Source organism: Phyllobates terribilis, unplaced genomic scaffold (assembly GCF_046119375.1).
Source record: "Phyllobates terribilis strain yellow unplaced genomic scaffold, ASM4611937v1 Scaffold_11__3_contigs__length_659146591, whole genome shotgun sequence".
Taxonomy (NCBI): domain Eukaryota; kingdom Metazoa; phylum Chordata; class Amphibia; order Anura; family Dendrobatidae; genus Phyllobates; species Phyllobates terribilis.
Window position 1 is genome coordinate 50,646,586 of NW_027362771.1, and position 144,179 is coordinate 50,790,764.

General features: G+C 44.8%; 1 protein-coding gene across 3 annotated transcripts; it reads left to right on the forward strand.

Annotated features, from left to right (window-relative positions):
• The first annotated feature begins 13,475 nt into the window (after positions 1-13,475).
• Positions 13,476-106,546, forward strand: SEPTIN8 (septin 8). 3 transcript variants are annotated; one of them, XM_073651233.1, is made up of 10 exons: positions 13,476-13,839; positions 43,469-43,583; positions 47,516-47,711; positions 53,055-53,235; positions 58,113-58,274; positions 61,402-61,498; positions 64,917-65,085; positions 65,886-66,018; positions 67,647-67,837; positions 105,043-106,546. In XM_073651233.1, the coding sequence occupies exons 1-10, from the start codon at positions 13,810-13,812 to the stop codon at positions 105,206-105,208; spliced, it is 1,440 nt and encodes a 479-aa protein (XP_073507334.1). In that variant the 5' UTR covers positions 13,476-13,809; the 3' UTR covers positions 105,209-106,546. The 3 variants fall into 3 exon arrangements, with proteins under 3 accessions (XP_073507334.1, XP_073507333.1, XP_073507335.1); XM_073651232.1 differs by having other exon boundaries at positions 13,477-13,839; positions 53,049-53,235; XM_073651234.1 differs by lacking the exon at positions 105,043-106,546 and adding an exon at positions 68,604-74,109 and having other exon boundaries at positions 13,486-13,839; positions 53,049-53,235.
• Positions 106,547-144,179: the final 37,633 nt, after the last annotated feature.

Sequence of the window (144,179 nt, forward strand, 5' to 3'; positions counted from 1 at the left end):
TTGGGAAGAGTAGCTCCAGGAACAAACTCAATGGTGCAATCATAGTCCCTATGAGGAGGTAAAACTTGCGACTCCTCCTCTGAAAAAAACTTCCAAAAATCCTGAATAGGTACAGGTAATTCCCCTTTTTCCACAGCCGCAATGCGACCATTACAACATTTATCATAGCACTTAGGACTCCAAGACTTAATCTCATTAGTAAACCAGTCCAGTAAAGGATTGTGCAGTTTTAACCAAGGCAAACCTAAAACGACTGGAGAGGGTAAATTATTTAATACCACCAAATCCAAATTTTCTTGGTGAATGCCATTGATAGTGAGTGGAAATGCAGCAACCTTTTGAGTAATACATTTCAAAGGAGTGTTATCAATTGCAAACACAGAAATAGGTGATGACAAAGGTTTGGATTCCAATTTAAGTTTTTCCAAAAACCCCTTATCAATCACATTAAGTGTTGAACCACAATCCACAAATACCTGAAATTCAATCAAATCTTCCTGCAAAGAGGTACTCCCTGAAAGAAATACTCCCTTAGATTTTAAACAAGCAATACGGGCGTAACTGACCTTTTTTTTTTCTTTACTCAAACGAAGCTCACAGTTCTTAATCAAATGGTCAGATTTACCACAATAAAAACACAATCCCTTGGAAAACCTGCGGTCTCTTTCCTGAGAGCGGAGTGACATCGCCCCAACCTCCATCGGTTCTCCGCCCTCCGAGCAGACCCTCTGGGAACTAGGAGCTGCCATTGCAGGAATCTTTTCATCATAAACCCTGGCACGCAGTCTCCTGTCCACACGTATAGCTAATTGCATGGCTTCTTGCAAGGTTTCAGGTGCATGAAATGCAATCAGCAGATCCTTAACCCTTTCACTTAGACCAGCAAGAAAAAAACATTTTAACGCCGAATCATTCCATTTCACTTCTGAGGACCACCTTCTGAAGTGTGTACAATAATTTTCAACATCACCTGACCCCTGATTCAAACGTCTCAGTTCTGTCTCAGCAGATGAGACTCGATCAGGATCATCATACAATAGCCCCATAGCAGAAAAAAAATCCTCCACTGGCCTAAAACACGGATCATTAGGTTGGAGAGAAAAGGCCCACCCCTGTGGTTCTTTGCACAAAAGTGATATGATAAACCCAATGCGCTGTGATTCATTCCCAGAGGACTTTGGTCTCAAACGAAAATATAATAAACAAGCATTTTTAAAGGTAAAAAAATCTTGTTGTTTACCATCAAAAATATCAGGGAGTCCTACCTTCGGTTCCACAAAATGCGCTCCAGGACAGCTACTCACGTGTTGCCGGAGCTCGGACACCTCCAGAGACAATCCCTGCAGGCGTTGAGCCAAATCTTGAACCGAAACCATACTGATCCCCGGATTTCTTTCCTTAAAGTTTTCTTTGTTTGGGCTGGACTTACTGTTATGATCTGCAACATAAACTAGGGAAAGAAGGGGAGAGCTGTTCCTACAGTAAGACTAAGCTGAGTCCCTACGTTGTAGCGGGAGACCTGTTCCTTGTGAACAGACCCGCCTTCGTCCTCGGCTAGTCTGAACGGAGACCTATAGAGAAAGGGAGGGGTCCCTAAAAGAACTAAGGACTGGGACAAAAAATGGGACACTTCCTAACAGAAGTTGTTGCAGAGCAAAAGAAAAACTGACAAAACAACTAGAGGTAAAGAGGACCAAGCAAACTAGAGATAGATAGGCACAAAAGCACCTGGCTAGAGAGACAGTCTAAACAACACTGAAGTCCAGCAAGGCCAGAAGGGCGGAGCTGGAATATATAGGAAGATAGTCACGTGACCGCAAAACACAAGATAGAAACAAAAACAAACAGGAGGGTTCTAACACCCCACTCTCAGTCCCGCTCGGGTGCTCTGAAGTCCCTCCTGTCTAACTGGAGTTCCCGGACCTGCTTGGCCCTCAAGGAGATTAGAATGAGGCTTAGGCAACTGGACTATAAAAGCCAGAAGTCTCCGGTTTTTCCAGCCGAGACCTGGAGTAACACGGCTGGTCCAGGGGCCGGTCCCCTTCTTGCGGCCTGATCCCTCTGTCTTCTGACAGATTCGGGGCGTACGGGTGCCGTCCTGCACTCGACGTACCCCCTGGGATCCCTTCTATAGATCGGAGCCTTCCTCCTCTGCTCCCCTCCTGGGCCTCTAGCACTAGGCCCTACTTGTGGAGCAGAGTTCCTAAGAGACTCTGCTCCCTGACTGTCTTCACTCTCTCCTCTCACTGACTGCTCTGTCACCCTAAGATGGCTTCCCTTTTTACATCTCCTACAATGGTGCTCCCCTAAACTGCTTCCTCCACCCACACCCACTACTGGTTCCCCCTTCCTTTGGTTCCCCCCACTCCAGCCAGGGACAGGGCTCAGCACTGTGCACATGCATCTTGCCCTTCCAGCCGGCCTGGAGTAGTGTAGTGTTGAATGTGGGTGTTGGGGTTCCTGGCAGCACTCCCTCCTTACCTGAGAGAAGGAGACACCACACCTCTGGGTGAGGTGCAGTACCTCTGTGGCGACTGAACCCTCAGGGGCGCCACAAGGACAGATTGCTAACTGAGCAGTTTATTGAGGGGCTCCTGTCTAACGCTCACCGGACACAGCTGCGTATTATGGCTCTGCAAAACCCAGATCTGGACTTTGCGCAATTTAAGGACCGAGCCATCCGGGTGCTGCGTGAACCAACCCCAGGTGGCACTGCACCCCTCCGGCACCCAGCTATCACATACCACCAGGAGGTGGCGTCCTTTCCCCCAGCACCTGTGGAGGCTGACGCGCAGACTCTAGACAATTACCCGTCTGTAGACCTACGCCTTCAGGTCCAGGTGCTGACCAAAAGTGTGGCTGCGTTAACCAAAACCGTGCAGGCCATGCAAGTGTCTCCAAAGGAAAGAATCCAGCTGGCTTCCAGTCCAGATGACGTCCCGTGGCGACGGCAGAGAAGAATTCCACCGACCAGAGGGAGAAACAGCGATCGCTACGACCAGGACGGACAACCCATCTGCCGCCGCTGTCAAAAGGCTGGGCACTTCGCACGATTCTGTAATTTAAACGAGCAACCCCTGGGGCAGAGGGCTAACCCCCAGTAGTAAGACGACCAGGCCCACACACAAAGCTGGCGAGACAAGTACGTGGGAGGACGGCCGGTCCTACCTGTCGTGCTTGATGGCATCCCGATGAACGCACTGCTGGACACTGGGTCCCAGGTGACAGCGATGCCATATATCCTTTATAAACAATACTGGACTGATTCAGACATTACCCGCCGTCCAGATGAACATCTTAGTATCTATGCCAGCAATGGTCAGCCCTTGCCTCAGGTGGGGTATAAAGAGGTGACCATAAAAGTTGGCCGAGTAGAACTGCCATCACAAGGAATGATTATTGTTGATATTGATCGCCGAGAAAGTCATCCTATGATAACTATAGGCACCAATGTGATAGAGAGTTGTCTTGGGGAAATTATTCTTTTGTTGCAGCAGGTCGCAGAGACTGCCAGTTCCAGTCAGCAGCGAGTTCTGCAGAAGGAGATCAGAGCCCTGATGAAAAGACAACAGGTAGAGCTGTCTGGTGGAGAAGTTGGCAGTGTCAGGATGAGTAATCCATTCCCCATTGCAATGCCCCCTAGGAGTGAAATGATAATATGGTGTCGGGCAGCAATAGGTCTCAGGGGTCAAGATTATCAGGCCCTGGTAGAACCCGTGTACTCTGACAGTAGGCCCATCATCTTGACAGCCAGGGGGGTAGTCGATGTCCGCAAGGGGAAAGTACAGATACGCATCCTGAATTGTGGGGAGAAATAGGTCCATTTACCCCGGTATGCCACCCTTGCTAAGCTGTTCACTGTCAGTAACAATGCAATAAAGGCAGTGGAACCCTTGCCTCCATCCAAACCGGCGGGGGATAACGGCTCCAAGGGGCAGATGGAGGATTGGTGTCAGAAGCTACAAGTAGGCACTGACTCCACCCCTTTGGACCAAAAGCATGGAGTATACCGAGTGGTCCAAGAATATGAGCAAGTCTTCAGCAAACACCCACTAGACTTTGGGCAGGTAAAAGGGGTCCAACATCATATCCCCACAGGAGATCAACCGCCCATTAAAGAGAGGTACCGGCCTGTACCTCCAGCTCACTATCAATGTGCCAAAGGAATATTACGGGAGATGAAGGAGGCTGGGGTGATCAGAGATAGTTGTAGCCCCTGGGCAGCTCCATTAGTTCTCGTTAGAAATAAAGATGGTACAATGAGGATGTGTGATGATTACAGGCAGATTAATCGCATTACACATAAGGACGCCTACCCATTACCCAGAATTGAGGAATCATTAGCAGCATTGAGATCAGCTAACTATTTCTCCACTTTGGGTCTCACCAGTGGGTACTGGCAGGTTCCTGTGGCAGAGGCGGACAGAGAAAAGACCATGTTTACAACACCAATGGGCCTCAGCGAGTTCAACTGCATGCCATTCTGGCTCTGCAACGCCCCAGGAACCTTCCAGGGGTTAATGGAGTGTTACCTAGGACACAAAAACTTTTAAACCGTCCTGCTGTACCTAGACAACGTAATCATCTACTCAAAGACATATGAAGACCACCTGGGGCACCTGGCCGAGGTGTTCAAAGCCCTTTCTGGTTTTGGCCTGAAGGTAAAGCCGTCCAAGTGCCAGCTGTTGAAGCCCAAGGTGCAGTACCTAGGTCATGTGGTGAGCGCCGAAGGTGTAGCACCAGACCCTGAAAAAGTCATAGTGATCAAGGACTTCACCAAGGGTTTCACCAAGATAGCGGCACCCATGCAGGACCTCTTAGTGGGCCAGTCCAAGAAGGCCAAGAACCCGAAACCTCCGTTCAAATGGGGTAAACCAGAAGACGAATCTTTCACTCGACTGAAAATGGCTCTTACTGGAGACGAAGTCCTGGCCTACCCCGACTATGGCCAACCCTTTATACTTCATATGGATGCCAGCAACGTGGGATTGGGAGGGGTGCTGTCCCAGGTACAGCAAGGCAGAGAGAGAGTGATTGCCTATGCCAGCAGGAAGCTCCATCCTACGGAAAGGAACCCCGACAACTATAGTTCCTTCAAGTTGGAGTTTTTAGCCATAGTCTGGGCTGTAACAGAGCGCTTCAAACATTACCTCGCTTCCTCCAGATTTACAGTCTTCACAGATAACAACCCACTGATGCACCTGGAGACTGCGAAGCTTGGTGCCCTAGAGCAACGATGGATGGCCCGACTGTCTAACTACGAGTTTACCATCAAGTATCAGGTGGGGCATAAAAACACTAATGCTGATGCGCTGTCCAGGATGCCCAACTTGCCAGATGGAGGAGAAGACCAGGGAAGATCTGGAGGAGATAGAGCTACCCGCTTTCCATCGTCACAAGGTGACCCAGTGCTTCCACTGTGTGAGGGACAAGCGCTCCGCCAGCAGAGAGGCCATGTTCAACCCATTGCCCCATCATGGATGGGCAGAGACGCAGGATAACGACCCAGCTGTCCGCCTGGTAAAAGAGTTGCTGACACAAGCTGACTCGCACCCTGATCCAGATGCTCCACAAGAGACCCAACAGTTGTGGAAGGAAAAGGGCAAACTGTTCATCTGTGAGGGAAAGCTGTGTCAAAGAAGTATCAACTCACGGACACACGAACTGGTCTGGCAGGGATGCGCCAATGGTCTTAGAAGCGTACCACGATGGAGCAGGACACTTCAGGTGGAAGAAGTTGGAAGCCCTGCTACGTGAGCGATTCTACTGGGCTGGCATGAGGAAAGCAATCGAGAGATGGTGTCGAGAATGTGGTCCATGCAACCTGAGACGGAAAGACTGTGACAGCCAGAGGGCTCCCCTGCAGCCCATAATCACCAAACAACCACTTGAACTGGTAGCCTTGGACCACGTGAAGCTAGCCCTAAGCCGGTCAGGCTATGTCTACGCTCTCACCATAGTAGACCACTACTCCCGATTCCTTGTAGTAGTGCCAGTGAAAGATCAGATGGCTCAGATGGCAGCCAAAGCGTTTCAACAACACTTTTGTCACCCGCACAGTTACCCTGAACGAGTTCTTGCCGACCAAGGTCCAGCCTTTGAAGCAAAAGTGTTTCAAGAATTCTGTAACTTGTACGGCTGCAAAAAAATAAGGACGACGCAGTATCATCCCCAGACCAACGGGTTGTGCGGGAAAATGAACCAGGTGGTAATAGACCTGTTGAAGACGTTGCCCCTTGAAGAACGTAGCCTGTGGCCAGAGAAATTACCAGATTTGGTGGACCTATATAACCACATCCCGGTGAACTCCACCAACTGTACACCCGCTTACCTGATGAGAGCAAGACCTGGTAAGCTACCCATTGACTTAGACATGGGAGTTTTAACACCAGAGACGACATCACCAGATGCAGATTGGGATACAGAGCGGCAGCAACAATACCGTAAGGTGCGAGAATGCGTGGAGAGAAGTGGAGACAGAAGCAGGAGAAAACTTACAATCAGCACACACCTGCAGTTCCCTTGTCACCTGGAGAACAGGTACTGAAGAAGAGACGAGTCCATAAATTAGATGACCAGTGGGAGGATGAGCCATACACCGTCCTACCCTCGAATTACGATAACACCAAAGTGTGCCGCATCACTAAAGATGGAGGGGAAACTTCAGCGGCAGTCAAGAGACCGCCTGAAGATATGCCCTGAACAGTTGAAACAAAAGAAGAAGACCAAGACAGCCCTCAGCCCACAGAAGAGGTGGAAGAAACGGTCCAGACAGTCCTTGGAGCATTTCCCCGGTCTTGGACGCAGGTGAACAGAGCAATTGTGCTACCTGTCCTGACCTTTCTCCAAGCGGCCTCACCAGAAGCTGCTGAGGCTCCAGAACATCTGGAAGACCAATCGGCCCCAGAGACAGATGCTTCATCAGCAGCAGATCAGGAGAATCTACCCTCTGCTAGCAGTGAACCTGTCGTACCCAGAGTGAACCAAAGAATTCGTAGAAGATTACCCAGCCTACCGGTGTTACCTCAGACTACCCATAGTGTGGTTCACACTGAACCCACCACACCAGGGGTAGACAGTAGGGACCAGGGTAAGTCAGTGACAACAAATGTACTACGTAGATCGACCCGGAGTACAAAAGGTCAGCTCCCTGCCCGCTGGAGGAACTAAACTGTATGTTATATAGTTGTAATCATTAAATAATGCTAGATATATATATTTGTTAAATTTATGGACAATTGGACCACAGGACTAGGTGTGTTCAGGACAATATTGAAAATAGTTAGTAAGTGGCCTTGAAAATAAACCGCAGGCGTGGCTGAAGACCAGGCCCACCGAAAGAGTGCCCTGAAGCTACGCCCAGGGACGATACACAAAGTGGGTTGATGCGGTTCCCACCAGCCAAATTTCAATTATCCGGAAGAAGACAATCCCTGGATTGTGGCGTAAAGACTAAGCGCCGCAGTGACTGCTGTACGTTTTTGCTTGGGTTTTTGTAGTTTTTGCCTTTTAATATTTTGTAAACTGTTTGTAATGTGAATTGTTATTGTTGATTGTTAATTCAAAAAGGTATCCTCAGTCCGGGAGTACTGAAGTTAACTATGGGGGAATGTGGCACCCCAGGAGTCCGGTTGCCACAGCGGCATTGCCTCCCTCACAAGGGGGTGATGCCATGCCTGGAAGCAAGGAGGGGTCTCCTAATCAGGTTTTGCTAGCATGCAACACTTTACTGGCTCGAGACCAGCAAGGGGAGCTCCTCCCCTTAGCAACTGGGATCTGGAGGCGGGGTTAGTTAGTGTGAGGAGAGCAGAGAGGAGTTGAAGTCAGGACGTGGAAAGACCTAGGGAGTGGAGCTGCATGGCAGTTCACCCCAGAGGAGAGAAGCACAGAAGAACCGGACACCGGAGTCCGAGGTTGTGGGGCACTGAAGACCCAGCAGCAGAAACCGGATCCTGGCCCCATCAGACGCCCGGAGGCTCAGCAGCACGATAGGGCCCAGTACCGCCACGTGGGAGCGACACTCCAGGAAGGCCCGAGCTGCCTGCTATACGGGTGAGCACAAAGACGTTTTACTCAGGGACGAGGGCCACAGCATAGCTACAAGCAGCGGGGCAAAAGAGATTAGCCTACAACTTCACCTGGCGAGGTGGATTCCCAACTTGCTTCCAGGCCGCCCGGACCTCTACTACCAGCTAGTACCCATGTCCCGGTTCGCCTAACCACCGCAAGTAAAGATAAGAGGAAACCGCCATTAAGTTGTGGACTGATTATTAACTGCACCATCCTTTGCACTACACCGCACAGCAACATCTATAAAATCACTACTTCCTGCCCTGGAGCTAAGCTCTGCCAGTGGAGAGCTGAACCAACTCTGCTGCGTCATCATCGGCTCCAGAGGTTCTGCACCGCAGCGGCGGCTCCATATAGCCGCATACCACAAGTGGCGTCACGAACATTATATAAAAACTATAATCCCCTTTCCCAAATTCCCCTTTTATTGACCGCCCTGGGTCACGGACCGGGTCACCGCCACTGTGACATCTCCCCTAGCAACGACCGGCCCGGCTACCGAGTACCCCACGGCCCAGGGGGCGCATCAACTGCACTGGGGAGGGCACCGGTAATGTTGTGGGACCCGTGCTTGTGGAAGGCGGAGGCGATACCGGATCGGCCATGCTTATGCATGTTATTTCTCAAAACGCATTACATATCAGGCCATTGTCCTACTCTGTATTCAAGAAATTAAATGTGCAAAGAAAGATGTGTGTGTGTCAAAGAACCACCGACAAGTGCGAGTTGATGTTGGACGGGCACATTCACCTGTCCACATGTTTGTGGTTAGGCGGTCCTTCCCAGTAAGTGCACTGGGGAGGGCACGGGTAATGTTGTGGGACCCGTGCTTGTGGGAGGCAGAGGCGATACCGGGAAATATAGTGGTGGCTGGGGACCGAGTATGGACACCCGGCCGCCGCGGCATGAGATTGTGAAAAGCTTCCGCCTCCACGAGCTTAAAAGGCCATATTTCAAGTGCAAAGAGCTGCCCTGGCTAAGACCGTCCCTGCCACATTCACCTGTCCACGTGTTTGTGGTTAGGCGGTCCTTCCTAGTAAATGCACTGGGGAGGGCACCCGTGCTTGTGGGAGGCAGAGGCGATACCGGGAAATATAGTGGTGGCTGGGGACCGAGTATGGACACCCGGCCGCTGCCGGCATGAGGTTGTGAAAAGCTTCCGCCTCCACAAGCTTAAAAGGCCATATTTCAAGTGCAAAGAGCTGCCCAGAAATCTGGCAGTTTACTGTTGTGGTCTGTGGGTGGGTGGCTGGCTGCATACTTGTACTTGCATTCCAAGTAACAGAAAACTAAGCAGATGGTGGCCTCTATCATCATCATGGCCTCACCTCGGCACTATGAACTCTCCTGAAGGAGAAGCCAGGGCCCGCCGGAGGAGTCTCCGGTTCTCTGGTGGGCCCGTCCAACCCTGATGAAAAGCAGCCCTGGCTAGGAAAAGTGTGGGGGAAGGTTCCCGGACACTCTATGGCAGCTTTTTTAATGTGGATCGGCCATGCTTATGCATGTTATTTCTCAAAACGCATTACAGATCAGGCCATTGTCCAACTCTGTATTCAAGAACTTAAATGCGCAAAGAAAGATGTGTGTGTGTGTCAAAGCACCACCGACAAGTGCGAGTTGATGTTGGACGGGCTGCCATTGCTTCTGCAACAAGCTCAATTACAGGACTTCCTGGGAGAAATGACATGCAGGGTAGATAGGGTTTCCCTCTATGCCAGTCCTTTCACTGAGCTAAATACAACTGTCAGCAAAAAAAGTTGTGGACTGGCTCCGTACCGTTCCTGGCCACATTCACCTGTCCACGTGTTTGTGGTTAGGTGGTCCTTCCCAGTAAGTGCACTGGGGAGGGCACGGGTAATGTTGTGGGACCGGTGCTTGTGGAAGGCGGAGGCGATACCGGGAAATATAGTGGCGGCTTGGGACCGAGTATGGACACCCGGCCGCCGCCGGCATGAGGTTATGAAAAGCTTCCGCCTCCACGAGCCTAAAAGGCAACATTTCAAGTGCAAGCAGCTGTCAAAAATTTGGCAGTATAGTATTGCAGCCTGAAGGTGGGTGGGTGGCTGCCTGCATACTTGCGCTTGCATTCCAAGGAATGAGGTAGGGACAACTGAACGCTGCAGTGGGACAAGGACGTGGACGGTGATTGTTGCAAGTCTGCAACGACAGGTGCATGGCGGGAGGCATCTTCACATGCACCAAGGATCGCTTATGATGGGCACACTTTTAGGCAGTGACCTAGGAGTCAGAGATGCTTCCAGAGGTCTTCCCCATGCTGTTCCCATGTCTTTTCAGCACTGTATGTATGTGTCTGATGATGTGTCACACACCACATGGCCATATAAGGTTGTAAAATGTTAAAATGACATTTCCTGGTGAATGCATTTGAAAGCAATGCAAAAGTGCAAAAATGCATCAAAAACGCTATGTGTGAACATAGCCCAAGGTGTGGAGGAGTATTTTTGTTTTTGGTTATTTTGCCTTATATACAAGTCATTACCCTGGAAAGGATATTCCTCAACATATTTCCCAGGAAAATCCATTTTGGTTTCGTTTTTGTATGTTTTATTGTGAGTCCGTGAAAGTGGCGTAATACTCTGACCACGTTGTTGACAGCAGTGATCTGGGAGTCAGAGATGCTTCCAGGGGTCTTCCCCATGCTGTTCCCCTGTCATTTGAGCACTGTTCCCATCGATATGGGCAATTTTTAGGCCCTCTGCAGACCGCCGGGGGGAGCCGCCTGAAAAATGCTTGAGTTTCCCATAGACTTACAGTACATTGGGCTCGTTGCTCGGGTCGAGCACCCGAGTATTCCAATTTGCTCGATCCGAGCAACAAGCACCTGAGCATTTTAGTGCTCGCTCATCACTAGTAAAGAACATAATTCTATTGTTTACCAAAAACAGAATGAGGTCTACAAAGAAAAGAACTCAGTACCTACAGTGTAATATGGTGGAGGTTCAAATATGTTTTGGGGTTGTTTAGCTGCCTCTGGAACTGGGTGCCTTGACTGTCTCCAAGGCATTATGAAATTTGAAGATTACCAAGGGATTTTGGGTCGCAATGTACGGCCCAGTGTCAGAAAATTGGGTTTGCGTCCTAGTGAGGCGTACACCATGCATATAGAGGGTAAGGTAAACCCAAAGTACATAGTGAGGTAAGCCCCATGTATATAGTGAGGTGTACCACATGTATATAGAGGGTGAGACGTACCCCATGTATTTAGTGAGGTGTACCACATGCATGTAAAGGGTGTGGTAAACAATGTATATAGTGAAGCGCACCCCATGTATATAGAGGGTGAGGCATACCCCATGTATATAGGGAGGTGTACTCCTTGTATATAGAGGGTGAGGTAAACCCCATGTATATAGAGGTTGAGGCGTACCCCATGTATATTGAGGGTGAGGGAAACCCCATATATATAGAGGTTGAGGCATACACCATGGATATGGATGGTGAGGCGTACCCTATGTATATAGAGAATGAGGCGTACCCTATGTATATAGAGGGTGAGGCGTACCCCATGTATATAGGGAGGCGAACTCCGTGTATATAGAGGGTGAGGTAAACCCCATGCATATAGAGGGTGAAGCATACCCCATGTATATAGAGGGTGAGGTAAACCCCATGTATATAGTGAGGTGTACCACATGTATATAGTGATGCGTACCCCATGTATATGGAAGGTGCGGCGTACCCCATGTATATAGTGAGGCGTACCCCATGCATATAGAGGATGAAGCGTACCCCATGTATATAGTGAGGTGTACAACAACTATATAGTGAGGTGTACCACATGTATATAGTGATGCGTACCCCATGTATATGGAGGGTGAGGCATACCCCATGTATATAGTGAGGTGTACCCCATGTATGTAGAGGGTGAGGTCAGGGCCGGCGTCAGCACCTGGCGCACCCGGGCAAGTGCTGGGCCCTGAGCAGGCGGGGGGCCCACTCGCCGTCAGGCACCCCGCTGCGCTATAGGACCTGTGAGCGGAGGAAAGCGTTACCAGCACCCCCCCCCCACTTGCTCAGGGCCCCGGCACCCGGCGCAATGTTTACCTTTCCCCGTGGCTACGCAGCAGCTCCGGTCTCTTCCGCGGCTGCTGCACAGTGACGTCTCAGGTCAGAGGATGCGGTGACGTCTTTACACCGTGCTCTCTCCTGAGCCGTCACAGTGCAGAGCGGGAAGACGCCCGCGCACGTGAGGAGTCCGGAGCAGCGGCAGCAGGTGAGTGAAGTGAGTATTTGATTTTTTTTTTATTGTATGGAGGCGTGGGGCATTAGATGGTGGGGGTGGTGTGACATCCTGCATGGGGCATTATAAGGGAGGGGTGGGTGGGGTGGTGTGACATCCTGCATGGGGCATTTTAAGGGAGGGGGGGGCTGACATCCTGCATGGGGCATTATAAGCGAAGGGTGGTGTGACATCCTGCATGGGGCATTATAAGGGAGGGGATGTGTGTGACATCCTGCATGGGGCATTATAAGGGAGGGGGGTGTGAAATCCTGCATGGGGCATTATAAGGGAGGGTGTGTGTGACATCCTGCATGGGGCATTGCAAGGGAGGGGGGGGTGACATCTTGCATGGGGCATTATATGGGGGGGAGAGGTGACATCCTGCATGGGGCATTAAAAGGGGGGAAGTGACATCCTGCATGGGGCATTATAAGGGAGGGGGGGTGACATCCTGCATGGGGCATTATAAGGGGGGGTGACATCCTGCATGGGGCATTATGAGGGGGCGTGACATCCTGTCTGGGGTATTATAAGGCGGGGTGACATCCTGCATGGGGAATTATGTGGGGGGAACAGCCTGCATGGAGCATTATGTGGGGGCACAGCCTGTATGGCGCATTACATCATTACATGGGGGTCAGTATTCTGTATGGAGCGTTATATGGGGGCCAGTATCCTGTTTGGAGCATTATAAGGGGGCCAGTAGCCTGTATGGAGCGTTATATGGGGGCCAGTATCCTGTATGGAGCATTATATGGGGGCCAGTATCCTGTATGGAGCATTTTATGGGGGCCAGCATTCTGTATGGAGTGATTCGTTGGTTTCTGAGCTATTGTGGAATTTACAATAGATATCACTCATGTAATGTAAGAAGTGAAATCTTTGCATTGTACTATACCTATATTTCTCTGCGGTATCTGTGCATCATGAATCGTGGTATGTGTTAAAGGGGCCCACAGAGACTCTTTCACCCGGGCCCACAAAAACCTGAAGCCGGCCCTGGGTGAGGTAAATCCCATGTATATAGTGAGGAGGTGTACCACATGTAGATTGTTTTTTTTATTTGTAGCCATCACATCATCAGTCGTCCAACAGAGGGCGCCAAAGTAGCGTTCCATGTAGCTTAGCAGTCCCACAGTCCTACTACTGCTATAGTGTACATAGTATGGATGTGTATATGCATTCCTGCCTACCATAGCCGTACTATGCACGACCCCCGGCTCCCCCCTGCTCCCAGCATCAGCTCTCTGCGGGGACTACAAGGCCCAGCATGCTTTGCGGAGAGAGGGCGGTGCTGAGCCCTGCCAGGTTGCGCTCGGCTCTGTGGGCAGCAGGCGGCCTGACTCCCGGCTGGTGTGCGGCCCGGGGGAGGTGACAGCCGTCTGTAATGCAGAGGGGAGTTTCCAGGAAGTGCAGTGGCCATATTGGATCCCATTGAGACCTGGGATTGCATCAATCAGACGACCTGAGCTCGGGAGACGCCGGGAACAGCCAGCATGGCCGCCACTGATGTAGAGCGGGCAAATGTGAGTAGTGGGCACAGGTGCCACTCGCCGCCGGCTGGCATCAGCTGGCTACCAGCAATGAGAAAGTTTCCATCACCGGCGCAAGTTCCTGCAGCTCGGTGCTGTGTCCTGGGCATATGGCAGCAGCTGGCATAGTGGGTGCAGTATGGGCACACAGGTCTGCTCTGTGTGTGACGGGTGATACATGCCATCGGTCCTCTGGCAGTGCCCACAGGCTGGTGCTGAGCAGGAGGGCACCTTTCTTGGCATGGTGAGAATTCCTGGGCACCACTTATTTCTTCCCATAGGTGTCAGTGACACTGACATCACTGAACTCTGCCCTGGTGTTGGCAGCGGGCACTCTGGCATTCTGTATTGTGTATATGGATGTTTGTCTTTAAGGGGATGGGTTTGGCAGACTTATATCTTGTAAGGTGCCCTCCTGGCACTGTTAGCTTGCTGGGTTGTCTTCATTAGCGAGCGTCATGCCAGCAGGAACTCCACAGAGGGATGTTATGCCTGGCACGCACCAATGAGATGAATGGGCAACCATTAAAGCATAGTTTCCGAGTGGCTCTATGTATAATAGTATAGAGGTTGTCCATAGGGGGAATATGAGAAAATGCTTAATATAGAACCGTTCTCGTGGCCGGGCTGCCCATGCAGGGGGCTCCTTGGCATTGAGCTGGGAGGGGTAGACACAGGAGCCGAGTACCTATAATCTGGCAGCGTGTTTTATAATCACTACAGACATGGTCGCTGGCAGGACTCTGTATTGCCTGCTGACAGTAGCCAGTGCACCTAGACTTCTCCTGACTCCTGGATTTGGCTGGCTGGCTACCTGTGGCCATCCCGGAGAGAGTATGAGGACACTTTGTACTTAGTTTATACTGACTGTTAAGGGTTAATAATACAGTCAGGGGGTGTCTCTCCGCCCACATGACATTGACCTTCCCCCTTCATGTGCCTGCCAGCTGTTTGACAGCAGCCCTGAACTCTGCTGCCTATTGTGCTGATGGCCGGCTAATCTTTGCTCAGCACTGGTAGCCTTTAGTGGATGTGGGATGCAGGAGTGGGAATTTCACTACAAAAGATAAAGAGAGAGGTCTGCGACCCTGTACAATCCCCATTGTTTGGCGGAGTGCCGATTGCTGTCATATGTGATGCTTGTGGTCACATGCTTTTGTAGTAGATGGCAGGTCAGCGGACCATCGGGGAGAAGCCACACGTGGATTTCTGGCAGATATGGAAGCAGCGGTTCTGTCTACGCGAATGTGTTTTTCCGAATTCCATGCGCTTGCTGCAGAACCTCGCTGCTCTCACGCATGGACCTGCAGAAGGTCTGAAACAAATGTATCGCTTGTAAATTCTCCCTTCCACCCAGCAAATTCGGATGTCTGTATAGCCGAGGGTCTCCTGAAGGTATTCCTATGAGGCTGTCAAGTTCGGGTCAGGAGACTCACGGCCAGTCTGTACCGAGACCTTGGTACAAGGACACCTAAACTACGCCTTAGGGAGTCTTCACCCGTTCAGGACTTGCATGCTTATTCCCATGCAGACTGCTCAGCTGATTGCACTGCTTTCTGATGGTAGTAGGGTGAAATCCACATCCACATTCACAAGTAGCACATGCGAATTTGTTACACATTTATGACCAAATCCACTGTGATCATTTTCCGCCGTGTGTGAATATGGACAGGTCTCCTGACACGGTCTCTGTCCGATCAGTCCTGCCTCGGTATGGACACACCGCTTTGAGAAGAATAGTAACACCCAGTTGGCAGTTTCTTCACACATTTTTAGGCGGAACAGCAGAACATATTATAAAGGAAATATTATCCAGGAATGCTAAAATATGTGGAATACCAGGGCCGTATTTACTAAACTAGACATGTTGGTGGGCCAAAGAAGTTTTCCTTAAAGGGAATCTGTCAGCAGGTTTCTGCTACCTCATCTGAGAGCAGCCTGATGTAGGGAAAGAGACCCTGAATCCAACGATGTCTTGCTTTACTGGGTGCAGCGGTTCTGACAGTTTTTCGATTTAGCAATGCAGCAGAGCTGAGAAAGCTGCCCCCACTCTCACCAGACACTGTATGTATGTAGTTATAGATAGTGAGCTGTTTATTGCAGGAGGGGGTGGAGTCAGACTAGCATGCACGTCCTGCTGTAGTCTGGACAGCGATAATCACCAGGTGATAAAACCTTCATTAAGTAAACAGCATACAACCTCATAAGTGACACACAGTTTAAATCTGTGTTTTAAACCCTACCCCATGCTGTCCTCAGATTACATAGCAAAACCTGCTGACGGATCCCGCTTAAGGAGGTTCTCTGGGGCTTGAGCATTGATGCCCTATCCTGAGCCACAATCAGCCCTTCATGGCAGACAGCTCCTTAGATCTTGGCTTGCCGACTATGGAAGGATATTTAGGTTTACAGTAGTTTCTCTCACGTTTTTATAGGCGTTAGGAAGCCAATGAAAGTCAGGAGGCTCACGATGAGAGGCTGCATTACGAAGAGTGTCCGCTTTGGACCCCTAACGAGCGATTCACATGTTATGAATTGTTTGGTGCTGTAGTCGCCCCGTGGCTGCTGGAAGCGAGCTCCATTCAGATGTACTTTACTTTGTAGCCTCATATAACAACAATGGCTCCTTTGTCACCTCCTTGTACTGTGGTCAGCACAAGTCCTTGTTTCATGGGATTAAGCAACAGATATAAAATAACGATGCCCTGTGGCTGAGTTACCAGAATCAGTATAATCAAGGTTAGGCTCCTGTAATCTCTTTATACTGTTTATTTAGTGCAGCAGCCTATGCCAACCACCCTGAATCTTGTACCAAGTCTTTTCAGACAGGTGTCTGTTCTGAGAGCTGGATTATTCCAAGTGGCTACAAAAGTGGGCTGTGGAGCATAAACGGGCATGCAGGTCATAATAATTTGAATAAAATGATTGCTTGTTATCTGTAATCCGATATCTTATTCCTGAGAAATCCACTCTTAATATGTAAATGAGCTGTTAAGATCTATGGGCCCGTCATAAAGCTCCCTACGAATCTGCCTCCAGGGCTCATTTTTAATAAAAAGGAGCAGTTACCAGTGTGAGGCATGTAGATCAGTGAACAGACTGTCAGTCATTACATGTCTCACACTGGTAACTCTCCCTTTCTTTCATAAGCAGCTCTGGAGGCAGATTCTCAGGGAGATCTATGTCCGGCCCATAGATCTTACAGCTCATTTACATATTGAGAAGAATGTGGAGTTTTCTGGAATAAGACATTGGATTGCAAATATCACGGTATCATTTTATTCAACGTGCTTATGACTTACATGTCCATATAGACTTCTTAGGAGCGTTACTCCTACAGACAGGTTCCCTTTAAGTATTCATGTGTTTTCCTCCTTTTCTGTAGCCTGTTTTCTCAACCTTCTCTGAGATGCTTTCTTCCCTCTCCACACTGTGGAGATCTAAGTTGTTTTCTGTTAGAATTTATTTATTTTGAGTGATTGATGTCACTTTGGTATTGGTCACTGCCTTCCGCTAAAAGTACATGATGGGAACTTTCCAGGATATAGGTTTAACATAAGTAAAAAGAAAAAAAAAAAGTCTTCCATTAAAATGGGAAAAAAATTCAAAGGTAGACATTCCCCTTAGGCCACATCCTAACGACATTTGGGTAGAGAACCTCTATACACGTAACTTAACTACTAGTGTAAGGCTATATTCACATGTAGTATTTTTTTTTTTCTGCAACTAAAATATAGGTGTAAATTCCACATGTTTTTGATGACTTTTTTTGGTGCAAAGCCATTTTTGATTTCAATAAGGAAAAACTGCAATAAAAACACACGCAAAAAAAAAAGTGGCGTGCTGTAAATAAAAATGTCCCTTGTGAAAGACTTTAGAAACCTCATTTATTTTGCTGTTACTATAAATTGCTGAGTATTTCTCCCTGTGGAAACTCACTGAAGCCCATCGAAAATCATGTGTGAACAAGCCCTTACACCTCACCGCCACAATAGAAGTGCGGTTTCCTGAGGGCTGGAGATCACTGCTTTACATATGGATACGGGTCACTTGTACGTGAAATTATAAATAATGCTCATTTCATTTTCCAATTAATAGATGATAGGTGTTGGGTTGGTTGTGTTGCACTGATTGGTTGGATTGGTCCTGGTAAACTACGTTCACATGATTGTTCTTGATGGCTTTATATCTTAAGGCCCCGGAACTTTGGGTGATTTTCGTGTATCTGTGTCATTTCCATTGTAGCTTAAACAGTAAACTGAAGTCCCCTCGTTCTGGGCAAGATTTGCCTGGAGCAGTGGTTTTATGTCTCGCTTTGCATCCATTAAAGAGGAGCTTAGACATTAGAAATGTAGGGTAAAGCGCTTTGCCTTCTGCACATTCCTATGAACACTGTAAAAACCTGCACATTCCACAGACGTAGACTCCATCCAGAGTAAATATCGCTGCGGAGAGACCAGATCTCAGGAGCTGGGTACACACTTGCTGCTGGTAGCTGAGTTTTTGGGTTGTTTTTGGCTGATACACTATATCATGGCTCCTGGACCGATCTTACTGTCTGTATCGATTTTACTCTGATCATCGGGTATAACAGAGGTGATTTCATTCGTGCGATCAATATAACAGTGCCATTCAATTTTTTCACTCCTGAAGCAGGTCCTTCTCCAGCTTCTTGTAATATTCTCCAGATACCTTGAGCAACCCCTCAAATAGTTGGGACCTGACGCACTTAGATTGCTGAATGTCTCTCCTCTCATTGGAATACAAGGAAGCATATGCTTGACATGTGCAGCATTTTATATGTATTTGAACAATTTTTTTTATTTTTTATTTACTAGGGTATTATAAATGGGGTTGTAAGTATTAATGTATGTGACAATTGGGGCTTGTAAGACTTGCAGATTAAAGTACAATTGTCTGTTGTATTGTGTTCTAGGTTGGTGACTTTCAGAACGGTCAGTAAAGGCTTACTCTCACTGCCGATTATTTATTTATTCCCCCCCCCCCCCATCCAATTTCAGTTCATATAAGTAATATCCACAAATTGGACTTCAGGCTGGCTATTGTTGCTGATCTCAAATCAGATGAGCAATTAAAAAAAAAAAAAAGTGATTTACTTTCAGAATGTGACCTAACAGGGAGTGCAATTTCAAAGTCAGATACAGAGGTTACAAAAAGGAAAAAAGCGATATTCATCCCTGACTTCCTATATTTTAAATGTCAAATCGAAGGATAGTTATGGAAACTAATATAGCGTAACTATAATGGGGGATGTTTAGTTTCAGTTAAGGTGTTCAGCATTTGACAGATATCCTAATGGAAAATAAACAGACCCCCAAAATAAATAAAGAGATACGTCTGATGTTTTTTGCGTCCGTCATTCAACAAATACTGATGGTGGTTCTGGTGATGTATTCCGGTTCTGGTGCTGTATTCATGTAGTGATGATGATTCTGGTGATATACTCATCACCAGAACCATCGCCGGTACTTGAATACGAAACCAAAATTCTTATCAGTACATAGAGCACCAGAGCCATCAATAGTACATGAATATGACCCCAGAAACATCATCAGTAAATAGATATGTCGCCAGAACATGACTGCGTCGCCAGAACCAAAAGTACTTTAATACAAGACCTTCACTTAGTACAACGATCCATTGTAATGTCAAGTCAGCTCCATAAACAATTGTATCACATGAACCTACAACTAACAGCCATCATCAGACTGTGGACCATACAAGAACCACAGTACTGATGAGACGCAGTCTGTATCACAAATAAACATTTACATCCAGGTAACCTTATAAGTGACATCTTCTCTGGAGTCGTCTTTCTTTTCATCTCCATCTTGCCTAGATGCCATGATGACTTTTCACATCCGCAGTTGTTTTCTGTAGATTTCCCTCTTCTCCAGTCTTTTGCTGCACATCCCCTATGCCATGGCTGTCTCCTCTCTTAATTTTCCATTGCACTTTCTATATCTCCACACTGTCCCACTGCCATGCTAACCCTTCTCCTTATTCACGCTGTCCCCTCTCATATGCATTGTGCCCCCTCTTCACACTATGCCCTCATATTGCTCACCATGCTATTCTGCCCTCTTCAAACTGTAACCACTCTTCACACTGTCCTCATACACAGTTTGATGGTCACCACAGCCGCCCATACGGTATGATTGGTTAAAAGGAATCACCTGACTCCTCAAAAGACCACTCTGGTTATTTCCTCCTCCCCACCTACCAATTAGTATGAGCACAGTAACGTACTCGCCAGTCACTGTTTTCTGAAACTTTCAGCGGCGCCCTAGCCTAGGCATCATGTGACCACACTCATGGTTCTCAGAAAGAGGTTCTCTCATAGACTTACAGTAAGAAAATCACTTCTGCTCCACACAACAGAAACTGTTTCAGCAGGTCACAAATATGGTGACATGATACAGAAGACAGTGACTGGTGTGTATCTTCCTGTGGTCAATAGTTTCACACACTTACTAACCAAGCTGGAAATTAAAAGAAAAAATCACCAAAGTGGTCCTTTAAAGAGGATGTGTTTGCTCTCCTCACACGACTATTTTTAGGCTACATTGAATTTTTGAGTGAATCTTCCTCAAGAGTAACTAAACCTAATTTTTTTTTTTTTTTTTCATATTTGAGTGCCTGAGACCCCTACCCCACCGCACTGATTGCTCATCCACCTCCTTCAAGTCCACCCACCGAGAGGTGCGCAGCTCAGGTGGCAGGAGCGCATAGCGGATTTCTGAGCGCACACACAGAGCCAAGTACGGATACAACAGCCTGTGCTTTCTATTGAATCCCTACATCCCCACACTGTGTGTATACTCTCAGACAGAAGTTGTGTGTTTATCGCCTGAGCCATGCACTTAGTGGGGGGGAATGGGTGTGGTTTAACCCATTGTCGTGGTCTCAGGACCTGTACCCCGATTTGCTTGCAGTTATAAGAGCACTCAGATATACAAAAAGACTGTAAAAGGTTTAGTTGCGTTTTAAAAACTGCTTCTTATTCATCTCTTGGGAAATTGTTCCAGTTCATATGAAAAAAATTTTTTAGCTTTTTTTTTTTTTTCTTGGTTTCAAAAAATACCTGATGTGTGTGTGTGTGGGGGGGAAGTACAGTACATGTTACTACTTTGAAATGCGTCCTGAAGTAACCCTCACCAAATTGGGCACTGTCCAATGACAAGGCTGTAAAGAGCACTTCCAGAAAAAGTCTTTCAAAACAGTTTCAGGAAAAGGACAACCCCTCTAAAAGCCCCCCGAAAAAGGACAATTTCCAGAAGTTGTTTCCACTTGAAAAACTCGTTTTTTCAGTGAAGCAAAAATCTGTGTGTGAACATAGCCTTAGTTAATTCTTGCATGCCCTATAGTATAACTTTCTAGACTTGAGCATGTTTTGACAGCGCGCTATGCTATTCCTCTGATATTCTAATAAATTGACAACTGGGTGGTAATATTTCCCTTGTCAAAGTGGAGTGACCCTACAAGGTTTGACAATCCACACTGGTTGGATAGTGTCCCACTATCTCAGGACATACCCCCTGACTGGAGTTATCAATTTCTTCCTAAATTTCTAGGAGGAATAATGGGAACGGCACATCATAGAGTTATAAGAAAAAATTATCCAGAATTGTTAGATCATGGAGAATACAATTATTTACTAAAACGGACGTGTCGGGAGATGAGCCAAATCCTGTGTAACTCCTTTGTAATACATAGATTCCATTTTCTTGCTTGTAGGTGTCACAGTATAGGCCCTTGAGATAATTGAGTGGTTGTGGTCGGTAGAAGTGATTTGTGGCCTAGCTGCATCTGCTTATATAATGGTTCGCGGTGTAACTAGAATGACTGCATTCTGTAAGAAACTTGCTCGGCCTGCAGGGTCACCTTTATGTGTTGGTGTCAAGGGTGGGGTGATGGCGGGGAGCACAGGCCTCACACATGTAGACACATGTATTTCTCGTGTGTAGTTTTCTTTCAACGCCCATAGAGGTAAAGAATAGTGTAATGGGCAGCCCTCCGGTGCCCACATTGAGGTTTGCCAGGATGTATAATATTGGTATGATTAGTCTCTTGTGTGTTAAGTGGAGATGTAAGGGTAACGTATGTTGGGCAGTAGATATCGGAGGGGCACCCAGTTGACATGTGAAGCACAGCTGTAGCTCCAGGCTCCTCTGTACAGTGCGCTCGCGGCCAGACTGATTAATGGGCTTACAGTGAACCTGAGAGGTCTCTTATCACAGAGCAGACATCTGTTGCTGGCGGGATAAGCATGCCAGAACACTTTATATTTCCTGCAGTCTGAGACTACCTGCTCATTCATCATGTTTCCGGCCTTGCATCTTACCACTGATACTGGCATGACATGTAATAATTAGGGGGGATCTGACAGTTGTTATTCTCTTAATCACAGAGCATAATACCTGGCCCTCCTCAGTGCCGTCTGGCATTGCATGGCATATGGAGGGGTTCATAGACTAGCAATCTCACGGCTCGCCTATTGATTTTTAATGAGGGCATCAGTCTACTGCAGGGGAAATGCCCAGTGTCACGTACACCTCTCCAGACCGCAGCGTGGGTAAGGGCTTAGTCTACTTCTGTTTACTACATTTGCACTCGCCTTCCATTTATGATACAAATTCAGTATAAATTGTTCTCCATCATAATCAACGTGTGTGCTGTAAATCTACAGAAGGCTTATAAATAAGTGACATTATGTGGCAGACGCTTTTTGTTTACAACGTTGACGTGCCAATCTACCAAAGTGCCCCTACTGTCGATTACTGGCTGCATGAGTGTGTTTTGTACGCCATCGAGGTCAGTGATTGGCTGCAGCTGTCACATTTGTGGATGAACCTGTCAACAATGACTGGAGGGGAGCACCACGTGATGGGAGATGAATGTTCTTTTGGTTTATGGTGTTTGCATCTGTTAGGTGAATACTCCTTTTACTTTGTTTTTATTATTTTTTTTCAGCTGTCTATGTTCCAGGGTATGAATGAGATGTTCCTGAAGTGTAGGTGTTAAATGTTACAATATGGGGCTGATTCATCAAGTCATTTATGCAAGTTTTCTGCTGTAAAACCCCCTGGTAAGCGCTCTAACTTTCTAAAAAGTAGGCGAGAGGGGGTGTGGCAGAGCGTGCCCAATAAATTCTTCATGATTTAATAGGGTTTTCCACAAACAAAGTAGATTTTAATCAATAGATTTTGGGATAAAATAATTTCCACAATTGGATATGTTGAAAAGAATGTTCCTGAGCTGAGATAATCTTATAATTGTGCCCCTGCTGTGTGCTGTGTAATGGTTGTGTCTGACCGTGCAGGAACATGACCTGATCATACCACAGCTCCTGGGCAGGGGGGAAGGAAAAGAGTATACAGACATTATAGTAGGGGATCACAGCTGATTCTTTCTGTGAGGCAAAACATGTTTTTAAACTTTGAGGGAATGTTTTACCTCACAGAAAGCAGCAAGTGTGATCCCCTGCTGTAATGTCTGTATCCTTTCTTTTTTTTTTCTCTTCCCCTGTCCAGGAGATGTGGTATGATCAGACCATGTTCCTGTACGGTCAGACACAGCCATTACACAGTACACAGCAGGGGCACATTTATAAGATTATCTCAGCACAGGAACATTTTATTTAAACACATCCAATTGTGAAACTTATTATTCCAAGATCTGTTGATTTGAATCTACTTTGTGTGAAAATCCCTTTAAGCCACAAAAATGATGTAAACTAAAGCCGTGGCGGTCGACATCTAAAAGATGCACCAAATTCATTGAGGGGCATGCCTCTTAATAAAATTGGTGCATTTTACTCCAGTGCACACTTCAACAAGACTGGCATACAAAACATTAGACTTGAGGATCCGGGCCTATGTCATCTCTAAGTGACAGATCCTTGGCTCTTATCGCTTGTCTCATAGCTGTGATATAGGCGCTTGGTTCGGGGTCTGAATTTAATCTAATCATAGTCCACTCCGAGACCCCTAAATTAATCCGGACAGCAGACTGGACCCCTCACCAAGTTGTAGTGAAGAGCAGTTGTGGCAGATTAGGTAATTGGCACTCTGGGCAGCCATGGGCACCCAGGAGTTCTGGAGTCAGATGGGACATTATAATCCTCCATGGTTGGGGTGAGCTGGTCTCCTGTTATGGTAAGCTACCTAGCAGGAAAATTGTACTTACTGCTACCCCTCTGTCCACATTGGTGAAACACTCTTTGGTATGGAGCCCTGGTTTATTAACCCTTTTTCACCATACGTAGTAGTAGCTAGTTGTGGTTATTGGAGCTGCTCTTCAGAGCCTTGTAGCTTTATATAATAGCCGCGCCGCCCTCCCACCCAGTGTGGTATTGAATAGGATCTAGGGGGAGATGTCTGCTTTAATTTACTTGTTCTCTCCCCGAGGCCTGCGGCTCACATTGCAGATCCTCCTGACTGACATTTCGATTATTTCTTTAATTTAATAACATTTTAAACATGGCTGGGGGAGCTTGTGGCTACTGCTGGGCAGGGTGCGGAATAACAAAGCTTCATTTCCTCCTCACATTCCTCACATCATGGAATGGCGCTCACCAGATACTTTCATCTTCTAACCGTATGGTACAGTCTGACATCTTATTGGACATACATGATGCGTCGTCTGGCTAAATCTACTCTTTTCTATTTTCTACAACATATGTTGCTGTCTGTTACCTGCTGAGAGGCCTGGCAGCTGTTGTTTTTTTTTGCTCTTGGCAGTGCTGAAAAGAAGGGGTTAATGGTTGGCACCAACCTCCCGAAGGTTTCCATTTATAATCTGGGTTTCTCTTGGCAGCTTCAAATAAACACTTTAATTTCCAGATTCTTTTCCCTGTAGGCAAACCAGTATCCCCCTGTACATTGACATGAGAGACACGTACCCCATGTCTCCAAGTTTTTCTCTTGAATACCAACTCAAAGCTCACCATATAATGGTCACTGATGCCTCACTGCCCCCCTGGCTGCACGTTAGCTATGGTATTTGGCCAATTACAAAAGATCAAATCAATGTGGGGCATCCATTCTAGTTGGTTTAAGGATTGTCATTTGTAGTGATTTAGAATTTATTTCTTGTCACATCAAGCTTCTGGTCTTGTTTAGTGTTCATAGGGCTGTCTTGTCAGATGAAATCCAAAAGAGAGTAACTTAGGGGGTTGAACTCCTTTTGAGGATATGTATGTACAGGTGCTTCTCACAAAATTAGAATATCATCAGTTCTTCAATACAAAAAGTGAAACTCCTATATTATATAGAGTCATTACAAACAGAGTGATCTATTTCAAGTGTTTATTTCTGTTAATGTTGATTATTATGGCTTACAGCCAATGAAAACACAAGTCATTATCTCAGTAAATTTGAATAATTAACAAAAAAATACCTGTAAAGGCTTCCTATGCATTTAAAAAGGACCCTTAGTCTTTTTCAGTAGGCTCCACAATCATGGGGAAGACTGCTGACTTGACAGATGTCCAGAAGGCAGTCATTGACACTCTACACAAGGAGGGTAAGCCACAAAAGGTCATTGCTAAAGAAGCTGGCTGTTCACAGAGTGCTGTATCCAAGCATATTAATGGAAAGTTGAGTGGAAGGAAAAAGTATGGTAGAAAAAGGTGCACAAGCAACCAGGATAACAGCAGCCTTGAAAGGATTGTTAAGAAAAGGCCATTCAAAAATTTGGGGGAGATTCACAAGGAGTGGACTGCTGCTGGAGTCATTGCTTCAAGAGCCACCACACACAGACGTATCCAGGACATGGGCTACAAGTGTTCCTTGTGTCAAGCCACTCATGACCATTAGACAACGCCAGAAGCGTCTTACCGGGGCCAAAGAGAAAAAGACATGGACTGTTGCTCAGTGGTCCAAGGTGTTGTTTTCAGATGAAAGTAAATTTTGCATTTCATTTGGAAATTAAAGTCCTAGAGTCTGGAGGAAGTGTGGAGAGGCACACAATCCAATCTGTGATGGTTTGAGGAGTCATGTCATCTGCTGGTGTTGGTCCACTGTGTTTTATCAAGACCAAAGTCAGCGCAGCCGTCTACCAGGAAATTTTATAGCACTTCATGCTTCCCTCTGCCGACAAGCTTTTTGGAGATGGAAATTTCATTCTACAGCAGGACTTGGCACCTGTCCACACTGCCAAAAGTAACAATACCTGGTTTAAAAACAACAGTATCACTGTGCTTGATTGGCCAGCAAACTCGCCTGACCTTAACTCCTTAGAGAATCTCCATAGATTCTCTACGGGGTATTGTCAAGAGGAAGATGAGATACACCAGACCCAACAATGCAGACAAGCTGAAGGCTGCAATCAAAGCAACCTGGGCTTCCATAACACCTCAGCAGTGCCACAGGCTGATCGCCTCAAACCCACGCCAAAACGTTGAAAGAATTGACACGCTGAAGGTTTGAAAATGCTGAGCAGGTTCAATTCTGCAAGGAAAAGAATTACCAGCATGTGCAGGAAACTTCAGAAATCTGTTAAATGCTGCTCTCTCAATACGCCTTCCACGACAGCATTGGAGGATGTTGTCCATGCCCTATTGGGGGACAGGAACATAGAGAGATTAAAAGCCCCTCCCCACCATCAATCCCCAGTGTTTTCCTGTCCCCCTTGGGGCATGAAGAGATCCTGCAGTGCTGTCGAGCTGGCAGGGCAGTGCTGTATTTCCTCTACCTGTATGCCGGGCCGAGGTCGGACGGGGTGCTCACTCCTCCCTTCTTGCTGCTCCCCTTTGGAGGACCACCCTGGCTTCCTGCGCCCCACTGAGGGTAAAGCAAACCAGGGGATCGTTCATGCCGGAGGCCGCTCCTGCCCTCCGGCATCTCCTCTTTCCTGGAGCGCGGAGGTTGCTGCGCGCACGGGCATCCCCGCGCGCGCCGGATGTGACGTCGACACTCGCGCGCACCGGAAGTGGCGTCGCCGCGGGCCCTGCCGCTCCGGCCTTAGCGTCCCAATCTGCATGTGAATTCCACACTCCTGAACGACGGGCGGTTTGGGCGTGCGCCGGTTGACGTCACAGCGGTCCCATCGCTCCGGTCGGGGCTTTCCACGTGGGACGCAGAATGCAGGACCAAAGGCCCATACCAAACCTGGATTGGCCCTTAAAATGACCGGAAAGGGGAGGGGACTGAGGTCCCTTGCTTCTAAGAAGGATAAAGATCAGCCCCGTAGATGTGGCATCTGTACAAAAAAGCTGTCCTCATCCTATAAGAAGTAGTTGTGTCAGCCCTGTACGGATAAAATAATTAGAGAAGAAAACCCCTCACTGATCGAGGAGCTTAGATCACTCGTTAAACAGGAGGTCCAGGTGGTTAGACAGGAGGTCCAGGCCTCCTTTGCTGCCCTGCCTGTCTATTCCTCCTCCAGGCCCTCTCCCCCTAAGAAGAGGAAGATCCAAGAGTTAGACTCAGATGTGGTCTCTATGGACGCTAATAGCTCAGCCTCTGATGATTTTGAGGAAGTGGCATCCGTAGGGCCTGCCAAAGCAGTCGAAACTGGTAGATATTATTTTTCCTCGGACAACTTAGAGGAACTACTGGACGCTGTTAGAGGCACTATGGGGCTGGAAGAAGTGGAGGTTCCCTGTTCTGTTCAGGACGAGATGTTTAGGGGTCTTAAAACCAAGAAACAGACTGGGTTTCCAGTCCATGAGGTAATTAGGGATCTCATCCGACAGGAATGGGAGTCCCCGGAAAATCGCCTCACCACCCCTTCGGAATTAAAACATAGGTTTCCCCTTAGAGGGTGAAGGTTTTGAATGGGAAGTCCCTAAAGTAGACATCCAGGTGGCTAGGGTAGTGAGGAAAACCTCACTTCCCTTTGAGGACTTGTCCCAATTAAAGGATCCTTTGGACCGCAAAATGGAAAGCGTCCTTAAAAAATCATGGGAAACCTCCTCTGCCTCTCTGAGTCAATATTTCCTCGACTTGTGTGGCCCGATCCCTCTTCAAATGGCTGACCCAACTAGAGGAACATCTGTCTCAGGGCACGTCCAGGGCAGATCTGCTTGACTCCATCCCTCTCCTTCAAAAAGCCACAGGTTTCTTAGCTGAGTCAGTCCGTATCGCGGCCAGAGCAGCTGTCCTGTCCAATACTGCTTACCGTGCACTATGGCTCAAAACATGGAGTGGGGACGTCACCTCTAAAATCAGGCTCTGTTCCATTCCATTCCAAGGAAAATATGTATTTGGCCCAGCCCTGGATGAAATCCTGGAAAAGGCCTCCGACAGGAAGAAAACACTTCCTGAACAGAAACAGGCTAAGAAATGTTCCTTTCGGCCTTCCCAAAGTCACCCCTCACAGTATAGAGGAAAGGGAAAATCTGGGCGCTGGAGCTATCCCAAAGGCGGCAAGGGTCGCAACATCCTTGTACCCCAGCAACAACACCAGCAGCAGGACAGACAATGACTTGGTCCGTGTAGGGGGCGGCTTTCGAATTTCTTTCCCCAGTGGCAGGCAATATCTTCCTGCCAGTGGATGCTCAATACCATCGAGGAGGGTCTTCTATTGGAATTCGAGAGTTGCCCCCTTCAGATCCTGAGGGTCACGTCCCTTCCCTCTTGGGGGGCTCAGGATCTCCTATCGGTCACCCTAAAAGACCTTCTGGATTCGGGAGTGGTGTCTCTAGTTCCCACTGGCCAGGAGGGGGGACTGGTCACTACTCAAAAATATTCCTAATACGGAAACCATCAGGGACTCCACGCATCATAATCAACCTGAAGTCCCTAAACCATCACATCAAATACTGACGTTTCAAGATGGAGTCTATAAAATCAACTATTCCCCTAATAGGGAAAGACTTCGTCATGGCAACCATAGATTTAAAGGATGAGTATTACCATGTGCTGATTCATCAGTCCCACAGAGAGTTCCTGTGGTTTGCAGTCCTCAGGGACAATATAACCGTTCACTACCAGTACAACGTACTGCCCTTCGGCATCTCTTCAGCACCCCGGATGTTTACGAAGATCATGGCAGAAGTCATCGCACTCATCCAGAAACGGGGCGTGTGCATAATTCCATACTTGGACGACATGTTGATTGTCGCTCCCTCAGTAGCAACTCTCAATCTTCACGTCTCTGTAACCTTAAGAACCCTTCGGTCTTTAGGTTGGATCCCAAACCTAAAAAAATCGGAACTCCTCCCTTCATCAAGGAGGAAATTCCTTGGTGTATTGCTGGACTCCAACAAACAGATGTCCTTTCTACCATTGGAGCATCAGACCATTCTCAATTCCAAAATCTCAAATTTCAGACGCCAAGTGAATCCAACGTTGAGAGCGACAATGTCTGTATTTGGGTCTATGACAGCCTGTATCCAATCGGTGTTGTGGGCCCAGGCCCACTCAAGGCCTCTCCAGGATCATATCCTGGGATCCTGGAACAGACAAAGGGACTCACTAAATAAACGGTTCAGGACCCCTGGTCGGATAAAAGCTTCTCTTTCTTGGTGGCTAAGCTCCCGAAATCTTCAGAGGGGGATTTCTTGGACCCAGGACCCTCTGATTACAGTGACTACCGATGCCAGTCTACGAGGCTTGGGAGCTATGGTGGCCCAGATTCCCTTTCAAGGCAGATGGCGTCCCGAGATCAGTGCCAGATCTTCCAACTTCAGGGAGCTAATGGCGGTAGAAAAAAACGCTCAGAGCGGCAGTCAACTTAATCCAGGGTTCTCACATCAAGATTCTCTCGGACAACGTGACTACAGTTGCCTTCCTTCGTCATCAAGGAGGTACAAAGGTACACAGCCTAAAACAGACTGCAGGCCGAATATTTTTTTTGGCAGAACAACATCTTCTATCACTTTCAGCAATCCACCTGAAAGGCTCAAACAACGTCCAAGCAGACTTTCCAAGCAGGGAAGATATCCAGCCAGGAGAATGGAGCCTGAATCCTCAGATTTTCCAGTCGCTGGTAGCCAAATGGGGTCTCCCCGAGGTAGATCTCTTTGCCAGTCGGTCAAACGCAAAACTTCCCCTCTTTTCTTTGGACAGACGAGACAAGGCCATGAATTTGGACGCATTAGCCCATCACTGGCATTTCAGGCTGGTCTATGCGTTCCCTCCGATACCGCTGATAGCAAGAACCATCCAGAAAGTCAGGATAGAGAGAGTAGCATTAATTCTGGTGGCCCCCCCTGTGTGGCCCAAAAGGCCTTGGTTTGGGGCCATCACAGAACTCTGCCTAGAGGGTCCGATAATACTACCACAGGTCAGCAACCTTCTCTCTCAAGGGCCCATGTTCCATCCCAATCCTCAGTGGCTAAACCTAGCAGCCTGGTTACTGAAGCCGAGATCTTAAGATCCAAAGGTCTCTCGGAAGAAGTTATAAAAACTCTTCAACTTAGTAGGAAGCCAGTAACCAACGCGATATACGGCAACATATGGAAAAAATTCCTATCATGGTACGCTCTGGATACTCCTGATACCTCACATCCCAACATTGCTCGGATCCTTGATTTTCTACAGAGTGGATTGGAGTTGGGTCTCAAACCCAGCACTCTTAAGGTGCAGATTTCAGCCCTAAGTTCCATATTCGACCAAGATTTGGCCTCTCATAGGTGGATCAAGAGATTCATAACTTCAGCACTCAGACTTCACCCAAAAATTCAGTCTCAGGTCCCATCCTGGGATCTAAATGTGGTACTCAAGGGTTTAACCCTCTCTCCCTTTGAGCCTCTATCCTTTAACTCAATCCTCTCTCTCTCTCTCTCTCTCATAAGACTACTTTCTTAGTAGTCATCACTTCAGCACGGAGAGTAGGAGAACTTCAGGCCCTTTCTATCAGAGAACCTTACATCAATGTGACCGAAGATAGAATTACGCTTCGCCTGGACCCTTCCTTTCTCCCAAAGGTAGTTAGGGACTTCCATCGTTCCCAGGAAATTATCCTTCCCTCCTTCTGCCAGAATCCTTCCAATCCAAAGAAAGCAGAGTTCCACCTCCTAGATGTCCGAAGAGCTGTTCTTTATTATCTTCAACAAACTGAGTCTTGGAGATTGGATGGAAACCTATTTATACAGCACTCAGGGCAGAACAGAGGAAGGAAGGCAGCTAAGTCCACTATAGCAAACTGGATCAAAAAGGCAATTGGGGAAGCTTATAGCAATCAACAAATGAATCCACCGATTGCCTTAAAGGCTCATTCTACCAGATCCACATCAACTTCATGGGCCGAAAGAGCGGGCGCTTCTACTGAGCAGATTTGCAGGGCAGCTACATGGTCTTCCCTTCATACTTTTTCTAAACATTTATAGATTAGACTTATCATCCACTAGGGATTTAGCCTTTGGTAGGAAAGTCCTACAAGCTATTGTCCTTCCCTAATAAAATATCGTTGTTATTCCTCCAAGGCGTATTGAGAAAATAGAATTAGTCCTTACCGGTAATTCGGTTTCTAGAAGCCTTCCACGACCGCACGAATTTCCCTCCCTTTGGATTCCATATAACTGTCAGGTAACCATTTTTCCAGGTGATCTTGGTAAACACTGGGGATTGACGGTGAGGAGGGGCTTTTAATCCCTCTTTGTTCCTGTCCCCCAATATGGCGTGGACAACATCCTCCAATGCTGTCGTGGAAGGCTTCTAGAAACCGAATTACCGGTAAGGACGAATTCTATTTTTTTTCATGGCAACGTGTGAACAAGCACTTTAACTCTTTGACGTGTACATTTTCATGGTTTAGTGTAAAATTTTTCAGTACAATGGAGGGAATGGGAACAGCTAGCAACGTGTGTCAAAAGGACACCCTGGCCACCAGAGCTGTACAAGCACGTTTGAGGAGTGTCACAATGTGAGCTTTTGTTTGAGAGTTCTGGTTCTTAGATGCAGAGTTCAAAGAAGATGATAAAGGCAGCACGGCTAACTGTCCTTTTCAGCAGGATGCTAGTCACAGCATGGCGCAACCCAATCTGATTCTTGGAACTGTATTTTGAGAATGTGTCTCATCCAACATTCCCCCTTCTTCATTTTTGTCTTCCCTAAACCTAGTGCATTGTTGTCCACAATAGTGATCTCCATTGTTGGTGCAGTGTAACATTGCAGGTCACCATGAAGCGGACACTTGCATATTTGCTGCTTCCATGTTAGGAGCAGACATGTTGTTGTAAGTCATTTTGACAGCTTGTCACTTTTTATAGCCGGTGAGCATTGATGCCTTTTGGTTGGGTAAGGGGGCGGCAGGAGACAATAACTCGTGATGGCAAGGCACTGCATTAACATGGGACAGCCTATAAGGCAATCCTTGTCTGGCTCCTCGGCCTCTGATCTGTGTATGCTGGGAATGGCTGAGTGTAGGCTAATAGACTGCTCAGTGTATCATTACTAGCACAAAGGGTTATTTCAAAGGGATTTTACCCTCTGCCTTCTGATCCTATTAATTTTAACTCTAAACCCCAGCATGGATTTTTCTCATTGAATTTTGGCTCCCTTCTCGGCATCCCAGTAATGACCTCGGCCAGTAAAAGAAACATCCCAGCTGGGATAACAGCATTATCATTCCTGCAGTTGATTCCCATAACCTTCTGTCTTTCTGCGGTCTGTGACTGTTCATTTCTATGTTGGGATGGGGTCTTATTTTTGTGTTCAACTGAGATGCAGTAAAAAATCAGAAATGTAGGACCATCAGAAGAGTAGAACCTACAGAATCATTACGTTCTAAATATGAGGGATTCGTTTCACTGAGTTTTTGTCATTCTCTAGTATGGTGTTGGGTGGCGGTCTTTTAGCTCGGCAGCATTTCCATAAAGTTTATATAGGTTTCTTCTCTTACGCCAAAAACCATGTGTTGGTTAATTTCCTTTACAATCCCAAGCGTCAGCTAAGTCAGCCGGTATCTGCTGTCATTGGGGCTCATCTGTATATGGAGACTTATTTTTAAGGCAATGCTACATGGGAGGAAAAAAAATGCCAAGGAACTCATACCAGCCTAACCAGGCACAGGCACCCATCTGTAGATGGCACTGTTATGAGGGTTGTGCCCTTCTTCAGTACATGGAACAATACTGGGTTGGCCGAAAACTGAGTTTTTGTACTCCTCCCCCCCCCCCCCCTCCCCCCATGGAGCATTACCTTTATAATCTCCATTCATAGATGGGTCTCTTCAGTGAGAGCTGGTACCCACCCTGAGCTGCTTCTAGGCATCTTGTTCAGCTAACTAGCACCTTGCACTGTACTTAAGAGGAGCAAAAACCTTAAACCGCGTTGTCAGCAGATGGTGTCTGGTTTGGCTGGTATGAGATTATTTGTATGGCTTCAGCTTTGAAAATTCAATTGTGCAGCCACCCGAATGTTAGCTTCTATATACAGGTGCATCTCAATAAATTAGAATATCATCAAAAAGTTCATTTATTTCAGTTCTAAAATACGAAAAGTGAAACTCATATATTATACTAGATGGTGGCCCGATTCTAACGCATGGGTATTCTAGAATAGGTATGCGGCCGACCGGGCGCAATCAGCAGAGCGGTGTTTAAATTTGGCGCCAAAATCGCTGATTGGTCGAGGCCGGCAACCGCGACCAATTAGCAAAGCCTTGTTAAAATTTGGCGCCTAGATCGCAGATTGGTCACGGCCGGTGGTTGCGACTAATCAGCAGAGCGAGGTTTAAATTTGGCGCCAATACTGCTGATTGGTTGCGGCTGGAGACCGCGACTAATCAGCAGAGCGGCGTTTAAATTTGCCGCCGATATCGCTGATTGGTCGCGGCCGGCTACCGCGACCAATCAGCACAGCGGCGTTTAAATTTGCCGCCCATCTCGCTGATTGGTCGCGGTGGCCGGCTACCGATCAGCAGAGCGGCGTTTAAATTTGCCGCCCATCTCGCTGATTGGTCGCGGCTGGCCACCGCGACCAATCAGCGTCGTATTAGTGTGGGCCCGGGAGCGGCGCTGCTTGTGCGGCTCCGTATTAGCGAGGACCGGGGAGCGGCGCTGCCTGTGCGGCTCCTTCTGCTGCGAGAAGCCGGGAGATGAGCGGCTGCTCGCAGCAGAAGCATCCCAACCGGCGGCGCCGCTCCCCGGTCCTCCGTTTACACTTGCTGTCGGGAGATCAGCGGGCCAAGCCGCTGATCTTCCGACGTTGGCCGCATGGAGGTCAGCGGCGCAGGTCGGGGTAGTTCTGCTGCTATTGCCGCTCATCTCCCCACTGCATCGCCGCTGACCTCCGTCCGGCAGATGAGCCGCTAACGTCCGCCATCTTTTTTCAGAAATCCCGCGGCGCTGATTGGCCGCTGCCGGACCAATGAGCGACGCGGGATTTCCAAGACAGACAGACACAGACAGACAGACAGATGGATAGACACAGACAGACGGGATAAGACAATTATATAGTAGATAGTCATTACAAACAGAGTGATCTATTTCAAGTGTTTATTTCTGTTAATGTTGATGATTATGGCTTATAGCCAATGAAAACACAAAAGTCATTATCTCAGTAAATTAGAATACTTTAAAAACATTTTCAAGCTGTTATAAAATCTGAAATGTATGTTCAGTAAATGCACTCAATACTTGGTCGGGGCTCCTTTTGCATCAATGCGGCGTGGCATGGAGGCGATCAGCCTGTGGCACTGCTGAGGTGTTATGGAAGCCCAGGTTGCTTTGATAGCAGCCTTCAGCTTGTCTGCATTGTTGGGTCTGGTGTCTCTCATCTTCCTCTAGACAATGCCCCATAGAGAATCTATGGGGTTAAGGTCAGGCGAGTTTGCTGGCCAATCAAGCAGTGATACTGTTTTTTTTAAACCAGGTATTGGTTTGGTATTGGTAGCAGTGTGGACAGGTGCTAAGTCCTGCTGGAGAATGAAATTTCCATCTCTAAAATTTCCTGGTAGACGGCTGCGCTGACTTTGGTCTTGATCAAACACAGTAGACCTACACCAGCAGATGACATGGCTCCCCAAACCATCACTGATTGTGGAAACTTCACACTAGACCTCAAGCAGCTTGGATTGTGGCCTCTCTACTCTTCTTCCAGACTCTGGGACCTTGATTTCCAAATGAAAATTGGAACTCTCGGACCTTGTGGAGTGTGTCAATGACTGTCTTCGGGGCATCTGTTAAATCAGCAGTCTTCCCCATGATTGTGGAGCCTACTGAAACAGACTAAGGCTGCGTGCCCACTATATGCGTTTTTCAAGCATTTTTGTCTCGGAATTTCCGCAGCGAAAACGCTTTAAAAACGCTTGGTAATACGTGCCCCATGGTCCCCAATGCTGTGCACATGCTTTAGAAATTTCAGCTGCGGATTATCATTGCGGAGAAATACTCACCATGTCCATTAATTTTGCGGACACGCATAAAATTTGCATGCGTTTTTCCTGCCAGGGAGAAGCGGAAAAAATATGCTGCATTTCTGCATCGTGGGCACTTAGCCTTAGAGACCTTATTAAACGCTTAGAAAGCCTTTGCAGGTGATTTTTGTTAATTATTGTAATTTACTGAGATAATGACTTTTGTGTTTTCATTGTCTGTAAGCCATAATCTTCAACATTAACAGAAATAAACACGTGAAATACAGTACAGACCAAAAGTTTGGACACACCTTCTCATTTAAAGATTTTTCTGTATTTTCATGACTATGAAAATTGTACATTCACACTGAAGGCATCAAAACTATGAATTAACACATGTGGAATTATATACTTAACAAAAAAGTGTGAAACAACTGAAAATATGTCTTATATTCTAGGTTCTTCAAAGTAGCCACCTTTTGCTTTGATGACTGCTTTGCACACTCTTGGCATTCTCTTGATGAGCTTCAAGAGGTAGTCACTGGAAATGGTCTTCACTTCACAGGTGTGCCCTGTCAGGTTTAATAAGTGGGATTTCTTGCCTTATAAATGGGGTTGGGACCATCAGTTGTGTTGTGCAGAAGTCTGGTGGATGCACAGCTGATAGTCCTACTGAATAAACTGTTAGCTGCTTTTTTTCTTGCCATAAAACAAATTCTAAGTAAAGAAAAAGGAGTGGCCATCATTACTTTAAGAAATGAAGGTCAGTCAGTCCGAAAAATTGGGCAAACTTTGAAAGTGTCCCCAAGTGCAGTTGCAAAAACCATCAAGCGCTACAAAGAAACTTGCTCACGTGAGGACCGCCCCAGGAAAGGAAGACCAAGAGTCACCTCTGCTTCTGAGGATAAGTTTATCCGAGTCACCAGCCTCAGACATCGCAGGTTAACAGCAGCTCAGATTAGAGACCAGGTCAATGCCACACAGAGTTCTAGCAGCAGACACTAGGAAACCACTGCTAAGGACAGGCAACAAGCAGAAGAGACTTGTTTGGGCTAAAGAACACAAGGAATGGACATTAGACCAGTGGATATCTGTGCTTTGGTCTGATGAGTCCAAATTTGAGATCTTTGGTTCCAACCACTGTGTCTTTGTGCGACGCAGAAAAGGTGAACGGATGGAGTCTACATGCCTGGTTCCCACCATGAAGCATGGAGGAGGAGGTGTGATGGTGTGGGGGTGCTTTGCTGGTGACACTGTTGGGGATTTATTCAAAATTGAAGGCTTACTGAACCAGCATGGCTACCACAGCATCTTGCAGCGGCATGCTATTCCATACGGTTTGCGTTTAGTTGGACCATCATTTATTTTTCAACAGGACCTCCCGGCTGTGTAAGGGCTATTTGACAAAGAGGGAGAGTGATGGGGTGCTACGCCAGGTGACCTGGCCACCACAGTCACCAGACCTGAACCCAATCGAGATAGTTTGGGGTGAGCTGGACCGCAGAGTGAAGGCAAAAGGGCCAACAAGTGCTAAGCATCTCTGGGAACTCCTTCAAGATTGTTGGAAGACCATTTCCGGTGATTACCTCTTGAAGCTCATCAAGAGAATGCCAAGAGTGTGCAAAGCAGTCATCAAAGCAAAAGGTGGCTACTTTGAAGAACCTAGAATATAAGACATATTTTCAGTTGTTTCACACTTTTTTGTTAAGTATATAATTCTACATGTGTTAATTCATAGTTTTGATGCCTTCAGTGTGAATGTACAATTCTCATAGTCATGAAAAATCTTTAAATGAGGTGTGTCCAAACTTTTGGTCTGTACTGTAGATCCCTCTGTTTGTAATCACTATATAATGAGTTTCACTTTTTGTATTGAAGAACTGAAATAAATTTAACTTTTTGATATTCTAATTTAGTGAGATGCACCTGTAGTTCTAACCTCCTCCTACCTACTGACCTCCCCGACTCCTCTTCTGATTAGTGCAGTTTCATCATTGCTGGTGCGATGTCACCATTGTAGCATGAGACCTACACCACGTCGGGCAGTCTACTAAAAAGATCCCATCAGATAGAAGGCTGTTCGCAGGGCTCCCGACTGGCGGCTACGGAATGCTGACACGACTAGGGTCCTCCGTGTTTATTTGCTCATCTATTACTCCGATAAAACATGTTTCCTCAAAACCAAGCCATGAACGCCAGCATTTTATTGCCCAAAGTGGCCACATTCTGGTCCACCCAAGAACAACTCTCAAATGGTCACTTTTGGACAGGGCTAGCAGATGTTCAGCCACCTTTGATTGTGCTGGCAAAATTGTTACTGTTGGCAGGTATGCCAGTCTAAGACATTGCTCACCTCTATGCATGTTGTTATACATATCCCTTTATTGACATATTGGTGCTGTATACGATTTCTGTTATCCGTTAACACAATCAACATTATTCGAGACCCACCATTTACTACACGCACTGAAAAATGTAAGAGGCAAAGTGGTTTATATATTTTATATTACTCACTTATATAGCACCATTAATTCCACAGCACTTTATAGATGTCATCACAGTCCCCATTGGGGCTCACAATCTATCAGTATGTCTTTGGAGTGTGGGAAGAAACCGGAGAACCTGGAGGAAACCCACGCAAACACGGGGAGAACATACAAACTCCTTGCAGATGTTGTCCTTGGTGGGATATAAACCCAGGACCCCAGTGCTCCAAAGCTGCAGTGCTAACCACTGAGCCACTGTGCTGACCTTATACATATAACCTCTTTGACTGTCACATATATACGGACCTCCTACATCCAGATTAGACCTGTCTTGTGATCCGTTGGCAGCTTCTAAATCAACATCTCAGATGGGAATTGGGAAGCTTGTGAATTTGCTTGGATTTGTATGTGTTCACATATTTTTGTATGTTCTGGAATTTAAGAAAAGGAATCTGATATTCACTATTACTATATGTAAACATTAGGGTTGCAATCCGTTGTATATCTACATGAGTTTCTTCTTCTTTCATTCTGTTATGTAGAATTATATGCAGTTGTGCTTGTAGAAAATCGTATCAGCCTGGGGCTTTCTTTAGGATATGTGTGCACACGTTAAAAAATTTCTTCGCCATTTCTGCTTCCCTTGGCAGGAAAAATGCAGCAGAAAAAAAAACGTGTTTTGGGTATAAGTGAAATCTGCGGCAAAAACGCAGAAAAAAATGACCTGCTGCAGATTTATTCATATCTGCTCCAAATCTGCAAATCACAAATAAGTAGCGTGTGTGTGAGACGTTGGGTTTCTCGTTCATTTTGCTGGAATCAGGAAACCCTTCATTTTTTGTGATAAAACTGCGCAGAAAAAACCCATTTGCCCCCATTCTGAGATGAAAAGTTTGTCTCCATGTTACATTGCTCCTAATTTTATTGTATTTATTTTTGCTGATATCAGATGAAAATGTAAAGAATAAAAAGAATGCGTATTAGTCTATTTTCCTTTTTTTTTTTTTTTGATGACGAAGAACCACTAAAATACAGTACAAATTGTGTTCAGCTTTCCATAGCAATTATTTTTGTTTTGGATTCTCTTTTTTTTTTTTTTTTTTTTTATGGAGCGGGTCTAGAAACAACTATTTGGAGTGACACCAGCTTTCTCTTTTTCACATTTCAAATTATTTTGATTTTTCTAGTTACTTCCTTATTTTATTTACTTAATTGTGCCACACTTAAGGGGTTGTCCAGTCTAAATTGATAAGTCTGCAGTCATTGTGTGTGACTTCAGACTTATGAATCCACCCCAGCGCAGGCACTGTGGGGATTCACCGGTTTCTGAGACGGGACCAGCGGGTATGTATGCGCCCTGGGCGCGGCTTCGCTCCATACACTAGTATTGAGCGAGGCTGCATCCCGTCTAGTGACACTACTGTCCAGTGGGCGTGGTCGACAAGTGTATGGAGCGAGGCCACGCCCACTAGCCGGACTCTGGCCGGCAGTAAGCACAGCGCATACCACACCGTCGTTCCTGGCTCAGAAACTGGCAAAGCCCTGCAACGCACAGTGCGTGCGCTGGGAGGATTTAGAAGTCTGCAGTCACACAGAGTGACTGTAGACTTATTGATTTAGACCAGACAACCCCTTTAAGGTCATAAGACCTTTTGGTCATTTCAACATTAATGCATTTTTATTATTGCTGATTTCCCCTGTAACTGAAGCTGGCCTGTTCCCAGTACCTAGAGACCTCATGATCGCTTGGTCTGGAGGAGAAAGCGCTGTCAGTGTTTCCTATGTTATATACACAGCGCTAGTTCATTTCTGTGTATACTAAAGAGATTAAGAAGACAGAGATGGTAATAAACCATCTCTGCCTTCTTCATGGGGAGTCCGGCTATGTCTGTCAGAGGGCTCTCTTCTGCAGCTGCTCCATCTCTGTGCAGCTATTATCTCTGCATAGTCTGAATATCTTCTCCAATGTCCCTCCCAATGGTACATGCCAGAAGTGCCCCCTGTCCCCTCTTATACGTACGTAGTAGTAGTAATGGAACATCTGGCCATAGCAATTAAAACTAATCCAAACATCCATGGCGTCTTAATTGGAAACTGACAGTGTAAAGCAGATTTATACGCAGACAATCTCCTGATATTTGTGTCACAACCTCGTATCTTATTTCCCTTCATATTTCAGGAGTTGGAGGTTTTAGGCCATTTGAGTAATTTTATTGTACCGTTATGAAGTGTATGGATTAGAGACCTTCCAATGCACTTAACGCTAGAAAACACATGAAAGTCCCAGATGAAGGCAACATGGGCACGACGCACGTCCCAGGCATCCTCCTGTTAAATCTGATGAAGGGCAGATGTCTTCTAGCGTTCCTCCACCATCTGAAATCACGATGCAGCACAACCTGGGAAATATTCTGCTATAACCACATAAATGTATTCATTTAATCGGAGGCATAAATCTATCTATACATATTTTGTGTGGTGATTTGTATGTGTGCTGTGCTCAGCGTGTCCCAGTTCTAGGCTTTATTCACATTCGTCCTGCTGCGTATCACTTTTTCACTCTGCACATTTTCTGGTCGAATCATGATGTACTGAGCTATTTTGAGATGAAAAGCATAACCATATAAAACAGCAGTTTCCTTCTCTTTTTTTATCTACATCTTGCTTTGTGATTATTTTCAGGTTTATGGAGATTTATTTGGGAAATTAAATCCCTTACAAACCATTTGTATTCTATCCCAATTAGTTATGATCATACCTCAGAATTAAACCCATAGATTTTGTATCTTCAGGGATTTTCTTATAGTGGTAAATCGCAGTTTGTGATGATTGTGTCTTTTAAGGGTCTATTGTATAGGGGAAATGAGAGATGCATACTCTGATCAGCCATAACCTTGTGCCGCCAAGACAGCTGACCCATCGAGACCCGGACTTAAACACTCTAGAGGCGGTCTGTACTATCATTAGCGGCAGATCTTTAAAAGGGATTTTCTGTAAGAATAATAAAATAAGCTCTAGTAGCATCTCCAGTATTGCCTCTCTGCAGCTGCCTCCCAGTATTTGTTGACCTGCTGCAGCACTAACCCTGTAGCACATGTGACCACTGCGGTCAATCACTGGGCTCAGAGTGATGTTGATGAAGTTGTGATGTAAGTATTGCACCACTGTGATGTTTGGAACCTGGAAAGAGTACATCATAAAGTGGAAATAAGTGTTATGCTGGCTTCACACATCCGGTTGGAGTACAGACCGGGATGCATTAACTGGCTCTATGTCTCCTGACCCGAACTTGATAACCTCATATATGCCTTTTGAAGCTGTTGAGTTTCAGAGAGCCGCAGCCGATCTGTGAATCACGGATCATAATACACAGATGTGAATGTACCACAATACTAAGAAAGTCATTAGTTAGAGATACAGCCATCATCCATAATAGGAGTTCTGTGGTATCCGGCAAGCTGTGGCTGTCAACAAATACTTGAGCAGTGGCGGAGAGGCAGCACTGAAGCTGCAGTGTAAAGTTTATTTTATTCTTCTTACAGTAGGCAAGACCGAAAAAATAAAAAACAAGCTCTTCAAGCCTTGTAAGTTTGATGGCACCTGTTTTTCCAGCTTGTCTCAGATGCTTAATCGGAGCGAGATCTGGGGAATTTTGAGGCCAGGTCACCACCTTGAGCTAGTTAAAGTTTCCTAGATGCAGTTTGGCAGGGCGCACTATCCTGCTGAAAGGCCACTGCCATTATTAAATGTCTCTTACAATAAAGGGATGTGCTACAACTTAACAATTTTAAAGTAGGGTCCAAAGTAACATCCACATAAATGACTTTATGGTTTCCCAGCAAAACATTGCCCGGGTCATCATGCTGCCTGTCCTGCCCTGTATTCTTGCGGATGTACATCCTGGTGCCATATCTTTCCCTAGTGAATGACACTCACCCCCTGCCATCCACATAAAGAAAATGGGTATTTCCAGAGCCTGCCACCTTCTTGCTTCATGGATCCGTTCTCTTGTCACATACCCATTGTAAGCTCTTTGACAGTGGAGGGGATCAGCGTGGCCTTTGTCCACTCTGTGACTACATACCTTTTTTTTTATTATTTTTATCACAGCTGTCAATAAACAGAAGATGTCAGCAGCCAAAGCCAACATTTTTGATATATCTTTGGGGGTTTATTTTTAACAATCCATGTGCAAATTTGATATTGCCATAAGCATACTGACCTGGATAATCCTATTACCAGGTGATTTTTTTACCATATAATGAACTCTGTAAAAAAATAAAACCCCAAAAATATAGAATTGCATTTTTTTCATCCTACTAGTTTGTTTGGGGTTTTTTTCTGCCTCCTTTGGTAAGATGGGTGACGTCATTCAAAAATACATGTTGTCCTGCAAAAAAAAAACAACAATCTGATACAGCTCTATTCACGGAATAAAAACCACCTTAATTAGTTGATTCTGGTAAGAAGGGAGGGATGTGGGAAGTGCAAAGACTTTGATTAAAGCACTCCTCCACAAGATGGTTTATAAAGGGCTGTGGGAAGACGGACCACATCTGTGAGATGGGATAACTGAAAAATAATGGAAATAATCCCTACCTTCTATTCAGTTTAGAATAATTCTACGGCAAGTGTCATCTATAACAGGCCATCTGCTATAGCAATGGGCACAAATTGGCTCCTCTAGGGCTGCATTCATGCCATGTTTTGGTGTTAAGCATATGTTTTGGATAATTCTCGTAATGTATATCAAATGTCCGCCATTTGTTATAAGAATGTCTTTTTGGTATACCTTTGTCCGGGTTGCAGCAATAGTGTTTTCAACTATGATTTTCACTACAACTATCTAGTGGTAATACTGTCAGATTACATTACTAATACAATCAGTTTTACTTCCAATGTTTTCCTCAGTAGGCAGCTTAATAATAATGATTTTGTCTGTGACCAGTTTAGAGGGTTGTCTGTGATGGTTACACTTGGATTGGATTTGCCATCATTTAGTGATCATTGTATGGCCAACACTTCGATTCCCCACCAACCTTGATAATGGAGGTAACTAGCTTGCATGTGGTTGAGTCTAGTATATCATGAAGGCTGTTGTGCTTGTTCTCATGATCATGTGGGTCCCAGGGGTTTGGGCTTCTTTTGGTCAAACCTTGATGGGAAAAGAATCACACAAAGCCTTTAAAAGATGATTGGAATGTCAGAGAGTAAAATGTTATCTGTTTATCACTCTGAATGTTCTGTAAGGTAGGTGTGTAATATACATTTCCATCTATAAATTCATTTAAAGATCTGTCACTTGCTAAAAAAAATATCTTGTAAAAATTCCTGGACTCTCCTACTGCTGCTCTTTTTCATCTTGCACAACATCACTCCTTTGCAAAGATATTCACATTTGTTGCTTTAGGAGCACAGTATGTGAAATTCCTTTTTGCAGACCAACTGGGCATTTCTTCAGAGTTTTCTCTGGGCCGTGCACTTTCGTCCCTTCCTCCCAGACACTGCCAGTCACAGCTCGGGAAGAGTTAAAGCGCACACTCCCAGAGAAAACAGAAGGAAAGCCCAGTTGGTCTGCAAAAAGAGATTTCACATATGCATTCCAAAATCAACAAATGTGAATCTCTCTGTAATGGAGTACCATAATGCAAAACTGAAAAATAGCAGCACAATCAGGTGGGCTCTGAGATTTTTACAAGATATTTAACTTATTATTTTGAGCAAGTGGCAGGTCTTCTTTAATATAGTAGAAGTTTTTAGATGTGTCTACCAAAATCTCTGGGATGGTCAGATATTTAACTACTGATTATTACTATGTCTGGGATGCATTAATTCTTAGCCAATAATTATTTTCTACCTTGTGACAGAATGAAGAGAAGCGCAGCCTCTCGCTTGGTGGCCATGTGGGATTTGACAGCCTTCCAGATCAGCTTGTTAGCAAATCGGTTACCCAAGGTTTTTGTTTCAACATCCTGTGTGTAGGTAAGTCACACAGTAATGCGTTTTTTTTTGTTTTTTTTTTAATCCGCGCAGTAATTATATTAGTGGTCTTCATCTGCTGTTGTACACAGGGCTGTGGAGCCAAACCTGCGACTCCGACTCCTCAATTTCCCTTACACTGACTCCGACTCCAACTCCCACATATATTGCTTATATTTAAATGGATGGATGGAGGGATGAAGGGATGGATGGATGGATAGATAGATAGAGTGTGATACAGAGGACAGCTACAGACAGCAAATAGTACATTGCACATATCGCACATATAGTTCACACATTGTACAGAGCGCACATAATAATCACCTACAATATTAGCATTAGTTACCTTCCTGTGACAGAGATGAGCAGTAGTACTTTCACTTTCTCCAGCTCGGAGCCCAGGAATCGGATCCTGTGCAGGGCAGGCACCCCTCCCTCTCCTCTCTCTGGTGAAGACAGCAGAAGACAGGACAGAGGAGAGGAGATTGCCCCCTGCAGTCTGGAGCCGGTGCAGGACGGGAGCATTGCAGCATACAAGTGAGTTTTGATAGGTCCGTGCCCCTGCTTCTAGGGAGGGGCAGCTGCCCCCCCTACCCCTCGCTGGCCAGAGCCATGATTCACACACAGCGTTTTTGCGGATCCTTTTTTTTTCAGTAAAATGCAGTGACTCTGGGCATCCCAGCAAAGTCAATGGGTTTCAAGATAAGACATCCAGACACATCTTTTTTGAGGATCCAGTTTTGGGCTCAAAAACGGATCCTCACAAAGAATGAGCATGTCAGTTTGTGCGGCGTTTTTCTAATCTGCTTTTGCTATTGAAAACATTATCTATGAGCTCAAAAACCTTTCAGGTGATGCGGTTTTTTAAAAAGCTGATCTGCTTTTGCAGCTGAAAAACGTATCCTCTAAAAACGCAGCAAAAATTCTGTGTGTGAATGTAGCCTTAGATCAGGAATAGAACAGGCATTTATAGGACATTTCATAACTTTCCCAAATTCCTATGAAAAAATATTCAGCACATTCTGCATTGAACTACTGTACCCAATTTATTATATATTTTCGGAGTCGGTCCATTTTATACCGACTCCGACTCCACCAAAATGAGCACCGACTCCGACTCCACAGCCCTTGTACACTCACAGCCCAGAATAATGGAGAGCGGGTGTTCTTTATTGACTAGCCTGCAGGTCTATAATAAAAAATAGAATTTTTTCTTTTCTGTTTTGTGTAGACTGTTGACTTAAAGGGGTTGTCCGGTCAAAAATCACACTGTGTGATTGCAGACTTATGATGCCCCCCAGCACACACACTGTGCGCTGCGGGGATTCACCGGTTTCAGACCCCGTAACAGAGGGTATGTATTAGTTGTACATACCCCGGCCAGTTGGCGCCGCCTCGCTTCATACACTTGTATAGAGCGAGACCATGCCCCGTCTAGAGACATGCAGTGGGCGCGTTCGACTAGAAGTTGCGGCCTCGCTCAATACAAGTGTTATAAAGACAGGTCTGAAATGCGTTGGATTTGCATTGATGCATGTTTTTAAAGGACCTGGAACGTTTTAAGCTGTACTAATAAATTGGTGGCGTTTTATATCCTAACGGCTGGAATCCTTCATTTGCTTTGTTTGCATCTCCAGCCAAGCAGGTGCTCTTACTTTCTGTGCCGAGGATCTTCACAGCCAATCTACGGGAGCTAGTGAACTTTGTGCAGGGCTATAGACCGTGCAAAGCAAAATCATTTGGAAACTTTACATGTATCGGAGCAATAAAATAAAGAGTACAAAAGTTGTAAGGTTTACAGCTCCTATGCCAATCTATTAGTCTCCATGATAACAGAGCAAATGGTAAACCAATCCCGTGTAGTCTGATCATGCGCCATACTTTTTTCCATACTTGTTGCTCACCTATCAATACCATTTTCAATGTTTCTTCAATTTTCATCATCCTTGCAATGGGATAATAAGATTGGATGTGAAGGGGGCATTTTCTTCACGCAGACAATAACATGCAATAAATGTCCCTTAACATGTTGCTGGTCTGACATCGCTGTCTGTAGGTGTCTGATGGGAGCTGAAGGTCAAGGATGTAATTCTGGTGAATACAGATGACTTTTCTCTGATGTCTATGAGCATCTTGAATTGCAGTGAGCCCGTGTTTAGACATTGTTGCCCCTATCACCTCGGCGGTGAGCTAGTATTCACACAAGATCTCTGCAGAAGACATGGAATGCAGACTAGCAAAACCAACCTGTATATTTGGCTCCTTCAGAGATGGGAATCTCCTTGTCAGCAGAACAAAGGCATTTCCTGAGATATGTCAGACATGTTGGTAAATGCCTGATTGCTATGTGGATGTCAGGTCATTGAGGTAACTCGCATGCAATTGCTCTGTGTCTTTCCTACTTTGTGATATATGACTGTTTGATGTGTGCTGAATATTTTTTATTTAAGACTTGCCCAAAACAAATCTCATAAAGCCTGAAATATTTCCTTGAAGCTATTTTCACAGGCTCATTTAGACTTGATTTTTATCTCCAAACCTGCAGAATATGTAGGTTGTTATCAAGATCTGATGCCTGGCTCCTGTAACAGAGGCCATGGTATGATATGGCAAGTTGTGCTATCCACCCATAGAACGGTGTTTCTCAGCAGTGCCAATAAAATTGTGCTGGTCATAGTTCTCTACCTATTCCATGTATAGTGCTTAAAGGGGTTTTTCCCCCTACTTTAAAAGTTAATGTAACTAGACCCAGGGTGAGATATGGGGAAAAAAAGAAATCCTATACTCTTCTCCCATACCAACACTGCTCCTCCGCTCTCACTACTGTGTCACCCATTTGTCTTGGGGTGTCAACATCTGGAGGGGGTTTCACCTGACCCCTGCAGGCTGCTGATCGCCTCAGCCTGCACATTCCGTCTGATTGGCTGCAGTGGCCACGTGACACCCTTCTGGATGTTGATTCCCCGAGGCTGATGGGGGGCCACATTTACAAGTGTAAGGGAGCTGCATTGATCTGTTAGGTGACCTCCTTAATGATCTACAGTTGATCTATTCCACTTTCAGAAAGTTAGGCTATGTTCACACTTCTGTTCAGATATTGTTTCTGTTCCTTTTTGAGTAATAGATAAATGGAAGGATCCCTCTGATTATTATGGGATCAATCTGGGATGTGTCCATCTTTTTAAGAGCTAAAAAAAAAAATAACCACCTTATGGAGCCCAGACAGACACTACAATAATCATTGGGGTCTCTTGACTTCTGTTTTATAACAGTTATGTAACTAATCCAATTTTGACTTTATTCCGTTTTTTTTTCTCTTCCTCAAAATGGTACAGACAAACTGGAAATGCTAAGGGAAGTGTGAATGTAGCCCAGTGAGAGCAGCCAATCCACTTCCTCCTCTTTTGTAAATGTCTTTAGTCACAGACCAGCACTGAAGATGAAGAGCCATTCTGACAGAAGCAGTATAAGTCTAATCATTGCATGTGTAATAATGTCCTGTAAGATAAGGGATGCTTTGGAAATCCTGTACTGCCCCGTCGGAGTTTAACCAACTGCCTGCCAACTTAACCATTGCCTTCTAAATATCTCAGTTCCGCCGCACCTTAGACTGGTCCATGTACTAATACAGACAAGGCTTGCTCATGGAATATGGCTGACTAGGCTTAAAATGAAAACACTACTGTTCTTAGTTACCCATACTCAGTACTAAGTTACATCTTTGATCTCTTGTGTATAGTTGTATCACTTCTAGTAAAGTCTGTTAAAATCTTTTGATTTAAATAACAAAGAGAAAAAAATGAGTTAATTGTCGGCCATTCCCTAGTGCCCTCTGCACCATAACTCCGTGCAGTGAACTTGCCCCTATTGTTCCAATGGTATCAGAGATTCGTTCTGTGCACCCCATTAATGTGATGGTCTGATTTATTGTCTAGGTGAGACTGGGATTGGAAAGTCTACGTTAATGAACACGCTCTTTAACACAACATTTGAAACCGAAGAGGCCAGCCATTATGAGAATGGCGTGCGATTAAGACCCCGAACATACGAGCTTCTAGAGAGCAGCGTGCACCTGAAACTGACAATTGTGGACACTGTCGGGTTTGGAGACCAGATCAACAAAGATGACAGGCAAGCATTACCACGTGCTATACTTATTCTTCTGGTTCTTGTGTGGGCAGCAATCTCGCGCTAATCGGGTTGTGCCACAATCATCCACTGCCGTCTCTGGCAGTTATCATGTGAGAGCTGGTGTTGTGGCACTGCCTTGTTCATGCCGAAGAGGATCTCCAGGTAAACTTGCTTTTAGAGAAAGAAGTGCTTTTAAAGCGGTTATCTGTTTGTACAAGGTCCTGCACCTATGTTAAGAACTATTACAAATCTGGGCTCTACTGGTGCAGCACCATGTCATAGAAATTGTGAAGAACCTCCCAACACCGTGACCTCGGGGGAAATCCCACACCAATCCTTCAATTGATGGAATGATGACCGTACATGACATCACTGCCTGTATGTGCTGGTAATTATGCATCAATGCACTTTCAAATGAAAAAGCTTTGGCCCCTGACATGCATAATAAACCTATAGATAACCCTGTGACAAGCCTGATGATCAGCAGCACAGAGGATTATTGTAACGCCCCAGTTACATGAGGGCAGCCAAATGTCTATGGATACTCTGCTGAGTGATCACAGATGATGAAGCAAGACCAAGGCTTTACTGCCATAATCTTATGTGGCGCAATGTCTTATAGGGACTTATTATGGGGTGTTGCTTTTCTTTTGGCTAATTTCAAACAAATTGTTTTGCTGTGAGTTTTTTCTATAAAAAGCCTGGCCTTTTGCTACTTTAAAGTCTACATGCAAATTATTTTACTTCTTTTTATTTATTTATTTATTTATTTCTTAGGTTTCTCTATGTGATTTCTGAAATTCATGTACAAAATTTAAAAACCATTTACAAGCATGTTTGAACCAGGCGCCATGTTGTACACTTTTTAAAATCAGTGCTTTGTTGTGAGGCTTTATATATGCAGATGTGACAGCCTAATTATAGAGCGCTGTCTTCTGATGCTTTCCTTCATGGTGGCTTTGGACATGTTCAGAACACTGCATTGCTCATAAGAGGGTTTAAACTGTAGATATTTTTTCTCAAGATTTAAAGAGTGCTTGTTACATGTTCCCTCCTGCCCAAACCACGGGCAGCATGAATCCGAGACCAGCTCCGGCTTTACAAACAATACATTTTACCCTCAGATGCTGCAACCTTTCATTGAAAAACAGTTTAAAATTGGGAGCTGACTAGTCCAAGAGGCAGGTCCCTGCTGCGTTCTCCTCATCCAGACCGACACATCACACAGGGAGGGACCTGAGCGGGTGAGGACACTAGTATAATAAAACATGGAGTTTTTATTGACATATACTTAAAATACAACATAAAATACATAAAAAGTGGGAACAACATTTTATGTTGTATTTTAAGTAGATGTCAATAAAAACTCCATGTTCTATTATACTGGCGCTAATCTTCCAAGTCGTTTATCGGTTTATAATGCTTTATATGGAAGTACTCTTGAAATTTTTGGGCTAAAAAATTTTTTGGGATTATTTATGTTTTTCTAAGCATAAAACGTCCATGTTTGTCTGATTCAGGCTGCTCCTGGTACAGACCACACAAGCCATGGGACCATTTCCCGTTAAAAAGCTAAATCTCTTCCATTTTCAGTTCGATATTTCTCAGCTTTCCCAGAAGAGGTTCTAACTAATGACCAATTATTGCTGTTCCCACCAGGGCTGTTTCCCCTAATTCCCCTTATTTCTATATCCCCTCTCTTAGGATAGGTGTAACCATGCTGCTGCAGGTTGATGAAGACCAGGCCCTCTAGCAGGGAGCAAATGAGCGCACGACTTCAGAGTCAATACCTCTGTGTTACTGCAAACTCTTGCACTCACGGGAGGGCATGGCTTTTGGCCACACGGAGCACCTATTCCATGCGATGTTACCCTTATATTTCTAGGTAGATGTGTCCTTCTGAATTGTAGGAAAGCTTGGTTAGCTCTTACATGAGATATCTGTGCAGAATATCTGTTGATCTGGACATTGGAACATTAAAGGGGTTGTCCAGTCTAAAATGAAAAGTCTGCAGTAGCAGTCTAGTGGATGCAGCTTTGCTCCATACAAGTGTATGGAGCGAGGGTGTGACCGTCTAGTGGGCCCAGCCTCGCTCCATGCACTTGTACTGAGCAAGGCCACGCCAACTAGACCACTTCTGCCCAGGAGTATGCATATTACATACATCACCGCCATTCCTGGCTCAGACACTGGTGAATCCATGCAGCACACAGTGAATGTGCTGGGGGGATTCAAGTCTGCAGTCCACACAGTGACACCGGACAACCCCTTTAAATACTCCCTACAGGAGCATTTGAGTGAAGACCACTCAAAATAATTATTGGTACGTCATGACTTTGGACTCTCTGTTGCTTCATAATATAGGTCTAACAACCAGATGACTCCTCCATACACAGCTATATCTCATGTTACTGGCGTAGCCTATAATTAAGGTAATTGAGGAGCATCCTCTTCAGAAATACATGATCAGGCGACAGCAGCTTCATCAATCATGGATCCCGTCTATATCACACACTTTCCAGTAACTCTTGGCATTGGTGAGAAGTCTGTGTATTTTTTCCTTTTATTAACAGCTTGGAGTGCACACGTACATATAAATCTGCTGTCAAGCTGACGTGACAGCGCCAGGAGGCATAGTGTAGACAGTGTGGTGAAGTGAGCATTTACTGTAAATTGGACCGTCCGCTGTAGAGCGTGTTCACTGCCTCCATGTTGGGCTAGGCAGCAGTTCAAGAGGCTTTTAAAGGAGAACTTAACTATAACATTTTTGGAAAGTGCTTTAGCATACATGAAATGACTTACTTGATGTTACAGACTGAGAAACTGAAGTTTCTGTGATATGGTGATTTCTGTGATATGGTGATCTCATGAGATCGCCACCCCTGGGTGATTGAAAACATTGCCACCCATTGCCCTTATAATAACCGTGAGTTTGATAGGAATCAGCACAGGTGTTATGTGATCACAGGAGCAGATCAGTGTTCATCAGAGGACCTGTCCCATAATACATCGTACATTTAAGTCACTGATCTATTTTGCTATTTTTTTTTTCTATTATTTCTAGTCATAAATTGTATATAAGACTGTATTAAACAGAATCTGTCGCCAGGTTTTTGCTACCCCTCCTACCCAGCATTATGCAGGAACAGAGACACTGATTGCAGTGATGTATGGCTAACTGGGAGCTGCTGCTGTCGTTTTGATAAAATCCCTGTTTTATCTGCTGCAGATCTAGCAGTTCTCTGAATGCTGCGCTCTGTATAAATGCACCCATACCGCTAATTGACAGCTTTCTGCTTATACACAGTGTACACAGAAGGCTGCCAATCCAGTGATGGGCTGGGGGTTATACAGAGCTCATGAATATATATATGATGCAAACGGATTTACTAGTGCTGTAGTGATACAATGACTCATTTATCAGCAGGATATTATCAAAACTACAGCAAGCAGCCCAGTTAGTGACACATCACTGGTATCAGGGTGTTGCTCTAGGATTAGATGGATTTGATTAATAGAAATTAGAGACAATTCCTTGCAGATTGTGGTCCCTTGTGTGATCAGCTGATTACTGCAGGTCTCGCTCCCAACATCTCTGGAAATTGCTTATTTTTGGGGGGGAGGCCATGGCCAGCCTTTTACCTTTTACATCAATGACCTTTTTAGTGATACAAGGATGGTTGGAGATGCTAGAATGGGAAATACTCCTCAGCACGTCTCTAGCTAATTGGGGTCCTGGATGAAGGTGACTCTTTTTTTTTTTTTTTTTTTTTTTATGATGTCCACATGGCCTAATGTGGCATATGTCAAGGTATTAACTTCATGGGCCATCACATTTTAAATCTGGTGTGCCTCCACATGTCACAGTACAAACTGTATACATTATTAAAAACATCTCTTACCTGATGAGGCTGGTAGATTTATTTTGAAATGTAAGTGGCTGTATAATCCTTTATAATATAAGGATTATTTTAGGAGTTTCAAGTGTGTTCCATCTCATCCCTCCCAGCCTGTCTGACAGCTGCCGCTTGTACTGAACATTGTGAGATCTCCGCAGCAGAAGGGACACTTGAGAAGTAGTCAATCAAGGTAGGTGGGTGAAAATATTCAGCAGCTGCAGGGAGGAATGACAGACAATGAGGAGCTGTTAATCAGGCTAGCTGAGCGAGGATTGAGGTCAAACTTTCAAAAAGGATAAAGCTGCTATTCTGATATGAGTACACCAGCCTGATCAGGTGTAAGATCTGAAGATTATATGGTCATATCTGTTGGCTGATCCATTTAATAGAACACTCTGCTGATTTCCATGCCTTGCTCAATTAAACAAAACGGTCTTGGGAGGCAGAAAATATTGGAACTACATATTCTCCAAAAAATAGATATTCCATCACAAGCCGTTTTAATCATTATTCAGAGTGCAAAAATGTACAACGATGGAGCCATATGATGGCTAGAAAGCCTATATTTAGCCGATTCTAAGAATGCAGGTGGTGACATCACTGAGGCATGCTAGCTTGCATGTTATGGAGAGCATTCCTCTGAGAGTATGTCTCTCGCCAGAGGCTCAAAAGTAACGATGATCGATGCAGCCACGAGGAGAACATGAGGGGTCCGGTCTCCCTGGCTTCTGTATGACGCCAGAGGAGCTTGGCAGAAGAGGCTTCCGGCATTGTAGTGTTACCCGCAGCCGGATCGCCTGCTTTCTTGACTTCTTCTACTTCGTGGCTGTACTCGTGACTGGAGCTATGCTTTGAACGATATAGATTTTAGTACATTTTGTAAATGACCGCCTTAGGGAAGTTACAATTGCAGGGAGCAGATTTATGCTATAGAACTATAGATTGTTACTGGGGCAGTGGTCACACATACTAATGATTCAGTAACACAAGGGGCTTTGGGGGACTTGTCTTGTGATCAGTGGGTGTCCTGTCGACCATACGTTTATCGTAATAGGGTTAAATAAAGGACAGTATAACTGATATGAAATTAACATAGCTTAGAAAACTGCAGTTTGTCCTTGCAGCGTTTTGTGACACTTTCATCTTTCAACACCACTGTGTTCCTTCAAAACACAACCTTGGCTGAACTCGTCCACGCGTGTGCCGGCTGCCCTTCTTACTCCTGTCACGCCTCTGGAGGACAGCTCCGACTGAGTGCTTCTGGTCAGAGGACAGATGTGGCTTTGTCCACAATCTGGCCCACTCCACCGCTTGGGACTTGTGGCTTTTGTTGTGCCAAATGACAACAACTCATCTTTTTCAGTGGACTCTTGTACCCTAATTCTGTCACTTTCTGTGCTGGTAGAGTAACCACCATTTACATGGTATTTTTGTGCAGTTACAGGTCAGTCGTTGACTACATTGATACTCAGTTTGAGAATTATCTACAAGAAGAACTGAAAATTCGACGTTCCCTATTCAACTTTCATGACTCCAGGATACACGTCTGCCTATACTTTATCACCCCGACGGGTCACTCCCTGAAGTCCCTGGATCTGGTGACGATGAAGAAGCTGGACAGTAAGGTACAATAGAAAAATTAGACACCTTGCATTTATTTATCCATTTCCTCTCTTTTTTTTTTTTCTTTTTTTTAATATCTATTTATCTAATGAGAGGAAGTCTTTTAATTTTTTCTCAGTAACACAAATGTCTTAAAAAGAAGAAGCTTTCCTAAAGGCTGTGACGTCCCTTATAGATGTGACTACTGTGCTTGTAGTATATTTTTGGAAATGTCTCTGGTGAAATAAATTGGTTGCATATATGCTACAAATTGGGGTCAACGTTTAGGCTATATGGTCAAAACCATGTTAACGACCACACCCAATATATTGGATAGGGTATAACAAACTGATCAACAGCAACTCGACTGCCGTATACCACACTATGAAGAATGGGACTCTACGGTACCAGGCATGTTAAGAGTAGGCGCACCCCCATATACTAAATGGTTGACACTGTTTGGCCAACATTCAGCTAATGTGCATGGGCACCATAAAGGCCATGCACCATGAATCTGTTATATGGCAGTGTATCCTAGCCCTTATTGCCTGAGAGACTGGATGGGCTATATTGTACAGCTGTTCTGTTAATAACTAAAAGCTTAATAAATGTTTCTTTTTAATGTTTAATCTAAATGTCAGTGCTGCTTAATAATTTACTGAAATGTGTATTAAATGTTCAGCGGGCAGCTGTGACGACCCACACCTCACTTCTGATGTTGCTCTTAGATGTTAAAATGACAAACGACTCAGTAATAGATAATGTTTCATTAGATTAATATCCCTTAATGTTGGCTTGAAGTGATTACAATTTGAGGCTTTTAAGTGGATCTGCCACTGCTTTTTACTATTCAAACTGCATTATTAAATAGATCTCTTAGCACTAATCAGACTTGTGTAACGGCTTGTACTGAACAGTGAGAGAGCTCTGCAGTGAGGAGCATCACCGAAGACCTGTCAGTCAAGCTAGGTGGGTGAATATTAAGTTTCCCTGAAGTTCTGCTTGAACCATTATACTTATACCTCCTACAGTTATGTTAAAGATGACCTTCCACCATAATTTTCATGTTGTACTGGACACACTATGTAATGGTGGCTGCAGAGTGGAATAAAACTTTTTTTTTTTTTTAATTTTACCTCTCCGTTGCGAAGATATTACTAAGTATTTGGGACCCAATGGGATAACTTTTTCGTTAGGTCCAAGTAAGTGTTATCAGATAGTTTTGATTGGGGGCATGTAATTCTCCCTTTATTAGTTGCCCAATTATAAACCAACAGAAACACAACAGGAAAAAAAACAATCTCCCATAATAGCTTAGGTTTCTCAGTGTGTGAGTTGTAAGGCTACAGCTCTGATCTCCTGGTATAACCACCTGCATGATTGGAAAGTGCAGCTGAGTTTAGCTGTGTCACATTACAGACATATCAGCTTTCCTCCTCTCATAGCACTGATAGCTCTGCTGTGTTGTGCCCCCACACGTCGACTTTAACTGAAGGTGCTAGTCATCTGTGCTCTAATCTCCTAGCACTTTCTAACTTTCAACTGTTTGCCTATAGATGTCCAGGGGAAGAATTGAGTGTTGAATTTTGCTGGCAATCCTTTTTTTCAGAGATGTCTGGCAGTGACTTACTCCCCTCTCCCCTTTCAGAACATATGCATGCTCAGTGTGAGTGTGCATGGAAAAAGGGGGTAGAAGAGGGGGCTGACTGTGATGTGTACGGCCAGCCTAATGGTTCCCAGAAGTAAGGAGAGAGGCAGGAGATAGGACATTTTGGCACTGTATGAGTGTTTATTCACTTTGGGGTTATTCTTTAGCTTCTGTGGCGGAGTGACACATTTATCCAAGTCTCCTACTGTTAATTTGACCCACACTGAGATCTGGGCCAATTTGTGTTAAGATCCACAACGTATTGGGGTGAGGAGGTGGCTAGTGGAAGCATGCATAAGATAAACAGTATAACAGTAAGCTTTTATTGTGCAAGAAAGAATGAAACATTGTAGCATTAGATAGCAGCTGGCATGGGGCGGCTTCTCACTTGTCCTCTTCTAAACCATTCCTTATTTCACATGAATGCGCCCCCTACCCTGTTCTTCTGCTGATGGGAGCTCTGCAATTATGTACTGTGGAGACAATGTAGCACTAGCAGCGTTAGTTCATAATATAATATTCATCTACATTAAATTAACCCCACATTACATTGTATGGAGCCATATTAGGATCTAAAGCCAAGCAGATATAAAGATATTATAAGCCTTCTTATTAGATCCAGTAAGTAACTATAAAATCACTAGTACAAACCACTTATCAGGCCACAGGAATGTAATAGCCGGTATTCAGAGAAAAGAGTCAGTTTCTGCACAGTTCTGTAAACTCCAGGAGCTGCCAGCAATAAAGGGGTTCAATAGGATTAAAAGAAGATGGCTGCATTTTTCCAAAAAACAGCACCACAGCTGTGCTCTGGTTGAGTGTGGTATTTCAACTAAGCCCCACACCCCTTTAAAGGGAACCTGTCACATCCTAGCTACTATCTACACTGCCCCCATAGCGTTGTTAGTGATGCAATGTGCATTACTAACACAAGTTTTTTTTCATTTAAAATTGGTGGTGTTATAATGATTTTATAATCTTTGATATACTTTATCATACCTGCTTGTTCAGTCATAGGGGGGTGTGACCCTCACATTCAGTCACTGCTGGCGCTGCCCATGTATTTGAATACTGCTCTCGGCAAACGCTATTATTGTGGGGCTCATGCGCATTTGTACATGTCCAGACACCTGCGCAGTGAGGCTGTGTGATTACCAGCTTCACTGCGCACGCACTATGACGCTCTATTCCTCGCCCATGACTGAATCTGAGGATCACACCCCTATGACTGCAAACGATGAAGGTAGGACAAAGTGTATATAAGGTTATAAAATCATTATAATACCAACAACTTTAATGAAAAAAGCTTGTTAGTGATGCACATTGCTTCACTAACAAAGCAATGGGGGCAGTGTAGACATGACAGGTTCCCTTTAAAGTAGAACTGAACCACAATACCAGACACAGCTCATATACAGATGTCATGTAGTTTCTGGAAGCAAGCAGCATGTTCTTCTATTCTTCTATAAACCCCTTTTAATAAGACTTTAATCTAAAGGTAAGTACCTGCAGCTGCATATTGGTTACATTGGCTGTTTGGCTCCTCGAAATCGTCAGTGTCTTCCTTTTTTTTCTCAGACATGGTGTTAGGTTATAACGCATGAACTGGATATTGTACGAGAGGCTCTTGATATATAGTGGGTCTAGCCTAGATAAAAACCTTCACGCTTTTAAAGTAATATTATTTTATCACCTTTCAGTTTTTATGGTCCTGATTCTAAACACTGGGCGTTTCTTCCCAGTCTTGATAAGAGAGTTTAGTGAAGTCAAACGCACGGGCTTCTTAATGAATAGGGCACATCTGACAAGTGGCTTGTGTCTCGCCACAAATCTTGCCCCATTTCCTGACTGGAGTAAGATTTTCGGTGTAAGAAACACCACAGCTCACTATGAATTAGACGAACTGTGGTGTTACACTCCTGCCCTTTCCCCACCGTGCCCCCGTCCTGTTTCAGCTCCTTCCATTTTGGCAGAGTTGGGAAAAACTAGTGTGAAAGCTACAGATGTCACCCAAATTTTGTTACTTTTCAAAGCCATTTACTCCAGAATTGTTGTCTTGTATTAGGCTGTATTACATTTGCATTTAATATATCTTATGAGAAACATTTCCATTCTAAAAGTGGCTTCCCATCACCCTTGATAACATTTCGCCTTCTTCATGAACTCTTGTGGATTTTGTTACAATGTTAAGATATTGTCTGGCTACATCTGATCACATTATCTTCACGTGACTAACCCATGGCTCTACAGAACCATCTATTAGACCGGCAGCTGATTTAACCATCCAGCCATGTGACTTTTTTTTATTCTTTAAAGCAATTGTTGGGGAAACGCTGCTGAGTGTGCTGCAGCAAAACCTGAAATAATCTAAAGGGTGGGCGATATCTATGTCAAAACAATATGGGCCTCATTTTATCAAAACTGTAAAACTGTGTTCCCCATAACAACCAATCATAAGTTGCCCAAACTTTGTCAGCAGCTCAAGGGGGTGTTTCCACCCTTGACATTTATGGATATGCTCTAAATGTCTCCTGCAAGTCCCACCTCTAGGACCCAAAACTCTAGAAACTCCTCCACCCATGAATGGAAAGGTTGCTGTGCATGTTCACAGCACTCTGCGTTCACTTCTATTGTGCAGCCATTTCCATGACTCCATGTTCTGGAGACAGAAGTGAGACCTGCCTCTATCAGATGTTTGAGATGGAAATTCTGCTTTAAGACTTTTAACCTTTTAAAGTATTTTGACATATTTAGGCTGCATTTCCAGTCCGCGATGAATGCACTGGATGCGGGTCTTCTGACCCAAACTCAACATCTTCATAGGCATATATGAGGCTGTTGAGTTCTGGTCAGAAACATGAGGCAAGTCAATGCTTGGACCACAGATGTGTGAATCCAGTCTTAGGATTTGAAATAACTGTTAGCTCTTTAGGGCCTAATAGCTCAGACTCTCGCTAGTCGCTTGTATCCAGTAGAGTGCAGGTCTATCTGAGGGACCAGAAAAGCCCTTTCAATTCTACTGATCAGAGGTCTGACCCTCCATTCCAGCAGTTATCTTCAATCCTATGTATACGCTCTATATAAGTGATAGTAATAAACGCCAAAACTCGCATTGCTCAGATCCTCCAACAATAGAAATCTTCCAGTGTGGCACGTCAACAGTAAAAGGTGGCAAAAAGTCTGAACTTTGTTTCCTAGCTCCCAGGTCTCTTCAATAAAACCACCGTTACCAATCTTCTGTCTCTCCTCCAGGTTAATATCATTCCGATAATCGCTAAAGCTGACACCATTTCCAAAAGTGAGCTCCACAAGTTCAAGATCAAAATCATGAGCGAGTTGGTCAGCAATGGTGTCCAGATCTACCAGTTTCCAACCGATGATGATGCTGTGGCAGAGATTAACTCTGTGATGAACGTAAGTAATGGTATAATGAAAAACATCCTGTATGTGATGAACAATGCACTTGTCATAATGACAGATGTCATACCTGGATGTGATGAACATCAAGTGACTCTTTCATTTTATCCATCCATCCATCCATCCATCCATCCATTTATTATGATCCTGAAGGTTCTGTGTTTACACCTGAGGTGAATTGTCTTGTTCATTGTGTATGAAGGTAAAGGGATATTCTGGGCTAAACTTAAATTTGTGCAGTGCCTCTCTCACTGCAGATTGCTGAATCCTAACTGCAATATGCACACTGTCAGGATTCCGCTCTTTTGTTAACTCCGTATGGCTCCTATGCTTGTTGCATACCAGTAGTAATGTACCTAATGGCAATGTGCTATTAAGTAATAAGACCCCTAAAGAATATTGGTGCTTCCAAAAACCTTGTCACAAGACATAGATAATCTTCAAAACAGTCTTCAACTAACCTCGCCTGTCTAAGGAGACGCGCAGCTAATCCCTTCTGTCTCTGCGTTTTAGAAATCAGTGGGGGTCGCAGTCATGGACCACCTTTGATCAAAACTTAACAGTGATGTAGCATGGGGGAAAGCCACAGGGGCGTTTGCACTGGGTGCACACACAGTTTCTACATTTCTTTTTCTTACTTTTGACATATTGTACCCCAAGTGCTCATGCACCACTTAGAACTATATACCATTGAATCCCATGGTAGAGCAGGGAGCCACAGGCTTCCTGCCCCACCACTCTCAATCTTGTAGGTGCCAAGTTTCTGTAGGCCTACGGCTTAGACAACGTTGGCATCCCCACTCCTGTGCTGCATGCTCAGATTATCTTAGTATAAACTTTTTTTTGCATGGGATGGCACAAAGGTGCCATTTACTTTTTAAAGGGTTATTAATAGGGCATTAATAGTTTATAAAGGGGGTGCTTTTTAGTTTAGATGCACAATACCTGCTGTGGCCTGGGCTGCGCTGGCATCCCACGCTTTGCACTGGTCATTATGGCATGAAATATCTTTTGAAAGTTCATTCATTCTTTAAGCAAATATTTGAGATCTGAAAATGTCTGAGCCTAAATTAGAGAGTGTGATGACCACATATCTCCATGATTTCTCTCAGGTGCAGCTTTGTCACCAAGTGTGTGTGTTCAGTGCCTCCGATACACCAATATCGTCTCCATACATGACAGTTGTGTGTGTAGGGACGCATACAGGGTCTTCATCACAGCACTTGCCCAACAGAAATGTGAAGCTTGGACTTTAAATAGTTGATTAATAACTTGATTTAGTCCAAATACGATATTCCACGCCTGACAATTCCCCCAGTGGTGGACTTTCTTAGCTGTGTATCTTCTCCTTGTAAGGTGGAGTATCACAGACTCCAGTACATTTCTCCTACAGCTCTCTGGCACCATCTATTGGTAATGTTTATGCAAATACCTTTTTTTTCCCCTGAAATGAAAGGAAAGTTTCCAAGAAATACCACTTACACTTCTGGTATAGTATTTGCAGATAATAGGTAATTCCTGATTTAGGCAACCTATATTACAAATGTTATTACTATTGGCCCATCTCCACATAGCCACTTTTTATATTTTGAAGTGTGAGCATAGGTAAGCACTCTGTGGAAGGTTTCTGTGCAGTAGTATGAAAAGCTATCTGTATATTGGTAATTACTACACCTTTTAGGCTATGTGCCCATGATGCAGAAATGAAGCAGAAAATTTCTGCAGCATTTCTGCATCTCCCTGGCAGAAAAAACGCATGCAGATTGTACATGCGGATTGTACATGCAGATTGTGCATGCGTTTTTCCTGCAGAATACATGCGGATCCACATGCGGATTCACATGCGTTTCCGCATGGAGATTGACAAGCGCTTTCCAGGCGATAGCATCACTTGGAAAGTGCTTGACAACAGCATGGATTTATACAGTGTGAACCGTAAAAATTAAAACAAATAAAGCTATACTCACCCCCGATGCCCCGGCGTAGCTGCAGCGCTCGTTCCTGTCTGGTTCCCGGCTGCCGGCATATCGCGAGACAGTGCGGTGAAGGGCCTGCGGTCACATGACTGTGACGTCACCGCAGGTCCTCAAGCGATACTGCCATTCAGAGAGAAGCCTTCGGAAAGGTGAGTATAAACTTTATTTGTTATTTTATTCTTTTTTTACAGGTACAATGGTACCCAGGTCTGGATGAGAGTCTCCTCTCCTCCAGAACTGGGTACCATCCGCACATAGAGACACATAGAAGCCGCTTGTACAAATGTACAGTCGCGGTTTCTATGCGTCTCAATGCAAGTCAATGGCGGGAGTTCCGCTGCGCTTCCGCAAAATTAAATGACATGCTGCGGATTTTTGTACGCAGCATAAACGCTGCTTAAAAATCCGCAGCATGTGCATAGAACATGCGGAATCCCCTTGGGGACCATGGGGTGCGGATTACCTAGCGTTTCACAAGCGTTTCCGCTGCAGAAATTCCGCAGCATAAACGCTTGAAAAACGCTACGTGGGCACACAGCCTTATTGTGCGTCTCTTATTTCTTTGGGGCGGAACCAATTGATAATTCTAACATTATTTAAAGGGAATCTGTCAGTAGGATCAATCCTCCTAAGACGTATATATTTGGACACACTGGTCATAGAAAATTTAATAAAATGATACCTTGATATCTGCGATCCAATGTTTTATTCCACAGAAATCCACATTTTTCTTAATATATAAATGAGCTGTTAAGGTCTTTGGGTCGGATACTGATCTCCCTGAGAATCTGCCTCCAGAGCTTATTTTAAATGAAAAGGGGAGTTACCAGTATGAGACATACAATGACCGACAGTCTGCTCTTCTGATCTACATGTCTCACACTAGTAACTGCCCCGTTCATGTAAAATAAGCCCTGGAAGGAAATTCTCAAGGAGAGCTGTGTCCCACCTATAGATCTTAACCGGCCATTTACATACAAGAAAAATGTAGATTTCTCTGGAACAAGACATCAGATTGCAGATATCAAGGTATTATTGTATTCCTCTTTCTATGACCTACATGCCCATGTAGACTGCTTAGAAAGGCACTGGCACTGCTAATTTACTGCTCACTCATGGAAATCTAATTTTTCCTTTTGGGTTCTTAGGCTCACCTTCCGTTTGCAGTAGTGGGGAGCACAGAGGAGGTAAAAGTTGGGAATAAGCTGGTTAGAGCCAGACAGTACCCATGGGGCGTTGTACAAGGTATGTAACCAGTTATGTTTTCATTAGTTTATCAGTCTAATATTGCCTTAACTAACTCCTTGTTAAAGGAGTTGTGCGACCTTTAAAAAAAAAAAATAAACAAATGTACTGGGTGGCGGGAAAGGATGTGATGACATCTTGTTTCTTGATCACTTAACTGCTGATTGGGTGATTAGAAAGGGATGTCACCCAAGGCACATCCTATTACATCCTGTCACAGGCCTTAGTGATCAAGTCACTGAAATACAAAATGGCATTACTCTTTAAATTGTGTTTGACAATCTTTTTTTATAAAAGGGGTGGGGGTGTCACATAATAGATGGGTCTTTTAAAGACCAAAAACTAATGACATTGCACAAAGGCTTGGAAGCAGCAGCTTCTAATTTATTCCATTTCATTAATAGGGCTAGTTCAGAATGGCACATTGTTAAAAATACATAATATATGGAAAAAAATAAATCAACACCATCTAAAGAGATTTAAGGGTACCAAGCCTCCCAGGTGATTACCATACCTCCAATAGAGGGTTAAAAATGTAGCCAGCGCACCAATTAGAATCATAGCAAAATTAGTGATGGTGACATTTCAGTTAAAAAAAAATAAGAGCACCTATCTCATGCACTGCAAATGGAGTAAGTGACATAGCTAATGAGAAGAACTATACTACATTTCTAATTGGAGGTATTTGCTGATATTATTACACCTACTACATATTGGAATGATCTTGGAGAATGGGGGGAAAATGGGAATACCCCTTTTACCGTTTGTGTTAAGCATGTGATATACATGATCGACGGGGTTGAGATCTAGTGATTGACTGAGCCATTGCAGAATATTACACTTTTTTTCCTTAACAGGGTTTTCCCACGAACAAAGTTGATTTTACTTAATACATCTTGGAATAATAACTTGGATGAATAACACAATTGGATGTGCTTAAAAAAACCTGTTCTTACGCTGAGATAATCTTATAAATGTGCCCCTGCTGTGTACTGTGTAATGGCTGTGTCTAAAGTCAAGAACATGGTCTGATCATACCACAGCTCCTGGGCAGGGGAGGAAGGAAAAGAGTATACAGACATTACAGCAGTTCCCAAACTCACCAATGTGTTTTTTATTTGCAGAATGTACTAAAATGCTGATTTGGCCACTCCTAACATTTCTTCCATCTCTCTGATGGATTTCTTCTTTTTTTCAGCCTAGTGATGGTCTGTTTCATTTCCATTGAGAGCTGCTTTGTCTTCATGTTGTGGGTTCATAGCAGCAGCTTCGAAATGCCAATGCCGCACATAGAATTAACCCCAGAGCTTTTACATGCTTAATTAATGATGGAATAGTCCATGCAGACCATTAAAGAGCTTTGAGATAACGGTCTGATTACCTTTTGGTCCCTTTTAAAAAGAGGCAGCTACATATTAAAGAGCTGTAATCCCTAAACACTTACTCCAGTTAGGATGTGAATACTCTCAAATTAAGGCTACGGTTAGACGGTCGTAGATTCTCTCATGCGAGCGAATCAGGCCAATTATGCCAATAACACTCGGCTCAAACTCTGATCACAGTGTCATCTTAGTGCGAGCCAATGCTCTCGCATGAGAGAATCAGGGCACAGGTGAGAGGACAGAACGCTAAATTTCTCCATTGTCAGTCCGAGGATGTTGGACTGCACTCGGATGACATCTGTGTGCAGTCCAATGTTTCACACACACCCATAGACTTGAATGGGCGCTCGTGGTCTGATTTGCGGAGCCACTCAAAGCATGCTGCAATTTTTTTTTTTTTTTCTCATGCTGAATCAGCATGACAAAAAATAGCAAATCTGCACAGCCCCATAGTAAAACACTGGTCCTAGTGCTATGCGATAAAACATCAGATTGCAGTCGGCTGTGTTATACGCTCATGTGAGCGAGGTCGAAAGCTGAGAGTCTGTACTTCCAGCCCATATTGATTATATAACTGTATCTTGAATATGTTTTGGTAAACAGCTAAAATGACAAAACTTGAGTCACTGTCCAAATATTTCTGGACCTAACTGTATATTTCATGTTGGCTAGTGGGGTTATGAATGTATAATATAAAGGTGAATTAACATTTACTGACCATATTATTTATTTTTACCGCACCACTAATACCATGGTGCTGTATATATGAAAAGAGATTCCATACGTAGTATGTACATAAATTGAATTAAAGTCTAAGTGCAGACTGATACAGAGGGGGAGAGGATCCTGCCCTCGGAGGCTTACAATCTATCCAGAATAGTTATACTCTTTGGTCGATATTCTCTTGAATTAATCTGTGATAAAACCCATGCATCATTAAAGGGAATCTGTCAGCAGGTTTTTGCTACTTAATCTGAGAGAAGCAGATAGCCTTGATTCTAGGGATGTGACACTTGTAATAGTAGTTTCAATACAATCAGTGTTTTATCAACAGGAGATTCACTGCAGGACTAGATGTCTCTGTGCTTGGCAGCCAGGCTAATCTGTGTAACCCACCACTGATTGGCTGCTTCATGTGTACACTGTTCGCAAGCTACCAATCAGTGATGTGGGCGGGGTTATACACAGCTCAGCATTCTGAGCACTGTTACATCTCCAGCAGAGAAAACAGGGATTGTATCAAACTGCATCATGCAGTCCAGTAAGTGATATATCGCTGGCATCATGCTCTCTGCCCCTACATCATGCACCACTCGGATTACAACGCAAAAACCTGTTGACACATTTCCTTTCTTTTAACATTTGGACTAAAAGCAAAAATTAAAACAACCAAAAATGTTTCTGAAAGAAATGGCATTGTCTGATATCCATGGCCACTTTTTAGTTATAACCCACTCTTTCCATGTATGTGGTTGTAGAAATATTGGACAAATAGCAGTGTCTTAAGTATGGAATAAATATACAAAAACTATAATATACTTGTATCATGTAGGTGTTCATGTGTTATACTCATATAGTATTGTCAGTTAAAATAATAATTACGGGGGATCTGCCATTTGCTCCAATCAATGGTGTTAAAAACCTTGTAAAAATCCCTGAGTTCCCCTAATTTGGCCTCTCCTCTTCGGTTTGTGCTGCGTCACTCCATTGCAGAAATATTCCCATTTTGTTTTTTCCGGAGAGCACTATGTGAAATCTCTGCTTGCAGTTTAACTAGTCGTTTCTTCATAGTCTTCTGTGGGGGCGTGCACTTTCACCCCTCCTGACGCTCCCAATCACCACTCAGCATCTGATTTAGCGGTCTCAGATTTAATTCAAATTATTTTGAGCAAGTGACAGGTCGTCTTTAAAAAATAAAATCCTTCTACCATAATATAAGCTGGAACTTCTCAGATATATTTCATTGCATCTTTGCTTCTCTTTTTGGTGAAGGTTATTGGTAGAAATAGTAAAATCTCTTTTCTGTTGATCTATAGTCGAAAATGAGAGCCACTGTGACTTTGTAAAACTGAGAGAAATGCTGATCCGGGTGAACATGGAGGACCTGAGAGAGCAGACACACACTCGTCACTATGAGCTGTACAGACGCTGCAAGCTAGAAGAGATGGGATTTAAAGACACAGACCCCGACAGTCAGCCATTCAGGTTGGTATGGGGGAAGTCTCGAGTATCACAAGTAGTGGCCAGTTTCAATATATTACGTCTCCATATTGTGTTTCAAGGGGACCTGTGACCGGGTCAATAGTGGCAATGTTTGCTGTTATTTTATTCCTTCTGGTTCCTGAAGAATTCTGGCTTGTTGGGTGTGTTTGTTTTGTGGGTGGGTGGGTGTGTTTGTTTTGTGGGTGGGTGGGTGTGTTTGTTTTGTGGGTGGGTGGGTGTGTTTGTTTTGTGGGTGGGTGGGTGTGTTTGTTTTGTGGGTGGGTGGGTGTGTTTGTTTTGTGGGTGGGTGTGTTTGTGGGTGGGTTTTTAATCCGCCATTTTGTTTTAGAGATATGGACCTTATTATTCAGTGTAAAATGTTAGTCTTTACCAAGGGGGCCTTGCTCACAGGGTAATAATGCAGATCAGACTAAAGCCACTCCCATAAAATCCTGTGAGCCACACCCCTTTGGTAAAAACCATTAAAATGAGACTAATGTTAGTGATATTTACATATGGTGGATTTAAGAAAAAACCCTCAATACTCAGGGAAGCGGTAGAAATAAAGTGAGAGCATTAAGTGTTGACTTTTGCCCCGGTGACAGCTGCTCTTTAGTTAGCAGAATTTGTGCAGTGATCTAGTTGGTTCTTAGAGATCTGCGAGTAACTGCATGGGTGCTGCCATGTGAACGGTCACAGCGCCAGTCTCGTGTCAGGCAGCGTTTTAGTATAGCAATATATGACGTTAATGAGGCTTTACAAACCACAGTCACATGAAATACTGTTCTGTCTGCTGTGGTTAGTCTTCAAGAGACTTATGAAGCCAAAAGGAAAGAATTTCTTGAGGACCTGCATCGGAAAGAGGAAGAAATGCGGCAGATGTTTGTGAACAGAGTCAAGGAAACGGAGGCAGAACTAAAGGAGAAGGAGCGAGAGGTTGGTGACTGTCTTACTACTTACATCCTTATAGGTACAACATGTATGAAGGCAATACTCTAATGTAGACATTTAGTGGACGGATTAAGGAAATTAAATAGTAAAAGATTTAGAGAGAAAAAGAGAACTTCTTGTTCCTGACTGCGGGGAAATGTGTAAAGAGCCATTTTCATGTTACACTTGTTTCTGAGTGACCACAATGAGAATAGATCCGTACGAGTGCAAAAGGGCATCAACCATAAAAGGATCATGGTATTATCAATCCTCAGGTAGTCCTGCACTTAGTGTAATGGTTGTTATTAGAGTCAGTCGGTAGAAATGTACCCACTTTAGCTTCAAAATAAATATATATATATATATATATATATATATATATATATATATATATATATATATATATATATATATATATATATATATATATATATATATATATTTTATTAATATTGTACAATTAATTTATTAGCGGTCATAGGAATTTTCAAAAAGTTTAGAAATGTTAAACACTACTTGGACAACCCCCTTCTGGATCCCTGTTTCACCCAGTAAAATAACACTTATACTCGCCTTTGGTGCTGCTCCAGCGGTGTTGGCCCTGGATCTCATGGGGATCACACTAGCCACTGCCAACAACGCCGGGTCAGCGCTGGTACCGGTGGGGAGTATAAGTATTATTTTACTGGGTGAAACCTAAGGATTCAGAAGTGGTTGTCCGAGTAGTGGACAGCCTTTAATTATTTTATTTTCTGTCAATCTAATGCCATTATTGTTAAAAATAAAAAATGGAGGTTAAAGGGAATCTGTCAGTAAGTTTTTGCCACCCCATCTGAGAGCAGCATGATGTAGAGACAGAAACCCTGATTCCAGTGATGTCACACGATTGCTTGCTGCAGTTTTGATAAAATCACTGTTTTATGCTGCAGATCTACCAGTTCTCTTAAGGGTGCAGTCAGATGGCAGAATAACACAGATTATGATCATATTTCAATGCTCAGACTGGCCGGCGGCTCGTCTGACCCAAACGTGACAGCTGCATAGAAATACAGGTGGTCATGCTCAGGTTAGGAAAGCTGCCGGCCAGTCTGAGCATTGTTATGAGATCATCGTCCGTGTTATACGTCCGTCCGTCTGACTGCACTCTTATGCTGAGCTGCATATAACTCCGCCCACACCACAAATTAACAGCTTTCTTTGTACACTGTGCATAGGCAGAAAGCTGTCAGTCATTGCTGGGGCTTACATAGGACTGACTACATGGTCGCAGGTTTACAAGTCTTCCAATGATGGTAATCTGCTAATAAAATAGTGATTTTATAAAAAACTACACTAAAACCCAGTAAGTGGCACATCGCTGGAATCAGGGTCTCTACCCATACATCCTATTGCTCGGATTACATAGCAGGACCTGGTGACACATTAAAGAAGGGTTACTTGACAAAAATGGAAAGATGAATAATTAGATTGCTTTATGCCTGGAGATGATGCCATATGCAGTAACTCGGTCTATGTGGCCCTACCAGAATCTGTGGTTTTTAGCTTTGTTTTCCTATTGATTGGTCAGTACTTGATAAATCAATAAAAAAAAAAAAAAGTGTGATCTAATTGAAATAAACACACAACTCTTCCAGCTACAAGAGAAGTTTGCTCATCTAAAGAAGATTCACCATGATGAGAACAAAAAGCTGGAAGATAAAAGAAAGGATTTAGAAGAAGAGATGAATTCATTCAACAGACGGAAAATGGCCGTGGAGTCGCTGCAGTCACAGTCATTCCAAGCAACTTCTCAGCAGCCTTTAAAGAAGGACAAGGACCGGAAAAAGTAAGTGCTTGTAATGAACCTCTGCCGTCCCTTGCTGGTTAATAAGCGTGCTCTATTCTTTAGACGCAGACTTCCACTTCTTTGTGGGCGCAGATTAGTCAGCCTTCTGCTATTTACATTGTGTTTGGGGAAGCTGCACAGCAACTCTTTTTTCATAAAAGGGTTAAAGATGACCAGTGGACATTACTAAGGACCACCACTTTGAGGGTCCTCAATGAGCATAAAGCTTCTAACAAACAGCAGTTCTGACTCAGGTGGTCTCGAGCTGTGAGGTGCGTGTTTCTACAGAATCATCTGTATAGGAAGGCCATCCAGGAATTTGCTTATTTTTCCCTATGGAGCTAAGAACTTACAGACAGATAGTTGCTAACTAGCTCACGTCAGCAGAGTAGCTCTTCCGCTCTGCTCTGTTAAGCGGGCATCACGGCCGACGTCATGCTGATTGACCGTTGGATCCCCGCAGTTAGGCAGCAGGGAGACACAGAATCACTGACAGGAGAGGTCCGTGACTGCTCTGAGCCAGCAGAGATTGATGACAGGCAGGTTCTTTTCATTATTTTGCATTGTTTTTATATTAAAACTATAAAATGCCTAATAAATGTGCAGTACGTGAAGGCAAGAAGACACAAGCCCATCAGGACCAATTTTACATTAGCATTTGCTTTTATGAGTTGTCCACTTCCTTTTGATTCCTTTGTTTTCTGTTCAGTTTTTACATTGACTTTTTCCTCCTATATTTATTTTGCTTTTATTTCCTTCTTTTCAGTTAAGATGCACAGACTTACATGTCAAGATTGGACTTACAGGTTTCATGTCATTACATTGCATGAATTCTTCCATCCATCCTAACATTGTATGAGTGGACCAAAGCAGACAGACTACCTGGATACTGCAGTTTACATCACACCCAGTAATTTTAATATGTGCAGGAATAATGTGAGTCCTATTAATTCTAGAAGCTTGAAGCTTTCTAATATCTATGCAACACCGAATGTGTATTTAAAGCTCTTACCAGTACGTCTACTATGCATAATAGGACGCGCCGGAGACATCCGTGATTTTCTATTGTACTTCTTTCTGGCAGGTAGAGAATATTTACAGAGGGTAGAAATTTCCTTTTATATTGTTATCATGACCATTCCTAAGAAAGTATTGAGTATTATATTTGAGTATAAATCTTGACTTCTGAGTCTTTACTTGCCTGGTAAGTAAAAAAGTGTTTTACTCCTCTTAGCCATAATAAACCTATTAATAGGATATTCTAACTAAAAATGGGTTCAAGGCAATGGATCTCTAAAATGGGTCATGTTGTATCACATACACCTACTGAAACAAATATTTAGGACGCTAACATTCTCAGAAAATTATATGAAAACGCTTTTGGGGGCTTTTTTTTTTTTCTTAATGCTTTTTATGTCTAAAAATAATTTAATTACATTACAAATTGTGCACAGTTTGCTCTTACAGTTTATGTATGCCACTAATTACTCAATGAGTTAACTGTGAATCCATCAGTGAGCTCGTTCTGACAGCAGGGTATGTAACATATTGAACTTTCTTCTGGGCTGATTTATGAACACATCAATGTTCAACATTAATGTGGCTGTAAACCAGTGGAAGAAAGTTTAGAGGAAAAATAAGGGTCACAAAACAAAACCTTTCTCAGAACTTACTGGCTGATTTACAGAGCACTCCTTTGGCAATCTGTATACTGTGATATAGATTCTGTATGCATACATTTAAGTTAAAAAAATAAATAAATTGTGTTTTATATCCTTTATAACAAACATTTACACCGTGCTTAACCCATCATTGCCAACTTTTGATGTAATTGTGGCAAGCTGCATTCACCCAGTGTTATCTTTTTATTTTTTATGCTTTTTTTTCATCAGGGATAGTTTCATTATTATGACTATAACCTGTATTTTAAAAGTGGTTTTCTGGGAAAAAATATCTTTTGTAATAGAGTCAAATGTTGATCAATGGGCTTATGACCCTTAGTATCTCGGGTTTGGCAATAAAAAAGGGAATGTCACAGCCCCCTCCTTTCATCTACGTGCATGGTACTGCAGCTCAGCCCCATTAAAGAGAATCTGTCAGCAGGTTTTTGCTACCTCATCTGAGAGCAGCATGATGTAGGCAAAGAGAAGCTGAATCCAACTATATATCACTTAGATTACTGGGTGCAGCCGTTCTCACACAATCATAGGTTTTAGATTTGGCATTGCAGCAGAGCTGAGAAAGCTAACCCCGCCCACACCAGGCTCTCTATATGCAAAGTCTATAGACAGTGAGCTGCTTATCACAGGAGGGGGCGTTGCTAGTCCAGGAGGCATGAGGTGCTGTGTTCCAGCAGTGATAAGCTTCTGGTGCTAATACAATCATTGTAAGCTAACAAAACCACTGAGTTTGATAAGAGAGGCATCCCTGAAATCTGTGTTTTAACCCTTACAGCATGCTGTCTTCGGATTACATAGCACACACCTGCTGACAGATTCCCTTTAAGTGATTTTGCTGTTCAGTAGGTTTTACTGGTGCTCAGACCCCCAATAGTCACACATTAATGGCCTGTTTCTCCCCAAAACAAGACAATCAGAAAAATACATCAGCTGCAGTTTTATTGACATCAGCGTGAACAGAACTATCAAGATGTGCTTTTATATCTTTGCTTCTAGACATTAATTGTATAAAATATTTAAGCTCTTCGTGAATAAATGAATCCTGTATAACTTTTTAGCTTTATACATTTTGGCTGACATTTAGTAGTTTATAATATACATATTTCCATGGAGAAAGTTGCTTGACAGTAGTTATGTGACATTTGCTATAATTTAGTGTGTGGAGGGGGGGGGGGATACATTTTTTTTAAAGTAATGTATATTCTCCATTTTGCATCCAATGACACTCCAGTGTCAGGGTAAATGATGGTTTGTAAAGCTTCTAGTTCTCTACATGACTGCTTTTTTTCTGCTACTATTATGCTGTTACCTTTTGTAAATTTATACAAGGAAGGCAGCTGCATTTGTCTTCTATTTGTTACCCTCCACTAAGGGCATTTACTTGTTAAAGGCACGTATAGATTTTAAGAAATGACTAAAAGATAAGTTGCGCACCCCCAGCACATTTCCTTCCAGGAGAAAACCATTATCAAGAACCTTCAACATGGGTGAATTTTTATTTCCCTAAATTACAAATGATTATTTTAGTGTCCAGACAGATTAGCAGGCGGAGCCCACTGAAATAACGGCTATAGGCACCTTTGCACTGATTTTATTTTTAATTCTTATTGCATTCAATATTAAGTAATAACATATTGTTGCTGACGAGTCTAACCCCTTCACTTAGCTGGCTGTTCTGCTGTCTCTAACCTAGATCCGACCGGATATTGCCCTGGCTATGTCGGCTCTCTGCTCTACCATTTTTTTCTGTGTTATGGTATGTAATACATGGAGTCTTTTTGCAGAATTTTTTAAGCAAAAACTTAAAAGTTTTTGTAAGAAGAGTTTTTGCTCTTCAAAACCCTGTCTGCGCATACCCTTAGCTTTATTGGAGTATACACTAGCTGCAAGCTTATTCTAGTAAGGGTGACTATACTAAGTGGACAGCAGATGGCACTGTCTGAACTGTTTGTTTAGGCTACGTTCACATGTCCCGTAATCATCCGATAGTAGACCTAGCAGCAATCTGTTGCTGTTAAAAAAATAAATTAAAAAAAATGCAGACACAACTTATTTGTCTGGCTACCCGAACTGATTTCCACTAAATCTGTTTTTTTTTTTTTTTTTTTTTTACATTGAAGTCCTGTGAAAATCAGATCTGTTAATTAGCCATCCGGTTTTCCTATATTTGAAAATGATCCGTTTTTTGCTTATTGGATCAGTTTCAATTGGAAATTGATGACTAATTAATGGATCTGTTTTCCATAGACTTCAATGTTAAAAAGACGGATCCAGTTGAAATCCGTTTTTTAGCTAGACAAAGTTGTCTGCCCAACTTTTTTGTCCATGGATTGCTGCTGGATTCGTTCTAACAGATAAGTACTGGACATGTGACCATAGCGTTAGTTTGTATGATATGATCTCTCAACTGCCCTGTGATGTGCAGTTGCCAAGGCCAAATCTGGGCACTGTGACATGCAGGGAAGGGGGGAAACATTGTAAATACCACATTAGGGGGGGATTTCTTCAGGGCCCCTGGCCTGCAAGCATCAAAAACTTGTAGAAATAAAAAGACCTTTCACAGCAACCAGACCTCTAATAATGAGGCATACAGGTAGGTATAGATTTACATTTCTATCACCTGTATGCCCATATTAGAGGTCAGATAAGTGCCGGGAGGTGACAGATTCCCTTTAAGTGCTGAATAGTTCTGCTGAAAGCAAAATTGTGGAGGAGGAGGATATACATGACAGATCAGAGTGTGGAGAGGGAGAAAAGTATTCAATCTTCAGGGAAGGCAGAGAATACAAGCTATACATGATCAAAGATGAGGGGGAAGTACACAAATGTTAGTAAGCAGAATGTACAGAAAAGAGATTTCATAGGCTGTATAAATACCGATTTAGACAGGCCGATTTCTTCCCTTAAATGAGCTTTGGCCGACTAGTTGATTGGTGATTGTTTATGATCCAGTTCATACAGGATGACAACTGTATGGAGAAAGAACAATTGTTCTGTCACCATTCAGTTGCATCCAAAACTCCACTCTCCATGATGTCCAAAGGCTGGAGTTTGACATACATGTGGCTTGTGTTAGTGTGTGGACTCGCCCTTCTGATGGCACTATTGATGCCTGCCGCCTAAAAACAAGTGTATAATTCTGTTAAAATGTGACTGCTATGGATATATTTATTTGAACACCCTTTGGCTATGGAGGATTTCCTTAATAAACCTGCTAGTTGAACATATAAAACTCTGATCAGTGGAGCTGAAGCAATTCAAAAAACATTCCAATAAACCATTATCGGAGACCACAAAAGGCAAGGTCATTCTTTATAAAAAAGAACTCCAATCTATCGATGGATTAGTCAATGCTTAGATACATCAGCTGATCTAGGAACGGGGGTTCATCTAAGGTTGGAATCTTGGTACTGCTTGGTACAGATTAGATAGGGGATTTCTACTCCGTTCCCCTATCTAATCTGTGGCCTTTAAGGGTCTATAGACATTTGACAAACTGTTGACTGCAGCAATTTTATCTGGAAATGTCTGAATTTATCACTTGGATCATGCTCTCATGCAGTAAAATAAATATTTTAGGTGTGGCCATGCAAATAAAGTAACCCAACCAAAAAAAAATATCCATTGCCTGCGAATGGCTTTGATTTTGACTTTAGCATCAGCAAGACCAAGAAGTTGTTGTTTCAGTCCACCTCACCGTGATTGCAAGTGCCTCAAAAGTGGTCCCTTCATGTGCAGGACCCCAGGCTCTGGGTCAGAGGAGGACATGGAATATGTTCACTATGGGACCCCAAGGCACTGCACATAAAGGGACTCTCTTCAAGGAACTTATAATCGCAGCATGAGGAGAATGAAAACTGCAGAGCAGGCTGTCAGTCAGTGAGCAGTGGGCGTGGTTACAGCATACTTGGTGAAGCCCCGCCCTGATGACTCAATGTGAACAGCTGCAGGGAGAATATCCCTTCCTTTTCTCCCCTCAGCTGCACTTCCAATTAAACTGCAACACAAGCTTAAAACTGGATTTACCTGCCTATTATCACTATGAATGGTGATAAATGACAAAGGGTTTTTTTGCAGCCTGGTTCCTTTTAACTGTATGTTTAGGAAGTGACACACTATAGTTGTACTAAGCCAAGATAGGGCCAACATAGATCCCTGTGGTGACCACTGTAGAAGAGCTGCGGATGGGTCTGCATTACATACACTATTCTGAAAGCAATAAAAAACAGCTGCCACATGCAGACAGAATGATATAATTTTATTTTTCAATTTGTTTTGATAAGATTCCCTTTTACTGGGTCAGTAATTTCCTGCATATTGTTCCTGTAGCATAAGGTATTTCTTCCCATCCACTTTGTTTATCTTGCAATTTATGGTGCTGGATCCGATGACAGCTTTCTTCCTTACCTGTGTGTTTATTGAGGTGTATATTGTTTTACTCACTTTACAGTGGCCAAACAACATCACTTGTAAGACAATACATTAAGGGTTGATTTGTTATTATTGCCATTGTGAATTTGTATTTTATTTTTGGAGATTCACTTCTCTTTGTACTTTTTTTGTTTCTTTTTATTAAATGTCACTTTTATTTTGCATTGTGTTTGTGTTTTTATTTGCCATAGTTCATTCATATAGTATTTGTTAATAGACTGCCATCACTCTCAATGACAGAATAACTTAATAGTAGTCACATTAATGCTGGGTTTACCCGTGTATACCTCAGCTACCGTTGAAACCAGAAGTTTACATACACTATATAAAAAGACACATATTCATGTTTTTCTCAATATCTGACATGAAATCAGAATAAACCTTTCCTGTTTTAGGTCAATTAGGATTACCATCATGTTTAATATTTGCCAAATGCCAGAATAATGAGAGCGAGAGAATGTTTTAAGGCATTTTTATTACTTACTGCAAAGTCAAAGGTTTACATACGCTAAGATTACTATGCCTTTAAACAATTCTGGACATGATGATGTCATGTGTTTGGAAGCTTCTGATACCGCTCAGGAAGGAGACAGGTTCGGTGTCCCAAAGGTGAACATTCTTTGGTCCGACATGTGCATATCAACCCAAGGTTTTTTGGCAACATCTGAGTTAGAGACACACCTGTGGATGTATTTTAATGCACACCTGAAACACACTGCTTATTTGTGTAGCATCATGGGAAAGTCTAAAGAAATCAGCCAAGATATCAGGAAGAGAATTGTAGACGTGCACAAGTCTGGCTCATCCTTGGGCATCATTTCAGGATACCTGAAAGTGCCTCGTTCATCTGTACAAACAATTATACACAAGTACAAACAAGATGGAAAAGTCCAGCCATCATACCGCTCAGGAAGGAGACTGGTTCTGTGTCCCAGAGATTAACATGCTTTGGTCTGACATGTGCATATCAACCCAAGGACAAAAGCAAAAGACCTTGTGAAGATGATGGTAGAAGCTGGTAAGATTGTGTCAATATCCACAGTAAAAGGAGTACTGTATCAACATGGGCTGAAAGGCCACTCTGCCAAGAAGAAGCCATTACTACAAAAGAAACATAAAAAAGGCAGATTAATGTTTGCAAATGCACACAGGAACAAAGACCTTAATTTTTGGAGACACGTCCTGTAATCTGATGTAACTAAAATTGAACTTTTTAAGCATAACGACCATCGTTATATTTTGAGGAAAAAGGGAGAACCTTGGAAGCCTAAGAACACCATCCCAATTGTGAAACACGGGGGTGGCAGCATCATGTTATGGGGTTGTTTTGCTGCAGTAGGGACTGGTGCACTTCACAAAATAGATGGCATCATGAAAAAAGAAGATTGTGGCAATACTGAAGCAACATCAAGACATCAGCCAGGAAGTTAAAGCTTGGGCGGAAATGGGTCTTCCAAATGGACAATGACCCGAAGCATACTGCCAAAATGGTAATAAAGTGGCTTAAGTATAACAGTCAATGTTTTGGAGTGGCCATCACAAAGCCCTGATCTCAATCCTATTGAAAATTTATGGGCAAAGCTGAAAAGGCAGGTGCGAGCAAGGAGACCCACAAACCTGGATCAGTTACACCAGTTTTCTCAGGAGGAATGGGCCCAAATTCCAACCAACTGTTGTGAGAAGCTTGTGGAAGGATGTCCCAAACGTTTGACCCAAGTCATTCAGTTTAAGGGAAATGGTACCAAATACTAATGAAACGTATGTAAACGTTTGACTTTGAAGTAAGTAATAAAAATGCTTTAAAACATTCCCTGTCACTCTCCCTGGTAATCCTAATTGACATAAAACGGGAAAGGTTTATTCTGATTTCATGTCAGATATTGAGAAAAACATGCATATGTGTCTTTTTATATAGTATATGTAAACTTCTGATTTCAGCTGTACTTGCATGCTAACTGGCAGTCATTTAATGACCACAATTCTATGCACAGAGAATATCCTGTTTTCGCCAGGACCTGTACTGTTTTACTTTGGATGATATGCTGCCCATGATGATTATGATGATTTTTAATTTGGTTAAAAATAATGGCTCACTTCATCAATTTGCTCATTGGACAGGTGTTTTCCGGCATACTTAGACTGCCTGACAATCGTGAGCGAGAGTTCCTCAGAACATCTATCCCCACTTATCTGCTAAATGCAGCATAACTATCATTGGGTTTTTTTATTGTTGATTATTTGGTTGCAAGGGGTGGAATATTTTAAGCCGCAAGTGAACAAGTCTGTTCTTGAAGTTAATGTCAGGAAAACTGGGCTAGAACCCTGGGGCAATGAACGGGGCCTAAAGGTGATGCTTAGACGACTAGGCTGGGATCTCATTGGGTGCTTCTTGTATGCGATGGTTGGAAGCTACAGAAAGTGGTCCCTGGAAACTCGATAGATGAGCAGAAGACAATGTCAAAGGCTCCCAAGCTTAACTGAGCAAAGACTGACCCATCCTTTCTGATCCCTCAACATGAAACCGGTAATACTGGCAATGATTGACCCATCTGCGGTTACACAGCTAGCTGAGTGTCCATGCTGACTCCTGTACTGCCTTCTACACTGGGCAGATGAGCATCGGAACAGAATGTAGCCTATGGCAAATCTCATTTTCTTGCACGTATATGGGGGTTCTACTTTGGTATGTATCACCTACCTAAACATTGTTGCAGATAACACCCATTAATGGTAACTGTACTCCTAATGGCAGTGGCTACCACACGATCAGAATTTTTCAGGAATGGTTTGAGGAACATAAGCGTTCATAGGGTTGATGTTTTTAAGTGAAAACAAGCTACATAAAGTAGCCACAGGCCCCCTCCCTGCAGCTATGCCTTAAAGGGACTCTGTCAGCACAAAATGACTGTTTACACCAAGTACAGGCGCTTGGTGTGTTATGGTGTGGTCAATCATTTATATATACCTTCCCACCTGCTTGTTTACTATCTCTGCCCTTCTCTTCTTTGACAGCTCTGGCTTCATAGAACCGGAGAATGGTGGAGATATATGGAAACCAAGTAGGTGGGACGGTGTATATAAATGATTGACCCACGCCATAATGCACCGAGCGCCTGGACTTGGTGCTGACAGACTCCCTTTAAGAGCTCATATCCATTGATCTCAGACAACAATGCATGGACTGTGGACTGGCTGTAGGTCTTCCAATCCAAATATGACAGCCTCAGACATGCATGAAGCTGTCATGCTCCATTTGGGAGACCCACGGCCTGTTCATGCATTAGTGGTCTGTGCTGGGCCTTCTGAAAGAGCCCTAGCTCTGAAACACTTTTGAATTTTAGAGAAGAGCCTGGCACCATTTGGTTTGTCGGAGATGTCACTCACTATGTGCTTTATTATCTGTAATGGGGTGGCTTGTTGCTAGTTCATGCTGCCTGTGATTAGGGCAGCATAAAACTGCTTTTTTGTGTGGGCATTTAAAGCCTGTAACAAAGTAAACCAATAAAACTATTCATACAGCAGATCTTTTATTGTTCTTTTAAAAATGTAGCATATTCTACTATCATTTTATGGATTGAGTATGCCCAGTGAAGTGATATCATCAATATTTGCAATTCTTGCAATTTTTTTTCTATTGGCCAAAAAAGTGGATACATTTTTGCGCAATAGCAATGCCTCTGACTGGTCGTCGGCTTTCCTGACCCAAGCGTGACCGCTGCATTGAAATACATGCTGTCACGCTAGGGTCAAGAGAGCAGACGGCCAGTCAGAGCATTGCGTTCCGATCCTTATCTGAGGTATACGGCTGCCTGGCTCTTCCCTTAAATTGGCAAACTCCGTCAATGTTGAGAGCGTAGAAGAGAATCTAGTCTGCAAACTTGCTATCACATGACAACTGCTGGAACTGGCAAGCCGAGCCGAACAAGACAAGGTCCAATGCTTGTGAAAAACTCCAGCAGGGTCAAAGAACCCATTTTAAAGTTTTTTTTTCTCATAACTTTATGTAATCTTATTACGTTCTTATTGGCCAGGATCAAACTGTGTGCCCCCCCCTCCCCCCGATTCCAGGGGGCTGCATCGCAGGTTTAGAACTGTCCCCTTCACATTAGTGAAAGCACTGTTAGAAATAACTATGTCTGTATCCTTAAACTGGGAAATTCATCACTGCTCACATAACATTTATAGAACTTGAGCAGGGGGCAGTCTGCAGTATATATCACAGAGGACCCACAGACTGCTGTATATAAATCATATAGGGTACACAGACTTTGCTGTAAATACATCACATAGGAAACAGAGACCGTGTCTGCCATATGTATGTTCAGCGCAGTCTCAGTGTATCCGACTTAGGGTACACAGACTGCTGTATATACATCATCAAGGATACACAGACTGCTGTCTACACATCATATACGTGAGACTCAGACGGTACGGTTTACTTCACAAAGGAAACATTGTGACTGTAAATGATTTGCATAAGAAGCTGGAGAGCCTACCTCAACTCACAAAATGTCCTGTCATTGGCCAGCATCAGATGTAATCGAAAGTTGTGTCGGACGCAGTGGTGTTTAGTAGTGAACGCTACATGCATGAGCGCACGCTCTACAGAAAAATGAAAGGCTCGGTGGGCAAGGCATCTGCCCGAGAGCCGGACAAAAGGACATCGCAGGCTCGAGGTTTCCCACTCTTGTGTTAAAAAAGGAAGCAAAATAAGATAATGAACTTGTTGGCACCTTTCCAAAATTCTGGAAACTTTGCTTCAAGCAGGTGATGCTCATTCAAACTCACTTGTGGCAAGAATCAGGTGAGGGTAATATGAAAATCAGAACTGAAACCAGATAAAAAGGGGGCGAAGTTGAACTTAATATTTGGTAGCACACTCTTTGGAATAAATAACTGCAAACAATCGTTTCCTATAACCATCAACAAGCTGCTTAAACCTCTCAACTGGAATTTTGGACCAATCTTCTTTTTAAAACTGCTCCAGGTCTCTCATTTGAAGGGTGCCTTCTCCCAACAGCAATTTTAAGATCTCTCCACAGTTGTTCAATGGGATTTAGATCTGGACCCATTGCTGGCCACTTCAGAACTCTCCAGCGCTTTGGTTCCAACCATTTCTGGGTGCTTCTTGAAGTGTTTTTGAGGTCATTGTCCTGCTGGAAGACCCATAACCTAGAAGGAAAACCCTGCTTTCTGACAGTGGGCACTACCTTGCGACCTAAAATACGCTTGTAATTTTTGTCATGATGCCTTGCACACAGTTAAGGCACCCAGTGCCAGAGGCAGCAAGACAACTACAAAACACATTTGAACCTCCACCATACACAGTAGGTACTGTCATACTGTACTGTGCTCTTTTCATTGTATGCCTCATTCCATTTTCGGTAAATAGTAGAATGATGTGTTTTTACCAAAAAGCTCGATCTTGGTCTCATCTGTCCACAAGACGCTTTTCTAGACGGATTTTGGCTTATACACTTTCAATTTGGCAAAACTGCAGTCTAGCTTTTTTTAATGTCTCTGTGTCAGCAGTGGGGTCCCCCTGGGTCTCCTGACATACCGTTTCATTTCGTTCAGATGTCGAGGGATAGTTCGCGCTAACACTGAAGCACCATATTTGACTGTAGGTACTGTGTTTTATTTGTAGGCCTCATTCCATTTTCGGTAAACAGACCTCTTGGTAAAGCACATCATTCTACTATCTGTTTCATTTGTCCACAAGACGCGTTTCCAGAAGGAGTTTTGGCATACTCACATATTTTGTCAAACTGCAGTCTAGATTTTTTATGTTTTTGTGTCAGCAGTGGAGTCCTCCTGGGTCTCCTGCCATAGCATTTAATTTCATTCAAATGTCAACAGATGGTTCGTGCTGACACGATGCATCCTGAGCCTGCAGGGCAGCTTGAATTTCTTCAACTTGATTGTCGCTGCTTATCCACCATCCGGACTATACTGCATTGCAACCTTTTATCAATTTTGCTTTGCCTTCCACGTCCAGGTAGATCCGCTACAGTGCCAAGGGTTGTAAATTTCTTGGTTATGTTGCACACCGTGGACAAGGGAACATCAAGATCTCTGGAGATGGACTTGAGAACCAAAATTGTTGAAAACTGTAACCTTGAGATTACATCCTCGGACAGTTCTGTTCTCCTCTTTCTGTTCTCCATGCTTAGGCCACGACCCCACTATCAGTATTTGATCAGTATTTTTTCTCGGGAGTGGGAGCCAAAACCTGGAGTGGGTGATAAATGCAGAATTGATGACTTGTTTCTATTATACCTTTTCTCTGATTGTTCCTCACCTGGTTTTGGCTCCCACTCCTGAGAAAAAATACTGACCAAATACGGATAGTGGGGCCGTGGCCTTAGTGTGGCACACACTGACACAAAATGAAAAGATTGAGTCAACGTCTCCCCTTTTTTATTTATCTGGTTTCAGGTGTGATTTTCATATTGCCCCCACCTGATACTTGCCACAAGTGAATTTAAACAAGCATCACATGCTTGAAACAAAGTTGTTTACCCACAATGTTAGAAAGGTGCCAACAACTTTGTCCGGCCCATTTTTGAGATTTTGTGTGAAACTATGTCCAATTTGTGTCAGTTTTTTGTGTCTTTTTTTCCATACACACAAAGGAAATAAAGGTGTATAACAAAACGTGTAATTGCAATAATTTTCTAGGAGAAATACTTCATTTTCTGAAACAATTTCAAGGGTGCCAACTAGTTATGAGCGAGTATGTATTGTTAACCCCTTCGGCGAGAACGCTCAGGTGCTCGCCGAGTATTTTGGCGTGCTCGGCCTTTCTGTTACTGTCGCCGCGGCTGCAAGTGTCACGGCTGTTAGCTATGACACATGCAGGGATTGCCTGAAAGGCCTTATCACCACCTTTTTTTTTTTGTCTGGGACCTAGAAGCATCGATGGAAGGCAGGGATTGAAATAAAGGTTATGGACACAGTGGTCAATTTTTTTCAATACAAGCAAGTTAGAAAAGTATTTTTGTAATTCGGTTTCTGTCCAGCATAACACCAAGGAGATCCACAGATCCCACCACTGTCACCAGTTTGGTAGTGGAACACACCTCCGCTGCCTCCAATCGTTAGGACAATTACGTAATTGATGAGTGATGGACAGGGCCGCGGCTGCTTATACTACTAAGCCGATTATTGGGGAACGCACAGTGAACGTATGGTGTATATACACACACACACACACACACACACTTGAAACCAGAAGTTTACATGCATGTGTGTCTTTTTATATAGTGTATGTTTTTCTCAATATCTGACATGAAATCAGAGTAAACCTTTCCCATTTTAGGTCAATTAGGATTACCATAATTTTTAATAATTGCCAAATGCCAGAAGGTATTTTTATTACTACAAAGTCAAAAGTTTACATACACTAAGAATACTATGCCTTTAAACAATTCTGGACTGCCCATATGATGAGGTCATGTGTTTTGGAAGCTTCTGCTAGGTTTTTTGGCAACATCTGAGTTAGAGACACACCTGTGGATGTATTTTAATGCACACCTGAAACACACTGCTTCTTTGTGTAGCATCATGGGAAAGTCTAAAGAAATCAGCCAAGATATCAGGCAGAGAATTATGGACTTGCACAAGTCTGGCTCATCCTTGGGTACAATTTCAAGATACCTGAAGGTGCCTCGATCATCTGTACAAACAATTATATGCAAGTACAAAAAAGAAGGGAATGTCCAGCCATCATACCGCTCAGGAAGGAGACGGGTTCTGTGTGTCAGAGATGAACGTGCTTGTCAACCCAAGGACAAAAGCAAAAGACCTTGTGAAAATGATGGTGGAAGCTGGCAAGATTGTCAATAACCACAGTGAAACGAGTACTGTATCAACATGGGCTTAATTTTGGAGACGTCCTGTGGTCTGATGAAATTAAAGTTGAACTTTTTGGGTATAATGACCATCATTACTTTTGGAGGAAAAAAGGGAGAAGCCTGGAAGCCTAAGAACACCATCCCAGCTGTGAAATACAGGGGTGGCAGCATCAGGTCATGGGGTTGTTTTACTGCAGGAGGGAGTGCACTTCGTCAAAATAGATATCATCATGAGAAAAGAAGATTATGTGGCAATACTGAAGCAACATCTCAAGATATCAGCCAGGAAGTTAAAGCTTGGCCGGAAATGGGTCTTCCAAATGGACAATGACCCGAGGCATACTGCCAAAATGCTGACAAAGTGGCCCTGATCTCAATCCTATTGTAAATTTATGAGCAAAGCTGAAAAGGCAGGTGCGAGCAAGGCGACCTACAAACCTGGATCAGTTACACCAGTTAGGAGGAATGGGCCCAAATTCTGACCAACTATTGTGAGAAGCTTGTGGATGGATATCCCAAACGTTAGACCCAAGTCATTCAGTTTAAGGGCAATACAAATACTAAGGAAATGTATGTAAACTTTGACTTTGCAGTAAGTAATAAAAAATGCCTTAAAACATTCTCTCATTAGTTTGGCATTTGGCAAATATTAAAAATTATGGTAATCCTAATTGAACTAAAATGGGAAAGGTTTATTCTGATTTCATGTCAGATATTGAGAAAAACATGCATATGTGTCTTTTTATATAGTGTATGTAAACTTCTGGTTTCAACCATACATACATACATACATACATACATACATACATACATTCTCCCTGGTACGCTCACTGCCAACTCCACAATAACAAAATGAAACTACCACCACCATGGTTTATACAGGCAGATTGGACACCCGTTACAGGTAGCGTAAGGCTTCAGGGGTGCAGTTTACAGAGCAAAAGGAACGGAGCGATTCAATTTTATATATTCGATCCAGAAAGGTAGACAGGGTTTATAGAAAATATACAAATATGATACAAAATGGGAACAAAACAATACAGTATATACAAATACATAAAGTAAATGGGAGAATAAAAGAAAATTACTAAACCTGTGTCACAGAAATGGCTTAGAGCTTAGCAGAGGGAGGTACTCCTTAGGAAAAAAGGGACAGAATCCACAGCAAGCTGTACCTTCCAAGTCTGGAAAAATCTAAACCCCAAATTCTGTTTTTTATTAGATTAAAGTTCTAAAGGGGCACTTACTCCCAATTCCGGTACAATGCTCCACTTCCTCTTCTGTGTACTGTTTGATCCTTTTAGAATCCTTTTGGCAATCCATTGATTATGTATATTTAGATGCCGTGACAATGAAACTGTACATTTACTCGGTGGTACTGTTTAGATGAGATGTTGTCTTTCTCATTATTTACATACAGTGCCTACAAGTAGTATTCAACCCCCTGCAGATTTAGCTGGTTGACACATGCGGAATTAACTTGGCATTGTGACATTTGTACTGTAGATCAGCCTGGAAGTGGGAAATGCACTGCAGCAAATTTTTTTTTTTTTTTTTTTAAAAAAACGTTAAAAGTTAATTCAGAGTGTCATTTATTATTTAACCCCTCAAACCACAAGAATTCTGTTTGGTCCCCCTAAAGTATTAAGAAGTAGTTCAGGCACCAAGAATAATGAGCTTCACATGTGTGGATTAAAGATCTCTTTTGCCAGCCTTTTCTGACTATTTAAGACCCTCCCCAAACTTGTGAACAGCACTCAGACATGGTCAACAATGGAAAGACAAAGGAGCATTCCAAGGCCATCAGAGACAAGATCGTGGAGGGTCACAAGGCTGGCAAGGGGTACAAAACCCTTTCCAAGGAGTTGAGCCTACCTGTCTCCACTGTTGGGAGCATCATCCATAAGTGGAAGGCTTATGGAACTACTGTTAGCCTTCCACGGCCTGGGCAGCCTTTGAAATTGTCCTCCCGTGCAGAGGCCAGGCTTGTCCGAAGAGTCAAGGCTAACCCAAGGACAACAAGGAAGGAGCTCCGGGAAGATCTCATGGCAGTGGGGACATTGGTTTAGTCAATACCATAAGTAACGTACTCCACCGCAATGGTCTCCGTTCCAGACGAGCCCGTAAGGTACCTTTACTTTCAAAGCGTCATGTCAAGGCTCGTCTACAGTTTGCTCATGATCACTTGGAGGACTCTGAGACAGACTGGTTCAAGGTTCTATGGTCTGATGAGACCAAGATCGAGATCTTTGGTGCCAACCACACACGTGACGTTTGGAGACTGGATGGCACTGCATACGACCCCAAGAATACCATCCCTACAGTCAAGCATGGTGGTGGCAGCATCATGCTGTGGGGCTGTTTCTCAGCCAAGGGGCCTGGCCATCTGGTCCGCATCCATGGGAAGATGGATAGCACGGCCTACCTGGAGATTTTGGCCAAGAACCTCCGCTCCTCCATCAAGGATCTTAAGATGGGTCGTAATTTCATCTTCCAACAAGACAACGACCCAAAGCACACAGCCAAGAAAACCAAGGCCTGGTTCAAGAGGGAAAAAGTCAAGGTGTTGGAGTGGCCTAGTCAGTCTCCTGACCTTAACCCAATTGAAAACTTGTCGAAGGAGCTCAAGAATAAAGTCCACATGAGACACCCAAAGAACCTAGATAACTTGGAGAAGATCTGCATGGAGGAGTGGGCCAAGATAACTCCACAGACCTGTGCCGGCCTGATCAGGTCTTATAAAAGACGATTATTAGCTGTAATTGCAAACAAGGGTTATTCCACAAAATATTAAACATAGGGGTTGAATAATAATTGATCCACACTTTTATGTTTAAAATTTAATAAAATTCAACTGAGCAACATAACTTTTTGGTTTGTAAGATTTATGCTTCTGTTCATAAAACCTACTCTCGTTTGCAGTTTGAAGGCTCTAACTTATTTGCATCTTATCAAACCAGCTAAATCTGCAGGGGGTTGAATACTACTTGTATGCACTGTATGAGCTGATCTAAGTTTCACCATTTCCACATAATAATAAAAAATGTATGCTCTGGTGGTGATATTTTTTGCTGCAACAACAACCAACTCCGGATTTCCACATGAAGAATAGCATGGATGCAGCATATACAGGTGCATCTCACTAAATTAGAATATCATCAAAAAGTTAATTTATTTCAGTTCTTCAATATAAAAAGTGAAACTCATATTATATAGTCATTACAAACAGAGTGACCTATTTCAAGTGTTTATTTCTGTTAATGTTGATGATTATGGCTTATAGCCAATGAAAACACAAAAGTCATTATCTCCGTAAATTAAAATAATTAACAAAAAACACCTGCAAAGGATTCTTAAGTGTTTATAAAGGTCTGTTTCAGTAGGCTCCACAATCATGGGGAAGACTGCTGACTTGACAGATGTCCAGAAGGCAGTCATTTACACACTCCACGAGGTCCCCGAGTTCCAATTTTCATTTGGAAATCAAGGTCCCAGAGTCTGGAGGAAGAGTGGAGAGGCCACAATCCAAGCTGCTTGAGGTCTAGTGTGAAGTTTCCACAATCAGTGATGGTTTGGGGAGCCATGTCATCTGCCGGTGTAGGTCCACTGTGTTTTATCAAGACCAAAGTCAGCACCGCAGTCTACCAGGAAATTTTAGAGCACTTCATGCTTCCCTCTGCCAACAAGCTTTTTGGAGATGGAAATTTCATTCTCCAGCAGGACTTGGCACCTGTCCACACTGCCAAAAGTAGCAATACCTGGTTTCATCACTGTGCTTGATTGGCCAGCAAACTCGCCTGATCTTAACCCCATAGAGAATCTATGAGGTATTGTCAAGAAGAAAATGAGAGACACCAGACCCAACAATGCAGACGAGCTGAAGGCTGCTATCAAAGCAACTGCCTCAGCAGTGCCACAGGCTGATCGCCTCCACGCCACGCTGCATTGATGCAGTAATTGATGCAAAAGGAGCCCAGACCAAGCCATAATCATCAACATTAACAGAAATAAACACTTGAAATAGATCACTCTCTTTGTAATGACTCTATATAATGAGTTTCACTTTTTATATTAAAGAACTGAAATAAATTAACTTTTTGATGATATTCTAATTTAGTGAGATGCACCTATATAACTAATACATGGACTTACCGACCTGTGGATGTGCAGTGAATGACGCTTGCGTGTTACCCGCTGCTCCTGCGGTTCAATGACCGGATGTCCGCTTAAGGTCTCTCGCTTTGCAGTCCATAGACGTGAAGTACACACGTGGTCAAAATTGTTGGTACCCCTCGTTTAATGAAAGTAAAACCCACAATGGTCACAGAAATAACTTGAATCTGACAAAAGTAATAATGAATTAAAAATCTTTGAAAATCAAAAAATGAAAGTCAGACATTGCTTTTCTGCTTCCACGGAATTTTTAAAAAAATTAAACTTATGAAATAGGCCTGGACAGAAATGATGGCACTCAACTTAATATTTTGTTGAACAACCTTTTGAGGCAATCACTGCAATCAAGCGTTTCCTGTAACTGTCAATGAGCCTTCTGCACCTCTCCACAGGTATTTTGGGCGCACTCCTCATGAGCAAACTGCTCCAGTTGTCTCGTGTTTGAATGATGCCTTTTCCAGCCAGCATGTTTCAGTTCTTTCCAAAGATGCTCAATAGGATTTAGGTCAGGGCTCATAGAAGCCACTTCAGAATAGTCCAATGTTTTCCTCTTAGCCATTCTTGGGTGTTTTTAGCTGTGTGTTTTGGGTCATTATCCTGTCGCATGACCTGCGACTGAGACCAAGCTTTCTGACACTGGGCAACACATTTCTCTCCAGAATCCCTTGATAGTCTTGAGATTTCATTGTTCCCTGCACAGATTCAAGACACCCTGTGCCAGATGCAGCAAAGCATCCCCAAAACATAACAGAGCCTCCTCCACGTTTCACAGTAGGGACAGTGTTCTTTTCTTGATATGCTTCATTTTTCCATGTGTGAACATAGAGCTGATGTGCCTTGCCAAAAACTTCCATTTTTGTCTCATCTGTCCATAGGACATTCTCCCAGAAGTTTTGTGGCTTGTCAACATGTAGTTTGGCAATTTCCAGTCTGGCTTTTTTATGATTTTTTTTCAACAATGATGTTCTCCTTGGTCGTCTCCCATGAAGTCCACTTTGAATCAAACAACGACGGATGGTGCAGTCTGACACTGATGTTCCTTGAGCTTGAAGTTCATCTTTAATCTCTTTAGAAGTTATCCTGGGCTCTTTTGTTACCATTCTTATTATCCGTCTTTGATTTGTCATCAATTTTACTCCTGCGGCCACGTCCAGGCAGGTTGGCTACAGTCCCATGGATCTTAAATTTCTGAATAATATGTGTAATTGTAGTCACAGGAACATCAAGCTGCTTGGAGATGGTCTTCTAACCTTTACCTTTAACATGCTTGTCTATAATTTTCTTTCTAATCTCCTCAGACAACTCTTTCCTTTGCTTCCTCTAGTTCATGTTAAGTGTGGTACACACCATGTCACCAAACAGCACAGTGAGTAGCTGTAGCCCTATATACAGGCCCACTGACTGATTACAAGATAGTAGACACCTTTGATGCTAATTAGTGGAAGCACAGTTGTAAAGCAAGGACTGACTTTCATGTGTTCATTTTTATAGATTTTTAATTTATTATTACTTTTGTCAGATTCAAGTTATTTCTGTGACCATTGTGGGTTTTTCTTTCATTAAACGAGGGGTACCAACAATTTTGACCACGTGTGTACGTCACACACAGATTTAAGTGTATCGCGGATCCGAGTCAAGGCGCGCCAGATTTAAATGGAGGCATACAGTCTAATGACAAGACGAAAATCGGTCTGGCACGCCGATAATCTCCCCTGATGAGTAAACAAAACGCATCTGGAATTCATATGTATGGGGGACTAACACCAACGCAAATGGAAGGATCATCAAGAGTGAGATTGGTCATCTTCTGAAAAGTCTGGTGAGACTGTTCCAATTTCTATATAATGGCAATAATTAAATGCAGTGGTATGCTTGGTGATATCCTTGTGAAGAGAAAATGAAGGCACACGATTAGTGGCGTGAATCACCAACATACTTGTGTTACACATTGAGAAAGGCTATTTATTGCTAATACAGTGCATATCCGGGACTATATATGAAAGTCTAGTGTTGCTGGCTGGTACTTTACAATCATACAATTAATAAGGAGCAATTCTAGATATGATTGATCCTGCAAAATTCACAGATTGATGCACGGGTTGTGCTGTGTACAGTGATCCTTATTTCATGATAAACACTTAAGTGTCTAATAGCCACATGCATTTAATAAGAAATAATCCTAAGTTACTTACCGGTAATGGGATTTTTCAGAACCCATGACAGCGCCACGAGAGAGGTGATCCACCCACCAAGGACAGGAAACCTACAGGCTTAAAAGGGCGGCACCTCTCTCCCGCCTCAGTTGGATTACAGAGCATGAGAGGACCGCCAGGTTAATACAACAAACATAACAAATATCATAATTTTACCATTACCTCACATCACCTATTAAGCGTGAGATAATTAATTAAAAGGGAGTGCGCCCACAAACGTGAAGGGAGGGAATATAAAGGTGATGTCATGGGTTCTGAAAAATCCCGTTACCGGTAAGTAACTTAGGACTTTATCGGTCACTCATGACAGCACTACGAGAGAATTACAGAGATAAAAGTAAATCTAGGGAGGGACTACCGCCTGGAGAACTCTTCTCCTAAACGTGAGGTCAGCCGATACACCCATATGTAACCTATAATGTTTATAGAATGTAGAGGGAGAGGACCAGGTAGCAGCCTTACATATCTCTTCTATGGAGACACCTGTATTCTCTGCCCAGGAGGTTGCCATTGCCCGAGTGGAATGAGCCTTCAACCCTTCTGGCACCTCCTCGCTGCTTGATGTATACGCTAGGGAAATGGCCTCCCAAATCCAGCTAGCAATGGTGGATTTTGTGACTCCAGTTCCCTTTCTAGACCCTTGGTAAGATGTAAACAAATACCTATCCTTCCTAAAGTCTTTGGTGACTGAAGGGTACCAAACCACACATCTTCTCATGTTTAGCATATGTAATTTCTCCTCCTTCTGGTTACTTGGATTGGAACAAAGGGAGGGTAGGAGGACTTCCTGAAGTCTGTGGAAACGAGTGGCTACCTTAGAGAGATAGGCAGGATCTGGTCTAAAAATCACTCTGTTGTCTAGGACCTGTGTAAATGGCGAGGCTATAGACAGAACCTGGATGTCACTAATCCTCCTGGCTGAGGTCAAAGCTATCATCAAGGCTGTCTTAAAGGAAAAGGTTTTAAGGGTTGCTGACTATTGGCTCAAACGACAAGTAAGTCAAGGCCGTTGGGATCTAAATTTAGATCCCAAGGAACTAAGTTAACCTTAACAATGGGTCTAGATCTAAAAGCTGCCTTAATGAATCGTGAAACCCAGTAGTTACCCACTAGATCACAGCTATATAGGGTGCCCAGGGCTGATACCTGAATTTTAGGGTGCTTGTGTACAGCCCAAGTTCAAGGCCCTTTTGTAGAAATTCCAAAATATCTTTCCTATTGGCACCCCCTCATCAACCCTACACTAGAGAAGGATAAAAACTTTCCAGATTCTGGCATAAATCTGGGTTGTAATAGGTTTCCTACTTTGCATAAAGGTAGTTATGAGATTTTTGGAAAACCCTTTCTGTTTTAGCTGTGTCCTTTCAAAGTTCCATGCCGTCAAGTGGAGGCCGGTTGCTTGAGGATGGAATATCGGACCCTGGGAGAGGAGATCCGGAATCTCGGGTAGGACCCAAGGGTTGGAGACGGACATGCTCCTCAGGCATGAGAACCAGGGTCTCCTGGGCCAGAAGGGTGCGATCAACTGAACCCTCGTCTTGTCTTCCCTGATCTTTCTTATGGCTATGGGAAGCAGTGACAACGGGGGGGCGGCATATGCCAGGTTCAAGTCCCAAGGTATCGGGAGAGCGTCCACCGCTAAGGGATTTTCCCTGGGGTTTAGGGAACAGAAGATTCTTGCCTTCCGATTTAGTTTTGTGGCAAACAGGTATATCACTGAAGACCCCCATCTTCGAACTATCTTGGTGAAAACTTCTCGATTCAGTTCCCATTCCCCTTGCATCAGAGGATAGTGGCTTCGGTTATCTGCTCTGGCAGTGGCGTACCGCCAATTGCGGCAGACCACGCCACTGCTATGGGGCTCATGAGCCGGGAGGGCCCCAAACAGCGTGGGAACCAGGAGGATAGGCGAGTATCGGGGGGGGAGGGAGGTTGTGGCGGCGGAGGAGCGGGTTGCGGTGGTGGAGGAGCGAGCACACGCAGTAGCCGCTGCTGCAGCTACCTCGTGTGCCCGCTGCTAAAGGGACATGAATATTCTCTCTTCTCTACTCCCATGGGCGTGGAGAAGAGGGAATATTCATTCTCTTAAGTAGCGGCCAAGGAGGAGCGCTGAGCCCCGGCTCCTGCTGTCAGTGCCCGCTGCTAAAGAGAAAGCATATTCACGCTTCTCCACGCCCATAGTCCCGGCATGGAGAAGCGTGAATGTGCCGGCAGCAGCAGCTGCTCACCTCGGCTTCTGAGAGCGCGCGTTGCTCAGATGCGGACATGAGCTGCAGCAGACAGGACTCAGCGCTGGAGCAGAGGTGAGGAAGGAAGGGGAGTATAAGTGTTTATTATTTTATGTGTGCAGTGATTGGGGCCATACATAGTACGATTTGGGATGAGGAGGCCACACATACCAGGATTGGGGAGGCCACACATACCAGGATTGGGGGGGGGGGGGGATTGGGGAGACCACACATACCAGGATTGGGGAGGCCACACATACCAGGATTGGGGGATGAGGGGGTGCACACATACCAGGATGGGGAAATTTACCAATAGCTGCGGCATTTCCCACCCTAGGCTTATACTCAAGTCAATACGTTTTCCCAGTTTTTTGTTGTAAAATTAGGGGCCTCGGCTTATACTCGGGTCGGCTATTTTAAAATATATGGTATTTTAAAATCAGTGAGTATGTGGTGCCCATAATACTGCAAGACTGTGGGGTGCATTATACTATATGGGGGCTGCATTTACCCTATGGGGTGTGTAATATACTGTATGGAGGGCCATGGGAAGTTCATTATACTATATGGAGGATTATGGGGGGCGCATTATACTATATGGAGGATTATCGGTGGTGTATTATATTCTATGGAAGGCTGTGGAGCCATTATAATATTTTGAGGGCTATGTGGGGGGCCATTATACTGTATGAAAGCAATTATACAGTGTGAAGGGTTGTGTGGGGTCCATTATACTCTTTGGTGGGCTCGTGCGGGCCATTATACTGTATGTAGGCACATTATAGTGTATGGAGAGCTTTGGGGGTCACAGCTGGGGGATCATACTGTGTTGGGGGTCACCATACTTTGCCTTGGGAGTTGAAATTGGGTACAATAGGGTCGTTATACTGTGCATGTGGAGGCTAATGTGGACGAATGCACCATGGGGGTATCATACTGTGTTTGGGGTGCACTTTTGTTGGAATCACACTTTATGGGGCAATGAAAGAGCAATCTAGGACTTCAGCAGGAGGGAAATTACTGTGTAAAGGCTGGAAAGTTGTGAGATCTGCTCTTCTGTGACACAGACAAATATTTAATTTTTTTTTTTTTTGGGGGGGGGGGGGCGCCCATTTAGAACTTCTGCTATGGGGCCCCATGATTCCTATGTACACCCCTGTGCTCTGGTGTCTTCTTTTACCCTTAAATGCAGGGCAGTCAAGGAAAGGAGATGACTTTCTGAAATCTGAAAGAGATGATCTGTCACCCTCATCAGCGATTTTGACAGTGGACCCCCCTGGCGGTTTGCCAACGCTACCGCTATTCGATTATCCCAGAGGATTTTTGCATTCTGGCCCTGAAGGGAAATTATTTGAAATTATTTACGGCCTTATCAACTGCCAGTAGTTCTTTCGCATTGGAGGAAAGACTCTTCATTTTCTGTTCAGGTCCCCTGGATTACCTTATCGCCAAGATGGGCTTCCCACCCCCTGGGACTCGAGTCTTTGGTGATTGTTCCGAGTAATATTAAGCACCCAGGGAACCCCCTGGGATAAGTTTGTCTCATCCTGCCACCACTGCAAAAATTTTACTGACCGAAGTGACAGACATTATTCCTTTTAAGTGCCCCTTAAGGGAAACTTCATTATGTAACACATCCCGCTGCAGAACCCTGGTATGGTATTGTGCCCATAGAACCACAGGGAAGCATGATGTCAGGGTACCCAACAGGGATATTACTCCCCTAAGGGACATGGTAGGATTTGCTATAGCTTCTCTCACCAGGCTCTTAATTTTTTGTATTTTAGCATCCGGGAGGTAACATTATTGAGTTACTGAATCCAACATAATCCCCAGAAACTGCTAAACTCTCGTGGGCACTAATCTGGACTTTTCCAAATTCAGTAACCAGCCCAGATTTTTTAGGATGGTCATTACCTCCTCTAGATGTTTAGCACATTGGTCTGCCAAACTTCCCACCACTAAAAAATCATCCAGATAAGGGGTAATCAAAATATCACGTTCCCGGATATGAGCCATGAACTCAGCTACTACTTTAGTAAACACCCTAGGGGTTATGACTAGACCAAATGGCAGGGCCCTAAACTGGAAATGCCTAATTTCCCTGTCCATGACTATAGCCACCCTAAGATATTTCTGATAGTCCTCATGTGTAGGTACAGGATAATATGCATCTTTCAAATCCAATACCACCATGTAACAGCCAGGAAAAAGTAATTTTATTGCTGATCTAACCTACTCCATTTTAAAAAGGTATGAATCTTCAAGAACCTATTTAGGGCTTTTAGGTTAATGATAGTTCTACACAAGCCGTCAGGCTTCGAAATCAGAAAGAGGGAAGAGTAGAACCCCAACCCTCTTTCAAACACCGGGACTTCCACCAGGACCGCCTTCTGAACTAAATCCAGCACCTCCTTTTGTATGGCCAATTGCTCTCTCACGGAGGAACGAACCGGGGTCAAGACGAATCTTTCCTGAGAGACTGCCTGGAACTCGAACCTATCAGATCAAGGATCCAGTTACTGGCTGAAATGTTTGTCCAGGCAGGTAAGAAGCCCAACAGCCTCCCCCCTACCTGGGCTACAGGTCATTGACTTGGCTTCCTTTCTGCCTGCGATCCTCCCATTTGTCCTGATCTTTCTGCGGTCTTACGGACAAATCTTCTTTTGCAGAATGAACGCCTATAAGTAGGCATTGATAGGTTAAGGAATCCTTTTTTTCACATCACTTGTTTTGTCCAAAATCTCATCCAGAGCCAGACCAAAGAGATATTCCCCCCCTCACACGTAAGCACAGTCTCATTCTGGCCTGGATATCCCCGAGCCAACACTTAAGCGATAAGGCTATACGGGCCGCATTGGACAGGGAGGCCGACCTTGTCGCCAACCTGAAAAAATCCGCAGAGGAGTCCGCTAAGAAAACTGAAGGACCCTGCATAAGCGGGATGTTGGATAATCTCTTTTCTTGACATTTTATCTTTTAGTTGGGACTCAAGCTGATCTAGCCATATCATCAAAGACCTGGCAGTGCAAGTTGCTGCGACCGCTGGCCACTTTAAGGCTCCAGCTGTTGTCTCCCTGGTACCTTTAAGAAAGGTATCCGTTTTCCTATCCAAAGGGTCCTTAACCCTAGAACGCATACCTGGGGCCTCGCAGGCCCGCCCTGTTAATTGTTTTCTATTTTCTGCAAGATTACTTTAGTTAGAATTTTGAACCTCTAGGTATTCCTCAGGTATATAGTTGTTTGTCATTTTTGTTTGAGTTATTCCATGTTATTTGCACACGGGCCTAAAAGGCCCCAGGTATGTGAAAATGTAGATTTTTATGGTCATGCGTTCTAGGATTAAAGGCTCCTATATCATCAAGGGGTAGTGATGATTTCCTAGATGCCTTCGTTATTGCTACATCTAGTCTTCGGGCTTTCTCCCAAAAGGATAAAGCTGAATCCTCAAAGGGGTATTTTCTTTCAAAAGAAGGGGGAAGAGATCCCTTTTTCTCCAGTCTTTCCCACTTCTTACGTATCAGGCCCCGGCCTTATCATTAACCAGAAAACACCTTCTCTTCCTCTGTTCTAGGCCCCAAAACATGAAATCTTAGACTGATTTCTCTGGTCTAGCATCCGTAATACCCATAGTTCAAGGAACCGCTTTAACCAGCCCATCAATCTCATTTAATGGAAAACTGTGTTGTCCTGCACCACTATTTGAGGAAGAGGTTGAAGATGAGCCACCCGAGTCCTCCTCATAGTCCGATTGGGGACATTGTACCCTGAAGGGCTAAATGATGTCATAGAAGGAATATGAAGAATGTATGATAAATAATTGCAGTGTTTCAGATTTAAAGGTTTCTGACATATATAAATAAATATAATTTTAATAAGATTTTAATTTGTGTTTTATGCATAAGAAAAATATTTTTTATCTGCATGTTGTTGACGTTTTAATATGAATACATAGGCAGCTATACGTACGTATATATATATATATATATATATATATATATATATATATATTTATTTATTTATTTTTTTTTTTTTTTTTAAAAAGTGGTTTTTGTTTATATAAAAGATATTTTTTTTAGGACTAGACTACCTATGTAAGAGGGATTTTAAATGGGTGGGCCTTGATTTGCTAAACACGGTCTCTGCCCTAACTGATGTGTTTCTGCTTCCCCAATAAAGCAGTCATGGCTTTTGTTCATTTAGATAAATATACCTGATGAAGACTATTTTATGTCGAAAGGCGTTATATGGTGAAATAAAAAAATTGTACAGGAAATTTGCCTATTTACTTGTATTATCGATTATTGGGAGCGCATTTAGCCTGGAGAGAAATCGATGTCCATAGTCCGATGGGATTGAGACATCAGAGACTGGGGATACCGCACAATCAGTATCCCCTTTCCTCGAGAGGGCCTTGCTGAATTCTGCCTTGACCAAGGTTTTTAACTCTGATGCGAAGCTGGGGGGGGGGGGGGGTCTCATCTGCCAAGGTCTGATTAATACAGGACTGACATAGTAGACTCATACCAGAAGAGGCTAATAACGCTTTACACAATTCACATTCCTTGTGCTTAGATTTAGTAAGGCACTTCTTCCCCTAGGAAAATAGACAAGAAGAAGAAGGAACACCCTGTTACCAAGTGAACTTTCATGAAGATCCTTTACCCATACAACTTAAAAGACTGGTACAGGTTTGGGGAGAGAGTCTCTCTCTCTCTCTCTCTCTCAAGCAGCGGCTGTGATGGCGGCTGCTGTTGCTGCTTACTCTCTATTATGACAATAGGGTACAGAAGTTACTGGGAAGCCCAGAGCCATGGTGCCTGATCCTTGTATAGCGGCACCTGCTCCTTTCTTTTATTAGAATTACTTCCGAGTGATTTGGGCTCCGACATCCTCCATCTTGTTAAACAGGTGCGACTGCCCTCTGGGCATGTCACCTGTTGCGATATTATTCAAATCAGCTCTCCCCTGGCGTCCTGGTCACACGTAACCGGTACTTCCGGATCCGGTCATGTGCCCACCGGGGCGCACATCAACATCATCATGCCGCACCCCTGCAGCGCGTGGCAGCCACGCTACGGAGGGGTGTCCCTGATGCAGCAACCCTGCATGACGCTGGAGCTGCTAAACCCCATGCAGGGGTGCTGTTCAACAGCCCGCATATTACCTACGGTGCCAGCCCCCTTGCGCGCACTGTAAAGGGGTAGAGTCCTGTGCCAGCCAGGGCAGAGAATGGATCCTTGCCAGCTATCTGGCCAGCCCAGACAGAAGAACTTCAATCTTCAACACGTAAGCCTTTCACAGGTTCCCCCATCAAGGACAGGAAACCAACTGAGGCAGGAGAGAGGTGCTGCCCTTTTAAGCCTGTAGGTTTCCTGTCCTTGGTGGGTGGATCCCCTCTCTCGTGGTGCTGTCATGGGTGACATAAAACAGTTGTTACCCTAAATAAGTGCAAAGAGGTGCTGAGCTCAGTACAAAACGATAACAAAATTCAATATACCTTTTTATGGCCTAGTTTATATATTAGCTCAAGTAAAGCATCTGGTCATCTCTAACCTAACCTGTGCCTCAGATGTTACTATGGAGAAATAGGAGGAGACTCCTTACCATCTGTACACCATACAATTTTTTTTGTTTGTATGTATGTCTATGGACATTGCACTTTTTGGGTCTGTGTGATCTATCCAGTTTTAGAGTTTAAAGTTAAAAAATTTCTTGGGTTACACCTTTATGAGAGATATATTTTTGAATATATTAGCTAAATATCAGATCGATGCAAACCCCAATATCACTGACCACTGGCTCCAAAGTGTCTCAAACAAGCACTTTAAAAACAGAGGAAACTCTAGCCTTGGAAGTGTACTTCTCCACCTCTGCGTAAACAAAACCCAGTCTTGGTGGCTGGTTCCCAGAACAGATCTCCTGTTGTAATTGCCTGTCACTGCAGAAGGCCACTACTTTAAAAGGGGGTTGAAGTGTCGGCTCTCTCTGTTCTCCAATTATAATTAATCCCATATGTTCAATGTGAGAGTGATTTGTCTGCTCTCTGGAGATATTTTTATGGATTTAAATTTTTTTCTATGAGTTTCGTTAAAAATGTTGCACTATTTAGCTTTCAGGGCTGCTCGATCCCTTGGTCCTTGCTGGCTGCAGAAAGACTAAGTTGGAATCAGTCAGTGCCCTTGTTGAAAGAGCTCCTGCACATGTCACTGATTTTTCTCAGATGCAAAAAAATGGTTTGTTTCATCAGCGTTTTGTATCCAATTCTCAGAGCTTGTTTAGTGTGACAGTTTTACTATCAGCATTTCATCAATTTTTTTTAAATGTGAGAAAAACACTGTCTGGTCAGGAACAAGGGTAGGTGGCCTCATCTTGAACTTGTTCGTTAATGATTGCCAATAACCCTTATTATGCCAGTCATGAGTTGTTTTTTCTCTGCTTAAGAATGGAGGTTAACAACTCTTCCTAAAATTATAAATGACTTATATGTGCAGTCATTACATACGGTGGGCGATAAAAATGTACACTTTCACAAAATCATGAAAACTGGGGTGACAAAAATATCGGTGCCGAGAAGCTGTTGAGAATATCCCTTTGGATAATTTAGTAACACTTAATATGCAGGACAAAACAAACCAGATTACTTTGTGTTATAGGCACCAGGTTTAATGGAATAGCACAGTATATCCAACATGACTGGAATTTATACACAAGGATTTGCCTATTACACAACTCACAGTTTCAGATGGGTTCATAAAGAGCATAAAATAAATACAAACTAATCTACAACTTACCAATATAAAAAGGACGTCATATCTGTAGAGCAACAAGGCAGAAAAGCCTAGAATACAGTACATGAGAAGACCACACACCCTCTGTCCCGGACTTCAGCATTGGCACCGCATGAAGCCACAAAAATACAACTTTAAACATAGGGTGGGGTGCAGACGTCTGCACCTCTCAAAATTCAGAAAACATACTTGGAACTGTAACCATTTTCTCTAATACAATGTAAAATAAAAGCAAAGATCACATTTATGCACAAATACATAAAAAAAAAGTGCAAGGCTGTCATGTGACGGGTATACTGCATTAGTATGTCTTAATAAAAAGTACTTAATCTATTAGAATAAAATATACAAATAAAATCTAAATAGAATGAAAATGCCAAGACACGCTCAACCACAGAAAGTATTCACTGCGGACCTCCACCAGTAAAAAAAAAAAAAAAAAAAAAGTCATTAAGGCCACAGCCACACTATCAGTATTTGGTCAGTATTTGGTCAGTATTTTTTCTCAGGAGTGGGAACCAAAACAAGGTGAGGAACAATCAGAGAAAAGGTATAATAGAAACAAGTCACCAATTCTGCATTTATCACCCACTCCAGGTTTTGGCTCCCACTCCTGAGAAAAAAACACTGACCAAAGACTGATAGTGGGGCCGCTCCTGTCAATTAACGCTGTAGATATATTTCACAGCTTGCATGAGATTTTAAGGAATCTTTTTGCAGTTTGCTGACTTTCTGCAAAGGAATCCAGTTCTCGCAATGTGGGAACGTCGTCTAAAAACAAAGTCAACGCTAATTAAAGCAGCCAGATATTTTTCAATATGACTAAATGTGATATTTGGTTACCATTTTCAGTACTGACTGAAAAGAAGAGAGGAGTTTATATATTTTCTAAGAGAGCAATATTAAAAATATTCGGACAAATGGGCCCAATTCATTATTGCATTTGCAACTTTTTTTGTCTAGTTTTTTTTAGTCTTTGCCTGTTGGTTGTTTCTGATCCTCTCGCATAAGAGAGTCTCAGCACAGCTGCAGAGGAGATTGAGAAATTAATTTCTCCATCTCCTCTGTTGGCATTGGCGGGAATCGTACTGCACTCGGGTGATATCAGAGTGCAGTGCAATCTGATTTGCGGATGCACCCAAATTGGCACGAGAAAATAATTGCAGATGTGAGCTGCACCATAGGGTAACATTGGGGCAAATGAAATCAGATTTATTTTTTAATTGGATTGCACTCGTCTGATTGCATTGTAAGTGGGAGCGAGCCCTTAGCAGTTTGGTTTTTTTTTTGTAACTGTGGGCAAGGTTTGGGCTTTCTAGATGTTTTTGGCCAATTCATGAATCGCAACTTTTTAACAAGTCACAATTTTTTGTACAAATTCACCCTGGAGTGATTATATGAACATCTATCATTTTAGTGCCAAATGCAACTTTGCACTAAAAAATAAAATTTAAAAAAATTTAAAGACAGAAATAAAAGAATTTTTGATTTTGCACAAAATTCATTTTATACCATTGTGAACACAATGGCAAAAAAAAAAAAAAAAAAAAAAAAAACAAACACAACAACAACAACCCTCAAATGATCAATTGGGCCTTAACAGTTTCTAAGGATTATTGGTCATGAAAGTGGAACGGCATCAGGAGACTGTACCTCATTTTCGGGTCATGTTCCCACAATGAGCTTTTGATGTTGCAGAATTTCTGTATACATTTAAAATTAGGTTACTTGTGTTTTGGTTTTTTTTGTTTTTTTTATGTGGTTTTCTAAAATGCATTTTTTTCATGCTGCAGTTTGTCTTTTTTGGGGTCATGCTTTAAATAAAGCGGCTTTGTTTTTCATATTGCCTAGTATTTGACAAAACTATATTGACACATATAGGTGCGGATTACATGAGTTTTAGATGCGTTTCTGCATCGTACTTAAAGCACATGTTCATTTTTTTACCAGCGGATTTTCCACATTGAAAACTCAGCGCACCCACAAGAGAATTTCACATGTTGTGGATTTGAAACACGCACCACAGGCGAGTTTACGCAGCGCAAATAAGAAGCAGTGTGCACGAGATTTCTGTAACTCCCATCCACTTTGGGTCAAAAACGCAATGTTTTACAGTTCCAGCAGAGTTATAAAAAAAAAAAAAAAAAAAAAAAAAAAAAAAAGCACCAAAAGCGGATAGTGGGAACATGGCCTTAGAGACCCTTTGGAAAATGAAAGCAGCAACTTAATTTGTAATAAATCCTCTATTTCTTGGCTACAGTTTAAGCATTTCAACGCGAATCACTTCGGCCCTCAGATAAGAAATCCCTGAGGGTCAGCATCCAGTCTTGAAGCCGCAGTAGATGAATGGTTGGCCTAGCACATGCCAAATAGCATCCATTGTGACACCTTGAGAAAAGTAAATGGTAGCTGCATGAAGTAGATCTAGTTTTGTTGTGGAAGGCCACCCCTGTCCATACACCCCATTAGGGTATGTTGACATTGTTGTAGGGGACCTCACACCACGGACCCCATTAGAAGCCAGAGCAGAAAGCCAATGAGTACATGTTCTGGTGGGCTGGGCCCAGCCATGTACTAAATAGTTATGTAGTCATTTAGCACCAAGTGCTGGAGTGTTAGAAGCTGGACCTGTGGTACAGATTTTTTGGAAAAGGGGTGATATCTTGCAGCATTAACCCCTTTAGAATTGGATGGCCTTGGGAAAGAGACAATAAGTTATTTTAATGTCAAGGGTGTCACTTTTTTTGTTCCATCTTTTTATAAAGGTTATAAAAAAAAACTCAAAATATATAGATGGCACCTTTCCCCTCCATGTTCCCAAGCTTATAGAGAAGTACCAAGCAAGTAGAATTACATAACGTAATGGTTACAACAAGTCATCCAAGTATATGGAGCAACTACCATGCACACTTCCTGCATAAATTAGCATGGATTAAAAGGAATCTGTCAGCAGGTTTTGCCATGTAATCTGAAGACGGTATCAGGTAGGGGATAAAACACTGGAGTCAATGAGAGGTCACTTATCAGGCTGTGTGCTGTTTACTTAAAACCTTCATTGTATCAATAGAAAATCATCACTGCCCAGACTAGCGGCCTTGTGCCAGGTCATCAGACCAATCGCCCCCCTCTGATAAGCAGCTTGCTGTCAATAGACCATGTACATACAGAGCCTTGAGGGGGCTGGGTTAGCTCTCTGAACTGCATTCTACAGCTAAGATCTCTCGTTGTGTGAGAAATGCTGAACCCAGTAAACCAAGTGATACATCATTGGAATCAGGGTCTCTTCTCCTAAATCATGTAGCTCTCAGATGAGGTAGCAAAAACCTGCTGACAGATTCCCTTTAATACAACATATGCATCAGCCCAGGTCACTGCCCTTGAAAATGAATGGCTAGCAGAGAAGAAATAGATTTAAAAGAACAAAAATATTATATATAAAAAATTAAAAATTCACCTGGCCTGTGAATTGTGGCAGACTCTTTAAAAGGCCAGTGCATCAGATACATTCTTCAGCGTAGATTTGGACGCTTTACAATAGGAATGGAAGAAGGAATAAACCTGCAGTGCAATAGTGGCAGCACGTCAACAGCAGAAACTCTAGTTTGGCAATACCAGAGGACAGCGTGCCATATTTGAAAAGGATAGAGAAAGAAAAGAGAAACAAAATTAAATAATGGATGCACATATGCACCCTATTGCTTTGGCACCTGCAACTTGTAGAGACTAGACAACAAATTCTACAGGTTGCCTACTTATCCAGATGCGGGCACTGTGAGAGGGGGACATGGCCCACTCTCTTCTGCCACTGTCTGAGTCTTCATCTCCATACGATCTTCTTTATACAGATGTCTAAACCCATCGTAAAATTCATCAGTTTCCATTACAAGTGTGGCCTCACGAAGAGGCTTGAAATCTTGTGTGACAGCCTGGTTCCTTTTCACTGCTGGACAAGTTACTGAAGGAAGACAATAAGTGACTTGATCCCCAATGTGGGTCTGAAAGTCTTTGTCGGCAGAAACGAAAATGTACACAGGATTAGATGGAGTTTCAAGGCATCGATCAACCAGCTCCTTACAATGAACGAACTCTGCACGGTCAACCTGCAGAACAAAGATTAGTTTTCAGAATTTCACAAAATTAAAATATAAATTAGGGAATTAGTACACGAACCAAATAGGAAAGATATTTTGAGAGAAATTGAAACCTTAAAAAAGGGATTAAAAGTAGTGGCAGCTTAAATCAATTCAGGACCCAATTTTTTTTTTATTTTTATTTAATTTGAGTCCCGATTTAAAAGGGTTGTCCACCACTTGTACAAATCCAGTCTTAATCCCTATATTAAGTATATTATAGCACTTATATTCACCTTTGGTGCTGGCGCTGTTCCAGCAGTGGCTCTCCCAGGGCTCACATGACATTGTTCTGTCTCACACACGATCCCTGCGGCCAATCAGCACTGACTTCCCCGTCTCCTTTGAACAAAATCAGACATCCAGAGGAAGTCAGAGCTGAGGCTGCTCTCACACTTCTTTTGGATGGCAATTACATCTGTAGGAGACTGAAGCCAGCACTGATTGGCTGCAGGGATCACGTGATATAACAATCATGCTGGCTTTAGGTCTGTTACAGGTGTGATTCATGTCTGGAGGAAGCAAGAGAAGCCAAAGCCCTCGCTTCCTCAGGATATCTGATTTGTTCCAAGGAGGGAAGAGTGAAGCCAGTGCTGATTGGTTGCAGAGCGAGCCATGGCACACACCGCTGGAACAGCGCTGACACTAGAGGAGAGCATAAGGGTGCAGTCAGACGGCCGTATAATACGGACGACGATCACATCGCAATGCTCGAGCTGGCTGTTCTCCTGATCAGAGCATGACAGCTTCATGTATAATTATGCAGCTGTCAGACTTGGTACAGGAAAGCTGCAGTCCAGTCCGTGCACTGCAACGCGATTGTCGTCTGTGTTATAAGACCGTCCGACTGGGCCATAAGTGTTACTATTTTACTGGAGGGAATCAGAAGGGATTGTCAGCATAGTGGACAACTCCTTTAAGGTTGGGTTGTCAAGTAGTGAACAAACCCCTGTAAGGTTAAGATAGCTGTACACATTAGTCCTGCCAAAATCAGTGGATTCTGGTTGACCAACTAATGTTTATGGGGGTTCCCAACTTTCAGCTCATGACAGATGTCAGGAAGAGAAGGATTGAGCATGTTGGATTTCATGCTTGATGCTTTTTCTGACACCAGATAAGATGCCACTAGACATGCAATCTTGTAAACTAAACAGACTTGTAGAAGTCTGGAAGAGATCTTTCACCTCTTAGGTTTCTGCGTTAGTGTGTGGAGAAACCTCCCTTAGTAGTCCAAAAAGTGATCAGTCTACAGTAACTGAGTAAATGGAAGAGATATGGGAATGGAGCACAAGTAACGAGACGTTGAGCTCTATATAATGTCCTGAGACAATTCAAGTGGTATGCTGGCAGAAAGAAACGGAACTAAGGTGACGGCAAACACCAGGACTAGCCGGCTTACTCGGAGTGCGTGCAATACAAGTAGAAAATAAATCGGCTGCACTACTATGAATACATATTTATAGCCACGTTATAAGGAGATGTCGACTACTTGGACAACCGCTTCTCAAATACTATATTCCCCAGTGAAGAATAAAACTGCTGATCGGCTGTTTCGCTCACACGTCTTTTGGACGACTGAAGTAGTGCGAGAATTGTAGCCCATTAGCAGCCGCTGATTGTTATGCCACGTGAACACTGCATCCAATGTCACGCGAGACTTGGGGGAACCGGTCACCAACATCGTGGGAACAGTGCCACTGAGGAAGGAGAGGGGGTTATTTTTATTTTACACTTGGGTATACAACATTTAAGAAGTTGTTGTCCAACTTCTTTAAAAAGGAGCCGTAGTAAACTTTTAGTTTTTTTTGTTAAAAAAAAAAAAAGTGCCGGACAACCCCTTTAAGTTGCCCAATGTATTCAGCATGTGGGCATAAGCATCTCTGTAAATACCTTATGTTACAGATAATGCCTGTGAGCGGCGCCATCACTGGCATCACGTGTGCAGTAGGAAGCTCCGCTTATGTGATCTGGAGATAGTTTGACTTTACATGGTATAGGTTCGCTTCAGATCACATCAGCTTCTCAGCATTCATAAAGACACGGTGGACAGCAGTGTGAGCAGCCTCTTACTCCAGCACCCCTGGTATCTCCAGTATTAGATCAGATAGACATGGTGGACAGCAGTGTGAGCAGCCTCTTACTCCAGCACCCCTGGTATCTCCAGTATTAGATCAGATAGACATGGTGGACAGCAGTGTGAGCAGCCTCTTACTCCAGCACCCCTGGTATCTCCAGTATTAGATCAGATAGACATGGTGGACAGCAGTGTGAGCAGCCTCTTACTCCAGCACCCCTGGTATCTCCAGTATTAGATGGACAGGATAGATAACAGTGTGAGCAGCCGCCTCTTACCTCAGCACCCCTGGCATCTCCAGTATTAGAGGACTTAAATTTAGGTCATGACGATCATGATTGCCGCTGGGAGTTCAGCCTAAGGTATAGCAGAGCTCTGGCTCTCACAGCCAGGAGCAGTTTAACCCCCTAAATGCTGTGATCGGTAGCTAATAAAGCAGACTAATAAAAGTAAGAGTCCTATAAACAGACTAAGTTTAATATTATATATTAAACCAATACATAGGTATATATGTAAAAAAAATATATATATATTTAAAGTCACACCAATTAACGCCTTCAGTGAACGCCGTAAAAAAACAAAAACAAACCCACCCACACGGTATTGGTGTACACAGGAGAGATTGCACCATTCGTTTTCTCTTATCTCTTTTGAAAATTAAAAACGTGGGGCCAAAGCAATATTTTTGTGTGTGTGTGTGTGTGTGGGGGGAAGAGAGTAATTCTCCATTTACTCAGCCTAATGTTATACAAATCTTTGAGTCACCTGAAGGTTAAAAAATGCTCACTTCCCCCCTCTATATGAATTCCTCGAGAGGTGTAGTTTCCAAAACAGGGTCACTTGTGGGGGGGGGGTTTCTGCTGTTCTGGCATTTCAGGGGCTCTTCAAATGTGAGATGGCATCTGCAATCTGTTCCAGCCAAAATTGCGCTCCAGAATTCAATTCATGTCCTTCCCTTCCAAGCCCTGCCATGCGCCCAAACAGTAGTTTTCCACCACATATGGGGTATCAGCATACATGGGAGAAATTGCACAATAAATTATAGGGTCCATTCCTGATCAGCTTTTAACCCTTCTAACTTCCTAACAAAATAAAAAAAGATGCGGAAGTAAAGTAGACACGTGATAAATGATCTATCTATCTATATATACACACACACACACACACACACACACACACATCTTGTTTAAGGGCATAAAACTTGAAAATTTCAAAATATTTGGCAAAATTCTGATATTTTCACAAATAAAAGCGAAAAATAAATCGGCCTAAGTTTACCACTAACCTGAAGAACAAAGTGTCACGAAAAAAAAACTCAGAATCAGTGGGATCCATTGAAGTGTTCTAGAGTTATTACCTCATAAAATGACACTGGTCAGAATTGTAAAATTTGGCTTTGCTGTGTTTAAGCCCTTGGCCAATATTGCACTGTATTCCTGAAATGTTGTGTGTCACAGATGTGGGGCTGCAGAGATGGCTTTGTAGGACAGGCCCTTTCAGTAATGTTGCAGATAACGGCTGACGAGTTCATAAATTTATTGTTCCCCTTTCTAAACCCCCACCATTTTTGTCTATAGTAAAATGCTCATTTTGGATAACAGCCTTTTCTACCCACCTTTGTTTTCTCCAGCAGCTCAGTCATAACTGGGAGCCAGTCGCAGGTCATTCTCTCCAACTCCAAGGTGATAATTGCCAAGGCCAGCGTGGAACCCCTAAACTGCAATAACTGGTGGCATGCCATGCAGTGCTGTAGCTGCCTCGTCAGGAGCGCTACGTGGAGGGAAGGATTCATCTGAGAGAAGCCACCAAACAGATGAGGCCAGCTGGACATCACCATGGCATGGAACTGGGGAAACAAAAGCAAATGTCTATATGTCTAGGTTGACGTCTTTATTTTTCACTTACGGTGACCAAACAGCAAAAGAAAAATGCAGCTCACAGCAGGAAGGCTGAAGTATGGCCGCCGTCGTGTGTGCAGACATCATCATTACCCATTGGACTACTACGCTTCTATTGAATGTAATAACCGTGTTCTCTGGACACAACCAGTTCTGTGTGTTTTGTTCCTTGGCTACACAAGTGATCCTTGCTTATGCTTCCATTCTAACATCATCATGGGCTACTAAAAGTGGAAATCTACGGATCAGGAAACTATGTGAATAAGAGACACCACCCATCAAAAAGTAAGCTGCCAGGAAGGGGAAAGTGGGAACCATTTACTTACTATTAGAGTGTGTACCTTTGTAGAAGTGGCACAGAAAAGTAGTCATTGTAGCCAATGACAATCAGAAGTAGACACAAGAAGCTCATTCCTCCATTATTAGACTTATGTAATGCAAGTGCACAGACAGATACAGGGATTATAGCGTTGGGACCATGTCAAAGCTTTACAACTAGGTTCTTGATCAGGGTATTCTTCCGTAATATTCCAGGCCATGCTATAGAACTACACATACCAGCATGTCTTCTGCTCCAAGCACCAGGTAAACCGATTGAGATTTCTGCTGCCACATGCAGCGCCCTGTCCCTCTAGATACAGTTTTGCCTTAATACTGGACTGGTTTTTCTGCTGGAATGTGCCAGCTACGTTCCAGCAGAGAACTACAGGTCACAGGCATTCACCCTCCCGTGACGTTACAAGTGCCAGTAAAACGATACTCGAAGCTTCAGGCCTTCTTGGGTGACAGGTATACAATGTGTCCAAACCCAGACAGCTTTGTATGTACAGTGTTAGTCGATTGAAAAAGCAGAGTCAGAAATATTTTTGCAACATGTTAATATTTCATCAAGTAGAAATTATAAAGTGGAATAGATTTTTTTTTAATGAAAAAAAAAAAAAAATTATTTTTGTCCCAACTAAGTCAGTGACTTGCAAGTAGCTGGTTTCTGTCGGCCGTCAGTAGCAGATTTGTGCATACATGTGTATACCGTGTACAATCATACTTTCAGTCACATGTCCTTACGGTGTTCAGGAAGTCCACGGGTGTGGACGTGTACAGATCCCACTGCAGCTTGTCCAGTACGATCCTCTCCATCCGCAAGATCTCCGCAGAGGAGTACATGCAGCCGCTCTGCACTGCAAGCTTATTCACTGATGGGATTACCTACAAGAAATAAAAGTTGAGACAAAGGTTTTTCACTGTTTTGTATTATTGAAAGACAAAATAACCAAATTTATCCTATATGCTACAGAGACAGGTCTGACGTTCTCATCAGTGAAAGGTGCCCATGATACAGAGCCAGATGAGACCCCTCCACCGCTGTACGGAAGGGACAAGGTTAACATTAGTGGTGTCTGCAAGTTGCTCGGGTCTGAGGTTTTTATCAGCACTTCCTCCTTTATTTCCGCTGGGTTTCTTCTCAGTCCCATCTCGCATTAGTATGTGCAGCTACATTATATTATGAAGATCTCAATCTGCCATCAGGCAAACTCTCCATCTTCACTTACTGTTCTACCGATTGGTTAGTCCTCTAGATTTTCAATTTTATACAGAACTGGTCATTGACTGATGATTAATCAAGAACGGCTAAAATTCTGTGATAATCGGCCACTAAGTGTTCAATAGTAAGCAATATTAGAAGATGCCGTTTCCTATGGAGTTACAGCTATTCCATTAAAGGGGACCTGTCACCAGGTCAAGGGTGGCCAGTTTTTACTCTGCTCCTCTAAGTATTCAGGTTTTTGTAATTTTTTTATATGGTCATACAGTTCCAGAGTACATATGGGTTGTTTTTTTTAAACAGACAATTTTTTGGCCTTCACCAAGAGGGCAGCGCTCACAGGGTAATAATGCAGAACACAGAGAATCAAGTGGAGCAATAACCCCTTAGTAAAGACCAAAGATAAGCACTAAATTAAAAGGCCAATATCTCTGATACCATGTCAGATTAAAAAAAAAAAAAAAACCTGATTTCTCTGATAAAAATATGGAACTTTGTAAAATATATTATATATATTTGTGAATTACTGATTTATGAAATAGCAATTAAAAACAAACGGTTACTCTTTAAGTGAGGGTTCTCGGGAAAAGACATTTTGCAGCTCTCTTTATTAGGGGATTAACATTTTTGTTGAATCAGATCATTTTTTAGTGAGCTTCACATAAAGCTCAGTTTCCATTTTCAAAGTACAAGAAAATAGTTGCAAAGACAAACTAGAAAGATGTCATCATATAACAAATGATTGTTACCTAGAGAACAAATTGCACTGCAAAACAGTGCTTAAATCAGGTCTGGCTGATTTACTGGGAATGCGGCTACAGGGAGAAAATGAAGTTATATTCTCAATGCAGCCGCTCCCTTCCAGTCACTGGGGCGGAGCAGGAAGTGATTATAGTCAACCCTCACTCACAGTGAGCACACTTATCACTCCCCTGCACATTGATTGCAGGGAGAATATAACTTCATTTTCTCCCTGTAGCTGCGGTTCTAGTATGAAAAATATAAGGATTTATTAAAGCAGACATGTCAGGGAGCGGACACATCCTCTTTAAGGTGCGAAATATTAAAGAATTAATGGTAGCCATGCAAGTTGTACAAGCAGTGTCTTAATGTAGAAAACATCAGACAGTGATCTAATCAGGGTGGGCCGTCTTACCTCGTCCTCTTCATTGGCTTTGGCTGCAAGGTATAAGCACGACACAGCGATGCATTGAAGATACTTCACCTGGACCTAGAAGGGTAAAAAGCACAAATTTACAAGGATTTGTTGGCTGGAATTGGAATTAAAGGTGAAGTTTTCTTATAACTAGCATAGTCCTACTTTTGTAGCTTCATGACAGATCTGATTTAATAATACACAGACAAACATGACTAAGGGCACTGATGTGTACCCAAAACCGTGATGTTCAAAGAACATATGGATCTTTATTCACCTTCACTGATGCTAAAATGCGATTCAGGATGCTAACTGCCAGGCCAAAGGTTTCCGGGATGAAACTGAAGAGTGATCTCAATCGTTCCATCCACAACACAGTCTGCCCATATTGCATCGGTGAGACATCTGTGCCCTGGAGGGACAAAATCAAGTTGTAAAACCATGATGGAAAATTTGTATAAAAAAGGTCCATTATAGGCAATTCGTAGATGGCCAACCCAAAATTTTTCAAGGTCTTCACTTATCGATTCTAGCTCTACCCAGGTGACCTAAAATTTAAGACTATGGTGGCAAACCTAGTGTGGCAGGTGTGGCAGGTGTGGCTGGTATATTGTGGTAGTGACAGGAACACTGCAGATGTTGAGCCCATAGTACTAAAAATAGAGTGAGGATACCTGTCAGGAAGATGGAGGGTCGGAGCCTCAATGATCTCTGGCCTGCAGCGGCAGACCTGGCACATTGTACCCTACAGCAGCCTGGGCATTTACTGCATCTCTAATAGTAAACTGTGCCACGTTGTGTTCTGTCAGCTAAAGCTCAACAATTGATTAAAATGGCCAACAGTTATCGCCACAAAACTATTTGAAATGTTGTAAAGTTTTTGTGCTGCTCAGTGCTTCACAGGGAGAGGAGGTGACCGAGCACAGCCCCCAAATTCATCCTAGTCTCGCCACAGAAGTCGTCTAAATTAGGTGTACTCTGGTCTCTAGTGAACACTTCTTGTAGTGACGGTCAAATACATGCCTGATAATAAACTTGGCACATCTCATTCCAGCGCATAAAACACTAGTCTTGTTCGATAAAGACCCGAGAGACCTTGTCTGTTGGAGGCCCTTAAAAAAGGGATCCGGGTATAAACACAAGCAAGGCCTTTGTCTTTAATGAGGGGGACACACACACACACACACTTAATCTGCAGGTTAAAGGTGTTCTGAACCTGCCCGGTGCCAGCACTTACAGCCCCACTGCGTCAGTGGCCACATCAAGGGTTCGGCCCAAATCCTGTCTTTTCAATTGCCTGTTTCATTAAAAGAGGTTGTCCTATCCTTGGGATAGGTGCTAACTTATTGATTGGTGGCTGGGGGGGGCATGGCCTGACCACTGAAACCCATTATCCCCCATAAGAATAAAGTGGCAGTGCACTTGACAGACCACCACTCCATTCACTCCCCCATGGGGCTGCTGAGCGATATACTTTTTCCGGTAACCCCATGGAGATTGGTGATCCTTAAGAGAGTTCTTCAGTGAAAACCTATGGGCATATAGGTTTTCTCACATGCTGTGGTCTTACATTCCTGCTTAGATGTGTGATAAATTGATCTGTATACACACATAATATGTATCACCTGTATACATACCTTGATAGTAGAGTCTTGAAAGCATGGCACTTTCCACTTGCTGGCTTCTAGTAGAAGTGCATTCTCCAGCAGTATATCCAGGCGCTGGCTCTCTGACAGCCCTGTGCACTTCATTGATGCCACTTATGTCAACCAATCCACTTTCTATACCAGGCAGAGCTGTCTGCAGAGAAGAAATAAACAGCATTTAAATGCACAAGCATTTTGAGACTTTTTAGCACTATGAAGCCAGTGTGACCAGAGCCTGTTAGGTTTCCGAAGTCTTGGCATATTCAGCAAAGTTGCTCTGCCTGGAACAAGTGATCCATTTTAAGTCAATGGATCAGATCGGTCATGGTACTTGTGAGCAGAGGCATATCCAGAGGACCACCCCATTATCCAGGCTAGATTCCCCATTATGCATTCCCACCATATATTATGCATCTATTTTAGTGTAAATGCATTCACATTATAGGTGGGAGAGTACAAGAGGCCGTGATATAGAAAGCCAGCAGCTTGTAGCAGGCATGTCATACTCAGCCGGATCTTGGTGCATGTATATTTGGGAGGATATTTCCATGCTGGTATAGAAGATCTTTCTTTGTAAAGTCCCCATTAGGGGTGCGCATGATGGCTTCTACTCGCTGAACATACAGTTTGGAGGGGAAAAAAAAAAAAAAAAAAAAAAAAAACACCAGAAAGAGTCCCTACATTTCATTGTCTTGCTGACACTTCCCAATATAATCACATCTGTATATAGGAAACACAGGCTTTAGTTTTACTTTCCCTTTGGCCAAGCTATTTACCTGTTTGTTTGTTGTTGTTTTTTTTTTGTTTTTTTTTAGGGGATTTCAAGAAAGATACGTGCCAGATAGTCATTTATGGCAGACATCTCTATATAGGGAGATGATTTACTTACAAGACATAAATGTCTATATGGGGGACTACAGAGTAAATACAAACTACATGCTGTATACACAGGAGAGATAAGGGAATGACAGGTGTATGACACCTCCCTGGGCACTCGGAGGCAAGAAAGTCCTACAGAATATGGCCTAATTTTCATGGACAGTGCAGCCCCCCAGTCAAGAAGATAGATTCCTTCAGACTGAAATTACTTTAGCATCTACCAACTTTTTTTTTTTTTTTTTTTTAAAGAAAACACAACATGGTTTGGGCTTACAAATACTGAATGTGGCTTAAAACCTAGTGATGCACCCACTTCATAGGAATACATTAGGGCAATCTAGGGGTATTCAAGCACCTGTATGTGGAATGCTGCGCTGTCTCTTCTATCACCAGCTTTGGTTCCCACTAAGTAATTGTTATAGAGGAACCAACTGTCCGGCATTGCCATATTTGTGAAATTCCAGCAAACAGTAACCCAAAGTCAAAACACATTAAAAAATAAAGCAAATCATATAAATAAATATCATCCACACCACAAGGTTTCCTGTATGTCTGTATATAGAACAGTGTATACTGACATACGAGGGCTCTTTTGGCCGGCGTCCGATAAAGGGGCCTGTGAAGCTCATCTGCTGCAAACGTCAGGGGATGCTGTTAAAGCCATGTGCAGGCAGCCTTATATAAACCAAAAAAAAGGGGAGAACACAAGAGTAATTTGGCAAAGAGACAAAATCTCTATTAATAATAAATTACCAAAGTGATAAAAGTTATACAAAAATGACAAGGCAAGGGGATAATGAGAGAAGGTGCCAGAGACAAGGCATTTCCTGGAAATCAAACGCTGGGCAGTCCAAACCTTATGGGTACATGTAGGTATAGAGACAATGGAGCAAGACATGGATATATAACCAAATAGATCAGAGGGTATGGACAGTCCATCAGTAAAGAGATTACCTCATTATGAGACAGGAATCAGCTCGGTAACCATAAGAATAAATATCATGTGCAAATTGCAAATAATAAATGGTAGCGGAGATAAGATTCAAGTCTGAAAATTAGGTATATACATATCTTACACCATATTTATATGGGTTGCAGTGTCCAACAAGTACCCAGAGTATGATTTAAATTACTCACCCAGCCTAAATTAACACAGGTGAGGGAGAGCCCGCGGATGCCAGGAAAGCCCCAGAAAGTTCTGCCAGTGAGGAACGCGCCCATCTTTATCAAGCGACTCTTGATAAAGATAGGCGAAACGCGCGTCGGGGCGCGTTCCTCACTGGCAGAACTTTCTGGGGCTTTCCTGGCATCCGCGGGCTCTCCCTCACCTGTGTTAATTTAGGCTGGGTGAGTAATTTAAATCATACTCTGGGTACTTGTTGGACACTGCAACCCATATAAATATGGTGTAAGATATGTATATACCTAATTTTCAGACTTGAATCTTATCTCCGCTACCATTTATTATTTGCAATTTGCACATGATATTTATTCTTATGGTTACCGAGCTGATTCCTGTCTCATAATGAGGTAATCTCTTTACTGATGGACTGTCCATACCCTCTGATCTATTTGGTTATATATCCATGTCTTGCTCCATTGTCTCTATACCTACATGTACCCATAAGGTTTGGACTGCCCAGCGTTTGATTTCCAGGAAATGCCTTGTCTCTGGCACCTTCTCTCCTTATCCCCTTGCCTTGTCATTTTTGTATAACTTTTATCACTTTGGTAATTTATTATTAATAAAGATTTTGTCTCTTTGCCATATTACTCGTGTTCTCCCCTTTTTTTTTTTTTGCATGTTACTAATGAGTAGGCAATACGAACCTGGTGCTTGACAAATTGTCTTAGCACCATGGTTAGTCTTATATTATGTATTTGGCCAGTTTTCCTCTTAGCCTTATATAAAGCCGTACTTCCAGTTATATGAAAAAGTTTGGGCACCCCTATTAATCTTAAGCTTAATGTTTTTTTTAAAAATTGGTGTTTTTGCAACAGCTATTTCAGTTTGATATATGTAATAACTGTTGGACACAGTAATGTTTCTGCCTTGAAATGAGGTTTATTGTACTAACAGAAAATTTGCAATCTGCATTCAAACAAAATTTGACAGGTGCATAAGTATGGGCACCTCACCAGAAAAGTGACATTAATATTTAGTAGATCCTCCTTTTGCAAAAATAACAGCCTCTAGTCGCTTCCTGTAGCTTTTAATGAGTTCCTGGATGAAGGTATTTTTGACCATTCCTCTTTACAAAACAATTCCAGTTCAGTTAAGTTTGATGGTCGCCGAGCATGGACAGCCCTCTTCAAATGATCCCACAGATGTTCAATGATATTCAGGTCTGGGGACTGGAATGGCCATTCCAGAACATTGTAATTGTTCCTCTGCATGAATGCCTGAGTAGATTTGGAGCGGTGTTTTGGATCATTGTCTTGCTGAAAGATCCATCCCCTGCGTAACTTCAACTTTGTCACTGATTCTTGAACATTATTGTCAAGAATCTGCTGATACTGAGTGGAATCTGTAGCGCCGGCGTCCCTGCCCTCTGCTAGGCAGGGACGCTGTTCCCCTCACCTCCCTGCTCCGTGCCCGGCGTCCTCCTCCCGCTCTGCTGGCAGCGCGCGCTCCTTCCCGGCCACTGTGCTCAGGGCACGCGCGCGCGCTCTCCCTTCCTCTTAAAGGGGCCGCGCGCGCCGACCTAAGGAGTCCCCGGCCAATGGCCGGAGGACCTCACCATATATAAGGCACCTCCTCCAAAATGGAGGTGCCCGAGCAATGTTGTTGCACTGTTCTACTCTGCTTCAGCCCTCAGGTCCCGTTGCCAGTTACCTGCCTGATTCCTGCCAGTTTGCTGTCTGTTTCCTGCCTGTTATTCCTGCTACCTGCTTGCTAGCCTGAGGTCCGACGGTCTGCCTTACAACTCCTGTCAGTCTGTCTAAGGACCAGCTTGCCCGCTCACCTGGGAGCGCACATCAGCTACCTGCCTGCTTGCTAGCCTGAGGTCCGACGGTCTGCCTTTCTACTCCTGTCAGTCTGTCTAAGGACCAGCTTGCCCGCTCACCTGGGAGCGCTCCTCCGCTACCTGCCTGCTTGCCTGCCCGGAGGCTCCGCCGTCACGTGCTGTGACCACCAGCTATTCCAGAGACTCTTGCCCGCTCACCTGGGAGCGCTTCTCCGCTACCTGCCTGCTTGCCTACCTGGAGGCTTCGCCGTCACGTGCTGTGACCACCTGCTATTCCAGAGACTCTCGCTTGCTCACCTGGGAGCACACATCCTCCATCTGCCTTGCTAGCCTACCTGGAGGTTCAGCCATCACAGGTCGTACCTACCCTTTACCTAGAGACTGCCCCGGTCACTTGCCGTGACCTCCAGCCCGTTCACCCAGAGACTGCCCCGGTCACTTGCCATGACCTCCAGCCCGTTCATCCAGAGACTGTCCCGGTCACTTGCCGTGACCTCCTGCCCGTACACCCAGAGACTGTCCCGGTCACCTGCTGTGACTGCCTGCCTGGTCGCCACCCGCTCCCTTACAAGGACCGCCCCCTTGTATAGTAGCTCAGAGGTTCCGCCTCCCAGACCCGTTACAGTTTGCTCGGGCCATGGAACCCGGTGGCACCCAAGCTCCCTCGCTCTCGGACCTCTGTCATGAACTGTCCCGTCAGAGGTCCCAACAGGAGTCCATCCTGGGTCACCTGCGGAATGTCAATTCTCGCCTGGATACTCTGACTGCTCCACCAGCAACCACCGCCAGTGCCATGACTCGCAACCCGGCAGCTCCGCTGCCCACCAATACCATGGTATCCTACCCCGGACCCCGGCTTTCTGCACCTCCTCGCTTCGGAGGCGACTCCGCCCAGGCTCGGGGCTTCATAAATCAGTGCACCCTGCACTTTGAACTATTGTCCCACCAGTTTAACTCCGACCGGGCCAAAATTGCCTTCATCATGTCCCATCTCACCGGGGAGGCCCTGGCCTGGCTAAATCCTCTATGGGAGAGAGGAGACCCCCTGGTGTCCGACTTGCCTGCCTTCCTCACGGCTTTCCGGAAAGTCTTCGACGAACCCGGACGGAAGACCTCATCCGCATCATCTCTGCTACGCCTCCGTCAGGGAAGTCTCACCGTGGGCCAATATGCCATACGGTTCCGTACCCTTGCCTCGGAGCTGGCCTGGGATAACGACGCTCTGGTTTCCGTCTTCTGGGAGGGTCTGTCCGGCCGTATTAAAGATGAACTTGCCGGTCGGGACATTCCTACCACTCTCGATGACCTAATAACTCTTGCCACCCGGATTGACCTACGGTTCCAGGAGCGTGCCAAAGAGGTCACCCGTGAGAGGAGGTTTCCACGTCTAGCTCCTACCTTTCAGAAACCCGTCACTCCCTCCGTCTCTCCCCAGGTACACTCTCCTGAGTCTATGCAGGTCGACCAGACCAAGATGGTCAAAACCCGTCAGGACTTACGCCGTGCCGAGGGGAGCTGCTTCTACTGTGGCAGTAAGGAGCACCGGATCCGTGCCTGCCCAGAGAGGTCGGGAAACGCCTGTGTCTAGGTTCGCTCAGAGAGGTCGACCTAGACAAGAATAAATCCTCTCCATCTCTGCTGCTGTCAGTTTCAATCGTCTGCGGGGAGAACCGTTATTTCGAACTAGCCCAACTGGACTCTGGAGCAGCCGGGAATCTTATTTCACAGTCCCTGGTAGAGAAATACCGCATCCCCACCAAACCTCTGGCTGTACCCTTGTCTGTTGCTGCCGTGGATGGGGGGCTCTTACCACGCCCCATCCAACTCATCACCGAATCCATTACTCTACAGGTGGGAATGCTGCATTCTGAGAGTATCTCCTTTCATGTTCTGCCTGGACTCTCTCACGCCCTCTTGCTAGGTCTACCTTGGCTCCAGAGACATGCACCCGTGCTTGACTGGCAGACCGGAGAAGTCCTTCGCTGGGGACAGGACTGCCATAAGACCTGTCTGGTTCCCGTCCGTCCTTCTCCTACCCCAGCTAACCTACCTGGACTTCCGATTCCTTATTGGTCTTATGTTGATGTCTTTAATAAAAAGGAAGCAGAGACACTACCCCCTCATAGACCATACAACTGCCCTATCGACCTGTTACCCGGTACTACTCCTCCCCGTGGGCGTATTTATCCATTATCCGCTGCTGAGACCCGGTCGATGTCCGAATATATTGAGGAGAATCTGGCCAGGGGATTCATCCGGAAATCTACCTCCCCGGCGGGAGCAGGCTTCTTCTTCGTAAAAAAGAAGGACGGCTCTCTCCGTCCCTGTATAGACTATAGAGGCCTTAACCAAATCACGGTGAAGAATAAGTACCCCCTTCCGCTCATTCCGGAGTTATTTGATCGTCTGAGAGGGGCTAGAATCTTCACCAAACTGGACCTCCGTGGGGCGTACAACCTGGTTCGTATCCGTCAGGGGGATGAATGGAAGACGGCATTCAACACCCGGGACGGCCACTATGAATATCTGGTAATGCCCTTTGGTCTCTGTAACGCCCCTGCCGTCTTTCAAGAGTTGGTCAATGACATCTTCCGGGACCTTCTCTACTCCTGCGTAGTGGTGTACCTGGACGACATCTTGGTCTTCTCTCCGGATCTCCAGACTCACCGGAGGGACGTTAGTCAGGTCCTGCTCAGGCTCAGGCAGAATCACCTCTTCGCTAAATACGAGAAGTGCCTCTTTGAGCAGACCTCGCTTCCGTTTTTGGGCTACATTATTTCTCAGACCGGCCTACGAATGGATCCAGAGAAACTGTCTGCCATCGAGAAATGGCCTCGACCGGAGGGGTTGAAGGCCATTCAGCGGTTCCTGGGCTTTGCCAACTACTACCGCCTCTTCATACCGCACTTCTCTTCCCGGACTGCCCCAATTTCCGCGCTCACCCGTAAGGGTACTAATCCCAAAGAGTGGCCGCCCGAAGCAGAGGAGGCCTTTCTTTCCTTAAAACAGGCCTTCTCTTCCGCCCCGGTGCTGCATCGCCCGGACGGCAACAAGCAGTTCTTCCTGGAAGTTGACGCCTCCTCCTCTGGAGCCGGAGCGGTACTTACTCAAAAATCATCTTCCGGGAGGATGGTAACTTGCGGCTTCTTCTCTAAACTCTTCTCCTCCTCAGAGCGCAATTATTCCATAGGAGACCGAGAGTTATTGGCCATCAAACTGGCATTGGAGGAGTGGCGTTACCTGCTCGAGGGGGCTCTTCACCCGGTAATAATTTACACTGACCACAAGAACTTGGCTTATCTCCAGCATGCCCAGAGACTTAACCCGCGCCAAGCCCGGTGGTCTTGTTTTTTGCTCGCTTTGATTTTGTTCTTCATTTTCGCCCGGCTGACAAAAACGTCAAGGCGGACGCCTTGTCTCGATCCTTTCTGGTGTCTGATCTCGAGGAAGATCCGAAACAAATCATCGATCCCGCCAGAGTAATGCAGGTGGCTCCCGTGAGTCTAAATCGTCTCCCTCCCGGAAAGACGTTCGTATCAGTACCTGATCGGGAGAAGATCCTTCACTGGGGTCACTCGTCTAAACTGGCTGGCCATGCCGGTCAGAAAAAGACCCTCCAGCTTATTACCCGGCACTACTGGTGGCCTACCCTGCACAAGGACGTAATAGACTTTGTTTCTGCCTGTGTGTCCTGCGCCCGCAACAAGGTTCCGAGACATCTGCCAGCCGGTCGCCTCCTTCCGCTCCCAGTACCTGCTGCCCCCTGGCAGCATATAGCAATGGACTTTATAACAGACCTCCCAGTCTCTGCCGGTTGTACGGTCATTTGGGTGGTCGCTGACCGCTTCTCCAAGATGGCTCATTTCGTTCCCCTGCCAGGCCTCCCGTCTGCACCCGAGCTAGCTAAAGACTTTATTCGTCACATCTTCCGTCTTCATGGCCTGCCCCTCCACATCGTGTCGGATCGTGGGGTACAGTTCACCTCACGCTTCTGGAGAGCCACTTGTAAACTGCTAGACGTCACCCTGGACTTCTCTTCCGCTTACCACCCACAGTCCAATGGTCAAGTGGAGCGGATCAATCAGAACCTGACCAGTTACTTCCGGCACTTCGTTAATGCCCATCATTCAGACTGGGTGGATCTCCTACCATGGGCAGAGTTCTCTTATAACAATCACGAGAGCGAATCCTCCTCCAAATCCCCGTTTTTTGTAGTCTTCGGTCAGCATCCTCGGATTCCTTTTCCTGTCTCCACCTCTGTGGACAACCCGGCTGCGGAATCTCTCGTTGGCAAATTTTCCTCCATTTGGGAGAGTACCCGATCCGCACTCCTTCAGTCGTCCGAACGGATGAAAAGACACGCTGACAAAAAACGCCTGGATCCTCCACAATTTCGTCCCGGAGATAAAGTCTGGCTCTCATCTAAATATGTCCGACTCAAGATACCTTCTTACAAGTTAGGGCCTCGGTTCATCGGCCCCCTGGAGGTCATCAGTCAGATCAACCCGGTGGCCTATAAATTGAAACTCCCGGCCAACTTACGGATCCCTAACTCCTTCCATGTATCTCTCCTCAAACCTGTGGTACTTAACTCTTTTTCCAAGTCTACAGGTACGCCTCCTGCTCCGGTTTCTGCTGAGGACGAGTTTGAGGTAGAGAACATTCTTGCCACCAAAAGGGTAAGAGGAAAGACCTTTTTTCTAGTAGATTGGAAGGGGTTTGGTCCTGAGGAGAGAACGTGGGAGCCCCGGGAGAACATCCATGCCCCTCTTATCCTTGCTAAATTTCTGTCTGGCCTAAAAAAGGGGGGGCCTAAAGGGGGGGGTACTGTAGCGCCGGCGTCCCTGCCCTCTGCTAGGCAGGGACGCTGTTCCCCTCACCTCCCTGCTCCGTGCCCGGCGTCCTCCTCCCGCTCTGCTGGCAGCGCGCGCTCCTTCCCGGCCACTGTGCTTAGGGCGCGCGCTCTCCCTTCCTCTTAAAGGGGCCGCGCGCGCCGTCCTAAGGAGTCCCCGGCCAATGGCCGGAGGACCTCACCATATATAAGGCACCTCCTCCAAAATGGAGGTGCCCGAGCAATGTTGTTGCACTGTTCTACTCTGCTTCAGCCCTCAGGTCCCGTTGCCAGTTACCTGCCAGTTACCTGCCTGATTCCTGCCAGAGTCCTGCCAGAGTCCTGCCAGTTTGCTGTCTGTTTCCTGCCTGTTATTCCTGCTACCTGCTTGCTAGCCTGAGGTCCGACGGTCTGCCTTACAACTCCTGTCAGTCTGTCTAAGGACCAGCTTGCCCGCTCACCTGGGAGCGCTCCTCCGCTACCTGCCTGCTTGCCTGCCCGGAGGCTCCGCCGTCACGTGCTGTGACCACCAGCTATTCCAGAGACTCTTGCCCGCTCACCTGGGAGCGCTTCTCCGCTACCTGCCCGGAGGCTCCGCCGTCACGTGCTGTGACCACCAGCTATTCCAGAGACTCTTGCCCGCTCACCTGGGAGCGCTTCTCCGCTACCTGCCTGCTTGCCTACCTGGAGGCTTCGCCGTCACGTGCTGTGACCACCTGCTATTCCAGAGACTCTCGCTTGCTCACCTGGGAGCACACATCCTCCATCTGCCTTGCTAGCCTACCTGGAGGTTCAGCCATCACAGGTCGTACCTACCCTTTACCTAGAGACTGCCCCGGTCACTTGCCGTGACCTCCAGCCCGTTCACCCAGAGACTGCCCCGGTCACTTGCCGTGACCTCCAGCCCGTTCACCCAGAGACTGTCCCGGTCACTTGCCGTGACCTCCTGCCCGTACACCCAGAGACTGTCCCGGTCACCTGCTGTGACTGCCTGCCTGGTCGCCACCCGCTCCCTTACAAGGACCGCCCCCTTGTATAGTAGCTCAGAGGTTCCGCCTCCCAGACCCGTTACAGAATCCATGCGTCCCTCAACTTTAACAAGATTCCCGGTGCCGGCATTGGCCACACAGCCCCAAAGCATGATGGAACCTCCACCAAATTTTACTGTGGGTAGCAAGTGTTTTTCTTGGAATGCTGTGTTTTTTTGCCGCCATGCATAACGCCTTTTTGTATGACCAAACAACTCAATCTTGGTTTCATCAGTCCACAGGACCTTCTTCCAAAAAGAAATTGGCTTCTCCAAATGTGCTTTTGCATACCTCAGCTGACTCTGTTTGTGGCGTGCTTGCAGAAACGGCTTCTTTCGCATCACTCTCCCATACAGCTTCTCCTTGTGCAAAGTGCGTTGTATAGTTGACCGATGCACAGTGACACCATCTGCAGCAAGTTGATGCTGCAGCTCTCTGGAGGTGGTCTGAGGATTGTCCTTGACTGATCTCACCATTCTTCTTCTCTGCCTTTCTGATGTTTTTCTTGGCCTGCCACTTCTGGCCTTAACAAGAACTGTCCCTGTGTTCTTCCATTTCCTTACTATGTTCCTCACAGTGGAAACTGACAGGTTAAATCTCTGAGACAGCTTTTTGTATCCTTCCCCTGAACAACTATGTTGAATAATCTTTGTTTTCAGATCATTTGACAGTTGTTTTGAAGAGCCCATGATGCCACTCTTCAGAGGAGATTCAAACAGGAGAACAACTTGCAAGTGGCCACTTTAAGTAGCTTTTCTCATGATTGCATACACCTGGCTATGAAGTTCAAAGCACAATGAGGTTACAAAACTAAAAAAAGTGCTTTAGTAAGTCAGTAAAAAGTAGGTAGGAGTATTTAAAACAAGAAAATAATAAGGGTGCCCATACTTATGCACCTGTCAAATTTTGTTTGAATGCAGATTGCACATTTTCTGTTAGTACAATAAACCTCATTTCAAGGCAGAAACATTACTGTGTCCAACAGTTATTACATATATCAAACTGAAATAGCTGTTGCAAAAACACCAATTTTTATAAAACATTAAGCTTAAGATTAATAGGGGTGCCCAAACTTTTTCATATAACTGTATATAAGAAGGCTGGCAGCCACCATCTGGAAAACACCCTGCAGATTATGCCCCGTGGGGGTTCCAGCCCAAGTGCACTGGAACCCCTCCTCATCCAGCCCAAGTGCACTGGAACCCCTTTCACCTCCCCCCTCCTCATCCAGCCCAAGTGCACTGGAACCCCTTTCACCCCCCCCCTCCTCCTCATCCAGCCCAAGTGCACTGGAACCCCTTTCACCCCCCCCTCCTCCTCATCCAGTCCAAGTGCACTGGAACCCCTTTCACCCCCCCCCTCCTCCTCATCCAGCCCAAGTGCACTGGAACCCCTTTCACCCCCCCCCCTCCTCCTCATCCAGCCCAAGTGCACTGGAACCCCTTTCAACCCCCCCCCCTCATCATCCAGCCCAAGTGCACTGGAACCCCTTTCACCCCCCCCCTCCCTCGTCATCCAGCCCAAGTGCACTGGAACCCCTTTCACCCCCCCTCCTCATCCAGCCCAAGTGCACTGGAACCCCTTTCACCCCCCCTCCCTCGTCATCCAGCCCAAGTGCACTGGAACCCCTTTCACCCCCCCCCTCCCTCATCATCCAGCCCAAGTGCACTGGAACCCCTTTCACCCCCCCCCCTCATCATCCAGCCCAAGTGCACTGGAACCCCTTTCACCCCCCCCCTCCCGTCATCCAGCCCAAGTGCACTGGAACCCCTTTCACCCCCCCCCTCGTCATCCAGCCCAAGTGCACTGGAACCCCTTTCACCCCCCCCCCTCGTCATCCAGCCCAAGTGCACTGGAACCCCTTTCACCCCCCCCCCCCTCGTCATCCAGCCCAAGTGCACTGGAACCCCTTTCACCCCCCCCCCCGTCATCCAGCCCAAGTGCACTGGAACCCCTTTCACCCCCCCATCATCCAGCCCAAGTGCACTGGAACCCCTTTCACCCCCCCCCTCGTCATCCAGCCCAAGTGCACTGGAACCCCTTTCACCCCCCCCCTCGTCATCCAGCCCAAGTGCACTGGAACCCCTTTCACCCCCCCCCCCTCGTCATCCAGCCCAAGTGCACTGGAACCCCTTTCACCCCCCCCCTCGTCATCCAGCCCAAGTGCACTGGAACCCCTTTCACCCCCCCCCCCTCGTCATCCAGCCCAAGTGCACTGGAACCCCTTTCACCCCCCCCCCTCCCTCCTCATCCGGCCCAAGTGCACTGGAACCCCTTTCACCCCCCCCCTCCTCGTCATCCGGCCCAAGTGCACTGGAACCCCTTTCACCCCCCCCTCGTCATCCAGCCCAAGTGCACTGGAACCCCTTTCACCCCCCCCCTCGTCATCCAGCCCAAGTGCACTGGAACCCCTTTCACCCCCCTCCCCCCCTCATCATCCAGCCCAAGTGCACTGGAACCCCTTTCACCCCCCCCCCTCCCTCCTCATCCGGCCCAAGTGCATTCCCAGCCTGTCTTACCTATGGCTTCTGCCCTACACATCTTATAATGGGTACATCGATATTATATATATTTTATCACACACTATAGTTTCAATTCATCATTTGCAGCTTTTTGTTTTCTTAAAGTCGCTATGTCTGGAGGTTTATTGCGCCAAATTCATCTAAATAGTGCACACGTTCACGAATTTGTCACAATTTAAAAAAAAAAAAGTTTTACTTACGTTTTTTTTTAAATAGCTTATTGAGCAAAAGTCAAAGTATGCGGCTTATGAAAGCCACGCAGAGAAAAGCACAGGAGGGGACTGGAGTTCGGTTGCACAAATTTTACTAAAAAAGTGGCAATTGATAAACCAGCCAAAAACATCCAGAAATGCTGACCTTCACCAATAAATAAAAAAATAATCAAATGACATATAAAGACTCCAGAAAAGGCACCAGAGCAATGGTGGAGCGGGGCCCAGGTCCATGTAGACTGTGCGGAGGGCACTCCACAGCAATCTATGGGACTGCTGCTTCCTTGTCCTAGGTGGTCTCAGCCTCCGTACATCAGGCAGGCGTTATAATGAGGGTCCCCTGCCATGGTGACGCCTATGCCCCCCTTGATGTGTGCGATGCCCCTGCACACCCGTTATGGTGCCTGGCATACTGGGTATGACAGTGGCTGGGGAGCCGTTGGGGTGAGGGGATTTGGGCGGGACTGTGAGCCCTCCGTGCCCATGGATGTATATGGGCCACTCACCTCTCCAAGGCTCCTGCTGTGTGCCGCAGGGCTCAGACCCCTAGTCCATGGTGCTGCCGCCCGTGCCCACCCTCCTCAGTCCATGGTATGGCCACCCGTGCAGGGCGCCCCGCAGCCCGCCGCAGCTCACATAACCCGGGGAGCTTTGTGTTTACTCCGTTGTAAGTCTACAGGGTTTTGAAAGACACAGGCCACTCCCAGGGCAGAACCTCTCTGGTGACGTCAGAGCAGGGGGCGGGCCCAGTGCTAAACACCCCATGACACATACAAGACAGCAGGAAGTCTCTCTGCGTCTCCAGCCAATAAACGTCCCAGTATCGCCTCTAGCGGCCGAGCTCTAGTCCTGCATCCTCTTCGGGCTGATCGATGGAATGTATCGATTAACCCATTCCTGACACGCGATTCTCCGTTTTTTGCGCTTGCTTTTCCTTCCCCCTCCTTCAAGAGTCCTAAGTTTTTTTATTCAGGGCTTGTATTTTGTGGGATAAGTTGTACTTTTGAATGACACCATCCATTTATCATGTGATGTATGGGAGAGTGGGAAAACAACTCCAATTGCAATAAAAGCACAATTCTGCTTCTGTTTTTGGGGGGTTGTGTTTAGGCCACGGCCCCACTATCAGTATTCGGTCAGTATTTTTTCTGAGGAGTGGGTGATAAATGCAGAATTGGTGACTTGTTTCTATTATACCTTTTCTCTGATTGTTCCTCTCCTGGTTTTAGTTCCCACTCCTGAGAAAAAATACTGACCAAATACTGACCAAATACTGATAGTGGGGCCGTGGGCTTACAGCGTACATTATACAATAAAAATGACCCGGCAAAACCAAACTTGCGTAGATTTTTTATTTACCTGATGAATACAATTCAGAAATTCAATTAAAAAATGCTTGTGTCGCTATTTTCCATGACCGTAATGTTTTCATTTTTCCGAGGATGGGGCAGTGTGAGGGCTCGTTTTCATAGGAGCGCTGTTATGACAAACATGGGGGTCTTCTGCAGACATCCAGATATCATGGCAGCACATCAGCATACAGCGGGGCGCCTGATAGGCAGCTGGAACAGCGCCCTCCGGGCAGCACACTGGAGATGCAGCTGCCAGATATTGACAGTGGCATTTAACAGGTTAATAGCCGTGGGCTTCACTCTGCTACACGCGCAGCAGCATGAGGCAGTTGCCTCTCTCCATAATATATGTTACTCAGCTATGAGGGGGTATATTATGGAGAGGGGCAGTGTGGGGGGGTTATTATGGAGAGGGGCTGTGAGGAGGTATATTATGGAGAGGGGAAGTGTGGGGGTATATTATGGAGAGGGGCAGTGTGGGGATATATTATGGAGAGGGGCAGTGTGGGGATATATTATGTAGAGGGGCAATGTGGGGATATATTATGGAGAGGGGCTGTGAGGAGGTAGATTATGGAGAGGGGCAGTGTGGGAGGTTTATTATGGAAAGGGGCTGTGAGGAGGTATATTATGGAGAGGGGAAGTGTGGGGGTATATTATGGAGAGGGGCAGTGTGGGGGTATATTATGGAGAGGGGCAGTGTGGGGATATATTATGGAGAGGGGCAATGTGGGGATATATTATGGAGAGGGGCTGTGAGGAGGTATGTTAAGGAGAGGGGCAATTTGGGGGTATATTATGGAGAGGGGCAGTGTGGGGGGCTATTATGGAGAGGGGCTTTGAGGCGGTATATTATGGAGAGGGGCAGTGTGTGGTATATTAAGGAGAGGGGTAATGTGGGGATATATTATGGAGAGGGGCAGTGTGGGGGGTTATTATGGAGAGGGGTTGTGAAGTGGGGACAATATGCAGAGAAGCATTGTGAGGGAGATAGGGAAAGGGGCAGTTTGGAGCAATATTATGGAGAGGGGCAGTATGGGGGGTATATTATAGAGAGGGGCCGTGTGGGGGGATATTATAGAGAGGGGCAGTATGGGTGGGATATTTTGCACAGGAAGCACAGTGGGGGGCAATTATATATTCAGGGGTGCAGCGCAGAAAATATTTATATTTATGGGACAGTATGATGATACTTTTATTTTTAAGGGTACCATATCAGGAAGTGATGCTGAAGATAGAGAAGAGGGAAGTCTCCAGAGGAGAGCTTTGGACATGAAATCTCATTATGGCGTCTGAACAAAATGGAGAAAAAAAGAAGAATGACTCCAATCAGAACAGATGTCACCTATAAGGTACCTGGGTGCAAATATGTGATACTGTCTGTGTCTCACTAGTACTGTGGTTCCTGTATTATGATGAGGATCTTTCTCAAATACTCAAAACTTGATTCTACGGATGTATTAATGTACTAACAGTTGTTCTGGTGATGTATTTATGGACCAAAAAATGTTTTGCACACCTGATCTATACAGACAACAGACCGGACGCTGCGTTCATTGCACAGGGCGTTGGGGGACAGCACCGCCCCTGAAACAAGCGTCACTGATGACGCATTGTTTCAGGGAGGGGGCAGAGGCAGTGACAGTGACCACAGACTCTGTCCCCGTGATATCCTGCTAATGCTTCATTTGAGCATCCCAGCATGCACTGGTGATACTCAAACGGATTGTCATCAGACAGGAAATAGGAAAAAATATACAATAACTAGATAGTGAAGATAGGGAATTTTAAAGCAAGCATATTAGAAAATAGCTTAGAATTATGGGACTAAATAGATAGAAGAAAAATGCCTTACCTTGGGATCACTCCAGGCAGGGAAACATGGTCTCCCTGCATTACCGCTCTCTGTTCTGTAGGCCACAGGTCGCATTAGCCCAGTGGCTTACAGAACAGCATGGTGATACACTCTGACATTGACATCACCGCGTTGGTCGGCCCATTCATTGATACTGTCTGCCGGGGGATTTGCTAGGATCTAGGTTTAGGTGAGTGTATGATGTTTATTTATTTTAATGGTACTTGTAGTGGGACTGTGGTGGCATCATACAGTGTATAGGGAAGCTTAGTGGGCATTATGCTGTGTGCGGATTAATGTTGCATTACATCATGTTTCGGGGTAATATATTGTGTATAAGAGGGCTTTAAGAGCATTATGCTGGCATTATACTATGTATAGGTGGAGTTTTGGAAATTATGCTGTATATAGGGTGGCTTTGTATGTATTATACTGTGTATAGGGGACTTTGGAGGCCTTATTCTATGTATAGATGGGCTTTTGAGGCTTTATGTTATGTGAGGAGTACTGGTGGGGCATTATACTGTATAAGAGAGCTTTGGGTATTAAATTGTGCATAGGCGGGGCTTGGGGGGTTTACACTGTGTATAGGGGGCTTTGGAGGCAGTATACTGTATAGGAGGGCTTTTGGGTATTATATTGCGTATAGGTGGGGCTTGGGTGGTTTATACTGTGTATAGGGGGGCTTTGGAGGCATTATACTGTATGGGGGTCATTATACTGAGTATAAGTAGCTGTGGGGATATCATACTGTGTATGGGGGAGCTGTAAATGGGGGACTCCATGGACATTATTACTGTACATAGGGGTACTTTGGACATTATTACTGTACATGGGGGTGAATTAGGGGACATTATTACTGTACATAAGGGTCAATTTATTGTGACCATCAAAGGGGCACACAGGATGCACTATTACTTTCTACAGCGCAAAATCTGGCCACTGTTTTCTAGAGCACTTGCAGATGGCATTAAAATTTTCTGGGGGGCAATTTTAAACATCTAGATGACACAAATGGGAATTATTTTGTGGGGCACTTAGAGGAGCACTGTTTTTGTGCCAAAAAGTAGGCCATTAACAAGGACAAATTCGGCAGCAAAAGACTCAGCGTTGGGGTGACAGTCGGACGAGGACTTTGTGCAGATTGGAAATAGATGAAGACAGTGCTAAAAATGTGAGAAGTATTGTTGTAAACTCTGCAAAGAAGTCATGGCTGGAAGAAGTTGTCATGCCAGTCTAGGCCAGATGGAAAAGATCGGAAAGCTCCAATAAAAGGAACATCAGCTGTAAGTCACTATCTATAACTGGATTATATGTTCTGCAGGACTGGTATCTACCACTATATGATCAACATATGGTGTTATTATTGATGTTGGTCTTTGTATATTTTATTTTTCGTAACACCGCGGTCATCTGCCGAGGTTCCCTATACCCATAATTAGGGTGTGCCACCATAGTTGTAAACATAGTTATCTGATTAGGGGCCCACTCACATGTGTTTTATCTCCTCCATGCTGAACCCTTGATTGGGTAGCATAAATTAGAGCTTATCTGTGCGATATGTTTCTTTTCTTTTTTTGTAATGTACTTTTTGACAGGTTAGCGCCAAAGTCTTCACAAAAACTCACATGTTCCACTAAAATTTGTGCAAAAAAATTCAGATGTGCATAAAATCACTTGGGAGGGTGAACACAAGGAGCTGTTGGTGTGGCGCCCCTGCTGCGCATTGGTACCACAGAACCTAGAAGGGTATGACGCACCCCTGGGCCTTCGTCGCGCGGCATCGCGCGCACGGGAGCTTACCCGGAGCCGGATCTGTTGAGGGTTGTAGTCTCGTGGCGGTGACCCGGTCCGTGCCCAGGGAGTCAAACTGAGCGGCGATGTATTAGCGGTAGATGTTGGACGACTACGCCACCCGTTGAATGCAGCGAAGGAGCTGCCGCTGCAGGGCAGACCGCTGAGGCCGGTGGTAGGATTGTGCAGTGTGATAGTATCACCCCCAACGGGAGGGGTATGGCCTCAGGGCAGCCGACGTGGATGATGGGGGTAGCAGGAATCACTCAGAGACGATGCGGTGTAATTCAGGGTCTTTACTGGTGATAAAGATAGACCCTCCCGGAGTACTGGCTAGCGATCGGGGCCTGGTCAGTCCTTGAGCAGATGGGATCTCCCCTGGCCAGGCGGAGTTGTAGGCCTCCCAAACTGACTGTACTCTTCTGGCTACCTTGGTATAAGTAGCCCACGTCCCTGAGTGTACCGTGTGGTGCTCACCCGTATGGCCAGTGACTCGGGGCCTTCTAGTGGCGTCCGCTCCACGACGGCGGTGCTGGTCCCACGCGTGTGACCGTGCCTTCGGGTTTCTTGGCCAGAGGACCTGAAATCCCCTGCCGGGCGGTTTCTGCTGCTGGGTAAAGATTAGTCCCCACAGCCTCGGACTCCGGGTCCGGTGATAGCTTCTCAGTCAGGGCGAGCTCTGCAGCTGCCAGCCCCTGACTCCTTATAGCACTGCTCCCACAGAGCTCCTGATGTTCTTTTCCTAGATCTGCTTCTCTTCTCTGTCTCTACTTCTTCTCTACTCCCTAACCCTGCCTCAGCCCTAGGTTTATATAGGGGAAGTTCTTCCCCTCCCAGGACTGGGCAGGAGGTGTGGCATGCACAGGATCCCTGACCAAGAGACCTCCCACCTGCTCTCAGACATAACATTGCTGTTACTGTGGAAACCAGACCCCTGGGGTGCCACAGGTACATAGATGGATTTCTCCACAAGAGGCCCTCACTACATGCAAACACCTCCACCTTCCACCTCATACCAGCAGAGGGAGTCCTGATAGGGATATATAAAGGGAAGATGGAGCCAGGCAGCTCAGTCAGTGTTCAGTCTGCAGAGAGACAGGATGTAGCTGCACGCAGGCTGCTGTGTGAGGCAAGCTTGGCCTCCAGCAGCCCTGAAGCCTAGTGAGGGCCCCGAGCGGCCGAAGGCAAGTGGAACTAAGGGGGCAGAGGAGCATAGTAAGCTCACCCCGATTTATATACCGGACATCGGGTCCGCGCCTACAGGAATCTTTATGACCCGTAGGAACAACCGGAATCCCTGGAGAACTACAAGTCCCAGGTTAACCAACCGCTGACCACAGCAACAGGGTTAGGTACCACTAAGGCTCCAGCGACCAGGAATAGTGGGAACCAGGAGAAAACCCTACCGCCATGTCAGTAGGTACAAGAAGGAAGCAGTAAGCAAGCCAGGCCTAGCTCCAGGCAGGCCCGAAGCTTAGAGAGTAAAAGAAACAGATCAGGAGGCCTTACACCCGCTCACTGGGGAGAGTCCAGAAATGTACCCTTCGTCCTGAGTGCCCTGGACCGTACCTGCATCACCACCAGTAATGGTATTGAAGTTTACCCTTGTGTGTGTGCCTGTACTTCCTCTGGGACCGTCCTGCTGTCTCCCTCCTGCTTCCACCATCTTTCTACACCTCTACACTGCCCTGAGGCCTGCTCCACCTGTGGGGAGCCGTCCCATCATAGCTGCCCCTAACATCAGCCTCAGTGGACTGTCGCAGCGCTGGTAACCTCTTACCAGAATCCACAGGTGGCGTCACAAATTATTCTAAAACCCCTATAAATATAATCATTCCCCATTTTTGTTGACCGCTCTGGGCCAAGGACCGGGCCAGCCACCGTGATTTCCCCCAAGCATCTGAAGGCCCGGCTGCCGAGTACCCCATGGCCCTGGGGGCGCGTCATTGGCACAGAGGTGACAGGCTGGACAATGGGCTATTGCTGGATGGCTTTGCAGGCCCTATCCTGTATTTAAACTTAGAAGTTGTCTTTCTTTCACTGCAACTTAGTTGACAAGTGTACCCTCACTTTGACAGAGATAGCTTAGTACAGTCCTTAGCAATCTCATTAAGCCCCATAGACTTTATATGTGGCAATAACACAGTAGATTGCTACTTTATTCAAACTCCCCCAGAAAGATGGCTTAGGACTCACATTCTTGTGATTGAAGAGATCCTCTGCAAATTCCAGCAGCAGCATTATGGATGAGATTTGGCAAAATCACATCAATGCTTTTTAGAAACTGCAGCACAATCTGTAGCCTAAAATGAGCTAGAAATTTGAAATCCACCGAATGTCAATTTCACGCATTGCAAACCCCAAATTGTGGTTTTGCGATGTAGTTTTCAGCCACACTTTCAACAGTTGAAAGTGTGTTTGCTACGTTACACCTGTAAAAAGCACAAAAAATCTGTGGCAATTGACAGTTTTATGATGCAATTTTGACAATGAAGTGTATTGTGGAAACACACCCTAAACCAGGGGTGGGCAATTAATTTTCCTGAGGGGCCACATGAGAGACCGTGACTGTTGTGGAGGGCCGAACCAATAGGCTAAAATTAATTCTGCTTAGCATTAATATTAACATATTAATTATAATGATTTTATATTAATATTAATTGTATGAGGTAATATTGAGCACAATCAAGTATGCTGACATCCCCCTATATACCGTATAAGCCCACACACAGCCCCCCTATATACCGTATGAGCCCACACACAGCCATCTATATGCCATAAGGGTCCCCACATAGCCACCTCTTATATACAGTATGAGCCCCCACATAACCTTGTATATATAGTATGAGCCTCCACATAGCCTCCTATATACAGTATGAGACCCCACATAGCCTCCCATATACAGTATGAGACCCCACATAACCTCCCATGTACAACATGTGCCCCACGTAGTCACTGATATATAGCACGTGCCCCACATAGCCTCTGATATACAGCATGTGCCCAACATAGCCCCCTATATACAGTATGTGCCCCACGTAACCCCCTTATATACAGCATGAGCCTCCACGTTGCTTCTTATATAAAGCATGCGCCCCCTATATACAGTATGAACCCCAAATAACCGCCTATATACGTACAAATATCCCATATACATGAAAAAAACAACACATACTTACCTTTCCCCCGGCCTTCCGCCTCTGTTCTCTCCGCAGTGCACAGCTGATGATGTAATGATGTCATCACGACTGCTGGCTCACTCTCTGTCCGCAGGCCAGAATGGAACAGCCAGAGGGCCGGATGTGGCCTGTGGGTCGCACTTTGCCTTGGTCTGCCCTAAATTAATTTTCCAGTTAGGGTAGCACCCAGTGCTAAAACAAATAGGCAGCCTATTGATAGCACACTAATGATATGTGAGAATCAGGCAGTGCTTGGGTGTTGCTGCATTTAGAAGTTTTAGAATTAATCTAGTATCACTACGACTAGTATTATTGGCACTGACCAGCCCCTGGGTGGCGTAAAACTTGTCTTGCACTATATATTATTGAGTTACAAAGTATGATGCACCCACAGTATATTCCCCACATCATCCCACACACACTATGATGCCTCCACATAGTATGATGTCTGCACAGCCGCCATACAGTATGATGCATCCACAGACTTCCCCCCTCACACAATATAATGTACCCCACAATCCCCCCCAGACACTGTATGATGCCCCCACAGCTTTCCACACTCAGTATGATTCCACCACAGCCACACCCACACAGTATGATGCCTCCACAACCATCCATGCACAGTATGAAGCCCCCCCCCCCCCCACACTCAGTATGATATCTCCACACACAGAGTTATGCCCCCATAACCACTTCACACAGTGTAATGCCCCCAACTGATCAGTCAGACTAAGGGTATGTGCACACAGCGTTTTTTTCTGGCAGATCCGCTCTATAACCCACCTGAAAAAGAGCTAAATATATGCTAAAAAGAATGAACTCATGCACTGCACTGTAAAAACGCCGTTCATATGTTCAGTCTTTTGAGTTTTTTTAACCACTTCAGGTTTCCTAGGACATATTTCACAGAAAATTACCTGTAGGACATGCTTGTAGGTGGATAGTGCGGTCTGTTGCCATTTGACAACCCCCAATAGGAGTGGGATATTGGTCCTTGAGGTATGCACTGAGCACTTTATCAACATAACCACCACAACAATGTGGAGGAGCATGCACGAGGCACCTTATTAAGAATGCCAACATCATTCATCTAAGCCAGGGGTGTCCAAACTTTTTTCTAAGAGTGCCAAATTTGATGAAGTGAACATGTGCGAGGGCCGATCATTTTGCTTGACATTCTTTGGACCATTAAAATGAATGCAAATAAACTTTTTTTGCAAAGTTTATTGAAAACGGCATACTTTTTATTTTGTGACTTGGATGACAAATCTAAACAGGTGTTTAATCAATCTGCCTTAAAGGGGTTAACCCAGACATACCCCCATTCTCACCCAGGAAGCCCCTCCCCGACTTGAGCATCGAAGCAGTTTATGCTCCAATGTCCTACTTTTGCCCTGCACTAAATTGCGCAGAGGAAAGGCATTTTCTGGAGTTCTAGTGACATACCCGGCTCTCCACGGGGCTGGCAGAAAGCCCAGTGACGTCACCGGCACTGATGGGCGGGCTTTATCACCAGTAAACCAGCTAGAGCAGCGCTAAAGCCTGCACATTAGAGCCGGTGAAGCCTCCTACCGGCAGTGTGTCATTGTAAATAGCACAGGGCAAGGGAGCACATCGGAGCATGAGATGCTTTGATGCCCATGGCAGGGGGGCTGCCTGGGTGAAAAAGGGGGTATGTCTGGGTTCTGAACTTGGACAACCCCTTTAATATAATAAAAACAGGAAACTGAGATATCTCAGGAACATTTTAAAGTACATTACACAAAGTAATGTAAGGTTGTCTGTCAACTTATAAGTTCAAAAAATGTGAACAGGAACATAACAGCAAGTATACATGTGTTCAAATATATAACTGTCTATCCAACTGACATTAATTGAGATTTTACAACATATTAATCTCAATTAAAAAAAAGAAACTAGCCTGCACTAATGTGAAGGGTGAAACTGGGATCTGGACTGCAGCACATAGACTAGGTCTGGTTCAATGGCCGTGGTTTTGATGCGCAAAATGTCACGCAGGTGAGAGTCACTTAGTCTTGTCCTCACGCGGTTCTTGTTAAAGTTCATAACAGAGAATGTCTTCTCACACAAATATGTTGAGCCAAACAAGCTCAGGGTTTTCTTAGCCAATGTTCGAATCTCTTGAAACCGGCTCTTATCCAGTTGGCGGTAAAAGTTAACAAGAGAGAGCTGTTGATGACGACTGCGTAACTCGCTGTCACAATGTAGCTCAATGAGCTCGAGCTGCAACTGATCAGGAGCATTGTCGGGGTCAACAGAGAATGGAGAGGAGAAAATGCTGATCTCCTTTTCAATAGCTGCAAAATCTTGAAAGCGCCGTTGAAACTCCCCAGCCAGAGATGTGATGTCTGCTGCATACCTGCTTATTTGCGCATGGATATCATCCTGTGGAAAACTGTTAATTATTTCCTGTAGCGCTGAAAAATGGATGGTATTGGGCGGTGTTTGTGACAACTGCCTTAGGAAAAGTTGCAGCTTTGTTCCAAAGGCTTTGAGGTGTGAATAAAGTTGGTTCACCGCTGCATCTTTGCCCTGAAGATTCATGTTCAGTACATTCAGATGCTTTGTTAGGTCGACTAGAAACCCCAAATCAGCCAGCCAAATTGGATCAGATAGTTCTCGCATCGTTTGTCCCTTTGTTTCCAAGAATTCTCCTATTTCCTTTCTGAGAGAGTAGAAACGTTGCAGTGCAGACCCCCGACTGAGCCATCTTACATCGTTATGATATGAAACATCTTCATATTCAGCCTGGATATCCAGTAGAAACTGTTTAAACTGGCGGTGGCACAGGGCTTTAGAGCGGATAAAATTAATGGTCTTTAGTACCGGTTTCATAACATGATCATATTGGAGATGTTTAGCACAGAGAACTTGTTGATGAATGATGCAATGAAGTTTAATAGCTTTGCCTCCTTCTTCGCTCACCTTGTTACAGATTAGGGTTGATAATCCACTTCGTTCACCAGTCATGGCAGGTGCCCCATCAGTAATAATCCCAGTAACTTTGTTCCAAGGCAGTTTCATGTCATCTATGGCAGAACTAACAGAATCAAATAAATCTTTCCCTCTTGTTTGATCCTTGAGGCTCTGGAGGTCAAGTAGCTCTTCAGTCACATTCATTTCATCGTCCACCCCTCTTAAAAAAATCAGCAACTGAGCCGTGTCAGATAGGTCCGTGCTTTCATCACAGGCTATTGAAAAGAAGTCAAAATCAGCTCCTTTTGACATTAACTGTCTCTTAATATCCGATGAAATTTCTTCAATTCTCCGTGCTACAGTGTTACGAGCCAGGCAAATGTTGGAAAACTCTTGCTTCTTCTCGGGACAGACATTCTCTACCATTTTCATAACACATTCTTTGATAAAGTCACCCTCTGCAAAAGATTTGCAATTTTTAGCAATTAACGCTGCCACCTCATAGCTCGCCTTTGTGGCATTTTCATTTGACTCACGGGCTCTTGTAAAAAATCGCTGTTGTGACAATAAAACAGCTTCAAGTTGCTTATACTTTTCACTTCGGTCGTGCCCTGTTAGCTTGTCGTATGTGCTATGTCTCGTCTGATAGTGTCGCTTGACATTAAATTCTTTATAAACAGCAACGGTCTCTTGGCATATCAGACAAACACAGTGATTCTTTATTTCAGTGAAAAAATATTCTACTTTCCACTTGTCCTGGAAGCGGCGGCCCTCACTGTCAACTTTTCGTTTCTTATTTGTAGTTGCCATTATAAAAATTGGCCAGAAGGGGAGAGATTAAAAGGCGCAGAGGGTGGAACAGCAAAAATAAGATACTGCTATATGCTTTATAACACAGGCAGAGAATAGCAAGCTGTGCAACAGTCGCACATCAGATAATGGAATTATAGCACAGTGACAGGCAGTCAGGGGTTAATGAAGGGTATGACAGCTTGCTACCACAAGCTTGTGTGAGAGCCCTGCTGGCCTAACCTTTCTGGAGGTGTAAGGTGGCGCAGGGACTTATATATAACTTAATATATATATTATTTATATAATTTTACACAACTAAGCTGAGGTCTTCAGCCTATCTGACCTCTGAACGTCTTACAACCCCTGGGGGCTGGAGATCTCGCACGTCGCGAGATCTTGGCTGGCCGGTTGCCGCCGCTCAGTACTCCGGCGCAGGGAGAAGGAAAGCCGAAATCTCGCGATGTCCGAGATTTCGGCTCTTCTCCCTGCGCCGGAGTACTGAGCGGCGGTGGCGACGAGAGCGGCGGTGGCGACGAGAGCGGCAGCGGCCGCAAGGTACATGCTGCTGGATACCTGGGGGCCTTATTAGTCCGGACCGCGGGCCGCAAATGGCCCGCGGGCCGGACTTTGGACATGCCTGATCTAAGCTAAGTTTTCTATTAAGTACTCATATTATATCATTAGAGTCTATATGGTCTATGGCTACTGATGAGCCGATTTGCAGGACAAACGCACCCGAGTCGCACCTGCATCTATCTTTTGAACTTAGCATCTCTGTGTTGTGGAGTCTTGACTGACTACCACATTGTTGATTTGTTCCTGTGACTGGGGGTTAATATTGTTGTATATAATCTTCCCTGATTATTTGGCTTACCTTTGTTTGCATGTGACGTATGTAACTGAAGATGATTGATATATACAGAGTTTGTGATATCTTTACACAACATACAGTGAAGGAAATAATGATATGATCCCTTGCTGTTTTTGTAAGTTTGCCCGCTGACAAAGACATGAACAGTCTATAATTTTAAGGGTAGGTTAATTTTCACATTGAGAGATAGAATATCCAAAAAAATCAAGAAAATCACATTGTATAAATTAGATAAATTTATTTGCATTTTGCAGTGAGAAATAAGTATTTGATCCCCTACAAACCATTATGAGTTCTGGCTCCTACAGACCAGTTAGACATTTCTAATCAACTCGTTACCTGCGTTAAAGACAGCTGTCTTACATAGTCACCTGTATAAAAGGCTCCTGTCCACAGACTCAATTAATCAGTCAGACTCTAACCTCTACAACATGGACAAGACCAAAGAGCTTTCTAAATATGTCAGGGACAAGATCATAGACCTGTGACGCGCCCCCAGGGCAATGGGGTACTCAGTGGCCGGGCCTATGGATGCTGGTGGGGGATAGGTCACAGTGGCTGGCCCGGTCCGTGGCCCAGGGCGGTCAACCAAAAAAGGGGATTGGAACTTGGATAGAAATAAAAATAAAGTAATAGTTTGTGACGCCACCTGTGGTACCTGGTAAGGATTACCAGCGCTGCTGCAGACCTCCGGGGGGTGATGGGATGGCAGCTGCGGTGTTTCTGCTCCCCACAGGCGGAGCGGGCCCCCCAGGGCAGGGATGGTGTGAAGGGATGCAGGAGAGAGGGGACCCAGCCGGGTCAGAGGAAGAACAGACACACACAGCTAGCTTCAGTACCTTTACTGCAGATGGTAGTCAGGTACGGTCCAGGGTACTTGTAGGTGGTGTGCACTTCTGGTCTTGCTCCCCAGTGAGTGGGTGTAAGGTCTCCTTTCTGTATCTTCCTGTCTCTCTCTCTGGAGCTTCTGACCTGCCTGGAACAGGGTCTAGCTCCCTTGATGTTTCTCTCACCCGTCTTGCTTGGCGGCGAGGGCTTTCCCGCTGGTTACCACAATCCCTGGACTCTGGGGCCTTCATGGTACCTAGTCCTCTGAATGTGCGGTATTCACGGGTGGACTGAGGGATATGAAATCCTCCTCAGTATGCCGGATTCCCTACTGGGCATAGAGATCCCAATAGGCTTGGGCCCGGTGCCCGGCTTGCATCAGGGGACGAACCCTCTGTGGTTCCTCTGTCCCTCATGGCTCTTCTCTTCTCCTTGCCTTCTAGCCCACTCTAGGCTCTCACTGGCCAGACTAGCCCGCAGCTTGGGACTAGCCTGGCTTTCAGCCACACAGACTTCAGCTTGTCTGGTGCTGCAGCATCGTGTCACACTCACTGCTTCCCACTGACTGACTTCCTGAACTCCACCCCCCAGTATATATATACCTGACAGGGCTCCATCTAGTGGACTTGGGTGGAGGTGTCTGCATGTATTGAGGCCACTGGGGAGAATCCGTCTGTGCAACACCCAGGAGTTCTGTGACAGCCTGCAGCCGCAGGGCACTGCACAAAGCTGGAATGGGCTACAAAACCATAAGAAAGACGCTGGGTGAGAAGGAGACAACTGTTGGTGCAATAGTAAGAAAATGGAAGAAATACAAAATGATTGTCAATCGACATCGATCTGGGGCACCATGCAAAATCTCACCTTGTGGGGTATCCTTGATCACGAGAAAGGTGACAGATCAGCCTAAAACTACACGGGGGGAACTTGTTAATGATCTCAAGGCAGCTGGGACCACAGTCACCAAGAAAACCATTGGTAACACATTACGCCTTAAAGGTTTAAATTCCTACAGTGCCCACAAGGTCCCCCTGCTCAAGAAGGCACATGTGCAGGCCGGTCTGAAGTTTGCCAATGAACACCTGGATGATTCTGTGAGTTATTGGGAGAAGGTGCTGTGGTCAGATGAGACAAACATTGAGCTCTTTGGCATTAACTCAACTCACCATGTTTGGAGAAAGAGAAATGCTGCCTATCACCCAAAGAACACCGTCCCCACTGTCAAGCATGCAGGTGGAAACATTATGTTTTGGGGGTGTTTCTCTGCTAAGGGCACAGGACTACTTCATCGCATCAATGGGAGAATGGATGGAGCCATGTACCGTAAAATCCTGAGTGACAACCTCCTTCCCTCTGCCAGGACATTAAAAATGGGTCCTGGCTGGGTTTCCAGCAAGACAATGACCCAAAACATACAGCGAAGGCAACAAAGGAGGGGCTCAAAAAGAAGCACATTAAGGTCATGGAGTGGCCTAGCCAGTCTCCAGACTTTAATCCCATAAAAAACTTATAGAGGGAGTTGAAGCTCCGAGTTGCCAAGCGGCAGCCTCAAAATCTGAATGATTTAGAGATGATCTGCAAAGAGGAGTGGACCAAAATTCCTCCTGACATGTGCGCAACCCTCATCATCAACTACAAAAGACGTCTGACTGCTGTGCTTGCCAACAAGGGTTTTGCCACCAAGTATTAAGTGTTGTTTGCCAGAGGGATCAAACACTTATTTCTCACTGCAAGATGCAAATAAATTTATCTAATTTATAAAATGTGATTTTCTTGATTTTTTTTGCCTATTCTATCTCTCAATGTGAAAATTAACCTACCCTTAAAATTATAGACTGTTCATGTCTTTGTCAGTGGCCAAACTTACAAAAATACCAAGGGATCAAATAATTATTTCCTTCACTGTATGTCACTTGCCCTGTATCACGGCTATAATATACAGCTGACTGGCAGAGGCTGTAATGACATAGACATCTTTGTCTTAATGTTTTGGTTACATGTACTGTCCTGTGAATAATAAGTGAAGGCAGGGTAAGAAGGTGTTATTTAATAAGGACTAATATTTGAAACATCACACTCTACTTACCACACCTGTACACAGCAGGTACAGTGTTGCTGGTTGTGATGTTCTGATGGTGTAGCTCTGGCTACCTTTATTTATCCCATCCCCTCTGTACTTTACTCCCATCATTTCCATTCATTAAGGGCCTGCTAGGGTCATTCAGGGAGAGCTGTCGAGGAGCTGGGGCACCATTTGCGTTTCTTATTATTTTCTGGATTTTCCACAAAAAATTAATTCATTCTGAACACATTTCATGAGTGTCAAGTGTCATGTGCACATACCCGGACAGTGCCCATACCCTTCAGATAGTAGTTAAGACCCCCATATGCATTAGACTAAATTTGGCCAATCCTGCTGATATCAACAGGTTTCCCTGACTGTCCAATGGGTATGGGTGGCTCTGACTGATGATTGACAGGGGAAATAAGAATTCAGCATGTCTGATTTTGCACTGTAGATCCTTTTGTTCTCTAAGTGATAAGCTCCTGCCAGAGATCTAACAGCTAGAGATGAGCGGTGTTCGACTCGAACTGTTCGCAATCTCAAATTCGAGCTGTTTTGGGCGGTGTTCGAGCCGTTCAACGAACACGAACGATTTGAAAAAAATTCGGCTGTTCGAGGTTATGTTCGATAACTGTTCGTGCACCAAAATCGTAACTGGATTTTTTCACAGTAATGCTGATAATCAATGTTAATACGCAGTTTGAGTGTACAGCGGGGCGGGGGGAGGGGCAGGGGATGGATCTCTGCAGGAATAATGAAGATCTCCATTTTTTTTTCTCTTTCCCGCATTTACAGTGGGGAGGTGCAATCTGTCAGCCTATCAGCAGCGCACGCACGCAGCGAAGTGCTTTTTTTTCACACAAACAAGGGCAAGTGTCATTGGCTGTGTATGTCACATGTCCTTGCCGTATAAGACCAAGCCATTTTCCACGTCGCCACCATTTTCTCACTGCTGCAGCTGAGTGTTAGACGGCACCGCTGCTGCTGTGGGCGCTATCCTTTCTAACTGTGTGAATTGCAAGCGAATTTGCTCTTAAATAGACAGATAGGTTGGGAGTAGGGACTAGTTGTAATTGCAGCCCTTTCGAGAGCTAGGTTACAGCATTTCCTAGGACTTTTTGCCAGGCAGGTCTGTTTTAGTGCTGTGCAAGTGTTTTTCACAGCATTTGGCTAAATCTAGCTAAGCAAATCCTTTTGGGCCTCATTGCATTAGGCCATCTATACCAAGCTCTACCAGCTTTGAAATTAATAATAATTTTTAGCTGCATCTAGCCCGGAAAATAATTTTGGGCCTGTAGCAGTGTGTGGTACTCATTCTATTAGGCCATCTATACCAAGCTCCACCACCTGTGTATGTAATAAAATTGTTTTACTGCTTCTAACCCAGCCAATCCTTTTGGGCTAGTACCACAGTTTGGCCACTCAGCTCTGCTTGGTTTCCATCCATCATTTTTTGTGCAAACAACTACAGAGTTGTCAATTAGTTAACCACCAAAATGAGTGGCAAAAGGCCTGCTGCTGGTGGAAAGGGGAATAGGCGTGTTGGGAAGGGAAAAAAAGGTTGTGTCCGTGGGGTAGGTGTTAAAGCAACAGTAACATCTGCAGAAGAAAGACCATCTTCCAGCCAAACTAAGATGTCTACTTCTTTTCGTGGACAATGTGATCCGATCCCTTTCTTACGGCTACACCCATCGCTACAAATTCCAGATGAGGCACAAAAACAGCAGGTGCTTCAACGGATATCAAGTGCTCCTTTAAGTGGGCTCTCCTCCACCTCAACTTCAACATCACAAATACTCCAGTCCTCAGAGGTGTCACCCCAATTGCACTTGCTTCCTCACAGCTCCCAAGTCTCCAGCTGCCCGTCTGAGTATGGGGGTAGCACAGATGGTTGAGTCTGCAGAGCAGTTTACTCATACTATAGCCTGGGAATCAGAGGTCTGCTCCAGAGCTTCTGTGAATCCAGACGAGGAAATGATCTGCACTGATGCCCAGAATCTTTATGAGTCGGATCCAGGACCAGATGAAGAAGGTTCTGAGCATAATGTAGACCCTCATTCCGAAACTGTAACTCCTGTTGGTGGAGACAATGATGAAGACGATGATGAGACTCAAATACCTGATTGGAGCGACAACTTGAGTTTTCGGTCAGGGCAGGAAGAGGTTGGCTCTGAGGATGACGGGTGTGAGAACACACAGGGTGATGATGACGAGGTTGGAGATCCCACTTACTGTCAACCCACAGTCAGCCAGTCGATGAGGTCAGCAGAGGAGGTGGAGGAGGATGCTAGTGACGACGAGATTAGGTTGCGCCTTCCTGGACAGAGACGTAGTACTGGAAGCACGTCAACAACTGCATCCTCAAACACAACTGTGCCTCTGACCACAAGTTGTGGTGGCTCTTCAGGTCTCATGGGCTCTAAGCCTTGCATAGCCTGGGCATTTTTTCAGATCGATAAGGATGACCCAACTCGTGTTATCTGTAACATTTGTCACCAAAAGCTAAGTAGAGGCCAAAAAATCCATAGTTTGAGTACTTCATGCATGAACCGTCACATGGATATGAAGCATAAGTTGCAGTGGGAAGCTCACTGTGCTACAATGCGGCCTAGCGGGCCGGGGCAACCACCGTCTTCCCCATCTTGTGCATCCGTGGCCTCTTCATCCTCTGTGACTGGGGGGACAGCAGTCACACATGTTTTTGAACGCAGACCTGCCACCTCTTTACCCGCAACAGCCAGTGTGATTGGCAGGTCATCATTTCATTTGGAAGTGGAAACACCAGCTGGTGTTGAGCGCTCTCCGACATCGAGAGCACCACCTTTGGATCAAGGCAACCTAACTTTTCCGCCTGCATCTTCCTCACAGACCGGCAGTTTGCCGGGGACAGCCTACTCAACCCCGTCTAAGCACAACAGCCAGCCCTCGGTCCCTCAGATGTGGACAAGTAAAAGACCATTTCCTCCTAGCCATGAGAAAGCTAAGAGGTTGAATTTCACCATCTGCAAGCTCTTGGCTACAGAAATGCTGCCTTTCCGCCTTGTGGACACAGAGGATTTTTGAGACCTTATGTCCGTCGCAGTGCCCCAGTACCAGATGCCCAGTCGGCACTACTTCTCAAAGAAAGGTGTGCCTGCGCTCCACCAGCATGTCGCACACAACATCACCGCTTCTTTGAGAAACTCTGTGTGTGACAGGGTGCATTTCACCACAGACACTTGGACGAGTAGGCATGGACAGGGGCGTTACATGTTGCTGACTGGGCACTGGGTAACTATGGTGACAGCAGGACAAGGGGCTGCTGTCCAAGTCTTGCCGTCCCCATGAGTTGTGTGTCAATCCTCTTTATCTCAAAGTTCCTCCACTGCTTCTGCCTCCTCAACCTCCTCTCGGTCCTCCACCTGCACCCAAAGCCTGTCTGGTAATGCCACCTGCTTTCTAACTGTGCAGAAGGAATCCTACACACCACCTTACTATGCTGGCAGCATGGCTCAACGTCATCAGGCGGTTTTTACTTTGAAATGTCTAGGAAATGTGAGTCACACAGCTGAGGAGTTGTGGTCAGCTCTGGAGAACCAGTTTCATGAATGGTTGTCTCCACTGGACCTGCAACCAGGGAAGGCCGTGTGCGACAATGCGGCAAACCTGGGTGCGGCCCTTCGCCGGGGCAATGTCACACACGTGCCTTGTATGGCTCACGTGTTGAACCTGGTTGTCCAGCAATTTTTAGCCCACTATCCCGGACTAGATGGCCTTCTGCAGAGGGCACGGTCGCTGTGTGCTCACTTGCGCCGTTCGCATCCCGCAGCTCGGCGACTTACATCTCTACAGAAGTCGTTGCCACTTCACCCGCTGAAATGCGATGTGCCGACACGGTGGAATTCAACTCTGCACATGTTGCAGAGACTGTGGCAGCACCGACAAGCCCTGGTGCAATACGTTGTGACGTATAGCCTGGGCCAACGAGATCCAGAGGTGGGGCAAATCACGCTGGAGGAGTGGTCTCAGATCAGGGACCTATGCACCCTTCTGCACAGTTTTGAAATGGCGACGAAGATGTTTAGTGCTGACGATGCCATTATCAGCATGACTATTACGGTGATTTACATGCTGGAGCACATGTTAAACAGAATTCGGAGTCAGGTGGTGGGACAAGAGGAGGTGGAGGAAGTAGAGGAGGAGGAGTTGTATGCGGAAGGGCTAACATCTGCAAGGTCCAGACGGTCGGCAGCACCAAGGCGGCAGGCATGGGAGGGTGGGGGAGAGGGATTAACCAGGGCGCATGGTAGCAGCCAAACTGTTGAGGAAGGTGCAGGAGCCGAGGAAGAAGTGGAGGACGAACTGGCGATGGGCATGGAAGACTCATCAGATGAGGGAGTCATCAGATGAGGGAGACCGTGATCACATTTCTGTTGTGCGAGGTTGGGGGGAGAGGGCAGAGGAAGGAAGCATGATTCTTACCTCGCCACCAACACAACAGGGACTTGGTGCTCCTGGATACGCAAGACACATGAGTGCCTTCTTGCTGCACTACCTGCAACATGACCCTCGGATTGTCAGAATTCGAAATAATCTTGACTACTGGGGTGCCACACTCTTAGATCCCCGGTACAAAAGTAAATTTGCAGAAATAATTCCTGCCATAGAAAGGGATTCACGCATGCAGGAGTATCAGCAGAGACTGTTGCAGAATCTTACATGTGCTTTTCCACAAAACACCAGTGGTGCATGTAGTGAATCTCACAGTTCTAACTTGCCAACCGTGGGACTGTCGAGTCTTCAGCACTCAAACCGTAACAGAAACACAGTATCTGCTGGTAACAGCAATTTTGTGCAATCATTACACCACTTTTTTAGCCCATCCTTTGCAAGGCCACAGGAGACAAGAAGTCTGACACATAGTCAACGCCTAGAGACGATGGTACAGGAGTATCTCCAAGTGAACATCGAAGCCATGACTGTGTCACTGGACCCTTGCTCATTTTGGGCTTCCAATCTGGCAAAATGGCCTGAGCTCGCCACTCAGGCCTTGGAGATCTTGTCGTGCCCCGCAGCCAGCGTTCTCTCTGAACGTGTGTTCAGCGCTGCTGGTGGTGTGCTGACAGATAAGCGCACGCGGCTGTCCACTGAGAATATAGACAGACTCACGTTCATAAAGATGAACAAATCATGGATCCGCAAGGACTTTTCTACCCCTGTGTCATCCTGGGGAGAGTAAAAGTTTGAGGATTTGGTAAAATCACCTCACCAACCGTTTTAAGCAACTCTGGGGCAATTGATGCCACTCAAGTAGTGTCTGTGCCACAAATTTTTGGAAAAAATGGAGACTCTTTTTGGAGTACCCTTGCTGTGTTTTACGTGACGTTGGCATCGTCAATTACAGGTGGGTTGGGTCTTTCCCCCCCTTTTAACCGTAAGAAACTACATACACTATGGCTTGGGGTAACACAGATGGTCGAGTCTGAAGAGCTGTTTACTCAGAGGTCTGCTTCAAAGCTTCAGTGTCTGCTAGTCAGCGTAGTAGCCCAGCTGTGAAGCAAGCTGCACCGCCTGTGTATCTAATAATAATTTTTAACTGCATCTAGCCTAGGCAGACTGTGGGGACCCCCAACCAAACCCAGACGCTCAGCCCCCCTACCGCCCCCCTTTCATTGACAATACAATCATGTAACTCTAAAGCCCCCGTCTCACATAGCGAGATCTCTAGCGAGATCGCTGCTGTGTCACGGTTTTGGTGACGCAACAGCGACCTCACCAGCGATGTCGCTATGTGTGACACTTTGCAGCGATCAGGCCCCTGCTGTGAGGTCGCTGATCGCTGCAAAGTGTCCTGGACCATTTTTTGGTCGTTGGCCTCCCGCTGGCCAGCACACATCGCTGTGTGTGACCAGCGGGACCAACGATCAGGCTGGTAACCATGGTAAACATCGGGTTACTAGGGGCACGCGCCTTAGTAACTGTTTACCATGGATACCACTCTGCTACGGTGCGCGGGAGGTTACCGTTCACCTTAGCAGAGTCGTATCCATGATAAACATTGGGTTACTAAGTGCGCGTGTGCCCCTAGTAACCCGATGTTTATCATGGATACGACTCTGCTAAGGTGAACGGTAACCTCCCGCGCACCGTAGCAGAGTGGTATCCATGGTAAACAGCGGGTTACTAGGGGCACACGCACACTTAGTAACCCGCTGTTTATCATGGTTACGAGCCTGCTCCTGCTTCAGCAGCAGGCTGGTAACCGGGAGCAGGACATCGTGGAAAGATCCTTTCCACGATGTCGCTGCTCCCCTGATCGCTGGTGAGCCTGCCTGTTTGACAGCTCACCAGCGATGTATTAGCGACGCAGCAACGATCCCTGACAGGTCGTATCATTGTCGGGATCGCTGCTGCATCGCTTTGTGTGACGG

Coding starts and splice junctions, on each gene's coding strand:
- SEPTIN8 (XM_073651232.1), top strand. CDS start 13,810: ATGGCCGCCACTGATGTAGAGCGGGCAAAT. Junction 43,584..47,515: donor TTTCAACATCCTGTGTGTAG/GTAAGTCACACA, acceptor TTTATTGTCTAG/GTGAGACTGGGATTGGAAAG. Junction 61,499..64,916: donor CCCATGGGGCGTTGTACAAG/GTATGTAACCAG, acceptor GTTGATCTATAG/TCGAAAATGAGAGCCACTGT.